The 142,186-nt window shown below is 38.8% G+C and overlaps 1 protein-coding gene across 1 annotated transcript; it reads right to left on the minus strand.

Moving 5' to 3' along the window:
- Positions 1 to 50,038: 50,038 nt before the first annotated feature.
- LOC118978955 (metabotropic glutamate receptor 1-like) lies at positions 50,039 to 115,764 on the minus strand. The gene is made up of 3 exons (XM_037034788.1): positions 115,708 to 115,764; positions 113,233 to 114,268; positions 50,039 to 50,238 (listed from the first exon to the last, which is right to left on the minus strand). Exons 2-3 carry the CDS (start codon positions 113,930 to 113,932, stop codon positions 50,039 to 50,041), a joined length of 900 nt encoding a protein of 299 aa, XP_036890683.1. The 5' UTR covers positions 113,933 to 114,268; positions 115,708 to 115,764.
- Positions 115,765 to 142,186: the final 26,422 nt, after the last annotated feature.

Here is a 142,186-nt window from a genome sequence, read left to right on the forward strand (position 1 = left end):
ATCCATCCAGAAGATATAACTGTTATAAATGTATAATACACTTGGTCAAAAGTTGGTTTACAGTTATGAGTACCCAAAACAGAGTTCATTCTTGTATAATTGTTTATCAATTATTGTATTATTTTCCATAAGAACAACTGTAAACCTACTTTACCACACCCTATATATACACTTAGCAACAGAAACTCAAATATATATGAAGCAAAAACTGAGCTAAAGGGAAACAGATAATTCAACAGTAATACAGTTAAGAGCCACATAACAATGTTTCAGTCAACAAGAAACCAGAGATATACAACAGTGGTCTCCTAAGATTATAATGGAACTGAAAAATTCTGATTGCCTAACGATGTCATAGCTGTCATGCATGACACTGTAGCACAATGCACTATTTATATCTTTGTGATGATACTCGTGTAAACAAACCTACTATGCTGCCAGTTGGATAAAAGTATAGCACATACAATTATAGTAGTAGACTGTAACATCTGTGTTTGTGTTAGCATACTCTGATGTTTGCACAGTGAGGAAACAGCCTACAGACACGTATCTCAGAACATATCCTCATTGTTAAGAGCGCAGGACTGTAGTTAGACACTGCAATACCACATTTTTCATAATAGATAGAACACATAAACAGACCATGAGCAGGAAATAGACTTTAAAAACACTATAAACAATCTGTACCTAATAGGCATCTATAAAACACTCAACCCAACAACAACAGAATGCATATTCCTCCCACATGCACTCAGAATATTCTTCAGGATAGTCCATATACAAGGAAATAAAACAAGCCTCCATAAGGTTAAAAGAAATACAGTCACAAAAAAGTATTCTCAATTGCAATGAAATAATATTGTAAATTAACAATTTGGGAAATTAACAATATATAGAAATTAAACATCACAATACTAAATAGCCAAAGTGTTAAAAAGAAACCAAAAGAGAAAACAGAAAATACTTTGAGATAAATGAAAAAAATATAATATCATATGGGCTACAGCTAAAGCAATGAGTGAAGAAAATGTGTATCTATAGCCACCTGCATTTAAAAAGAATATCAAATCAGCAACTTAGCCTTCTTCCTTAAGACCCTGGGAAGAGAGGAGCACATTGGAACAAAGACAAGCAGAAGGAGGAAAATAATAAAGACTGGAGTTGATTTAAATAAAAATGAGAATAGAAAAACAAAAGCTAAAATCAAGAAGTCTAAAAGTCGGTTCTTTGGAAAGAACAACAAAACTGACAAATATTTAGCTAAACTGACCAGTATAAAAGTAGAGAAACTCAAATTACTAAGCTCAGCAATTAAAAAGGAAAGATGGCTAATAACCTTTATAAATAAAAAGAATTATAAACAAATATTATGAATGACTACATGCCAAAAAATTAGATAACTTAGACAATGTGGACAAATTTTTAGAAAGGCCCAACTATCAAAACTGACTCAAGAAGAAATAGGCATTTTGAATAAACCTATAATAAGTGAAGACATTGAATTTGTAATAAAAATATTACCCAAAAAGATAAATCCAGGAATGCATGACTTTTCTGGTGAAATCAAGGATAGATTTTTTAAAAGAATACCAATTCTCCACAAATTTTTCCAAAAACTGAAAAAGGAGAGAATACTTATTCATAGATTACTATTACCCAGATATCAAAACCGTACAAAGGAATAAGAAGGAAAAAAAGCTACATGACAATATTTTCATGAATATAAGCACAAATATGTTCAACAATTACTAGCTAATTATATCTAGCAATATATAAATAGGAATATTGCTATTTTATAAAAATCAAGTGGGATTTATTCCAAAAATGAATGTTCAGTTTGACATTCAAAAATCAATTAATTTAATATAATTTCATTAAAGACAAAATAACATCATCAGCTCAATAGATAAAGGGGCAAATAAGTACATAAAAATATTCAACATTATTAGTCATTAGGAAAAATGCAAATGAAAACCACAAAGAGATGCCACCACACACCCACTGGAACAGCTAAAAGTAAAAAGACTGACAATACTATTTTGGTAAAGATGTGGAGGAATTAGAACTTGCAGGCATTGCTGGTGCAACTGCAAAACTGTAGAGTCACTTCAGAAAATAGTTCAGCGGGTTCTTATGAAGTTTAATTTATAAAGGTAAGTATACAACTGCCCTGTGACCTGTAATCTCACTTCTAGATAATTCTTAAAGAGAATTAAATGTGTCCATGCAAAGACCAGTACGGAAACGTTACAGCACGGAATGTGGATCAGCAATAAAGATGCTTCTAATTTGTACAGCAGCATGGTGGCATCCTGAGAGCATTTTGCCAATCGTAAAAAAGTCAGATATAAAAGACTACATTCTATGCTATACTCTACTTACGAAATTCCAGAGAAGGCAAAAGTGCAATAACAACAGAAAGCTAATCCCTCATGGCCAGGGGTTGGAGAGGCATGACTGCCAAGGGCTCAGGAACATTGTGCAGTGATGGAAATGTTCTATGCCGTGATTTTCCTGGTGCTTGAATCACTGTATCATTACCAAGAATCATCAAATTATATACTTAAAATTGGTGAATTGCAACAAGGCTGATGTAAAAGTACGTATGAACTCCTTGATCCATCCCAATATTGAGTCAGAATCTAAAGGAGGTAAAGCCGAGGAAGCTGAAAATTCTTGAACCTCTCCAGGCTCATGATATGGGCCGATAGGTTTACGGACAACTCAGCCATCAGACCCCAATGCTGGCAGTGAGCAAAGTGTAGCAATTGATCACCTGGGATAACACCAGCCTTGGAGAGATGGCTGAGGCTAAACCTGCCACATGTTCAAGGCTTCCTGCTCTGCGTCCTGATCGGTCTGAAAGTTGGCACGTGACTATGTTTTCAGGGGGCAGGTCGATAGCCCAGCCTGGTCATCGTCAGCAGAAGACAGAAAGCAGAGTTACCCACAGTGTCTGTTGCTACGACTACTCCTGCTGTGCTATTTTTACTATTAATATTTACTTTTCTCAGATGTGTCTTTTACTTTTAAAAGAAAATCTGAATGGTAAATAAATTCCAAGAAGTAGAGGTGGGGTTAAAGTTTCTTTTCATCTCCCCTTTCAAACCTGTCCTGACAGCAATTCATTCAGAGTGAACACTATCTGAGCAATGACATGGTGACCCTTCGCAGGGTCACAGTTCTGGAACCTAGCCCGTCTTTGGGGATTTAAAGTAAAGTACAAAGACTAGGAAGAAGGTGTAAAGTTCCTCATCAAGAAAGTCTATCAGCGGCCTGGGGTGAGATCCAGAAACCCACGTTTGAAACGCCCCTCCCTGCAGCTTCTGGTGTGCTGCGTGGCTGGGAATAGACTGTCATAGGAATTCTGAAAATGTATCGCTAAGATAAATTCCCTCTTGTCTTCAATCAGTCTCAAAAACAAACTGGGCTAACTCATAATGACCTCCTTTTTCATCCAAACCGAGCCAGCCGACGCAGAGGACCCCTGCAAGCTCCCAGTCCGTCAGTCAGTGTTTCTGACACCTGGGTGGCAGGTGGACACCATGACAGCCAGGTCTCGGCTCTCAGATGTCCACTGGCTGCAACATGGAAATAGGCATTGGGATGAAGGAAGGGCTGATCGGGACTACACTGAAGGCACGCCATCCGTTACGGATGTTGTAGTATGCAGTCATACACCTAAAACCTACAAAATCTCATTAACCAATGTCACTCCAATAAATTCAATTTAAAAAATATTAAAAAGTAATGCAAACCATCCATTCTCATTACCACGGCAGTCCTGAGCATTTCTGGGGCTGAGAGCTACACTCAAAATACCTGTCAATATCCTACAAAGGATATTTATTCTCCAGAGTACCTAACCTAAATCCTTCTGCTTCCCTAGCACACAGTTCTCAGAGTCCTTTTCTAACAGTGTGCTAGTCCACAAAGCCCTCAGGAACCTGCCTGTGGAGCAGGCCTGTTTGGGGGCAGGTTAGTAAACGGTTTGGGCCCCTGGGAATGCAGGGAAACCCAGGTTATGGATCTGTGAGAGTGACACTCATCAGCTTGGTCAGCCTTTTGATTATAATTCATTTTAGGGGGGTGTCACACTTCACTGAAACTCCATGTCCACTGAATAATCATAACCTTGGCAAATCTCCGTGAAAGCTGCAAACTTCAGATACATGTACTCATTTATTTTCATAATGAAAAGATGAGATCTAAAATAACTCATTTTAATTTAAAAATGTGTGAAATATAACACCATGGTATATCATCTTAGGTTTCAAGAGGATAGAGGTCACTTTTCCAAATGTGTATTTAGGTTCTGGGGGGAAAAAAGACCAAAAAATTACATTTAAAAACAAAGTCCTTCATTTAAAGTAAAACTGTAGTTTTTTTCCCAGATAAAAACAATTACTTCATTCCAACCATTTTTTAAAATGCATTTATGTTTAGTGTTTATTTCAAATCAAAAACCATGGGGAAGGGTTTACAGGAACAAGTATAAAAGACACATGGACAAAAACTAGGGGAGTGGAGATGGGAGGGAGTGGGGGCGGGAGGCTGGGTGGAAAAAACAAAACATGGTGTTAGGATTGTAATGGATCGGGTTTTGAAAGCCGGAGGTTATTTCTCTGCAGGGACAGATAAAGGAAAGTGTGTCTAATGGGTGAAAAGCTAAGAGAGCTGGGAAAGATGACAGATAAAACAATGCCCACCAATCAGGGATAAGCATTGAAAAGTAAGGACCATGTACTTATAATTTGATTGACCAGGATATAATAGAAAGAGGAAATNATGGGAGGGAGTGGGGGCGGGGGGCTGGGTGGAAAAAACAAAACATGGTGTTAGGATTGTAATGGATCGGGTTTTGAAAGCCGGAGGTTATTTCTCTGCCGGGACAGATAAGGGAAAGTGTGTCTAATGGGTGAAAAGCTAAGAGAGCTGGGAAAGATGACAGATAAAACAATGCCCACCAATCAGGGATAAGCATTGAAAAGTAAGGACCATGTACTTATAATTTGATTGACCAGGATATAATAGAAAGAGGAAATAAAATAAAAAGTTGTTGGCATTATTATCTTTGTGGGATGTGTAGTTTGTACAATGGAGAAATTAGAAGCTGTTCTCCTAATAAAGGGGGCTAGGATATACATAATTAAATATGCTATACCTACTATGTAGAATCAAAGACTTCTAACAAGGTAGAATGTAAACAAACAATAAGGGTTTTCCAAGGTAAGGAAACCAGATCCAAAGGCCAGGATGATGCCAACCCCAGGCACAGAACTAAAGTCAGAAAGCTTTCACTTACCCTCAGAGAAGACTATCTTTAGGGGAGCAGAAGGGCCCACAAAGGACCTCCCACTGGTGCTCTGCTGTGGTTTAAGAGGCAAGTAGGTACTTTGTGATTAGACAAATACAACAAACTGAAAGGTGGAAAACATTAATTTCAGTTTTACAGATGAATTCTAGAGGTACAGGCTGATTAAAGGTACATCAGCCTTTAGCACACTAGGTAAAAAGTACTGATCCTTGAATATGAAAGGGAATTCTGAGAGGCCCTCCTGGAATGTAGCCCAGAAAGGCCGAGAAGCACCAAGCGCAGCATAACTTTGGCATCTCAAGGGCTGCATGCATCATTGATAGTAACCATCGGTGGAGGGAGCAGTGTCCTTAGAAACTCCAACATTCATTGTGTTGACAGCTCCCTGGGATGTGTCAGTACAACCCAGCAGAGGTGGCACAGAGAAAAAGAGGAATAAAAGAAGTAGATAGACATCCCATGTAGCTGACTTACGTATGAGCAAACACATGTGAGACTCTCAGAAATACTCGTCTCAGCTCAGTTGCATTATTAGCAGGAGATGTAACTTTACATCACCACGCTTGTCCGGCTTTTACATAATATTGATGAAATGAGTTCCTTATACTCTGATTACTCGCTGCAGCATTCTGTATAATTCCGTTTCACAATTAGGCAGTCTATATACCCCACAGCTCATGTACTTGGCACATCTGTTCAAGATCCCCAGAACTCAGATAGATAGCCTCTTCAGGGATATTAAAAGGAATGGATTCTGCAAAACAGACTCTTGTTCTTTTGAAAATGGTAAACGTGAGAATTTTTTAAAATAAGCACCCTTCTTAAAGCAGCCATTTTACCAAATCAGTTAGAAAGACTGAATATCTGGAGGCAATCTGTCCTGGTGCATATATTAAGAACCTTCTTTCTCATAACACTTCAACAATGCTGCTTATGCCCTTTTCACTCATAAAGGGAATAATGACCCTTCTTTAAATACACCCTCTTAAAAGGCCTGCTTCCTTTAATGGCTTCATGCATGCATCACGCTGAAGCTGCCAAAATGACACTTAGTGGCAATATGACAATTTTGCCCAAATTCAATCATTTTCTTAATCGTGATTTACATTTTGACCTTGACTCCATCCTTCCTCACACCTGGTGAGTACTCTTTGTGAGTTTATTCATTTAGTTGTATTTTTATCCTACCTTCTTCCAAAAGTCTGCGAAGTGACCTGTGCCTCTAGTTCCCAAGGAGGGTCAGATGGATGTCGCTATTATTGCAGTCATTACAATAAGCACAAGAATGGAAAGGAAAGGTGCGGGGAGGATGTCCAGACCAACACTGCCAGTTTCCTAGAGAAGAGGGTCAGTGGCTGAGGCAATTCAGCAACTAAGTTATTGCTGTGCTCTAAGCCACCAGAGCAGAGGAGAGGAGCACAGAGAGACCCTAAAGATGAGTGTAACGGAGGCAGAGACCACAGGAGGCTTTCCTGCAAATACACTCAGCCAGGTCCTTGAAAAAAATTTACCAGTTCCTTTGTGCAACAGTAGAAGATGGTATATTTAACAAGACACCTTATAGGTCAAAACCCCTGTGAAAACTACGATGATATAGAAACTTGACTCCCACACAACTAGATGTGGTCTAGATTTAAGAAAGAGCAGAGACTTTGGAACCCACCACCTGCCACTCCAGAAACTGCATGCTGGTAAAATCACTAGTAGCCATCCCATAAATACAAGAAATTATGTATCATCAAGTTTCAAAGTTTGGCTACGCATTTGCATTTAGCCAACCCTTTAAATTTTCATATTCACTGCTGACCCCTAGTCACCAATACTTGTTAGGATTTCTATGCTTATAATGTGTGAAGACATAAGCACACAAGTGTTTGGGGGATGGGGTGAAAGGGATAGGAAGCAAAGGAAAAGAATGATCCTCCAGGATTAAACAGTCTGGCAACCGCTTCTCACCTTCTTCTGAAAGAGTCATGTTCTGCTCTTGTCTAGCAGGAGATGACAACAGCCCCGCCCTCCATGAGATCCAGAGCTAACATTCTGCACATCCCATCCCCTTTAGAGTTCAGTTTTGTGAAGTCAAGCTTGTGTGTGCCAAAATTTGTATGTATGTGTGGGGGTGGGGGAGAGGTTGAGAAAGAATTTACCTTCCAATGAGTGAGAACTCGCCCACAACACCCAGGCGCCGCATGGCACTCAGGAGGCCTCGCACTGTCATGCCTTCGCAGAAGCAGACCACCACTCTGGCTTTGGGAAGCCGCTCTCGGAGCTTGCGCAGGAGCCGGTCGAAGCTCTTTTCCCCGGCGTTGCTGTAGATCTTGTCCGAGTGGGCGATGCAGAGGCCTTCCTGGGCAGCCAGCTCTTTGAAAGCATCCATTCCACTCTCCCCATAATTCCCTGTCCAAAAACAATGAGCAGATGTTCAAGACAACCTGGTGGCAGCAGCACCCGCAACCTGGAATAAAGATTCATTGGTCTCAGGGAATGGAGAGAACAGACTTGCCAAGTAATTTGTAAATGTAATTGGGACAGAGGACGATCTGGGTGGATTCAGAAGAGTAGTCAAATGATCAACTCTCAAAATATAAGGAACTATCTAACTAGGGTATTCGCAGTGAAACAAATGTTTAAATGAAGGACCAATGCCCTATTTTAGAGCCATGATTAATAGTGGTGGTCCCGACGTTTTGCTATGTGGAAGAGATCAGCACGTTGGGGTAGGAACCAAGCAGCACAATGAGAAGGCCTGTTCATTGGAGGCTGGCTTCGGCAGGCCCCGGTTAAGAGACAGAGACTCCTGGTGACAGCCAGCCCTGTCATGTTTCCATGAAGAGTGAGTAGCAAAGCAAATAAAGCTCCTAGAATAGCTTTATTCCGGCCAGTCTAGAATAAGCAGATAAGAAACAAGTACAGAGTTTAGTCAACATCCAACACCCTCTGATGAAGTGGTAAGGTTATGGGATATTTGGCGTTATGGTTTGGTTTTTACTTCAATGTCATCCCTATAATAAAATATACTTTAAAAACTAAGAACTCATAGAAATCAATGAGATAAAACCAATATCACATTGTATCAGCTCCCCATCTCTGTTTCACTGATGACTTAGTTTCCTTTATAACTCTACTCCTTTCCCCAAGTTTGGGGATTTTAATACCCAAGTAGATGATTTAATACTATGTTCCCACAGTTTCTCTCTTCCAACGGAAATGCCCAATGATATTTCCTATAACCCACTTACTTATACTTTTGACTTTGTTATCACAAATGTTACCAATATATCTGAATGTTGATGTCAAGTACCCCAGTCTCTGTTTATTCTTCTTGTGTCAAAATTGTGTATTGTAATACCTACACTCCAGCATTCATTCCACTCACAGAAATCTCAAATCCATGTACCTCCCTATTTTCCTTTCTATCCTCCCTCTCATTTGTCTCAGAGCCCAGCTTAGATTTCATAGCCTATCTTCATCATCACTCCCTGAAAATTATTTTAACTCCCTGTGTTTTGTTGACAACACCCTAATGCTAGTTAAACCCCACCAATCACTTATTCTATGTTTGTACATAACGTGGCTAGAAAAAAACTCATAAACTTGATGACTGGTTTTATTTAAAATTCATGAGCATACATTCCAAAGAGGCATTCAGTAATGCAAGGAAATTATACTACATCTCCAATGTAAATAAACTTTCTTAATCTCTAACATGATTATTTTATCCTTATTTTTCTCTCTTCAAATCTCCAAACAACTGACCCTACCTCTGACCTTCATGTCAGCTGGGATCTTCATTTCACATTTCAGTAAGAACACGGAAACAATCAGATAAAAACTAATTCAGCCACACACCACAACATCCATGAAACTGTCTCCACTCATATTCACTATCATCCCCCCTGTTGTGAACCCAAAGTGTTTCTGCTTCAGGTTAGAGCCAACTCCTGCTCATGAACTAAGTTCCATCATTTTTTGTCCATCAAAAGACTTTCTCTTGCAATTGTACCTTGTCTTCTGTAAAATAAATTCCCCTTCTGATGCTATCAATCAAAAAATACTCTTGGACTCTTTGTTCCACTTGACTTACTAGCTGTTCACTACTGTGCACAGCAATAATAGTTGCCTACATCAATGTGCTTGCTTCATCATCTCTCAATCTCTTCTTTACCTTTATTTTCATCACCTCAGAATCTTTTCGAACTCTTCTCTTGTCAAAGTCACCAGTAAGTTCCCTGTTACTGTATTTTATGATCTGTTCTTTGTCTTCAGCTTCATCCACCACCCAGCTGCATTCAACAGTTGGCCGCATCCTTGATAAAACACTTGATTCTCTTGGTTTCTGTGACACAGCTCTCTGGTGGTTTCCTCGCCCCTCCCTGACTACTCATCAACGTGGTTGCTAGATTGTCTTTCTCTGATAAACCTCTCAGTATTGTCATGCCAGGACACATCCCTGGGGAACTACCTCTTCTTCCTCTACAGTTCCACAAGTTATCCTCATTCAGGATAACATTCTTTCAAACACCATTTGAATACCATGGTTGAATCTTAAATATAGATCTTCGGGCTGGACTGTTATTGGAACAAAAGATTAGTACCTTCAATTACTTAGCTGACATATGTATGCACTTAAATGCTAGGGGTTAGGCATCAGAAAAAGCCACCCAAAGAAAGTTCCACTTGTTGGTGGGGATGTGGAGAAAAGGGAATCCTTGCATATTCTTGGTAAGAATGCAAATTGGTATGGCCATTATGGAAAACACTGTAAGATTCTTTTAAATTAAAAAAAAAAGAATTACCACATGATCCAGTGGTCCCACTACTAGGTACATATACAAAGGAAATAAAATCAGTATCTCAAAGAAATACCTTCACTCCCATGTTCATTATGGCAGTGTTTGCAGTAGCTAATGTATGAAAACAACCTGAGCGTCCATCGATGGATGAATGGATAAAGAAAATTTACCATCCATGTGGCCATGTATGCGCACACACACAGTAGAATACTAGCCATAGAAAAATCCATTTGCAACAACATGGGTGAGCCTAGAGGACCTTATACTAAGTGAAATACGTCACACAGAGAAAGACAAACACTGTATAATCTTACTTATAGGTGGAAGTTAAAAAACTTAAAGAACCCGAGAGTGGAATAGTGGTTATCAGGGGGTGAGGAGTGGGAAGAAATGGGGAGATGGTGGTCTGAGGTCCGAGGTTCCTGCCTACAAGAAGAGTAAGCTCTGGGGACCTGATGTGCAGTGCCATGGTTGTGATACGTATTATGTGTAACAGTATACAGTTACTAATTTACACTGTATACTTAAAATTTGCTAAGAGAACAGATCTCAAATGTTCTCACCATGAAAAAGCTATCTATGTGAGGTCATGGAGGTGGGAATTAACTTGACTGGGGGAATCATTCCCACAGTGTATACGCATATCAAACAATTACTTTGTATACCTGAAATATATAACATTTTATTTGTCACTCATACCTCCATCAATATGAGGAATAGAAGACAGTGTCTTCATTCTGGGTCTTCAAATATGAACAGATTTTCCATAGATAGAAAGTTAGAGGACATGTATTCTTTGGCTGTCTACCAGGTTGTGAGTAAACCACGCCAGACTCAAAATAAAACAGGCAGCAAAGAGCCCACCCTCTCTGCCTTGCATCCCACTTTCATTCTGCTACTCAGGTTTTCTCTTGCCTTTCCTGGCACTGGAATATTTATTTAGAGACTTCTCTTTGCAGGCCTGGAAGATATATGAAAAACTGGCTTTTAATAAATAAAGAACTGGCTTTCAATAAACCTCTTAAAAAATAAAACAGCCATGTAATTGTAAACACTCAGACCTGAGAGAGAGCTGCATATTTACATTTAATTAGCAAATAGTTTATCGAGTTCTCAACTTGAAGAACATCCCTGCCCTCTGCACTTCAAGAGTGGCCAAGAAACATTGGACACTGGCTCTGCCTTCAGTTTGATGAATATTTACCACGTGTCTGGCTTTGTGCTAACACGGCTCGAATTTCATTTATTTATCACAATGACTCCATATGGAAGTTATAACTCCTCTTTTACAGCAAAGATATAAAAGCTCTAAGAGATAAATAACTTGCCCAAGGTCATACAGGGGTAGCACTGGGACTTAACATTCACATTTCATACTGCCCCCTCATTGCCTTACAGCTGTGAAGGTTCGGCATCAGCATACAAAACACAGCCATAATACTAAACCATACAAACTACATGTGAAATGGAAAACACCATAGTATTAAATTTTAGAGTAAGAGAGCAGGAAGGATCAGAGAGTACCTCTTGGGAAAAATAGGAATGAAACTTGGCCTTCAAGAGCATTTGCAAGGGAGTGGTATTCAGGGTGAATGGGAGTGAATGAGAATCTGCAAAGGTATTTTTAGAGGCATTGAGTAGAGACGTCCCAATAGAACAGAAGGTTCATGGTTTAGAGAATGACACTCTATATCACGGATTTCTAGTGAAGCGTCTGGCACAGCACTGCAGGACTGCAACACGGAAATGTGCTATATGTTGCTGGGTTGTAACAGATTTTATAACAGACTTCTTCACTGTTGTAATGTTGCCTAAACCACAGAGAGTAAGAGAGAAAGGGAAGAGTAACATCTGGAAAAGCTTATCAAATACAAAATTAAAACATGTCTAGAAATCTTAATTTCTCTCTTACATAACAAAGAGATTTACAGAGAGCAAATCAAGATATTTTATAAAACCAGGCTTCTAAACTAAGTCTTGTGGGGTAATTTATGAGAGAGAACATAGAGGTTACAGAGAACTCCATTGTTTGTAATAAAGAAAGTGTTTAAACACTTTATTAGAAATGGACGTTACTGAAATGGACATGAATAGAAATGGACATTATTGTCCATACCAGGACAAAGTTAAGAAAGGTACTGGAAATAGAACTCTCTCAGGAAAGAAAAAACAATGGCCACAATTATGAATTTGCTAAGCTACATATCATTTTTGAAGGAGTTAGATGTGATTATTATCCAACCAAATCCACAGATTTTCATTCATGAAAGATTGATTTGTAGTAGTTAGTAGCAAAGTTTCAGTGAGCAAGCTATGAAATAAAAACTTCTTAGACCTCATAATTCCCTGTATAAACTACCATTGTGTCAAAAATAGGCACTGGAGACCAGTTCTTACTATTTCTACTCTTAAAATATTGAGGATATATTTAAGAATAAAATCTGAGCTCCATTTGATGGTTAAAGCAGTCATGCTGAACCAAGTTTAAATCCTATAATTTCATATTCGTATATTATCCTGCTCAAACAATGACACTCAATGTAGCTCATCCCTACCTGTTTATACATCAATTATATGAAGGGAAACATTCATACAGGGAAAATATATAGATTTTTGTTAATATATAGATGTTTGAAAATATATAGATGTTTTTCCTTAAAGAAGAAATGCTTTCACTTTGAAAGACCCACTAGTCTTACACTCTAAACTTCTTTCATCGTTCCCTTATTTCATATTTACATTCCTTCCTTGGTGTTCTATAGGAGTCTCAGACTACCCAACAATCCTTAGGGCCCGGGCCCATCTCTGTCCAAGGTCCTGACTACTCTGCCTCCTGGGACATTTGGGACAAATCAGATGATACTTATTTTTAAAAGAATTAGAATAAAGAAAGCTGCTTTCACAGTGCCCTCTGGAAACTTACTGCAAATATTCAACAACTGACACTATAAAGAATTCTTCTTTTTTGACCTAAATTCTTTCCAATAAAATCCAAATCTATTTCATCTTTATTCTCAGTGGAGACTGAGCTGGTTTGAGTTTGGTTTTGTTGTTGTTGTTGTTGTTTTTTACAGGGGGGTGTGGGGCTGGGAGAAGGAGTCTTTCTAAAGCCACAATTCAGCTTTCTCTTCATGAAAAACAACTTTAACATTTTTTATACTTTAACATTTTGGGGCAATCTTTTAATTTGTTTGTTTTTCGCTCTTAATGCATAGAAAATAGGACGGCCCCCTGCCTCCATCCACACACCTGCCGTCAGCTTTCTGGGGCTGTCTGGTCAGTCAGAAGAGAGTGAGTCACCAACACCCTTCAGGGCATGTAAGGGAAGTCATACGCAAGGTCAGTGAAGGAACTGACTCTCTGGGGCAGTCACACGGAACAAGAAGCAATCACTTTGTCAGCAATTTCCCAATCTTACTTATAATTATCCCAATTTGGACAGCTCTAACAACAAATATGATGAAGGAAATTTACTGAAAATGATTGACATCTTTATGCAATAGAATTGGGATCGAGTCATCTTTGTCGTTTGGCTCATCACATTCTCAGGTATGCCTTAAAGCTGAGTGAGTGAGAGAATGACCCTCAGGGGCAAACAATCTTGTTTGAATCCTGGATCCTGGATCCTGGGTAAGAAAATAAATAGCCTTTAAATATTTTTATTTAAGCTTTGATTTTCTCTTGCATAAAACAGTGATCATAATACACATCTCAAAGACTTCTCATGATTATTAAATCATGTGTGTTAATGATTGCAAAGTTTCCAGATCATAGAAAAATTTGGGAACAAGACCTGTTTTTACTCTCCATCTCTGTCTAGAGGTGTAGAATATAAAAGTGACCATAAAGCTTTAGCTTGACCTGAGAGCTTTACATTCCATTTCTCCTATGTTCCTATTTATAAAACTCAAGCTCATGACCATTTCTCTAACTGCAGTGCCTCACTTTCCACTCATGGTCACCTTGTTCCCAGGTTGCCCCTAGATTTTTTTTGTTACACAGAGCATCTGCTTTCCTATTTTACTTGTGGACTGTTGGTGTTTACCCAATGCATTCAAGAGTCTATGTTGGCCTATATCGAGCCTCTGCCAGAGTCTTTCTTAAGCGTCTCAGCCATAAATGACTCACATCCATTTTAGAGCTTTATGCATCACCCCCGTTTGTGGTTTCTCTAACTCAAATACTTCATGATGTGGAGAAAAAGTTATGAGAAGGCAAAATGTAGGTCATATAAAAACACAAAAGAAGATCATAATTCTCTCAGAAAACAGCATCTTTCAATTTCAGTTTTGTCACAGAGGAAATAGGTTCAAAGAGGCAGCCCCTTGCACACCTGTCCACTCTCTCTGCCTATGTGGCCCTGACTATGCAATCAAAACTGGGAAGGTAGTATCTAGCAACAAATTCAAAAAGTGTACTCCAAAACACACATGCACAAAAACTGTATATACTTTTTAACAATAATACCTGTGTTGGCAAGAGTTCATTAAAATGAGCATTCTCATGTACTATTAATGCCAGTATAAAAAGGTCCCATCTTTTTTAGTGGAAATTTTGTAATATTAATGCTTCAGTTTACAGTTATATGTTGGAAGAGGGGGCAGAAAACACAGACAACTGTGATTAAACAACAATAAAATATTTTTTAATTTACAATTATATTTTTGACTTAGAAATTTAGTTTTCAAAAAGTAATTTCATTATTTACCAAGTTCCAGTTACAAGGATCTTCATCACAGTACATTGGAAAATATAATAGAAATGAACAAAAAACAACTGCGTTATGTTGTATAGTAGGGAACTGGGTAAATTTGTTATTTATTTATATAAAAAACACATGCACTTTCATGAATAATGTAAAATTGTATTCAATGCCATAGAATATATTTATACCATATTGTTAAATACAAAAATGTTAAAAATGGTATGTAAATTATAAAGCAAATTTTAATATACATTTATATATTTACATATATAAAAAGTTTAAAGAATATGCATGAAAACATTTATGGTGGTTTCTGTAGATAGTAAAATTATATATAATTATGTTTTTATATTTTATGTTTGTTTTTGAATTATCTATAATAATCATATACTTTTAATAAAAATATCTGAAATAAAAGATATAGAATACAATTTTTATCTGAAAATCACACCAAATATTATGAAATGCTTGGGAAATTTTCCCAGAAAGGAAATGAACCTCTCATAATGTCTATGTAACAATTTTCTTCATAAAGGGAATAATAAATACTAATATCGGGGCTGTCCTTAAGCAAAGTTGGCCATAGGCCACCTACCATTTCTTGTGATATTTACATAATTGGATGGAGAAAGTATGTGTAATGTATACAGATTTCTCCTTTGAAATCTTTTTTTCTTTGAAATCTTGAAATCTGATTGATTCCCCCTAATTTACTAAAGAGGCAGATAGCCTTTTTTTTATTTATGAGATTTATTCTGAGATGTAAATAGTACCATTTACTGAGCTTCTGCCCTACAAAATGATAAACATGGTTCAGAACACCTTCTCTGTTGTGTGTTCTACAAGCCTGAGCTTCAGGCCTCACCAGCTCGTTTCCATGACGAGGAAGCACTTCAAGATGAGATCAGGATGGTTGGCCCACTGAAGTTTTTGCCCTTTAAGCAAAGGACTCAAAGTAGTGTAAATAAGGTCCAAATATCATTTGGGTGTTATTTCTAACAGGGAATAAAGGTGCATAATACCTGTTTAACCAGTTTCTATGTCTTGATATTGTGAACATTATCTCATCAAAGTCATAAAATCAAAGTATAACTTGGTCCAGGAAGGGTGAACAACATGACTCTTACCAGATTCTAAAGTAGTAGTTCAATGAGGAAATTTTATGAAAATCTTACTATGTTTAAATTATCTTCTTTTAACTTCACTATGACCTTGTTGCCTCATTTTGCCATAATTATCTCCATGTGCAAAGGAAACTGAGACCTAAGCAAGTAATGTATCTTGCAGCAAAATTTTCAGCGCTGGAATTTAAACTCAGATATGTCTGACCCTGAAGCTCATTGCCCTTAATTACTTGCATCCAGCATACTTTGCTTCAAATTGTAGTAGTTTCCAATGCATTATCCATTCTCCCATCTTCCCTTATTAAAAAATACTCAATTTTTGCCCTGGCTGGCATAGCTCAGTGGATTGAGCGCAGGCCTGTGAACCACACAATCGCGGTTTGAGTAGCAGCCAGGGCACATGCCTGGGTTGCAGGCCAGTTCCCAGCAGGGGAAACTCATGAGAGGCAACCATACATTGATACTTCTCTCCTTCTCTCCTTCCCTTCCCCTCTAAAGACAAATAAATAAAATCTTTAAAAAAATACTCAATTTTGATGGGGCTGTCTGTGCATAGCCAAAAGCACCTATTTTCTCAGACTCCCTTGCAGCTAGAGATGTGGAAGTGACCCAGATCCAGACAATAAGATGTAACGAGAAGTTTCCAGGTGAATCTTCTTGGAAAATTTTGAAAAGTTCAGATGGCAGGAATGCTTCTTAGGCCTTTGTCCCTTTTTCCTTTACACCACTACATTTACACCATACCTGAGCCTGGCAGTGCAACAGGCAGCCACGCTGTTACACAGTGAGAGCAAATATGAGGATGAAGGCACATGAAGGCTGAAGGAGCAGAATCCAAAACAGCCCAGATACCTGGTAGCATCAGCATTCCATATTCTAGACTTGTAGTGCCTTCTCCTGGATGTCTTTCTGCATGAAATAAATGAATCCATGCCTGCTAATCCACCATTAGAATGGTTTCCCACTATTTTCAGATGGACATATTCTTGACCCTGTATAAGACATTTTACCATAATAATTCCATACTGAAAGCCTGAAGTCTTGACTGTTCCTAACTAGCTTTGACCTTGAGCTATCATTCTGTCTTCTTTGTTCATGCTGAATGTATGGGGTTTATACTAGGAGATTTTTTAAATTTCCTTACAGCATGAGCATTTGGTGATTCTAGAACAATATGAATCAGCACTCTTTCATAATCTAGAGCTTCATGTCAAAACACATATTCTCAGTACTCAGAGTAAGCATCTGCTTAGCAATATTTTTTCAACAGCTTTTTCCTTCCCCCATCTGATTTTGCACAAGTGTATTACTGTAGGGGAGGAGAAAGAATTTATTGTGTAACCATTTAAAATGTATCTCGCCTGCAGGGTTATTTTTGCCAATACTAACTTTTAGGGATACAGTTACTGAAATAAGGGAACAAGACACTGTCCTACAGAAAAACACACAACATAAAAGAAAAGAAGGCCACTTACACAGCAAATGCACTAGGTGAATCTGAAGTAATACAAAGACATACTGTCCAGCACCATTGGACAGACACTCAACAGGAGCCAGCCCTTTTCTTACCCCTCCAAGTGGCTGATTTTAGCCACATTTTGCTCAGTGGAATTAACACAACCCTTTTACTAAGCTCTTGGTCTCTCCCCATTTAACCCCACTTTTTACATCTTTTATATCATCAGTAAAAAATCTATTTAATCAAGTAAAAATAGAATTTATCTGGGTCAAAAGGAAATTAGTCTATGGAGAAAAGATCACCTTTAATTCAAAGGACATGAGAGTCTCTGGCAATAAATGCAGTGCATTAAAAGCCCTTGGATTTAGACCTGTGAAATCCAACTGGGGCTTGGTTCTGCCTCACTCTGTGGCCATGTACAAGGTCTTGGACTGCTCTGCTTTCCAGTTTCCTTACGTGTAAATGAATGGGTTGCTTTACTGGATAATAAATGAGATCTCTTACTCTGGGGCCATAAGGCTAGCCCTGATTTTCTGCATCATGATGGAAAGTTCATTCCATGCCTTTTTGCATTATAGAGCCTTAGTTGGATCCATGTTTCACCTGAATTCAGGTTACGATGAGTCTTCCAATAGCTTTACCAATACTCTTGGAGTAATATCGTTTGTTTATAGTACAGTTAGCATTGCAGGATGCTGAGAAGAAGGCCCTCTGGAACCCAAGAGCTTGGACTTGCTAAAATTCTGTCTCTCTTACTAGTTAGCTGTGGGACTTCGGTAAGTCAGTTAACCTCTCTGTGTTTGGTTCATTTGTAAAATGGAAATAATAGTAGTAACCACCTCTTAGAGTTGTTGTAAGAATTAAATGATTTAACATATGTAAATATTAGCTTATTGTCAGTACTATATGAGAGCTTGTTATTTGTCTAACTAACACTTCTTTTTTTAAAGATTTTATTTGTTTATCTTTAGAGGGGAAGGGAAGGAGAGAAGGAGAGAAATATTAATGTATGGTTGCCTCCCGTGAGTCCCCCGCTGGGAACTGGCTTGCAACCCAGTCATGTGCCCTGACTGGGAATTGAATCATGATCGTGTGGTTCCCAGGCCCACGCTCAATCCACTGAGCTACACCAGCCAGGGCCCAACTAACACTTCTTGAGCACTGTGTGCTAGGCACCCAAGGAGACTATTCGTATCCATGTCTCCTTTTTATCCCAGGAAACACACACATGCTCTTTCTCATATAATCAAAAGGAAAGTTTGCATATATTCCCATGCACAGCAAATGGGAGAGAAGGAAACTCAGCCCTTGCAGTCTAGGTCCAAAGCCCACAGTTCTATTTGACATGCTATAGGGTCCAGGCACAGGAGCGTGAGCCTGTTGGGATGAGTTAGATCAGGAAGATCACAGGGAAGGATGACAGGCTGTGTCTATGTGTGAGGATGAGCAAGGCAGAGTCAATGAAGTGTCAACCAAGAACACAACCAACAAAATGTCACTGGGCATTTAATTTGCTCCTCAGGCCAAGGTGATTGAAATAAGCTTAAATTTTATGCTGTTAACAATGCAGGCAAAGACTTCTCTAGCCCAAGATGCCTGCTTTACCAATTCTGCCACTAGCAAGACATGACTTTTCTCTTTCCAAAGAAAAGAAAACTGCTCTTGAGAGGAGCAGTCCATTAAAGCCCTGACATCTTCATCTCTTTTGGTTTAGCAGAACTTTCCGAAAGCAGTGGACAGCTGGGGAATCCTGATCTATGGAGCTGTCTTTCTGCAAAGCTGAGCAGAGCACAGAGGACAAGAGTCTGTCAAACCACAACACACTGGGTCCTGGGTACTTTCACCCCGGGTCATTTACAAACACCTTCTAACGGGAATAGTTCCTTATGTCTATGGGTTCAAAATCTTCACAGTACACTTTGACAAGAGGACTACTGAGAGGAAATTGGGCACTTAATAAGATCATAGATGAAGATGGTACAATTAATGATAATGCTAGGGTCAAAGTATATGTAAATAAAATATAAAGAAAGAGTTCGCAAAGAACTTGAGTAGAATTCATCTATAGGAAATTTCCCTCATCTCTATATGGTATGTGTTTCCTCATCACTACAATTAATACAATATATAATTTGATTAATAGCTCAAAAATAAGAATGGTCCCATTTCCCATGTTGGCATTAAGTTATCATTTGTTTTCACCCATAAAAACTAAGAAAGAAAAACATTATCTCGGTAATGTTAAAAAGCCCGATACTGGGAAGCAAGCGTTTCAGATCAGTTTGGGCTATGACATTGCAGTTTGGGCTATGACATTACATTTCTTCTGAGCTTCCTTCCAATAACAAGAGTTTTAAATTGATGAACCACACAGGAACTGTTGATTAAGCTCTCCCGGTGACACCTTGCCAAACTCTGTGACTGCTAAATCACAGACCTCCAATGTCTCTGACTCATTACAGAGAAATAAGAGCAGAAATGTAGAAACTCAACAAAGCAGCTCTCTAGTTTTCAGTTTTCCCACTATCGTGAGGAAATATAGAAACATAATTATTATATACTGTGAATGAATGTGATCTCTTTGTCGTTCAGTACCTTCCAGCCCACAGGAACCAGGTAGAGCTAAGTAAACCTTTGTGGGCAAATGAGTGGAAGAGCGTCTATGCACTAACTAAACTCAAGTTTCTGGGAGAGTCAGACATGCAAAGGAACACTCACATATGGTGCTCACATGCAGACCAGAGGAGGGGGCATCTCCACACAGTTGGGAAGGAGAAGAAAGTCTTCTCCAAGGAAGGAAAATTGAACTAGATTTTAAAGCTAAGTCTTTTGATTCTGAATGATCAAAAAGTAAGGACATTAAACTATATCTTATACATATGTCCATTCCCTGGACCCACACTAATATCGGAGCAATGATCTGCCTTTGCTCTTAAAAAAGAGAACAAAATAAACAATAAAATGCATGACAATTTCAAATACACACCTATACGTATACAGACACATACATGCATATACCTGTGTGTGATACACGAAAATAAGAAAACTGTCTGTATGGAAGCTAATTTAGATCTCTGTTATATGTCCCTTAAAAAATGAAACTATTTTATTTTCTTAATCTTTCTCACCAGAACCTATTGGTTCCCTAATGGGTATTGATTTATCCATTGCCATTACCTCCATCCAAGAAGACTTCACTGTCTCTCTTTCCCTCACTATTGCAACCAGTCTTTTACGTGTTCTCCCCATGTCCATTCTTCTTCCTCTCCAAATTATTTTCAACCCAGTCTCCATTATGGTTACCTTGAGCATAGTTGGATCAATTTACTTACTGGCTGAGATCTCCTTAGTGGTGTCCCCTACACTTAGAATAAAATCCACAGGCATGGTCCCAGTGGTCTCCATCCTCCCTGCTGTGCCAGTCTCATTTCTCACCACTTCACCAGTTCACCTCTACAGTCAACTGGACTCCTTTGCGTTTTCAAATGTGGAAGGCTCTTTGCTTGCTCAGAGTCTTCACTCATTTGCTTCCCTCTGCTTTTGCCAGACATATCAATTCATCATTAGGGTTTCTCCTTCTCAGCTCTATCTTACTCATGGAGGTCTTCCCTAACCTTTAAATATAAAGTGGCCACGACCTTGGCTCCATCCCCACACCCCACTTATTCCCCTCATGGGACTTGTGGTGAGATGTAGGCAAACATATAATCATGCATTTATTAATGGGGTAATTTGATGAATGTCTGTGTACTGCCTGAGTATGTGCACTTAGTGAAGGCAAGGCTCATGTCTATATCACCTATGTCCATTGCCATGCCTGCATAACATTTCAACTTCTTCACTCTATAGTTGACCCATGAGTAATCCCTGACCAATTGAGGCAGCAAATACATGGTCAGTCTGCTGGAAAAAATCTTTTTCCTGTTGGAAAGTGATTATACTGAATTGGAAGTACTGGCAGGATTCAAGAGGTATGCATCCTGCCCTTTCACACACTGTGTACGTGGTGGTGTTTTCTGCATTTGATTTGTAAATGTTGATTGTATACAACATTCTACATATAACACTTTATATGTAACATTCAAACTTGGGGGATCTTAGATGTTATCTTCTATGACTCTCATGTATAAGTGATGTCCAAAAAAATAGAGAAGCCTGGCCGAGCTCACAAAAAAAAAGGAGTTAGTGTCAGTGCCATATGGAAGCCCAGGGCTCCTAACTTTGGGGACTGTGCCCTTTCTACCACATAACCACACAAAATAGAATTCTAGGTTACTATTCAGCACTCTACAGACACTCAAGAAGAGATATATAGCAGAAAAAACACAATCCTGAAATCTACTGTGAGATTACAACATTTTGGGTCAGCAGGGACAAATCTGTTCTCAGCCACTACTCAATAAAAGGACTTTTAATAAAGCATGCTGTCCTCTCAGTTCCCAAGTTCTAACTGATTTAATGTGCATCTAGAAAAGTAGACAGTGTTTAACTTTTCCAACTCAGGAAACATTATGTCTTGATGTAATGTCTTGATGCACTGAGTTATTACGGAGCTAACTATCTTCTGGGAAAAGCGCTCACAAAGCGCTCACTAAGATCTTCCAATTTGCTTTTGCTAGGTTGGCAGAGGAAGTGCAAGAACTTCTATCTGAGGTGCCCCAGTGGTGCTAATAGAATTCCACTACAAGAAGAGCTACTTAACAAAGAAAGCTGAAGATCACTGAGGGTAGGTAAATTTTTGTGCGTATGTTCATTTCCTTCTTGTAATGAGAAGCTAGTTCAGAGGAGATCGAGCTGAACAAACACACCTCTCTGCACGCACACACACACACACACACACACACACACAATATAGCCTGAGCTTGGCTACAATTCCTTGCTTCTTAATATTGAACTTCTCAGAAATTAGTTGCCTCTTTTTTAAGGGTTTTCTTAGTGGAACTAATGATCATTTAATATGGAAAATGAGATTCTGTAAAGCTGTACTTCCTGGAAATAACTTTATTGTGAATAAAATGACTTTTTAAGGTATATTTTATTGATTATGCTATTACAGTTTTCCCAATTTTCCTACTTTACCCCCTCCACCCTACAACCCCTAACACTCCAACATTCCCCACCCTAAGTTCATGTCCATAGGTTGAACTTATAAGTTCTTTGAATTTTCTGTTTCCTATACCATTTTGACCTCTCCCCATCTATTTTATGCCTACCAATTATGCTTCTTATTCCTTGTAACTTCTCCCCCCTATTCATCCCCTCCCCCTTCACACTGAAAACCCTCCACGTAATATCCATTTCTCTGATTCTGTTCCTGTTCTAGTAGTTTGCTTAGTTTTTGTTTTCATTGTTTTTCTTTTTTTAGGTTCTTTTGTTGATAATTGTGAGTTTGTTGTCATTTTACTGTTCATAGTTTTTGATCTTCTTCATTTCTTAGATAAGCCCCTTTAACATTTCATATAATAAGGGCTTGGTAATGATGAACTCCTTTAATTTTAACTTATCTGGGAAGAACTTTCTCTGCCCTTCCATTCTAAATGATAGCTTTGTTGGATAGAGTATTCTTGGATATGGGCCCCTGCCTTTCATGACTTCAAATACTTTTTTCCACCTCCTTTGTGCTTTCAAAGTTTCTTTGAAGAAATCAGCTGATAGCCTGATGGGAATTCCTTTGTAGGTAACTATCTCCTTTTCTCTTGCTGCTTTTAAGATTCTCTCCTTATCTTTAATCTTGGGTAACTTAATGATGATGTGCCTAGTTGTGTTCATCTTTGGGTTCAACTTCTTTAGGACTCTCTGGGCTTCCTGGACTTTCTGGAAGTCTGTATCCTTCACCAGATTGAACAAGTTTTTCTTCATTATTTGTTCAAATAAGTTTTTTAATTTCTTGCTCTTGTCCTTCTCCTGGCATCCCTATAATTTGAATATTGGGATGTTTAAAGTTGTCCCAGAGGTCCCTATGCTTCTCTTCATTTTTTTTTTTTGAATTCTTGTTTCTTCATTCTGTTCTGGTTGGATGATTATTTCTTCCTTTTGTTCCAAATCATTGATTTGAGTCCTGGTTTCCTTCCTGTCACTGTTGGTTCCCTGAATATTTTGCTTTATTTCACTTTGGGTATCTTTCATTTGCTCTTTCATTTTGAGACCGAGCTCAATCAGTTCTGTGAGCATTTTGATTACCAAGGCTTTGAACTCTCTGGAAAATAAGTTGGCTATCTCCTCATTGCTTAGCTCTCTTTCTCTGGTTTTGCTTTGTTCTTTCATTCAGGCCACCTTTGTTAGTCTCAGCACACTGGTCTGGTTGTTCTGGCTAACTGTTTCTTTAATTCCTTGGTTGTTAGAGTTCCATGCAGTTCAATTTTCTGGCGCTTATATGGTTGTTTATTGATTTTAGATTGGTTCTTATCCTTCCTTTGGTTGGTCAAGGAAGCAAAGGGTTTCTACTTATACCTCCATCTTAGATGGGTCTCCAGAAATAACTTTGTTTTAAGTAAGATATATTAAAACATGAGTTCACTGAGGTAAGAAAAATCTTATCATCAAGTTGTCTTTAAATCCTAGCACAGTATTGTTTTACCTACTGTGAAAACTTAAAAATATAATACTCAAACTTAAAAAAACAATTAAACCTAACTTTCAACTATTCACCATTTACTCTCTCTTGATTTTATGACATCATCCACCTATTATTCTTAAGAAATTTTATTGCTTTCATGATTATTACATTTAGTACATAAATGGCACAACTCATGAGTACATTAACTAATATGATGCCTTATGAAATTATTTGTATTGTTCTTAGAAATAGAGGAAGGAAGGAAGAAAGGGAGGAAGGAGGAAGGAAGGGAGGGGGAAAGGAGTGGGCAAGGAAGGGAAAATTATACTGTAGACCCTCAGGAAACAACAGTGTGAACAAAATTAATACTTTTTAAAAAACAATTTTCAAAATTTTGAGCCACAGTAGTGGTAATTGAAACTATATTTCAGTAGAATTATCTATGACATCTATCATCCTAATTATACACTGAAGCAGCATCAGGGTTGAGGATTAACAAGTGACATTTCCCTTCCTAAAATTGCTTTGTGAAATCTTATAATTTGACCACTTGAAATGTCTAGCTTGCAAAATGAATGTCTGTGCTTTGAGAGGTCTTTTTGTTCTGGATGGGGAAAAATGCTTCTGACATCTGTGACTCCAGCCTTAAGGGTCTGGGGCTCTGGCCAGACCATGATTCTGAGCTTATAATCGAAGTTCCTCAGACTGTTAGAAAGCCCCACCCACTCAGAAAATCAAGCTGGGTTTTTTGTGTTATAGAAGAAGACTCAGCAATATGATGGCCCTTGCACTGACTACACAGGACAGTCCTGGACTAAGTAGAGTTTAAGATTTTTGACAACATACAGCTGTGATCAAACATAATCCCCTAACTCAAATGGAGTGTCCTATCTTAACTAAGGACTGATTTTGAAGTTAAGCTCAAGCTGAAGCAGAGGCCATATCCTTGTCATCTTCCCAAGTTACTCCGCAGCCTCTTGATGAACTACAAAAATGCCCCAAGGAAGGTTCTGGCTTTGTTCTGACCACAGCCTGTTCTTAGCATGCCTTATATGGAACAGATAGTGAGTGATGTTTCCTAGAATAGCTACTGAGTGATGTTTCATAGAAAACCTGAGATTGATTTCCTTGCCACAAACCCACACGTACACACAAGGGCTTTCTTTGTCTTGTTTAATGAGACAACAACACTTCTAGAAAGGAAGCCATACATCCTGGACGATGTCACTGCTAATTTAAAACCAGTCACTGTTTCTGGAGGTCGCTTCTCATGCAGCTCAAATTCTATGAACACGGGAATCTTATCCTCTGCCTTTCTTCCTGTACTACACACATACTGTGATTGGTTTAATATTAATAAGGTAACATAAGGGAAATTTGCAATAAAAATACCCAAATATTTAACTTCTAAAACAAAGTAAAAAATCTGTCACTTCAAGTCTGTCACTTCTGAGGGTGGTATAAATGGCTAAATATTTTATATTTGCCTGAAACCATCAGGGAAAAATTCTTCACATCCACATTTATTCTAAAAATTTGGTAAGTTTCTGGGGGCCATGACTAAAGACTCTATGAATATGCAAGGAAGTTGGGCTATATATCTAAGGTCGCTCACAGCTTCAACATTCTCTGATTCCATAATGGAAATACAGGGCATGGCCAAAGATGCAGGGGTAGGGAATGAAATGAACAGAGTATAAATGAAAAGAAGATTCTCAGAAGTTAGCTCTGGAAATACCAGACAACTCCATTAGTAAGGTCATTTATTAAATCAGTTTTGCAGGCTACCGAGACACACATTAACTGTGCTAAATCTGAGGTATTATTATTTTTTAAAATCCCCCAAAGTTTTCTTTAAGACTTACATTTGCATAGGGAGTTTATAATTCACAAAGCACTTTCATGTATATGATTTCGTTTAGTCCTGAAAACAATTCTGCTATTAAGCATTAAGAGTATATATGGGCTCTAGGGACCTGGGTGCAAATCGCAATTTAGCAGAATCCTTGGTGATCTAAAACTCATTTTGCTTCATTTTTCTCATCTGTGAAACATAGACAATAACAGTAACTACCTGAGTATCATGGTGAGAAGTTAAATGAGGTAATATATGTATATAAATCAATTAGCACTTGTTGCCTATTAAGCATTCAGTAAATGTGTGCTATTATTATCCTTGTGGAAGATTATATTTTCCACAATTGGTGATATCAATTTATTTCATGATATGTTCTATTTAAAATGTGTCATTGTCACTCCTCCACTAAGAGACAGAATATGTGTTCTTTACCCTTGAAGTGACGCTAAATGAATTCTGAAGCTAAGTCATGAGTGTGATAAAGTCTGACCCGGCCATTTGGGGATACCTACCCTTGAAAACCAGCTCCTGCATTGTTAGGAAGCCAATCAGATACATGGACAGGCCACTAGAGTTGTCCCAGCCACTAAATTTCAGGGCACTGAATCTTGCCCAAGATCACATACCTCTAAGAGGGAGCAAATGAACTCAGATATAGGTTTTCTGATTCCATACCATATTCTCCTTCCACAAATTAAAATTTGGAAAGCTGTCTTACTCAAGAAAGTTCTGAGCAGATGTCTGGCCCATTGTCACACTGCAGGTCAATTGCATCCCATCTCTGATCATTCGAACCCAGACAGCCCTCTCACTTACCACATCACAGGACCAAACACCAGCCACCTGCACAGACAACAGCACCTGCATCCACCAGGACTCCTGAAATAGGGGTTTTTGTTTCTGTGCGGATCTTCTCCTCATTTAGCTACCGGCATAGACCCTCTTGTGTGACTTCTGAACTTGGGTTAGTCATGCACCAACAAGGTGTCACTCATTAGGCCATCCTTCGAAGTTCCAGGTACACCAGAGCCTTTCTGTTAGTTCTGGCCTACAGAATCTTCAGTTGAGCCCCTGGGTCTCCCACCATTTCTTTCCATAAAAATAAGTAACAATTAATCCACATTCAGTAACACAATGTTGTGAAATGTCACTATGCCACTCAAATGAAAATTAATGTTCACTTCTGTGCTGACAAACATTGAATATGAAGCTAATGGAATTATAAGCATCAGGGCCGCTCATTTCTATGGCTCCTTCCAAGGCTCCGGAAAGGGCCGTAGCAGTGTACTTACAAACGTAGCTTTTAATTAAATTTCCCAAGTGCAATATAATTTTGTTATTCTTCTTCCTAAAGAAGGCCCTCCACATCAGACCCTACATCCCTGAATCTGCCCCTACTCCAACCGTGGTTTAGCAAAATGGATCACATTCTGTAGCTATTAACTTCTATTTCTATAGGAATGGTTATTGCATTAGCTTGAGATCTAACAAAGGGTGACAAAAGCAAATTTAAGAGTTTCTTCAGAGTGAGTTTATAACTTTCTTGAATAGTAAAGTTTATTGGAGCTCCTAAAATTAAGGAATAAAATTAGGATTTTAATAACCAAATACATACTGGAATCTATCTTCTCTCCCTGAATGATTACAAATTTAAGTGTTATGGCAAATTAAACTAATGAGAGATTTAGAGGCATACTCAAGGACTGAAACACTGTTCTATGATAGAACAGTATGAAATAAGACAACTCTTTAGTTCAGAGAATATTTTCATGCCCTGTTGTACTCATTAAAAAAAATGAGGTTGTATTCAATTTAAACCAATGAAACGATCAAATGTTTCACAGTTAAACTGCATGTGCATTACATTAGAAAAATATGTGTACATTTCTATATAAACACATATTGCCAAAAAGATACAGGAAAGCAATGTATCAAAAGAGTTACAGTAAATACGTTTTAGTGATGAAAATTTTCTTTCCTTTATATTCCCCTCTATTTTATAAATGCTTTATAGTGAATGTAAACTATGTTTATAATCAGAAATAAAACATAAACAGTCATTGTTGAGAATGCCTTTTATGTCAAGTGGTGTTTCAAATACAGTTATGTTTGCACTCAGTTCAGGCTTCATTAAAATTTATTTAGTTTCCCCAATTTGGGTCACCTTTGGATCCTTCCATTCTAAAAAGCCTTCCTAGGGATCTATGCAAAAATATAAAGTAGCAACTTTTTGAAAATAATTTATTCTACTTCTGGCTATACTGTAACTAGAGGTGGATATAAATATATTACTTCTTCAAAATTTTAAAAAATCAGATTAAAACAGAACTAATTAGAAAAAAATCTGAACTTTAACAATCTAGGACAAGTACTCTCATCGGTTCAATAAAATCATGAGTTTGATTTCACATAATGTTTTGATTTCCATTACTTTTAAACATTTTCAGCATAGCCTGCTTCCTCCAAGAACCAGGTGATAAAATGAAGGGGTAATTTCCTGCTAATTAGTAATCTGAGTAAGTGAATTATAAAAAAAAATGGGAACATATGCAAGTATGATAAGCAGTCATACTTGCTCAGTCCAAGACTGAGACTCACTGGAAGGAGCCGCATGAGTGTCCCACCACTGTCCCATGCTATAGTTTTAGGGACTCTTCCCTTCCTTACCCTTCCCCATCCCATCAGGATGATATGAGACTTAAAAGAAGATAATGCACACAGGACATATTCTATTGATACGGGGAGAGAAAGGGAGAGGCATTGGTGTGAGAAATAAGAATGGATAGATGGCCTCCTATATGGGTGCTGACTGGGGATCCAACCCACACCTGGATGCCCTCTCAAGGCAGAGTCCAGCATGATAGGGGCTAAGCCCCTAAGCCAGATGGGGGAAAGTTCCCAAATGAGCCAATGAAAAATCAGGACTTAAATAAAACAGAAAAGCCCACATAACCCATACAAAGGACATTCCTAAAGCACCCAGATCAGGAATCAAGGAGTCTGCACGGTGGGGGCTCTCTACCCTGGGGAGAGATGAAAACTGCTGGAGATAAACCCATAACCTTTTTTCCCTTAAAAAGGCAAAGCACGGGTTGTATGTTTGCTGCTACTCATTTCGGACCCCGGCAAAGGGAAGGCAATGTGGAGTGAAGTTGCTCGAGGAGAGTCTGGAGTGGGGCCCAGCTATGCCTGAGCTAAACAGCAGCCATCTTTCTTGAGAAGAGCTAGCTCCTCCTAAGGGGAAATCAATTACCTTACCCTGTGGGACACTGCTCCACCCACCCTCTGGAAATCTCCTTGCATAGTCTCTGAAATCCTGTTTGCTCCACACAGCAACCTTTTAATGTGTTCTTTTTCAGTTTCATTTTGTCTTGGTGTTCTGTTTTGTTTGTTTGCTTGTTTTTATCCCATCCTGCATCTTAACCCTTGCTGAGGAGAGAGCAACAAGAACAGACTCAGGGGTCATCAGAGACTGGGGTTAGGGCACAGCCAATATATACATTATCCTGGAAAACAGATTGGTGGGGAGCCACAGAAATACCCTTCTGGTGTCTGGCAGACCAAAACTGGGGCTCTGGAAGCCTACTAAGGGTCCCACCAAGCCAAGTACAGGGAAATAATCCTGGACAGACTCAGACTAGTGGCTCAGAGGAGAGGGAACATACCCACCATCCTCCCTGAAGTCTGAAAGGCACCTGCCATGGGAGATCCAGGAATCACAGCCCTTTGTTTCCATCAGAAACCATCTCAGAAATAGCCAGGTCTGTGGCTAGTATAAGATTGACAGCAGGCCAGTGGGTAATACAGGAAGAGGTAGTTTCTGTAGCAAACTGGGACATTTGCTGACATACCCCTAGAACCAGTGCTGATAAAAGCCAGCTATGCATAGCAGCCTGGCTCACCCTGGGAGCAGCCAAGCTTGGAGGAATCAGTGACCAACTGCGAATTGCCAGCAGATTTGAAAAGGGAGCTCAGGACAAAACATGGATAGCTCCTGTCATTGGCTTCAACTGGACTCAGACATCAGAGCAATATCCAAAGGGAGAAATAGGAAAACAAGATCTAAACTGTGCTTAGAAAAATATACTTGGCTCTGTTCTCATTATCTTAGTTATTTTTTCTTTTTATAGACTCATTATTTTTCATAAAGTTTTCTTTTATTTTTGGTGCTCTAATTGTTCTTTCATATCTCCTATTCTACTCTTGTCTTTGGTTACTCCACAGTTCCCCTCTTCTCTCATTTTATTATATTTGTTACTTTTTCTGTGTTTCTTTTCCACATTTTCCTCTTTGAATTCATAGCAAGTCGTTCTCTTCCCCTTCTTTTCTCATAATCACTTTTTTTGGCCCTCTCATATTCATTTTCCTTTTCTCCTTCCTCTACTATTCCACTTCTCTTCCTGCTTTTAATATTCTTTGCTCTCTTGTTGTTATTGCTGTGGTAATCAAAGATAAGTTGCTTGCTTTAGTGTTCTTTTTGTATTGTTTTGCTTCATTCTTCTAGCACCTACACAACAGCATACAACACATGGTAGATGCTGAGTCTCTTAGTCAGCCAGATGAAGAGAATGTCTTACCAATAAACCGGCCAATATCAATCAGGACCCAAATACAACATAAGAGTCCACAAAACCCTCACAGGGAACATTCCTAGGCCATTTAGATCAGAAGATCAAGAAGTCTATACCACTGGAACCATGGGACTCTTAATGCACAACACCACTCCACAAGACAGAGAGTCAAAGCAAACCTATCTATTACATAGAAACAAACACAAAGAAACAACTAAAATTAGAAGACAAAGAAACAACCCCCAAACAAAAGAAGAAGAGGAATCTCCAGAAAAAAAAAAACTAAGTAAAATTGAGGCAAGCAATTTATGAGACATAGAGTTCAAAGTAATGCTTATAAGGATGCTAAAGAAACTTAGTGAGAACTACAAGAAACTTAGTGGGACCTACATCAGCATGAGAAAGGGCATAGAAACCTTGAATAACAACCAGGTGGAAATGTAGAATGCAATATCTTAAATGAAGAACACACTAGAAAAAATTAAAAACAAACTAGATGAACCAGAGGATAGAATCAGCAAGCTGGAAGACAATATAGAAAAAACACACAGTCAGAGCAACGAAATGAAAAATGACTCAAAAAGAATGAAGATAGTTTAAGGGAGCTTTGGGAAAACATAAAATATAATAATATTCACATCATAGAGATAGCAGAAGGCGAAGAAAAGGAGCAAGGGATAGAAAATGTGTTTGAAAAAATAATGACAGAAAACTTCCCTAACTTGGTGAGGGAGAATGTCATGCAAGTTCAGGAAGCATAGTGGGTCCCAATAAAAATTAACCCAAAGAGGTGTACTCAAAGACACATTACAATCAAAATGCCAAAATTTAAAGACAAGGAGAGAATCTTAAAGGCAACAAGGGAGAAACAGCTGGTAACATACACCAGAACTCCAAAAAGGGTATCAGCTAATTTCTCAACAGAAACACTATAAGCCAGAAGTGATTGGCATTACATATACCAAGTGATGAAAAGCAAGGACATGCAACCAAGACTATTCTATTCAGCATTTAAAACAGAAGGTGAAATAAAGAGCTTCCCAGGCAAAAAAAAGTCTAAAAGAGTACATCACCAACAAGCCAGTACCGCAAGAGAAGCTAAAGGGACTGCTTGTGGCAGAAGACGAAGAAGGAGAAGGAGAAGAAGAGAGAGTGGTGGAGAATGCAGGTACAAAGGAGAAAAATGGCAATGAATAAGTACCTATCAACAATAACCTTAAATGTAAATGGATTAAATGCTCCGGTCAAAAGACATAGGGTAGCTGAATGGTAGAAAAACATGGCCCACGTATGTGCTGTCTCCAAGAGATGTGCCTCAGAACAAAAGGTATACACAGACTGAAAATGAAACAATGGAAAAAATATTACATGTAAATGGACATGAAAAAAACCTGAATAGCAATACTTGTATCAGACAAAATAGACTTCAAGACAAAGCCATAACAAGAGACAATGAAGATCACTCCATAATACTTAAGGGAGCAGTCCAACAAGAGGATATATCTATTGTAAATAGGATATATTGTAAATATATATGCACCCAATATAGGTACAACTAAATACATAAAGAAAATACTGGAGGACTTTGGAAAAGAGATAGACAGCAATAGTCATTGTAGGAGATTTTAACACACCACTGTCAACAATAAATAAATTTTCCAAACAAAAAATTTATAAAAACATTGCAGAATTAAATTACAGTCTAGATCACATGGACTTAATAGATGTTTATAGAACATTTCACCCCAAAGAAGCAAAACACACATTCTTCTCAAATGCATATGGATCATTCTCAAAGATGGACCACATGGAAGGACACAAAACGAGCCTTAACAAATTCAAGAAAATTGAAATCACACCAACCACCTTCTCAGATCACAATGGCTTAAAACTAGAGACCAACCTCAAGAAGAAAACTTAAAAATATTCAAATGCATGGAGGCTGAATAACATGTTCTCATAAAATCAATGGGTTATTAATAAGATCAAAAAAGAAATCAAAAAGTATCTGGAAACAAATGAAAATGAACACACAACAACCCAAAACATATGGGACACAATGAAGGTAGTCCTGAGAGAAAGTTCTTAGCAATTCAGACCTACCTAAAGAAGATAGAAAAATCTCAAATAAACAACCTAACCTTATATCTAAAAGAACTGAGGAAAAACGACAAAGCCCAGAGAAAGCAGAAGGAGAGACATAATCAAGACCAAAGCTGAATTAAATGACAGACTAAAAAAACAATTCAAAGGATCAATGAATTCAGGAGCTGGTTCTTTGAGAAGATAAACAAAATTGAAAAACTGTTAACCACACTCATCAAGAAAAAAAGAGATGACTCAAATAAATAAAATCAGAAATGAAAGAGGAGAAATAACACTGATACCAGAGAAATAAAAAGAAAGGATTATAAGAAATTACTACGAATTTAACTATATGCCAAGAAGTTGGACAACCTGAGCTAAATGGATAAATTTCTAGAAACATGCCATCTTCCCAAACTGAATCAGGAAGAAGTGGAAAACCTAAATAGGTTGATAACAACTAGCAAAATTGGAGCAGTAATCAAAAAACTACCAACACAAAAGCCATGGATCAGATGGCTTCACAGGCAAATTTTGCCAAACATTCAAAGAAGAACACCTCTCCTCAAACTATTCTAAAAAATTCAAGAAGAGGGAAGACATCCAAACTCTTTTTACAAGGCCATTATTATCCTAATCCCCAAAGCAGACACAAGAAAGAAAGAAAATCACAGGCCAATATCTGATGCTAAATATAGATGCTAAAATTCTCAACAAAATACTAGCAAACTGAATTCAACAATACATTAAAAATACCAAACATACACCCTGATCAAGTGGGATTTATTCCAGGGATGCAAAGATGGTACAATATTTGCAAATCAATAAATGTGATACATCACATAAACAAAATGAAAGACAAAAATCACATGATCATATCAATAGATACTAGAAAAGCATTTCAAAAAATCCAGTACCCACTTATGATAAACACACTCAGCAAAGTGGGAATAGAGGGAGCATACTTCAGCCTAATAAAGGCCATAAACAAAAAACCTACTGCCAACATCATACTCAGTGGTCCAGGAACTGGACAAGGGTGTCTGCTTTCACCATTCCTATTCAGCATAGTACTGGAGGACCTAGCCACAGCGATCAGACAAGAAGAAGAAATAAAAGGCATCTAAATTGGAAAGGAGGAAGTAAAACTGTCATTATTTGCAGACAACACGATAGTGTACATAGAAAATCCTATAGGCTTTATCAAAAAACTACTCTACCTAATAAGTGAATTCAGCAAATTAGTAGGATTCAAAGTCAATACTCAGAAATCAAAGGCATTTCTGTACACCAACAATGAACTATCACAAAGAGAAACTAAGAAAAAAATCCCACTTCTTATAACAGCAAAAAATAAATAAAGTACTTAGGAATAAATTCAACCTAGAAGGTAATGACAGTTAAGATACAGACAATGTTCTCTGTGCATATTTAATTGCCTCAATTGAAATGATAACAGTTAAAAATAAAGTTAACTGTTTCAGGCTAGGGGGTGGTAAAGATATATTTTTATGTACTGTTCCTTTCTTATAGAAGACAATAACAGCATCTGATTTAATTCCAGGATTTGGTAAGTGGAAAGAACCAAAGGTAAGCTACAGGAAAAATATAAAAAGTAGCCTGAAGCATTCTTAGAGTTCCAACCTATATAGACAGATAGCAAGTTATGGCAATGTTAAAGCACTTTAAAGAATCATTTTGTCCCCAAATGATGTCATTACATTACATTATTAATGTAACTTTACTCACATCAATAATAGAGTTTTATCTTTTTGTTTAAATAATGAACTGAATTTCTTAAAATTTTTTAATTTCAGTAAACCTAGGCAGTTTCATCTCCCCAGAGTTCTGTGGTCATTAATGCAACCTGAAGTAGTACATGGGACTAGACTCCCTAAATTATAAATGACCAAAGATGATTTGTTTGAAAGATAAGCAGATATTTCAAGCTACGAGGGGCCCAAAATGCTCTGTTTTATTCCTATTCACAAATACTGTCATTTAGCTGTTGTAGAGTTTTGTTCATAATTATTGTGGTATATGGCCAAATATACCATATGGACAGAAATGGATATAGTTGATACTTAGACCATGGAAATAATTGTTACCAACAAGTGATACAAATATAAATGTTGATATACATATACACATTTACTAATGTAATATAGTGATTATTATCTCCAAAGAGATACGTAAAATGAATAATAGAATAATAGAATCTGGAGAAATTAAATATTTAGTATATTTAGAGAAAATCTTTTCCAATATGAATCATTTCCAATCTTTTCCAATCTTTTCCAAAATCTTTTCCAATTCAATGTCCTCTTTGAAATCTATGAGGAAAATATTACATACATAAGTAGTCTTAACTCAAATTACAAAATGATAAAATTTCATATTTTAAATTATGCTATAAAGTCTCCAGTATTCTATATTTAAATCAATTTTTAAATAGGGATTTGCATAGTATTGATTAAAATCACTTACTATTTCAAATCACCAAGGCATTTGCTTTTAAATTTGCAAAATGAGAAAATAATATTTAATTCCTATGGTCATGAAGATAAAGAAAGTGTTCAAGTGCAGTTCATTACTTAGCACTTAATATTTGAAACAATTATTCAAAGTTTAAACTAAAAGACAAATAATGGGTTTTGTCAAATAAACTGTGCCGATTACTTAGAAGAAAGAACAAATGTTGCTAACACTAAAAACTGAGTTTTTCTGCTGTATGATGGATATCTGAATAATTTTTATACCAATGATGTCATTCAAATAACACAAGAGATTTAAAAATAAGAATGAGCCCTGGCTGGTGTAGCTCAGTGGATTGAGGGCGGGCCTGCGAACCACACGATCACAGTTCGATTCCCAGTCAGGGCACATGCCTGGGTTGCAGGCCAGTTCCTAGCAGGGGACTCGTGAGAGGCAACCACACATTGATATTTCTCTCCTTCTCTCTTTCCCTTCCCCTCTAAAGATAAATAAATAAAATATTTTAAAAAATAAGAATGAATCCATGATAACACTAGAAATTGGGAAGGGTGCTAGCCACAGGCTAGAACAGTTAGGGAATTTCTCTAAGGTACAAGAAGATAGGATTAGTTTGGTGATACAATTTAATAGAGCTGAACTTGTAGCACTGTATAAGCATAAGAGAAGGCTACTAAAGACATGAATGTTCCTCTCAGAATCCAAGAAGAACCCCAAGATCAGAGAGAGCAGGAACTGGACACACAATTGCGTAATATTGAATGGTGAGCTGAAAAATTGCTCTAGCGCTCATTGTACCTTGAGCTTACGGAGTAAAACCTCAAGAAGAACTGAATAAAATGGAAGATCTGCTGTAGGAAACTCACAGAAGTTGTTGGGACAAATGAAGGAGTATCACAGTGCTCCTGGTAACCTCACAAGTTTTCTTGTGAACAAGGAGTTCCTACAACTGTTAAGCAAATTCGTTAGCACTCACGAGCACCCAACCTGGGGCCCGCAGGCAGCATACAGCTCAGGATGACTCTGAATGCATCCCAACACAAAACTGCAAATTTACTTAAAGTTTTTTTTTTTTGCTGATTAGTTTTCATTACTGTTTGTGTATTTAATGTGTGGCCCAAGACTCTTCTTCTTCCAGTGTGGCCCTGAGATGTCAAGAGTTGGAACACCTCTGCTAGGTAATCTAAAAGAAGTATCTTCCCAGTCACAACCATATACTGTCTCTCCACGTAAATCTCCTCTATAAATAGAATTTAAATTTATTTACTATGGAGATTATTTTATTCACTTTTGCTGGGAAACCATCTCTAGGTACCATCACTTAACCAATCTCAGCCCTCATTTATAAATACAAATATTTCCAAAAAGCCAACAATGTGAAAAATCTGATAAAAATAAAGTTAATATCAAAACTAGCAGAGTACTTTAACATAAATATAATTAGTATTCTTAGAAATTTGAAAAGATATCACATCCATCAAAATTACTGAGGGCACTGCGCAAAGGAAGCAATTGGACATGTTTATGTCACAGACTGTGGTGCTGGCTTCATGAGAGCCTTCTTATTTCCAAAGTTAGCAAGTTGTGTACTTCACATATCTAGAGCTTCATATGCCAATCATACCTCAATAAAGTGGTTTTCTTAAAATAAAAACTAATATTTAAATTTAAAAAATCAAATAACTATGAGACTGATATAGGCTTAAAGCTAAATTCACACTCTCATCAGAATTATTATGTTATCTATATAAAGTAAGAGTCTGAGTGAGGAAGAATAATCTCCACAAGTTGATGATAGAAAAAACATATGATCCAAATAATAATTCAATTCAAAAAGTAAAATAAAGCTCGATGAGATATATATAAGACACATACAGTTTGCTACTCACATACATTTTCTGCAAAAAAATTAAAACAACTGCTTTAGGCTACATTGTAGGAAAATTAAAAATGAGTTCAAGAAAAAAAGAAAATATAAGAACAGGTAACTGTTAAAAGCAAAAACTGAGCAAAATGTATAAAAAGTCACATAATTATTAATAAATAATTTAAGAATATTATAAATATAATATATTGTGGGCAACATATAATTTAGATATATACAAAAAGACAATAAAGAAACTAAACTTTTTATTTTTAACAGAATAGTGAAGAGGGGGAAGGGAAAAGAAAGCAAATGTGAAGAGGAGGGATTCAGAGGCTATAGATACTGAGACTTAAAAGTGACAGAAAAACAGAAGTTAAATATGTTTATATAAATATATTAATTACTAGAACTGAAATAGAAGAGATTAAAACACTTTTGGATAATAAACCCAACATAATCATGTGACTTAAGATATTAAAAAAGTAAATACACAAGAAAATAGTAAAAAATTATAAAAAGAAATAAAATAAGAATACATAATATAGAAATAATCACAATAAACTGTGTAAATTAGATTTTTTAATACAGAAACTTTCTGATTGAATCAACACATTCAAGATACAAAAGCAAATAAATATAATGTCACAGAAAAATAAAAATGAAAAGCTAGATATATCCACTAGGCCAATACCAATAACAACAACTTTAAAAGTAGTAACAGCACTACATTAATAGCAAAGTAGGTTTATAACAAAAAAAAATATATGAGAAAAGAGGAATATTTTGTATTCCTTTTAGGAATATAAAAGAGGTTAAATTCAATGTCATCAAAATATTAATAGATAAGCATGTAATTCAAAAAGCCAAAAAATAGAGTAAAATAAGCCAAAGAAAAACTGAAAAAAGGAACAAAATAACAGATAATAATTAAATAGAAAACATAACAAAATAAACACAACAAAAATACAACCAATAACATACTTACAATAGGAAAGATGGATTAATCTCTTTCTGATTTGATTGGTGGAAAAAACAAATAAAAAAAGTCAACTTTGGGGAATTAAAGTGAGCAGTAAAAGACATAGTGATAGACAAAGGGAAGATTTTTAAAAATAAAATATAATCTAAGCCAAAATATTAAAATCCATATTGAATGGAAAATAATATAAATTTCCAAATTGACTTAACAAGAGTTACAATTTTTAATACATCAATAATGACAGAAAAATATTTTAAAATTTGAAGATCTTCCCACAAAATGTACTAAGGTCAGATAACTTTCCAGGTAAATTTTATTAAAGCTACAAGCTTCAAACAATAATACAGAGTAACAGTTAGCAAACTTTTCATTTGATTCTAGAAACTAATTCAAAACTAATCACAAAATTGGAGAAATATATCATGTGCATGATACAGGGTGCAGCCAAGGGGGGGCCCAGAAAAGATTTGGAATGGTGTCCAGAACTCAAAGTGTACAGGAATATTGGAGGAAATATTAAGATATCCTCACCCCCCTCCCCGCCCCACCCCCCTCCCAAGGTGTCAGTTGGGGGAAGGGAAGAATGGAGCAGGGCCATTGAGAGCTGTTTTGCATAGCAACAGTTTTGCAGCTAACCTCTGGAATGGTTATTTAACATTTGTATAACCTTTAACTGGTTTCATAGATATGTTAAAGAGCTGTGGCCAAGTTTTGGGCCAGGGAGGAGTGGTGGCTAACCAGGCTGGAATTGGGGGCTGCTTCTCTGAGAGAGTGCCTGAGTGAGAGGCATGTGGCTTTAGCAGAGTGAAGACCCCCTCTTGGCCAGGTGAGGGGGAGAGCCACGCTGTTTTGGAAAGATGTAGACCCCTGTAGCCATTAGGAGGGAGAGCCATGCGGTTTCAGCAGAGTGCAGACCCCCTCTTGGCCAGGTGAAAGGAAAAACCACGTAGCCTTGCCAGAATGGAGATCCCTGCGGCCAGGTGAAGAAGAAAGACGCGCTTTTGGTGGAGTGCAGCTTTGGTAGAAGAGGCCCACGCAGCTTTGGCGTGCTCCCTTTGGCTGAGTGGCCTGGAAACCAGGAGAGACTTTGACTAGGACTTGGTACAAAGAACTCTTGCCAGTGAAAGGTGCCACATGACTTTGGATTAATTGGAGATCCTGCCTGGACAGGCAGGCGACACAGCTCACATGCCAGCGACCTGAAAAACGGACGTGTGCTCTTTTCCTGATTTACGGTACCTGGAGTTGGGACAGTGGGAGAAGGGAGCGCTGTGTGTGTGTGTGTGTGTGTATATGTATACCCTTAAAGACTTTAATATTTTAAGGAAGGCATTAGGCCTGAATAGCATTAAATAAACATTTTGTTTCCTTTTCACAAATCTCTGGCATTGAGAGATGTGTTTCCAATTGGCGGCGGACAGAAGAGCCCTATAGATATTAGTGTATCGTCCTTGGGAGGGGCCCCTGTTTTCTGTAGCAGTTTTTGGCATCCCTGGGTGGGCCAAGTATTGCCCCCCCCCACCCTTGTTCGGTAACATGCACACACACACTATACCACGGATTCCTAGCTATGATTCCTAAATACAGTATAAGAATAAATAAAAATATAGATGAATATTCAAGGAATATATTATTCAATTACCAAGCTTGTTTTATTCCAGAAGCTAAAGTATTATTCAACATTAATTTCTAAATGAATTCATGTGTTAACTATTTAATTACATGATTATCCTAACCTGAAAGAAAAGTATTTCATAAAATTTAACTTAAAGTATTTGATAAAAGTGTAAGGTTGCATTAAAGGTAGATGAAAGCTTTCAAGTTGATGAGTGGTACCAAATATAAATTTAAAAACATAGTAAAAGGTAAACAATGAAAAAAATTTAAATAAAACAAAGATATCCAGTGTAATTAGGTCACACTGTTCATAGTCAACACAAAAGACAAGAAAATAAATTATGCACAGCTAATGTAATAAGATAATAAAAGAGATGGATCATAAAATATTACAAGAAAAGCAATAACGGTCATTTTGTAGAGTATATGTTTATCTACTAGTCAATACTGGAGATAAACTTCGAAAAACAATGAAAATGAAAGCACATAGTGTGGACCAGATACAGATATCTAACAAAAATCAATAACTCTTCTAACAATCAATTAAGAACTGTTATAAAAATTCTAATTCACAACTGAAGTAACAAATCTAAAAATACTAGGAATAAATTAAACAAGAAACCTGCCAGACCTATATGAATGGGAAGATAGTATTAAAGATTACATTTTAATTTTCGCTGCTTTGTTTAACTGAAATTTGAAGGTCAGTGCTGAAATTAATTTGAAAAATAAGCAAATAATGTAATTGAGAACATGGAGAATAAATAATGGGAAGCGATGGCATGTTCTACTGACAGCTACCACGTGATCACCAGGAACTGGCTGCCACGCAGTGAGACTTCGCCATGCGCCGAGCAGTGCTCTCCGTGTGCAACGTACACACGCACCTGTCTACCTATCCATCTAGCTAAGTATTTATCTACTCACACAGACATGTAATCAATCATCTAACCCTAAAAAGAGCCCATGAATATCATCACCATTTTAAGATGAGGAAGCGGAACTACAGAGGGGTCAAGTAACACACCTAATGTCACACAGGCAATGCTTTTAAAACCTACAGAATTGAGGGACGTTGTTCCGTTTTCTCTGTCAAATATCAATTTTCTCAATCAAGTTTTTGACCAGAACTATCACCCTAGCTTATGAAATGCAGCTCTTGAAAAAAATCTTCATGTGCTTTAGTCCTTAATCATGTAATTGGTAAAACTGACAAGTTTTTAAGGAAAAATAAAGACCCTAGCATATTTTCAGCAAACAAATTATCAGAATAATGATTGACCAACAAACTTGAACATGAAGTTTCTGGTCTAAAGTACCTTATTATTAATGTATTTTCTAATCTTTAAAATGGGGATAACAATGCAAAATTTGCAATTACCGCAAGGATTAAATGAGAAATATATGTGACTTATATACTCTATTTGTTGGATGAACAAATGAATAGTCTTGTCACACAAACATCCCTAATATTGTAATTTTAATACATTCCTTTTTAACCAGCTTGTTAGTTATAATAGTAGAATAATTTAGAAGACCCTCTGCTTGTACTTAATATTGTATAATAAACATTTTTACCACGTTTATGTTTCTATTTAACCATGATTTTGAAGGGCACATAATGTTCTGAGAGGTAGGCTAATTTATATAAGCATTTCACAACTGTAACTACTATTCATTTCCTTTGGGCTTGTTTTGTTCTGCTTTTGCACTATGTAAAACATCTCAATAAGTTGTGCATATGGTTTTCTCTAGATTTTCAGTTATTTCCATTGTAAATGGAATTCCTGGGAAAACATTATACATGATTTTATTTTAATGTGTATGCCATGTTGGTTTCCCATTTCCAGTAGGAAACTAATTTATCACCAACATATGAGAATACAACTTTCAAAATCTGCAAGTCTGAGTGTTCATTATTGAAAGTTACCTTTGCCCTCAAACAATTGTTACTATAGTTAAATTTTAAAACAATGTTCCTAACCACGTAACTGTTTTTGATCAGATTTTCCTTTCCAAATTCTTGAGTTAATAAAATGAATCAGCAGGGTCCACATCAGTTCCATGTTACATACGCATCCTCCTTTCTAGTTCAATATGTAAGTTCATACATACAGTTCCAAAATTTTACGAAGGATAGGTCAGATTTGGGTGGAACACACTGCTTAATTTTTGAGACTTGTGGCAAAAAAAAATGTTCAATACAAAGAATTTCTCAGTCCAGGGAGAAGATTCGGGACTAATGGCTCAAAATACCTGCCCCAGACCAGCTCTTTCCCATTTTTATAAGAAATGCTTACAGGTTAATGGTTTACTGTCGAATTCTTCACAATAAACCTGAAAGAAATGAATCACATTTTTTTTGTTTTCATAGGACCTTACTCTGAAAACTATCATTTGTTTCATAAGCTTTGTTGCCAAAATTTGAAGAGAGAAATTTGCAATATTCTAGACATTAAAGCATGAACTTCACTAAAAAGCTTCAAAGGATGCTTTTTCTGCGTTTCACAGATTTAAGAGAGAGAAGGAAATTACGTTATTCTCATTTGAATTCTTCCCTTGAAAGTCATTTTTAAAAAAAAAGAGTGCACCTGATTCTTTCTGGAGGGTCTGAATTAACAGCACAAAGGGAGCAGAGTACTTAGCATAAGACAGACACTATCTTGTCTTGCATCCAGTCAAATTCAAGGACTCAGAAGTTAAACATAGTTCAGTTACTGCCACAAGTGGGATAGTGTAAGGTTTTAAACTGCAGGAGGGAGTCATCAAACAATGCAAGTCTAGTGGCTGAAAATATTCCATTGAATTGACTATCTACACAGTGAGTACCTGACAAGGTTTTGGCACTTTCAGCGATCTGGGCTCTCAAGAAGTTTCAATGCGGGTTAGGAAACAAAAGTTAAATCAAAGACTGAGCAAATCAAAGGAATAAAAGTGCATTTGACTTCAGGAGTTTGCCTGTCTTTCTGTTAGATTTTATTTGATGTTTTTGTTGAAACAAAATCCAGATCTTGAAAACTTACGGCGATAAAAAAGAGAAACCATCAAATAATGGTTTGCCTTCACCTTATTAAACTGTTGTCTTCTCTATTGATTATTTCCAAAGCCGGCTGGATGGCTGAAAGTCAAACTAGTGTGTGGAAGCATATGAAGCCGAAGCCATGGCACCTATTAATCACCTGAAGGTGACCCTCTATGAAGAAAATGAGGAGAAACACCAAAAAAGGCCACCAATTCAGGAGAGAGCTGAGTTGGCTCAGTTTTGGAGTTGCATAAAACCCAAGGGGCATCTCTAATTCCAAACAGCAGGCAGTTTAAAAACCAGTGCATGTCCCTGAGTGAGTGATCTGAATGGGAACATACAAAGGAAAAACATCAGACTCTTTCCACTTCTGATGCACAGCAACAGCGACAAATGACTCTTGGAAGCTCTCCTTCAGAAAGAAACCTTTACCAAGAAAGGCCAGGTAGAGGGGGTTTCTATCTCGACCTCTCTTGTGCCAGGAAGAAAAGAATTCATGCTCTGAAACACAGGAAAAGTCAAAACCTTCAGTATTTCCAAAAGAAACGTTCAAAGTCTAAATAGCAAGATATAGCTCAGTAGACAACGCACTAGACTCCTTATCTGAAAAGCAGATGGTGTGGCGAAAAAAAGAGAAAAATGCCTGTCTGAAGATCCCCCCTTTCTAAAATGCTAGATGAACCTTTATCCCTTATAGTTGTGTTGTTCCCTCTCCCTTTTGTTTGGGTAATTACATAAAAGTCAGTATTTTTCCAGAATGACAATTAAAGATAGATAGAGGTGAGAATTATGCATACTTTCGTTTCCCACTGTACTGGAGCTGCTATCACAGAACTATCAGTGTGAGACCAGAGGCGCTGAGAAACCATGAGAAGACAGCCAGCTAATAGCAAACAAAGCAAGGGGGTTGTTGAAAGACCATTCTCTCGGGAGTGAGAGGGGAAGTAGTGGAGCTGAAACCAGTTCCCACCTGGGTGGTTCTGTGTGGGCGGTTTTAAAGAGGAAAAAAAAAACCGCTCTATAGGGACAGTCTTGTCTTTCTCCGATTGGGTGTCTCCAAACCGCACCATGGGGGAGTGCAGCCTCGTCCCTCCCTGATTGGGTGTCTCTGCATGGCGCCATCCAGCCCCCGGAACCTGCCTTCCAACTGTCCGCAGGGGTGTTGCCCCACCCTGGTCTGCCTGCTCCGACATCCCGCCTTGCTGGCTTGGGTACCAACGCGCAGGACCAGACCAGGCTGTCCATCAGACAACCTCAAGTGTATGAGATGATGTTGCTCAGGCAGAATCAGGGAGCGTGCAGGAGTTACCCAGAGCAGGGCACGTTCCTGCATGGAAGGCTGCCGCCGAGTGGCACGCTAGCCGACACTCATGTCTAAGAAACATCAGGTTTTCTGTGTCTTGTGCAGGGAGCGCAATAATATAGCATACAACCCCTGCATGTAGGAGCTTACAGTGTAGTTGTAATCATGACATGTGTATATAAAAGTGGAATAAAAATATGTTGGACACCCACAGTCAGACATTGCGCTAAGTGCTTTGCTGTGTCAAAGCGCAGGCCTGGTTATTTTCCCCACTGCCTTCTTAGAGCGATTAGAAGAAAACCCCAACTCCTTACCCCTACCAGTACAATCACAGCGCTGCTCATGATTTCCCCACCTAGTGAGCCTTCCTTCCGTTCTTCTAATAAGTCTTCCTATGTTGAACCATAGGGACCACGGGCTTTCAAGCCTGCCTAGGGAGCTCCTCATGGGGTCTTTACAGGTGGATTCCGCACACCATTCAGGTCACAGGTAAAGTGCCACCTTCTCACCTTCTTCAGAGCCACCTTCCATGACCACCCTATCTAATGTGGACCTTTCTCAGTCACTTCTTCATCATCTGTTTTAATTTTTGAATCGTCTGTTTTCATTTCTAACATGATTTGAACTCAAGCCAATGTGGCTCCAAAGGCCATGTTTTACTCCTTATCTCTAAATATCTAATTTGGCAGAGTTGACTATGGACACCAAACAGCACATGAGTAAATACAAAATAAAGGGCACAAATAACAAGTGTTTATAGGAAAATGACTCTAGACCGGCTCTGTCAGAGACGGCTTTCAAGATGAAGATGAAGCAAACGGGGCCTTGGAAAATGGTCGGCTCGTGACTGCTGGAGAGAAGTATCTGGGTAGCAAGCAGAGGGGAAGCACGTGTCACCTTTGGGTGGTAGGGAGCATATTTTTGTAGAAGATGATGGAAGTCCACTGAGTTTTGAATCATAACATCCATATTTCATTACGAACATTGGCATTTATCAGCCAGCTGACTTAGCTAGCATTTAACTTCTCTTTCAATTTCCCTATTTAATTTAATTCCCTGTAAAATTTGCTCTACCTACTTTGCAGTGTTAATGTGATTAATGAAAACATTCATATATGTGAGGAATACACATAATATATTCATAATATAATGTAATGCAATGCATATTTATGTATAGTTATATAGTCATATATATAAATACATGTATAAATATATGTTTGAAAGCACTTGAGAAATGTAAAGGTCTCTGAAAATCAAAGACAATGGAAGCATAAAATGAAGAAAGCAAATTAAATAGCTGAAAACTAATGGCAACGATGTCAGTAAACAATTACATAACAAACTTCAGGATTATGAACTAGTAATGATAAAATCGAGGAGAAAGACTCATAAGGAGACTTACATGAGTAAAGCAGTCGCCCAGATAACCAAGTCCTGATTTGAAAATGAGGGTCTCGGGTAAGAGGGATGGGAAACAGACTTGACTGATCCCATGGACAGACTTGATCCACTTCCCCAAAGCCTACCTGTCAAATGTATAAGTATCTATTGTTTTGTAAGATAAATAAAACTGAGGTGATTACAGGGAGCAAAATCAGCAAGCACTGGAAGGGCTCCGTGAGCTCCCAGCATGCTCGCAGCGCCAGAGGGCAACTTCAATTCCATTTCCAAGTGGAAGGGCAGAGGCCCCAGTGAGAACATCCACCTCCCACTAGTGGGAGGCCAAGCTGCAATTGCTGGATAAAAGCCTGTAAGTGGTCTCAGCCTAGTCGGGTCCTGGGGCTCTTTCAGCGCCTGAAAGCATTGTAGGTAAGTGAATATTAAAGCCAGGCAAAAACAGTGTACAAAGTAACAACAGAAAATGTGTTTAAGCTAGCATACTAACTACTACCTTTTGCCTGAATGTTTTTATTTTTTTTTACCTATTGCTCCTTTATTATATTTCTGAATTTTGGTCTCATAGAATACTACTTAAAGTCAATATATACAGAATAATTTTCAAAAATGGGCTAAATGCTTTTTAATTTTAGAAGCAGAGGAATAGTAGGGGCCGTAGAAGGTCATCCTCCTGGTGACAGAGACAGGGCAGTGTAGGAATGGAGACCTTACAAATTCCAATGATTGGACCAAAGGCACCTCAGCGGGCCACTGGGGCCAGCAGAGGAGAAAGTACTAGTCATGCAGTCTAAGGCTGCCCAGAGGTCAAAAGGCAGGTTAGGTACCCTTGGAAGCAGGGAGTAAGAAAAGCAGTAAGTCTGGAGAGCACTTACCTTCGGTGAACTAATAGTTAGAGAATTTACTCTGCACTTATCACCGTTCTGGGTGCATTGGAGTGCACAGAAATGACCCAACCTCATAAACTGCCTCCAAGTCACCTACAATCCAGTAGAGGAGTTAGTTCTTATATATTAAGTAATAATCCTGCAAGGCTGGCTAGACTTCAGTGAGTGGAGAGTTACAGATAAAAAAGAAGCTCAGCAAAGTGATAAACTAGCAGAGTTCGTTAACAGTCACTGAGAAAGTCAATGATGGTAACGATCTGGAGGCTGCCTGGATACAAAGTTCTCATTTGTAGTTCCTATGACATCTCAGTGGTTAAAAAAAATCCGGATGAGAACTAAATTAAAATCATTTCCCTTTATTATATGGCATGTCACAAGGGACACTACTGTTCAAGAAGGGTAATTTTTACGTAACTAAAATAAGGGCAGACTAAGAATAAGCTCCCTGAAGGCTAGGGCTTGTATGAGAATATAGCCCTGGACCCACAACTTAATCAGCCAGGAATTTGTTTCTCACTCTGCCAGGAGAACAGAAATGCTGGCCATCTGCAAAAATATCTGAGGCTCTGTAATGAGGCAACCTCACTTGGCTCCTATTGTACTGGAAGCTGACAAGATTATACAGCTGACCTTCTGTCTGAGGACTCAGGTTTGCATTAGGGGTTGCACTTACTGTGAGTTCTCATTCATCAAATCATTTCCCAATCACATTCTACAAAAAAAAAAAATGAGTTCTCCCTGAATAAATGATATCACCCAAGGACCAAATACAAATAACATTTAACCAAGTATTAAATCTTATAAAACTATGACTTGAAAGAAAACAATTTTTACAGAACATTCTGTTGTTTAGTGCAGGCAAAATTCTATTATAACAAAACCCTACAGCCTGTTTGGAAACTTTTGTTGCAAGGAGATTTGATCTATGAGCTACTGCTGGAGGGGGCTGCCGGGAAACAGCCATTGGAATGAGCAACGAGAAACCTGGACTTGAGCCGGGCGGTCTGATCGCTGGGCGCCCTGCGTGCTGGCATCCAGTCTCCAAGCCTCAGAGTCTCAGTCTGTCAAATAAGCAAATTAAGTGAGTTATCCTTAAAGTGCCCTCTTCATCTTAATATTTCTGACTCTCAAGGGAGTCACATTAGTGCAGACTTCAAATTCTGGCATTCCTGAAATTAAATATATTGTAACTTGCTGTATAAAACATATTACAATACATAAATATTATGATAAAGCTAAAAAATACTAGTGTACCAAAGATTCCAATCCCTGAAAGTCAAATTATTAATGATATATGTTTGTGAGTTGCTTTCCTTTTTAAATGGTTTGCTCATCATTTTTATCACATAGTCTCTTTTATAATTCTAAGTGTCTAAGAATCATCCATTAGAGTCACATTAAATAATAACTAGGAAATGCTTTCAAAAACCAAGTTTGGGGGAAAAATGGGTTACCGTGAGACAACAGTGGTGGTTATTATTGTTGCAGTTGTTTGCTCATCACCATGAGCTTGTAACCATTAATTGCAAGATATTATTCAGTTATTTGTAACTGAATATTGAGTTATTCAGTCTTGTCTACTTGTATATGTGATAAAGTTTCACTACAGGCATTTGGCTTAAGAGTTTTACTAATTTAAGTTACTTACTTCAAAATGCCAGACTATGTAATTCTATTTCCCACAAATATATGAAGGAGATCACCTGCATCTCCAGATGGTGTCCTTCCGGTTCCTCAACCCATCAGAACTTCTCCACCCACTGCTGCCCTGAACTAGTCACCAAAAGCCACCATGACTCTAAAATTAATCATTCTGGTCACTTACTTTTTAACCCTACCTATTTCGAAATATAAACTGCCTTACAGAAAAGCTTACAAAACAGAAATGCAAAGCCCAAAGATCTATCCCAAGGGAAATACCCATTAAAAACATCACTCAGATTGTTACCGAACAGGGGCCCAAGGGGGGGGGGCAATATTTGGCCCACCCAGTGATGCCAAAAACTGCTACAGAACAACAGCCCCCGCCCCCCCAAGGGTGGTATACTAATACCTACTGGGCTCGTCTGTCCACTGCCAGAGGAAAGACATCTCTCAATGCCAGAGATTTGTGAAAAGGAAAGGAAAGGTTTACTTAAAGCTATACAGACTTCAAGCAGTGACCCAATGTCCCCATAGAAATATCAAAGTCCTTTAGGATAACCACAGGTGCCCACAGCACTTCCTTCTCCCCCTGTCCTACCTCCAGGTACGGTATCTCAGGAAAAGCAGCACACGTCTGTGTTTCAGGCCACTGGCACCGTCAGCTGTGTCACTGTTTAGGCAGGATCTCTAATTAATCCAAAGCCATGTGGCACCTTCTCATGATCCACTGGCAAAGAGTTCTTTCATCCTTCTTCCAGGCAAAGTCTCTCCTGCTTCCCAGGCCACACGGCCAAAGGGAGCACCCCAAAGCCACGTGGGCCTCTTCTATCAAAGCTGCACGGGTCTGCACTCTGCCAAAAGCGTGTGGCTTTCTTCTTCACTTGGCTGCAGGGGTCCTCATTCTGGCAAAAGCAAGTGGCTCTCTCTCACTTGGGCAAGAGGGGGGGTCCTCACCCTGCTCAAAACCACATGGCTCTCTCCCCAATGGCTGCCATGTCTGGGTTTAAATCCCCACCCCAATCTTCCTCTGTAGCCCTATTTCTGACTCCTCCTATGATCAGTTACACCTGCCAGTATTTCTGTATAATTACAAGTTTACTGGGCTGCCATCATTAGTCTGGGCAAGTGTGGCCCCATGGCGTGGACCCAATCAACTCCAAGCTCTCACACAGGCACTGTAACTCTGTAACTCGGGGGGGGGGGGGGGGGGGTAGCCCCCAGTTACATCCTGGCTAGAAGTCACTTCCTTCTCCATGGCTCAAAGCAAGGCCACAGCTATTTAACATATCTATGAAACCAGTTAAAGTTATAGATATGTTAAATGACCATTCTAGAGGTTAGCTGCAAAACTGTTGCTATGCAAAACAACTCTCAATGGCCCTGCTCCATTTGTCCCTTCTCTCAACTGACACCTGGGGGGGGAGTGAGGATATCTTAATATTTCCTCCAATATTCCTGTACACTTTGTGTTCTGGACACCATTCCAAATCTTTTCTGCCCGCCCCCCTTGGCTGCACCCTGTATCATTACCATTATCCTAACTTAGAGTCTTCATTCTTCTAGCTTTTTATATTTTTACCACCAAAGTCAGTATTCCTAAATACTACAGACTTAATTATACGTCTTTGTAGTTTATTTGCCTTTTATCACTCAACATTGTGTTCACAAAATTTGTCCTTTTTTCTTGCATGAATTCCATTGATGAATACACCGCCATTGATTTTCTCATTCTGATAGGGACTCTATGGCTTATGTTGAAGTCTTTGGCCCGTGGAACATTTGTGGAAGATGTAACAGTGTTGACCACAGCTTCTCTGAAGTTCCCCTCTCTCCCGCCTTTCACAGCAACGCACTCTAGGTGTCCTTTACCCTGCTGATTGCTCTTCTGTGCTTTTCGCTAACTTCTGTCTCAACGCTCCCCATAGGAAATAATCGGTCTGCATTAGGTTTCTTTATCTCCTCGTTGTACACCTTATTACTAGGCAACCACTCCCGACTTAGCTCTGGCCCCAGCTACTTCACTAGGATGGTTTTCCATGACTCCCTGCCTTCCTTCACCCTCATTCCAGCCTGACTCGGCTCTCCCCTGACATCGTACACGGCTGCCAACCGAAGCTGCCTCCTGCTTGCCTTTGTGCCTCTTCGCATGCTGCTCCTGCTGCCCAGATTCCTCCCCATCTTGATTCTTATTTCCACGTCAAGGACTGTCTCCTACAAAGTCCTCAGGAGCATCTGGCCGTTTTCACCGGTCCCTCCTGCACGTCCCACGAGCACCTCGTGTGGTCCTCTGCTGTAGCACTTACGATGTTGTTCTGTGAATGCCTGTGTGTTTATCTCCCTCCCCGAAAATGAGGGATTGTGTCTTATTCATCTCTGTATGCCCGAGAGTGCTCGATGGGTAAATGTTGCCGGGACGAAGGAATCCATTTACTCTGTAACCTTTGCAAATTTCCTATACTAGGGAAAGCCTCACAGCGTTCACATACCGCTGTGCTATTCTGCCAAAGCTGCATCAGGCTTTTACTTAGGGTTGTTGCAGGTTGGGTTCCCTCGGAAGCAAACTCTGAGATGGAGATTAACGGGTAGGATGTTTATTACAACATGCTTTTGGGGACTATACCTGTGGAAGGAAAAGAAGCAGAAAGAAACAAGACCGAGCACAGAAAGATGTCAAGCTCTGTTGCTGTCTCAATGGAATCCTTAGTTTACACCACAAGGAATTCTGATGCTGGGATGTCCCAAGGTGGGAGAGTAGGGCTGGACCCCTGTATTCTCTCATCTACACCAGAAGGGGGCACGACCTCTATCCTGGCCAATCAGGAAGGTCTCTGGCCATTAAAAGCTACAAACACCATAGAGTCCATAACAATATAAAATATCATTAAAAAGAGTTTTATAAATCAATCTTTTAAGTTACATATAATGTCTGTTAGGTACGATTTCCAGTGGCTCTAGATGTACCTATATCATTGTGAAGAAATAGTAATTGCCAGCTTCACCACACTTGGTATAAAATATTCTGTTCTAACATTACAACCTTTATTTTGCTGCCTCTGGCCTGGGCCAGCATTCCAACAGGACAGTCGCCGTAGAAGGACATCGCAGAAGTGCACACAGACCTTTGCCGTGAGAATACACCATGACTTCATTTTGAAAGACTGAAGTGAGAAAAAAATGACATTTGTTTGTTCACCAATTAAGATTTTAATAAATTGGACAGTTTATTATTTGCGGCCACCTTTTTTGAACGTTAGAAACGAAAATTTTGAAAGTCTCAAACAAGTGCCAAAATACCTAACTTTCAGAGGAATATTTTAGTTTCTTCAAAATTTTCTCTTTCATTATTTTATATTCCTAAAAGTCTTCAATAGAGGTGGGAGACAAGGAGTAGATATTTCTCTCTTTTCTTGCAATCTGAAAAAATAAGGTGCCAAACTAGAAAGACTCTTTCTCTTCCCATGGAAAAACAGTAACTCAATTTCCCCCAGAAGAGATAACATCTGTGAGTATTCTATTCCTTCCGGAAGAGTCAATCACATCACCAACATTGGTGCACGATAGAAGAATGAAAGCTAGAAATCTGCATTGCTAGATTTTGATTCCTGATTCCTGAAGCTGGCATGAGAAGGACTTCTGTGACTGCCAGGTTTCTGTAGTGGGCAAACAGGTGATGGATGGTGGTTTTAATCTGGATCAGGGAGGTAGGACGGGGAGCGGGTATGGGATAAAAAGCTTACAAGTTTGTTTTTGTAAACATTGAGCTGAATTGCCTGGACCCCAACCAGTAAAGATATGAGACTGTTTTAGTCTCTCACTCTGCTAAGGTCTGGGTCAGAAATATGAATGTGGTAGACATGAGTTTATAGTCTCATCCATTCATTCATTTGTCACTCAGCTAGCCTCGAGACAAGTGCCATGTTTTTTTTCTGGATATAAAGAAGTCAGGATGATGAATGATAGCTAGTGCCATGGGCGTGAATAAAGTCATACAAGGAAAGACAGAAAACATAAGAAGAACACGAATGACAAGGCCCTGGTGGAGCCAGATTGGGGGTATGTGTCACGGAGGGGAAACCTGAAAGTGTTAAGAAAAACAGGATGGATTTTTTATGAAGTGAACCAGAAGAGAGTTAGAGCCCAAAATTTAAGGAAGAGGCAAGAACTGGACAGAGTTTGAACTGTCATATTAGGCAGACTTCCCCGTAGGACTCACTCACCATGACCTTGAACAATGGACTATGCCATCTCATCTGTGATAATAATATCTGTTTTGAAATATATAATAGGTGTAGAGTACCACCACACAAAAAAATCTCTTGGGAAATTTTATCACATATTATTTTTTTTATTGCCTCATATTTTTTATTTTATTTTATTTTTTTTCCAATTTTTTTATTTAATTATTTTTCAAGTACAGTTTTCTGTCTATTACTCCCATCCCATCCTACCTCCCATCCTCCCCCCTCCCTCCCATTTCCACCCTTCTCAGTTGTTGTCCATGTATCCTTTATATAGGTTCCTCCACATATTATTATTACTATATTATAACTATTGTGGCTGTTATGCATTATCATTATCAACAATGTTCTATAATACAGAAACACCAATATAAGGACTTGGAAAATGGCCCCTGGCTTTAAGTCTCAGAGGTCTTGTGACAGAGCACATTCAGTGGTGGTGGCCATGAACTGGACTTCAGCCGGTGGGGAAGTGGCTGGGAAGGAAGAAGGAAAAAACAGAAAGAAGTACAGGCTATCACGTCTGTATCCTTGGCCATAAATGAAAAGAGAGAGGAGAATAGACAAGGAGCTACTAGAGAATTTTTTTAATGAGTAGAGAACATTTTCTATGTTCATATAACAAAGGAATTAGTTCAGTGGAGGAAGATAAGGATTCAAGTTAGAAAGAACACATGATAAACTATGTCTTGGAAAATTCAGAGACACTATGGTCAAGAACAAAGGTGAGTTTATAACTATCAACAATATTAAATGCCTCAGAGTAAGTCTAGCAAAGATGTATAAAATTCACTGAATTATGCAAAAGAAGACCTTAAAAACTGAAACAATTATTTCACAATGTAGAGGTATGTTAACATCACTTTATACATCTTTTAAAAATCACATTCTATAATCTATACAAGGTGGGGCAAAAGTAAGTTTACAGATGTTCATATGGAAAATAATTAATAAATAATAACAGAAATAAAGTCATGTACTCAAAACTATAAACCTACTTTTGTGCCATCCTGTATACAATATATGTGAATAATAAAGAATAATGCATGGCCAACTGGCAAGTCACAGAAATTAAGTTCTATAGATTGAGATGAAATAAACTAACCATGAAATGATTTAAATGCAAAATGGAGGTCTAAATAATATTCTGTAGAAATATTTCATTCAGACTGGGTAAATCAGGATGGATTGTCATTTGCTAGAAATTGACACATAACCAGGTTTGACCTTCACCAATGAGTGAATCCAAGCAAGTTTCTTGGGCCCTCCAGTATGAGGAAACTGTAGGAACACAGGATGAAAGTTCTAGATATGCTCAAATTTCAAAAAGGAGATTGATAAAGCTGGGCCATTCATTTTATAAAGGGATATGGGCGGGAGAGAGGCTGGATAGGCAATTTGGAGCCCAGTGTTGAGAATACAAAAATGGCTATAGCTTTCAGAGAGTAAATGGGTTAAATTGGCTCTAACACAAGACAGTAAAATATTGCACAGTTTTAAAACACATTCTAGATTTACAAATTTTTATAAAATTCTATTTAAGACATTTTCCTTAACCATAGTTATTTGGTATTTGAGGTACTTCCTGTCCTAGCAAATATCTGCCCTACAGTTTCATGGACTTATTTTATTATACAGTATTAAAACTGTCCTCTACTAAAAATTTTGGAATTATTAAAAATCAACTAATTTAGTCAGCACTTGGATATATAATGATATTTAAAACACAGATACAGCATGTCAGAGAGATGAACAAAAAATAAAATCAGAATTTCCTTTGGAAAACCCATGTTAGGCAGAATTCTCCCTAACATTGAGCATATTATCCAACATAGTGTCTACATTTTAGTTCTAGAACACAGTTAAAACTTGTAAAATAACAATTTTTGAGTGTGTTTTCCATAAACAGAGCCACCTTTAACATCAACCATTTATTTCCCTAGTTTACTATGGCTAGTTATATAATCTAATATAGCAGTCATTCCCTGGCATAGCAGAACATGAAAATCTTTTAGTAAGCAACAGTCTGTATAAAAAAGTAAATTCACATAGTGTTTTCAGACCAAATATCATCTGTTTCCTGTGCGAAACCCAAGTGCATTTCAGTGGGTAACATTAAATGCTACTTAGCATTATAACAAATTATCCCTGTTTGAGAATCAAAACTGTCTCATTGCTAAAAATTATATCATCAAATTTATTGCTCAAGCATGTTTCTATGGTGAAATTCTGAGCCTCTCCTCGTCAAGAGAATTAATACGCACCCAACATCACTCCACAGTCAGTCAGTTGATGGAAGACCAACAATCGTCTGCCCCGTTGTGGGTGACAAGCCAACAAGTGAACATGTAAAGGGTTGAGAGGTGAGAGGCAGTAGTTTATGCTCGTGATAAAGTCCATGCCATGCACATTGCAGCTTGAAAGTGGGAAGCTTCTGTTGCAGCATATGGTTTACTGCCTATGTGAAATATGTGGGAATATATAGCTACTGGCTCCGTTAGGCAGACCAGAAGGTGAAAATGAGCCTCCCTCCCTGTGTGCCTGATCACAACAACTTAGGGCTGCTGAGGCCCCTTTTTCATCTGACCCTCTGAAAGTTACGTAAGGTCAGCTAGCCAGTCTCTAGGTCTTTCCCAGCCCTCTGAATCCATGGAAGAGATCGTTGAAAAGACGGTAGTGCTCAAAATTCCAGCTATGTCAGGCAGAATGTGAACAGCTCTAGGCTTTAGGCTCATCAAAACAAGAGATTTTTAGCATAGTTAAAGTAGCCTTAGCTGGGCTCATCATAAATCTGAGTCTCAGGATCAGAATACCATCAGCAAAGAGGAAAAGGGATTCACACTTGGAGCTGTTGGAAATGGAATGGACTACCTCTGGAAGAAATGAATTCGCCATCACTACAGGTGCTCAAGGTGAGGCTAGGAGATCATTTTTCAGGGAGGTTGAGAAGCTGATCAATAGAGATTAACTCTAACCTTAGAGTATAAAATGTCAATGTAAGCGGTCTTGCCAGAATCCTCCGGCAGAATTGCATCTCATCACTCATCCCATACACTTATTGAGCCCTGCCCTGGGCCAGGCACCATGCAAGTCCAATAGTGCGCACAAAGATAATTCACATATTACACAGCCCTACTGAGGGATAAGACAGGAACAGGCTAACTACCAGCTAGGAAGTGATAAGTGACATAGAAGAAGTGCAGAAAAAAATACCAAAAAAGATCAAAGGAGAGAGAGATGACCTCCAAGTTTGCAGAGCAAAGATGAGCACTAATGCAGAGTTTATGGAAGAAGCGTCACCCTGAAGAAAGGCAGGGTGCGAGAGAGGAAATAAATGACTTCTAAGACACTTCCATTACTGAGATTCCAAGTGCTTCCTTAAGTAGCCGAGGATACCATGAAAATGAGCACAGATATGTCATTTCCCCTACCTTAAAGTGCCAATTCGACAGATTTCTTTGACAATTAAGCCAATTTGACATTAAGCCAATCAGGCCGGAGCCTGCCACCCGAGAAGTTAGACCAAACACATCTAACAGGTTCACACTGCCTGTGGAATCAGGAGCACATTACGGTTCCTTTGGGTGTCCAGCAAACTCACCGCACCACATGCCATTTTAGTGACAAGACCACAGTCTGAAAAGATATCCGATTATATAAGACTTTTGCTCCATGAACACTGGTTTGAAATTTGGGTTCCAGTGGTGAACACACATGCAATATAGTGCTGAGCTTATGCACATTTTTATCCCCTTGATCGAGCAGATTATTTAGTTGGATAATGTACTACGATCTGAACATCAGCTTCAGTTAATTGTGATGACCAATGAAACTTCACCTTTGGCTCCTTAGAGGACTTGTCCAGTAGCAGCTCATATGACATGTCAGCATTTTTTTTTTTTGTATTATCAAAGCCCTGGGCCCCTTTTTAAATGAGTACAGGATTCTTAGCACATCCTCCAAAATTTGAGAGTTCAGTCATGAATCTAGTAGATTCTCAACAACACAGCTCAATGAAATTGCATGATTATCATTTAAAATCAGTTTCCAAATTTTTGCTATGCTTGAGTACCTGCCATTGAAAATAATTTTTCCATGTTTTGCACGATACTATTAACAATGAAATCATTAATTATGCTCACCTAAGTATTTTGTTTAAAATGCAAACCTCCTGCCGGTACCAAACTTATGAAATGATTAATACAGTATAGAAAATATAGTAGCTGTCATGCAAAGATTGTATTATGATTGATTCCAGGAACTTATGACATAGAAATACTAATGACATGCAAGTATGAAAAAAAAACAGAATTGTAAGGCCTCGGGCCTACTTTCATGTAATAACTGCCAGTAAAGGGTATGCCCCTGACTAGGACTACTGGCTGCTTTTTACCTGGAGGGAGCGGGCTCCGCATGTCAGGCAAAGGGACTGGGACCACAGATTTACTCTTCCCAGTCCTCACGCTGCCTTTATAGTTTGGATACTTCTTTTGATCGGGACCTGGCATTCATTGTTTTTAATACTAATTTAATGAGGTGTACAGTTGATCTTTCCTGTTAATGACTCCTTCATCTCTAGTTGTGTCTTTATGTATCTGTATCAAATTGTGGCACGTGACCAATCAGTATCCAAAAAGTTAGGGGTTCTTTCACTTTATTCCTTATAAAACACTGTCAGCAGAGACAAACATTTAAATTTCAGGCCCCAAAATAAAATTTTGCAAAATTTGCCCTGGCTGGTGTGGCTCAGTGGATTGAATGCCAGCCTGCAAACCAAAGGGTTGCAGGTTCGATTCCCAGCCTAGGTCACATGCCTGGGTTGCAGGCCAGGTCCCCAGTATGGGATGCACAACAGGCAACCTCACATTGGTGTTTCTCCCTCTCTTTGTCCCTCTCTTCCCTTCTATCTAAAAATAAAATAAAGAAAAATCTTTGAAAATAAAGATAAAAAAATCAATGTCTGCAAAATTTTGCTTTTAGGGGGCTTACTATGGTGTGAACACTGAGATCTAGTTCTCTCATTCATTCCTCTGTTATTCAATTAAGAAAAATCAGCATAGAGATGAATTGATGTTGTTCTAAGTCTAACAGGGAGAAAAAAACTGAGATGCATTAATATATAATACATTGCTCCTAAGGAGTCTGGACTGTGCTCCCTGCCAGTCCCTTATTAGGTGCCTTAGCAGATTTGTTTATGTGTGCTTGGAAAAGAAGCTGGAGAATGCTGAACATTTCAGCAAAGTAAAATTTTTAGGGAGATATGAGAAGGTGAACACAAGAAACAAAGTGGGGAAAAAAGAAGGGGACTCACAGAAGAATGTAAAGCAATCTCTGGGGAGAGAAATGATGTTTCAGACACTGTAAGTTGTTTCTCTCCCTGGACAGAAAAAAAAACAAGTCAATTTGAAGCTGGTAAAAGCCTAACCCACTGGGGAATGTTTCCAGTGGGAGTCACTTTGGCTCAGAAGTTAGGAGGGTCTACCCTCTTCCTTTGCTGCTTCTCCGTTCTGCTTCTTCAGATGCATGAGGCAATGTCCTCGCAGTGAGCCCCGTCAGGCGTGCATCACAGCACCTCACTTGTGACGACATGGATAAATTCAATCTTCACAAGTTCTCAGTCCGTGTACACACCTGAATAAAGCCAATACTCCACGCCTTTGTGTCTCTGACTGTGTGGACCCTCAAGCAGACCCATGGAGGGAGGGAGGGAGACTGCACCATAAATTTAACCCCTAAAATTAATACAGAACCCAAACTCTTTGACACTAAGATGATCAAATGGTTACTTTTTGATTGTTGGAGACAACAATCACCACAGTGTGAGGTAATGAGGGCCCAGGAAAGGTGAAGAGGGTTGGGGAGTGGAAAGGTAAATCTCGGGCCTTAGAATGATTTCAAAGAAAAATTCCTAGCCTGGGCGATCGATAAAACATGGACTGAAACAGACAGGGGGCAGCTTGGAGTCTCAACAGCACAGAGATGCCAGCACGTTTGAGTCCCATTAGTCTGATTTTCTGTGAGTTTGCAAAGTTCCTCCACCCACACAGAGCACTAATGAAAGTATTTGAACTCCCTAGATTAATCCTGGTTCTCATTTAATTCTACAAAACTTCCAGGCACAGATTTGCTCACAGTTCTTCCAGACAACCCCAGTTTGTCCTTCGAGTCTCAGATCTATTGCACATTTCCAAGCTGCCCCTTCACCATTCCACCTACTGATTGAACTATCATTCAAAAATGTAAACATCAAAACCATTTCCCTGCTTAAAACTTTAAATAAGTCCTTACAGGATAAATTCCAAAGTTATTAGCATGAAAAAAAATGTACTTCAAAACCCAGGTCCTGCATGACCCCCCCAGCCTCATCTCCAGCCGCCTTTGCCAGTGTTCTCACCACACTGGACTCCTCCCTGCTCCCCGAACACGCTCTGCAATTGTACAGCTCTCCTTACTGGTGCTGTTCCTCTGTCTAAAATGCCTTTCCTGCTACTAAAAACCTACTCATCTGTTAAAGTTCAGCTAATATATCCCACTCCTGTCTTCCAACCCAAATCCCAATCAGAGCTAAGAACCTCGTCAGTTAGGAAAAGCCTTTCATATAAGTACACTATGATAAAGAAAGGAGAGGCACTTCCCTGCCTCCCAGGCTTTCCATTTCCATAGTGGAGGGGGAGCTCTACCTCTCAAGAGGGCATCTCTGCCCCTCATCTATACTTTCCCAAAGGCTGAAAGACTTTTGCACCCTTGACAGTGGGAAGAAGGAACAGAGGCAAAGAGTGCAGTTCCTTTCCCTGTGTCAGAATGCAGACTTCTCAGGGCACCCATGTTTTCTTCTCACCTATTAGCAACTTTACCGGGAAGGTTCTGTCTTTGCAAGGCCTGGAGTTAGGAGCAGATTAGTTCAATTCACAGGTTGGGAGGGCATGTGAGAGAGACAGAGTGTGGCTGTAGGTCAAGCACCATTCTCTAAAAGGCGGAAGTTTTTTTCTATCATCTGACATTTGAATTCCTGTATGTACATTCCCCCTCCAAACTCAGAAAATGAAGAGAAATGTTATGGATTTACCCTCTTTAGCCCAACATCACCAAACCATGGGCTAGAGATACAGAGCAACAAACACTGGGCTGCAATGTGTACTGAGCATAGAAAGACGGAGAAGGGGTTTGAAAGCTTGAATGCCTGAGGAGGAGCCCTAAGCCACCTGGGTTTTGATCCCAGTGGTTTTCTGTGACTTTTACTATCACTGTGTGGCTGGATTTAAATTGTTGAGGGAATGTGGGGCTTAGTAATCATAGTCCACGTGGTTCTCTGTGGTTAAATTTTACCTGACTTATCCAGGCACAGCCAAGGTTTAAAACAGGCCAGTGGGCCAGGAATTACATTACAGGTAAGAGAGCCTCTTCTGTTGCAAGAAAGGTTGTCCTTAAAGTAGGCAAAGCTCTAGTGTGCAGGACTTTTAGGCATTTGTGGATAGTTAAAACTAGTTTGTTTTATTGTTTGTCAGTCAGATGGGCTGGCTGGTCCCCGGGGTGGAAATGCAGCTAATCCACAGACCACAGAGTTCTAAAGGAGTTCTCTCCCCAGGCCCAGGCAGCTGGCACTCAACAGGCTGCCCCAGATTGCATTTGTGTATGCTGTCTTGAAATGCAAGATTTAAAAAGAAAATTATGGAAAAATTGATCTTTTGGCTTCGTGTAGTCTTTTCACAGGTTTTAAAGTCATCCTCCAAACCCATGGCCTCAAAGAGGCTATCATTTGCTATCGAAATGACCAGGAACCTGGCTTTGCATTTCAGAGGTTCACTAAGGCTTCATACACGGAAGGGATAGGATACTCTTAATAAAAACGAAATGGAGCCAGGGTTTCATGAAACGAAGAAAACCAACCCACAAATGAAACGACTGCAAACTCGGAGACTGAGAGCCAATTTTAAATGCCTGGAACATATTGTAAAGAATCGTGTTTACTGAGGAAGCCCAGGAGGGGCTGCGTTGGCTTACTGCACTTCACTTAGTGTTGGAACAGATGCAATGGGAGAGTGAAAGAGATGATGTTGAATACAGGGAGGGAACGTGTTTTCTTTAGACAGAATGTTGAGTTCTTAGAGGATAGGCTAAAAAGTTATCAAAGAAAAAAAATAAAATATTGAAGGCCAGCTAGAAAGATACGAAATAAAAAAAGCAAACGTGGGTCTAACTGCTCATAAAGGGGATATCTAAAGAACAAGAGGTGTCTTTGAGTGTGCGGAAAATATAAAAACCTAATGAAATCTAGCAAAACAAGAGGCAGGGTCTCAGAGAGCAATAAGGGAGGCTTTCCCAGAAGGAGCCGTGACTCTGCAAGCCAATAAGATGTATACCCTTAAAACTGCCTGTGGAGTCCAGGGTAAAAGCTAGTGGGAAATCACCCTCAAAGATGTGATCACTCTCAAGGGCATTACAGGAAATCGGGCAAATGGGTTTTAAAGAAACATGGCTATTATAAGAGGAAAGCAGACACTGCTTATGTCCTGAAGGCACATGCCCAGAAATGTATGGAATTTAGACGACCAAGGGAAGAAGCACCACAATAAAGGGAAGGTAGGTAGGACAATGATAACTTATATACAGATTTCTGGTCTCACATACAGAAATTCAAACAGAGGGGCAGAGGCATAATATGTTTTAAGCACAAATATCTGCACCTAGAGACAAATAAAAAATAAAGAAGGCATTCACGTCTACAAAACATTTTATGAATGCAAAATAATTCAGAAACTTTGCCAATGAGTGCACTGTCTGAAAAAAAAAACACCACAGAGATCTCAGGATAGAAGAAGATGAAGAAAGAGTAGTGATCAGCAATCTTTGACCTATGCCTATGTCTTTAACCAGAGTTCCAGATAAGGACCTCTTTCAACACAGATCTGAAACAAAAATAAAATTAAAAAGTAAAAGCACAGAGGAATTAAGAGTCATCATTTCCACAGAAATACAGAATACATAATCTTTGTATGTCCAGACAATATGTACAAAATCCAAATATACAAACAGACACAGAAAAAAACTTAAACAAAGCTTTAAATTTTAAAATTTAATTTTTTTAATTTATTATTAAAATTTTAATCACAAAACAATTGTGTTAGATAAAAATGTTTTTTTAAGATGTTATTTATTTTTAGAGGAAGGAGGAGAAGGAGAGAAACATCAATGTGTCGTTGCCTCTTGCATACCCCACACTGGGGACCAGGCTGGCAACCCAGGCATGTGCCCTGACTGCGGATTGAACCTACAACCCTTTTATTAACAGGCCAGCGCACAATCCAGTGAGCTACACTAGCCAGGGCTCAAAATGTTTTATTTGCTTTGAAATTAAAAATCATAATTCTAGATTACATTTAAATAAAAACAAAAATAAAAACTTGAAAAATAAAACTTTGGCCAAAACCTAAGGAACAGAGCAAAAGCTATACTCAATAAAAACTATAAATTGCATGTTTTCATGGGGAAAAAAGAGAAAAATATTTATTTAGAAATTAGACAAAAACTAAACCAAAAAACACAAAAATAATTAGTTAAGATAAAGCTAAAGCTAAAATTAATAAAAGAACACAGTAGCAGAACAAAAAAAATGTTTGTTTTTTAAAAGGTTAGTAAAATAGATAAGTCTATTATAAGCACAATTAAGGGAAAATCATAACAAACAAAATAGTCAGAAAGTGTGAAAAGAGAAAGGAAACACACCCGGGACACAGGAGCAATGAAAACTATGTAAGTGGACGCTGCGTGAAAAAACTCCCCAGCAATAACTTTGAAACTCAGAGGAAGCTTCCCAAATCTTCCATTGCCTGCCTTGGTGTAAATCAGCATTTCCCAAACAGGAATGGATGCATGCATCACCTGGGGTCTTGTTAAAATGCAGTTTTAAATCCACTGACACTGATCCCCTTTCCAAAAGTCAATTTTTGAATATTTTCAATGTCTTTTGTGGTAATTACTTTACTCTAGTTTTTTATGTTTTAGGAAGGTTAATTTGGCAATTGATATTTTGCTAGTACAACTGGCTACACACCATGAAGAAAATAAATCCCAACCTTAATTACTCCAGGTATGAAAAGAAATTTCAGCTAGAATAAAGGCCTAAAAGTACAAGCATCTTGGGGGGATGGGAAGGAACAGAAGACCTTATTAAGCAAAACTGAAACTAGAAACTCAGCAATTATTAATGAAAACAAAAATATCTGTTTTAGCAAAACTTTTAATTTTTACCATGACGGTCTAGTAAGGAAAAAAAACAGATTAGGGTTAAAAAAATCTGCAACATATAGGATTGAGTTTAGTATCTATAATATACAAAGAGCTACTACAAAATGAAAAAGAGACAAAAACAAAACAAAACAAAAAAGCTGGAGGGAAAAATTGGCAAAGAATATGAGAAATTCACAGAAGAGCTAACCCCTGTGATGAAGAAACATGAAGTTATATTCAGACTCACTGAAAGGCAATGCCATGTAAATTGAAGTAAAAATGAAAATCCCTGTATACCTAGGTGACTGGAAAGAATTGCAGTCCTTGGTGAGGGCCCATTACTAGCAAAGGTTAAGGAAAAGATGGAGCTCTACTCTCACACACACTGGGAAAATGTGACTCTTTAGAGCTTCCTCAGACAACAACCTGGCATCATTTATTAAAATTAAAAAAACATAAACAGCAATCACACTCCTGAAAAAATCTATTCTACAAAAAAGCATCAATATATAAGGATATGTGAACAAAGATATTCATTTGAGCACTGTTTTCAGTGGCAAAACAAATAAATCAAATCTAAGGGAAGAAAAGCTGTATTCGTTTTCTTTTTTTTTTTAATTTATTTATTTATTTATTTATTTATTTTATTTATCTTTAGAGGAGAAGGGAAGAAGAGAGGAAGGAAACATCAATGTATGGTTGCTTCTTGTGCATCCCCTGCAGGGAACTGGCCCCTGCCGGAAACTGGCCTGCAACCCAGGCATGTGCCCTGACTGGGAATCGAACCGCGATCGTCTGGTTCGCAGGTCCGTGCTCTATCCACTGAGCTACACCAGCCAGGGCTGTATTCGTTTTCTATGCTATGTAACAAACTACAACAAATTCCGTGACTTAAAAGAAGACACATTTATTATTTCACAGTTTCTGTCGATCATGAGGCACAGCTCAACTGGGTCCTCTGCTCAGGGTTTTGTGAGGTTGTGACTGAGGCTGCATTCTCATGGGATGGTTGGACTGGGGAAAACAATCTGCTTCCTGCCTCACTCAACTTGCTGGCTGGGGTCTGTGGCTTCCTGCTAGTTCTTGGCTGGACACCGCCCAGAACTCTGAAAGGCCACCTGCAATACACCCACAGTTCCTTACCGGATGGGCTTTTTCAACACGGTCAATTATTGCCAGGAAAGAGAGTCTCTAGAGTGAATCTCTGGGCAAGAAAGTCTCGCATAATGTAAGATAATCGTGGGGGTGACATTCCATCACCTTTGCTGTATTCTGTTGGTTAGACACAGCAACAAGTCCTCTGCACTTTCAAGGATGGGGGAGGGGGAGTTACACAAAGGTGTGCACAGAAAAAATGGCCATTATGGGTGGCCACCTAAACGCCTGTACCTCCAGAAAGAAAAGTGATACTTTGATTACTAGCTCTCTGATTCCTTCATAATCATTCCTGGACTGGAAGGAGAAGAGGGGTATAACATGCTGCCTCCTTTCAAACCTAGTATGTATCACCTATTACAGCAATACAAGATACAGCATTCACACACTCCAGGGAGATCCCAGTGGCTGCCTCAGTCTTCGATTTCTGTATCCTCAGAATGTAGATGGTGGAAACACAAAGTTATTACTTTGTTGATTTTTGTGTAATAAACTCACCAATTCCATGATGAATTTGCAGCATTTACAGCAAAGCATCATTCTCACTTCTAAAAGTAAATAACAAAAGAAATTATCTGAGAAAACTCAGATCCTAATTCCTCAGAGCAACAAAATGCAAAATACTTGGATCAATGACAATAAAATAAAATGCTAATAAACACTGTAAGGTATTGAAATCAACATACTCCTAAAAAGTACACTGGTTCACACATGTTTATAGCCAGTCAAGTACCAAAGCCTTTCTCCTTTCTTTATGAAATGTAGAAAATACCACTTTCCTTTATGTCTTTTTACCTGAACATCTATTGAAAAGCACTAGGAAGATATTAAAATAAAATATTGAATATTGTAATCTATATTCAACAAAGGCTCTAGTGACTTTAAATACCTGGTAAGAAATATCAGTCGACTAAAAGAGCCTTATGTGTGATCTAAAAATAGCCAAGGCAAACAGTAATCTGTCAGATTTAGAATTAGTTAAAAAAATAGTCTATGCCTTTTCTGAAAGCTGTTAGGGTTCTTTGTCCATTTTTCTTTGAAAATATAACATTTTTCTTATCCGTTAGTGTCATTTCTTTATTTGGTATGATAGAAGCCATTTGGCATCTCTGTTGCGATTGTTCTTTCAGCTTCTCACTTGTCTTTTAATTTATTTATAATGTGCTTAAACATATGCTATTGTTTTCATTGCTATATAGTTGTATCAGTCAGCCTTTTCCATCGTTAGCTCTTCTACTGCTTTAATATTTCAAAAATCATTTCTGTCCAGATATTAAGTAAACATGCATTTGTATTTTCTTCCAAGTTTTCATAGTTACAAGAAATTATAAACATTCCTTAGAGACTTAAGAAATGATATGATTAAATGGGGAAGCCTAACATGCCTCTATTGCAGAAAGTATTATAAAGTACAAACACTATTACAAAGGTATTGGTCCCTTCCAAAGTATAGCTTTACATATTTCTACTCAAATCCTAAGGATTTGTGGGCTCACATAGGAAAAATAAGCAGAAAAGAGTTAACAAAATAATTACTTTTAAATAAGATATCAAAACAATTTAAAATTGCAACAGTTGAAATAGAGGATAGTAATATTAATGAAAGTAGATTAATGATGATTGATGGATGGTAGGTTAGAAAGATGATGGTAGATGATAAGTAGACAGATAATAGAGAAGGAGGCCATGGGTGAAGATTGAGATCTATACTAGCACTGCAATAGAATTCGTTAAAATTATTCTAGATGGCCAGAAAGAGACTTTAGGGGATGGGAAGAATTTGATCACTCAGTAAGTACATCCGTATCATCTCTACCTACCAGGACGTACACTAGGTGTTGGGAAGAGAGCACAATCAAGATCCTGCCCTTGTAGTGTCTGTAGTCTTGTCGGGGAGACAGTCCTATAAAATAAGTAATTGCACTCATGATAAAGGAGATGTGTGGGACACTGGGGGAGTATTTTCAAGGACAAATTAACCCATGTTCAGGAATCAGAAGAAGCTACTGTGGGAAAGTGACTTATGAGCAGAGCTCTGATTCAGCAGCTACGTAAAGAGTCATCCTGGCTTAGAGAAGGTGGGGGAGACCAGAGAGAAATTCCCTGTGGCTGGAACATCCGGATTAACGGAAATGTGATGAGACATGACTCTGCAGAAGGGAACAGGAGCCCAATCACACAAACTCTGTGTGATGTGAGATTTTGAATTTGATCTAAGAGCAGTGGGAAGCTGCTGAAGAATTTTAAACAGGCAATGACTGGATCATATTTTCCTTTTTGAATGGATCAGAAGAAGAATGGATGCCAGAGACTCTTTGGAAAGTGATGGAGTAGTTTGGGCAAGAGACAATCGAGGTTCGAAGGGTTGAAAATGAGAATGAAGAAAGTGGAACTATTTGAGGAATATTTAGAAGTGGATTTGATAGAACTTGGTGACTTAGTGGGAGTGTAAGAGAGTAGAGAAAGAATGGAGTCAAAGAAAATTACATAATAAATGATGTTTAGGACAATAGACTAGCTATAGGGGGGGGAGTATTACATTGGATCGTTGCTTAAAAAGAGATATCAAAATAACCCCCAGGTGAGTAAAGGAGTTAACTGTTCAAAAAGATGAAAGCCCAGAAATACCCTAAGGAATCAAGGACCTCTGGATTGTGCTCCCATCTGCCTATATGCCTACCTGCTCCATTATACCTGGTTTCCAGTCCCAAAGCAGCACGTGTAGGGCACCCATCCACCCACTACTCACCCCCTCACCTGCACCTATACGCCAATTCACATTCGTCTTTTCAAAAGGGCTACCCTTAACATTGCACCTCTAGCTACTAAAATCCCACTGGTCCTTCAAAATGCAACTGAAATGCCACCTCCTCCACAAAAGCTTTTCTGGTTCTCCACTGAAAATAAGCTATACTTACTGCCAAAGCATCTTACTTAGACACTTTGTATAGTAATTCTTACATTCTATTGTTCCATGGGTCTCCATTTATAGTTATATATCTTTCCAAAAGACTCAATCACTTTGAAAACATCACACCTTCATAGCTACAACCAAGTCACCTTCCCTGTAGTTCCCTGGGAACAGAGTGCTTAATAGATATTTTATCAATGAGTTTGATACTAATTTTTAAAAGATTAGTTTCATTTTAAATAAGTGTTTCTAGATAAAATCGGGCATTTTTTCATTTAACTCACCAAAAATGCCCATTTTTCTAAATCTTATCTTTCTGCAAACTATGGGCTGCCTCGCGCCACATTCAATTCACTTTATATGAACTTGAACTTAAGAGAAATGAACACTTATTCGACTCCTAGCACTATTTATCCTCAAACTTCCGTGAGTCTGTATGCACTTCCTTTTCTTTTTTCAGTTGTAGAGATGTAGGTCGTGGGCTATTATTAATTCAGTGATGCATTGCTAGTATTTTTCAATAAATGACATCCTGCAGCTCTTCAACTAGCTTTAATTTGTATTTCTTAACTCTCTCTCTCTCTCTCTCATTCTGTCTCTCTAGGTTTTTAACTGTGAAGTTTGAAGTAATTTCAGATTTCCCAAATGTTATTATTCTATCACAACTGCTTTATCATTTTCCTACCTTCACCTCCAAACATTTGTGAGCACATCGCAGACCGATGTCCCTTCGTGGAAAAGTACTTTCGCAATTCTGTGTGTTTTAGAGGATGCTTTGCTGACACAGACGTTGCTCGAGCTGGCCTCGGGTCATCTGTTCGCAGGGGGTGCTCCTGGCGCAAGCTCCAGGAGCAGCAGCAAGGTCACTGGGGCGCTACTCTCTCAGCCATCCCTACATCCCCCTGGGCCCTGGGGAAACACTGAGCTGCCTCCACTCTGTTGAGGGCTGTGGGGAAGCTGGGGAGGATGTAAAAGGCAGTTCCTTACTGTGTTCGAGCTCACAGGTAAAAGTGCGCTGTCCTCCCCCTCACTGAGTACGGAGAACTGTGCAATTGTCTCAGCCCCGTAGGTCCGGACCCAACCCAGTCATTTCTGCTCTGTTGCTTCCAAGCCACGAAAAGAGAGTCTTGCTGCCTGCACATTCCCATTTCTCCCGCCCCCCTGTGCCCAACCCCCATGGTTGCAAACCTCACCAATCCTCTCTGTTTTCAGATCCCCCAAAACCATATGAGAGCCACAGGTTTAGGGGGAGGGGCGGAGGATGGTCAGAAATCCTCAATAACTAACTCTTGATTACCTGTAGCATTCTCCCGTCTGTCTCAACGTAAAAAGCCGTTTCTAGTTTCAGGGGAGAAAAACTGGCTTTCCTTAGACCACATGTAATTCTGCATCACGTGCCCCCTCAGGCCCTAAGCAGTGGAACTGCAAAAGATCAGATCTGATGTCTTCGTTTAGCTTTTGATTTAATGTTTTCTTCCTTGGAGCAGTGAAGCAGAAGCTTGTACACTCAGCAGAAGAGAGAATGTAATTAGTTAATATGTCAAAGTGTTCTCACACCACCCATACCGTAGTACACATAAAACCCTCATATTAGCACAATGTATAAAATCAAGAGTAAACTTAATCTCTGCTTAGATGTCCACAGCAGCTTCTTAGATGTACTAACAAAGCAAAACCTACCCACCCCCCCACCCGCCCAGGGATGCTACAACTGTCTCTGACGGGTAGTTTCTGGAAGATTCTGTGACTCTTTGAGCCACCAAAATCACATTTACCTAGTTGATTGCTGACAGTCCTCCAGTGTCATGCCCACTTTACAATGACGCATTGTGGTGAATCTGTAATGAAGAATTCTGCAAGTCTCTGAAGTCTTACGTTCAATGAAGAGAATGAGAACAAAGTACAGAGTGATTAATTCCCCGGGCACCTGTTTAAACCTTGAACCAGTGCTTAAACTATCCATAGCTTAGATGTGATGAATGTGCACCAAAAGGGATGAAATACAAAATTCCAGCTGATAAAGCCAGTGTAACTCGGCTTTAGAAGAGAATGCTAGTCTGCTTTTGGTTTTTGATAACCGATGATTTATTGACGTTATACATCTCCACAGTTGAGAACTCATGGTTCTTTTATGGATTGCATTGGAAGAAAAGGACAATTCTATGCTTTTTGCATTCAAGAGGGATGCTGTGTTTCCAGTGAAGAAGGGGAGGGGACACTGGACAGACTCCTTGTCTGTGCTTAAGTTTTCTTCATAGAGATAAAAAATATTATTTATCATTTTAAACAGTAAGAACAAGATAATAACTTTTTAAGAATGAGAGAGAGTGTTTCTCCTAGCTGGTATAGCTCAGTGGATTGAGCGCAGGCCTGTGAACCAAAGGGTCCTGGTTCTATTCCCAGTCAGGGCACAGGCCTGGGTTGCAGGCTGGATTCCCAGTAGGGGGGCGTGCAAGAGGCAACTACACATTGGTGCTTCTCTCCCTCTCTCCCTCCCTTCCCAATTCTCTAAAAATAAATAAAATATAAATAAATAAAATATTCAAAAACTGAGACTGTTTTTTATAAAGTTTCGACAACTTAAAAACATCAACAATAGCAACAAAAAACCCATGAAAGCTATTCAACAACATGCTCCAATAAGGAGTACTAGCTTTGAGTCTTTAAGGAAGTTGCCTCCTTTTTCCCTTTCCCCCTTTCTTATCTCTGATTTTATCCATAGATGGCCTTCCCATGCCACCTGTCACCTCAAAGTTGCACAAAGCTCATATCTAAGACGCTGAGTGGGTGTTGCTTTTAAACAAAAATTGCCTCCGAAGCTGCATGTTACTCATCCTAATTCCCAGCACACAGGCTTTCCAAGTGCTTTTACGCAGCACCTATGGTCAGTGCTATGGTTCCAGTCATGCAACAGGCTCCAAGGAATGAAACGTAAGGTTTGAAATACTAAAGTGCTCCAACCATATTGGCTTTCTAATTTCTGAATGAAATTTTAAGTTTTAGACACTGTAAAACATTCTATAAATTATAAGATAATTTTGCTCCTTGGTTCATACAACTATATTAAACCTGGCTAGAACAAACATCTCCCTTTGCCTCTCTATCCATAATTTCTGCCAGTGAAATGGTGATCGATACATCTGCTTCATTTTCTTTAACTCCCCATGCCAGCATTTTAGAGCTATCAATGGCGCTCTGAAGACATTGGCTAAACCAACGCACGCCAGTCCTAGTTAGCGCTTGGGCTGAACAATCAGAATCCTTTTTTAAAACCATGTATATTTCCATAGCTGCTGTCTCAAATGAGGTACTCGTCTGGAGGCCTTTCAGACAACCATTAGAAACAGCACATGGAGAAGCCAGTTCAGAGGGAGAGTTCAGCAACAACAATCCTGTCTTTCATCTCCCATCCTAGCAGCAGATTGCTACCTGAATGACAATGAGGACCCTTTAGATGCAATGTAGCACTATACCCCAGGAAACATTTCCAGCCTGTGTAAAGTTTTCGCTGACCATGCCTCCTCCTCTCACAATACAGAACAAAAAAGGAAATCTTTTCCCTAATAATGTTCATTTGCCTATATTTTGTTGAGTGTGTCAGCTGAACTAGCATCTGCTTTGTCAAAGGAATAAAAGCAAAACTCAGTGCCTCATTTTAATATGAACACCTTTGTCAGGCTCTCTGCACCATTTCCCCTTCCCCAGCTCAGTGTCTGCCTGATCCCCATCTCTTCTCCAGCTGCCAGGCAAGCTCCTGCAAGCAGCACAGCGAGCACTGAGTCTCTGGTGTATTCTGACCCCTTAGGCAAGCTCTTCTGACAAAGTGAAGCAGAAAACCAGCTCGGTGTTCAGTCTGGTGCCAGGTACATGAAAGCACTTGGTAAACACTTGTGGACATAAAACATGAGGCAGATAATTTAGAAATAATTTCTGAAGTGGAGGGGAGTTTTTCTGAATTTCCTAAAAATTTAAGTGAAGTAAGATTTGGACCCTTCACTGGGTAGATATGAAATTAATTTTCTAATTTTTATAAACACTGGATACTTGGCAATTATTTCTGTTCCTCTGAAATGCAGTGGGTATCTATTGATAGCTCTAATGCTCAATCCAGACAGTGCCGGTTCCCCTGCACCACTCTGCTTCTTAAGTTTGCCTTTGTGTTGGGGGAAATGCCTGTCTCCTGGGGCTGGGACGGAGTAGCAGTGCTGGAGGAGATGGGAAAGGAGAGGCAGGAGGGAAGAGAAGGATGACAGCCGCTCCTGGATCAAGGCTGCAACTAACTGAAACCCACAGGGTACAAGCAAAATATCCTGCTGTCCTCTCCCATCTCCTGTACCTGTGAATGCCACTCCAAATAAAATAAAGAAAATATGTGACCAGAGAGGAGAGGGGAGGGAATTTCAGGGGAAAGGGGGAAGGGTTTGCAGGAACAAGTATAAAGGACACATAGACAATAACTAAGCAGGGTGGAAATGACAGGGAGGTGGGCTGGGTTGGGATGGGGGGAAAGGGCAGAAAACTGTACTCGAGCAACAATTAAAATAACATTTAAAAGAAAGAAAATACAGAAGGAAGAGATGTACTGTGTGCCTGTCTCTGCACGCCTCAGCAACGTCGGGACAGAAAATTCACATTTCTACCTCAACCACAATGCTCAGCAGTCTTTTAGCAGAGCGATTGGATAATTGGACTCCCGATAGTTTTCTTTTAAATATATATCAGTCCTTCTATACCGTGGTTTAAATCACAAAACTCATAACAAAGTTAAGTGAAAATGAGAGAGGTAAACCGACGAAGATTTTTTTTATTACCACGCCAAACAAACAGCGATTGACGAGCATGTCCAACTCAGGACAATACTGATAACGCATTCATAGCAAAGATCCCTTGTGAGATCTGCAGGAAAGCCCAATAACCCATGTGAGGACTCCCTTAGAAAAGGCCTGGAAAGCTGCCGAGTGTCACACAGCCATGACACTCCTTAGTACGTTCTCAATAAGCCTGGAGATGCATGTGGTTCAATTTATCAAAACTTAGCAACTGTAACATTTTGAATACCTTTCAGTCGTAACTTTTAAAATGAGAGTTGGGGGCACTGTGGGTGTCATTGGCAGACTCCAAGAAAAGATGTGCTGTTTGAACCCATTGCTGAGCCTTGGGGACCTCTCCCCACCCCTGCCTCCCTAGAAACAATAAGCTATTATCAGTCTCTTTCTTTCTCTGCCTGGAGATTCCTGCACTACGCACACCTTGTTCAAGGTCATTCTGACTGAGAGGAATAAGAAAAATCAGAATCTGCCTCTCCTACGAAAAAGGGAAGGGAGAAAGGGCCCGCTAGACACCATTCTCACAGTGGTGTAGGTGGACCTAAACCGGTGTGGGGGCTCCTGGGCAGACGACATAGTGGGGACTAAAATGCCCAGTCCAGAGCTCTGCAGGTCCGGAAGAGGTGCCTCCTCCTGACTGGCACCAGTGCAATCCGGCAGGAGGCAGTCCTTCTGTCCCATGTTTCCCAGGAGCCCCAGACTTTTATGCACAGCCAACTACCCAGTATCTCCACTCCAATGTTGAACAGTTAACTCAAACGTCATATAACCTACACTGAGCTTCTAAACTGGCCTCCACACTCTGTCCCTCCAGCTGCTTATGCCTGAATCCCTGGAGTCACCCTTAACTCTTCCTTCTTACACCTATGTGCCAACTATGAGGAAATCCTTGGGCTACTCCTCTCCAACTCACCCAGAACCCAGCAACTTCTCACCACTTCCCCTGTGACCACCCTGACCCAAGCCGCCATCTGTTTCACCGGGAATATCGCAATATGTTTCTAATCAGACATCATATGATCCTTAATCATCATGACTTTTACACATTTTAATTCATAGATTGTATTAACCATGAACGTTTCAACACCAAATGTATCCGTATCCGTATACACTTCGTGTATGCACATCCCCGGACACACCTAACTGATTGTCTGCAGGGTTGGTTCCTTTTGCAATCCACTCATGTTTCTTTTTTTTTTCTCAAAATTTTATTCTAGAATTTGACCATTCCAGGTGCAAATACATAAGGTTTCATTCAGTTATTGCTATTTTTACAGTGCCTTTCCATACGGTAGTTAATATTTTTATGCCAAATTAAAATTATTCTTTATAATACCCGCAAAAATTTTCAGTTGCTCTTCTCCTATCATTACCAATTTTACTGGCAACAAACTACAATGACTCCCAGATTTCCATTTTAGCTCACGTTTGATAGCTTATAGCTCATTTTATAACTTACTACATTTTTATTTTGCTTTACAGTTTTCAAAGTATACTCATATATGTTGTGTCCTTTGATCCTGTGATATAAATCAGACAAATACTGGCCCCTAAATACAAATGAAAAGTGAAATTTAATGACTTGGTCATTCACACAGCTAATAAGTAGTGGCATTTTTTGACCTTATCCACATTTTATTACACCGTGCCTTATTCAAAATGCAAACCTTTCCTTTATCAGAAAGGATACTTTGAAATGTTCTCTTCTAAACCTCCACAATGTTCTAACCCACTGTGAAAATGTTCTCACTTCTTAAGCTCTAGTGCCAGGCACCCCCTTTTAGCCACCAAGGTCGGCAAATTAACAAAGCACTTGGCATGCTCACTGATTGGTTACCCTCCGCTACAGATCCATCCATTTCTCCCGCTTCTCCATCACAGTAACAAATATTCTCAGTCCTAGAAAGCACCCCCTGAGATCTGTAAATATACTTATTCCATACTATATCATTGCATTTACTCTATAACCATTTATCTGACGTAGAAAAATAATAATTTCAAAGACGACGGAGGAGGAGGCGGAAGATCTAGAGGAGCATTAGGGAAGGGATCGAGCATCTGGACATACATATTCAGGCGGCCACCGAGACCTTTGTGCACGTCTTCACTGTGCAGTGTCCCTGGGCAACAGTTTGGTTGGCAGTAGATATTCCTCATTCATCTGTGTAACCCAGGCACCTGGCATATGACCCAGCATATCGTAAACAATCAGTGCTCACTGTGAATGCGTCAAATGTCTTCATCAACACTGCTTTTGATTCCTCAACAGTCATTTACTTTTGCTAAGAATTAATTTTCTTTCACCCACATAATCTCTTCTTCCTCTCTTTAGGACAGATATTTCAACACGGATTCTTGTTGGAACAGGGTATGTCCCTGGTAGCCCTATATGCCATTTGACCTCAGTATTACTAGTAATTCAATTTTTTGAACCAAAAAAATCAATTTAGGTTATGTTTCAATTAATTACTTTGCTTTTGATGTGGACCCTTGCTAAAAATTTTGAAATTTAAAACAAATACCATCCATTGGTTTTTCCTTTTTTATTTCAATCACTTGGTCTTTTGTGAGCATATGGTGTGGTCCTGGCACTGCGCAGGATGCCAGAGTAATGCACAAAAAAAGGAGGAATATTGCAACGGAGCTGAGCACATTCTAGCCTGATATTTTGCAGGAAAAATCAGACAACATTACAGTTCAGACTCTTGCATAGGAAAGGCTGCATAGTCAAGGGAGGTTGGGGATAAGGAAATCAAAAGAAAAGTATCCCCCAGTGAACAGCAGCGCTCAGGATACACTCTTGTTCAGTGTAAATATGCAAAGCGTGCAGATTATCAACCAGGAACCGTGTCACAGCTCTCTTGGGTAAATATATCAGAATTACATTCTATGTTTATCAAAAGTTGGAATGGTTTTGAAAAGATTGAGAAAGATTGGTTTAACTTATGTCATTATTTCCTCTCCATGAAAAAAACAGGTGTCACGGATGCCGCATTGTGCTGCCAAGATCCTGTCTGTAGCAATGACAGATGTATTCCTCAGCTACTGAGACAGCTCACAGCTGTCAACCTTTTTCCAGAATTGCCTCCATTGAAAGAGTTTCCTCACTCAAGGTCATGGAACTTCAAGGGCAGCATGCAACCAATACCAGCTCAGAGCTACGAAGGCCAAGGCCCTCACCCTAACTGAATACCATTGATGGGTACAATATCACAGCTGAAGAGCTTTCTGTCTGGTTGACCAAGGCTTTGTTGTGACCGAACCGCATCCCTCTACCAAAACCTGTTTCCTTCCTTCACGTTCCCCCATAGGTGTGGATCCCAAAAGAATTTGTAATGGACTTTCCGCAGGTAACCAGAATCTGCCTTCTGGGAATCCAATCTGTGACAACTACAAAGAAATAGATCTTAGTAATACTTCATTTCTCTTTAAAAAATAATGCTATCTTTTCCCCCAAAGTCTCACTTTTTTAGTCCAAATGATTTTAAGATAAATATGATTAGAATAAAATAAAACTCTGACCTGCCAAAGTGAACAAAGGTATTGAACAATACGAAACATAACGGGATGTGGGATCCTTAGTTCTGTGCAACATGAGATCCATTTCCAGCTTAGATTTCTATTTGCAACTTTTTATGCCAGAAAACACCCACAGTACCATCTCCTCCTTCTGTGTGGTTGGTTCCTTCTGAATGGGGAGGGGGCAGTGGGGAGGCAGTTGGCAACGGTCCAGGGTAGCTCTATAGCATATACTGGAAAGAAGAACTGAGAGGGAATTTACCTAACAGAAAGTATGTTAGAAGAAGTAATGTGCTTTAAAATAATAAAGTCTCTGTACTTAACGTGACCTCTGAATAATAATCACACGGGCAGAGTCCAAGAATTTCCTGTCAATGTAATACTTACCTTCATCCAAAGAAGCCAATCAGGATAAGACAAGAGCAACATTAACAAAAACAAAGACTTCAAAATTTGGAAGAGAAATCCTGAAAGACCAAAAAGCAGGTGATTCTCCATGCCCATTAAACTAAATATTTCAATAGTTACAGTGGATTAGAACCATGAATTTATGTCAAATCCTGCTTTATAGTACTTATAATTGCTGCATACACTTACACTTCGGTAAAGGCATATAATTCTTATTACATGGTGTGGGTCTGGGCATTTCCAACTACTATTTAAATTATAAGGTCTCAAGCCAGTAAGTCCTTCTGGAAAATTGTTTTGAGAGAGATTTGAACCAACTCTATCCATGAATGACTAGTAAAGTCAGGATTATGCTGCCAGGAATTTTATGATGGACCTCAAGCCAGGTCTGAAGACTGGTTACGCTACCTCTTATTTTTCTACCTAAAATTGTTTAAACATAATTCTACTAATCTAGCTGGTATAACAGCAAACATGCCACTGCTTTACAAATTTCAGATTCACTGAGGAACTTTCCCTTTCTTGTGGTTGCCAGACTAGAAGTCAGGCACCAGAACCACAGGGGAGACAGAAATGGCACAAAGCCAAGGAAAACGCAAAGACCTTGGATGCTGCCAGATAAGATTAAAATCCTGGCATTTCTACTGACAAGTTAAGTGACCTTCACTGTTTCTGTTAACCTGTTTGAATCTCATTTTCCCCTTTATAAATCTTATATAACATATTTACCACATGATTTTTCTAAGTATTAAATAAAATGACCTGTATTGAGTACTCAAAATGTACCTGTTCTCTTCCAACTGTACTCTCTCACTTAAATCTTTTATGCTTTAAACTTTATGAAAAAAATTTTGGTATTTTTAATGGGTGTAAAGATTGGTCCTAGTGACTACTATGAAATAAACTCATTAGAGAAAATAATAATAGTTTTAAGAGCACTGGGGGAAAGTTGGAAAAGTATTTTGAGGAACTTCTCAAGAGTGGCCATGAGGTCCTATTTATCTTGGTTTTCCAAGGCCAAACCAAGAAACTGGGACATAGCACAAGACACTTTTACTAAGTTTGGGGTTTGATTATTATGACAGAACACATAGGATGAAGATGGGCTTTTGAGATGATGGGTCAAATCCCACTGCCCCTATTTTATTGCCCCATGAACTTGGGCAAGCTAGTTCAAGTCTCTAATCTTCAATATCCTCATCCTTAGAAGAGTTGTTACAAAGACTAAATGAGCTTATCTATTGAAGCACTTTGCATGGCATTGAGCATATAGCCAACAATGTTGGTAGGGAGGATAGTGGCAGTAATGATGATGGTGACACCAAAAACTGAAGTAAAAAAGCACACTAAACCTGAATGCAGATTGCTTCATTGGCCTCCCAAGTTTCCACAACTGTGATAAGAAATTGTTTTAAATCTTTTATTATATGAAAGTGTTGAGTCCACATTTGAAATTCACATGGAATCATAGCTGTTCTTTAAACACAACTAAGGGTAGAAAGAAATTTGACTCATGGACTTTATTAAAAGAATTCAATGGGTTGGGTACTGACTACCAAGAAGCCCAACTGAACTATAAATTGGCTTCCAGGGAATCTGAATAATGTGTTAACAATAAAAAATGGAATTGGAGACATTTAACATTAGATTCTTATCTGCATATTTAAATAACACTTTCCTATTCTTATGATGATTCAAAGCAATGTAGAATCAGTCATACAATATTTTTAATGTTTATCATGTAAAAGGTACTTTAGAAAATGTGGTGAACAGTAGAAGAGGGTACACAGGGGTGGAGGGTGATGTAAGGGGATTTAACTTGGATGGTGAACACACAATGCACTATACAAATGATGTATTAGAAAACTGTACACTTGAAACCTGTATGATTTTATCAACCACTGTCACCCCAATAGATTCAATAAAAAAGCAACTCAGTATTAATGTTACGTGATGTGAGTACTACCAGATTCAGAATCTTCAGTCTGGTAGAGGTGGCATAAATGCTCAACTGTAACTAATGAAGTAAGCTATGGTAAAAACCCTGACAGTTGGATAGGATCAAGAGTTCTCAAATGTAAGAAGTGATAATATTTACCAGGAAAGTTATTTTTAAAAAAATAGAGTTTGTGACTCCACTTTTGGATACCCTCCTTCAAGAGGTCAACAAAAATGTAGGGTAATCTCTACATTTTAAAATTTCACATGATACTGGTATGTGGAGCTCACTGATATAGAAAGATCCTAAATTCAAGTGTTCAAAGGCTTTTAGAAATTTAGAAGCTTTATAAGAAACACATAGGTCAAGAAGCAGAGGCATTCACACAGCCAACATAAAACAAAATTTTTATATTAAAACTTTAAAACAAAATGTGGCCTACATTTTCAAAGCGCAATTTTAAACATGTAATTATCAATTAATACTTAAGAATTGTTTGATTAAATGGGTTAAATAAGTAACTTTAAATAAGGAAGTGCTGTTGGGTAAAAATCATATTTTGTTCAGGTAAGTAATTATAATCACAAAATAGAATTAGAATCTCAAGATATTCACACCAATTATTTGCCTTTACCACTCTACACTTTGAAGTCACTCACTCACGATGCAGATCATCCTCGTTCAGAACCCTCTCAGCTGGGGAGGCTGCATCATGGGCTCGCTACCATTGTATTTTTCAAACAAATAATCCATCTCATAGGTTAGCTGTGGCCTAAATTTTAACTCTAAATGGACATTCCTCACTACTTGTCACATTCCTGCGTCTTTTCTCACTTACCTTACAAACAAATCAGAACCTCTGCCTCGGGAGGAAGAGGTGCAAACAGAGACAACTGGATGCAGTGATACCACTTATCACAATCTACAAAAGGCATTTGGGGATTCACAGGTGTTTTGATCACATATTCCATGAATCCTCTGGATTGTTGTCAATAATCCAGAGTGGTTGGGCAGGAAAGCCACAAACCATCTTTTAAACACAAACAGCTTCATTACTTCTCCCCTTCACGCCCTGGAAGAGCATGACCACGGTCGAGTAAAATCAAATCACTGAAATGGGAGATAAAATCAGATCATTTCCCTATTATTAAAACTATTAAAAGCCATGTTTCATTCTCATTTTATTATGTAATTATATATAAATATACAAGGTTTGGTGAACTGTTTTAAACAGCTCTTTAAAATTTATTTGCACAGTTACCTATGGGATTCCCTTTCCAAGTCTTTCACCTTTAGAAGCTTTTTGTTTTGGGGAGAGAAGTTTGCTTTGTTTGTTTGTCTGTTTGTTTTTAAAGAATTTAACAGGAATTTTATCTAATAAAGAAAATCAAAAGTTAGTAGTCACTTTATGGCTTTGTTTTTATAAAAAGAACTTGTAGTAGATTGGTTAATTATAACCAATTTTGAAACCATATAAATAGTTTAAGGTGATTTGAAACAATTTACCAGGGATTATTTGATGGCTTATTTAACTCTTTTCTACTTGGATAATAGCTATTCTCTTTTCTTCTTCTTTTCCATTCAAATAAATTTTAAACATTCCAAGAGGACATTTATGTATTTGGTAACTGTCTAATCTATTTTAAAAATTATTTATTTATTTATTTTTTTAGAGAGAGGAGAAAGAAAGAAGAAAGAGAGGGAGAGAAACATCAATGTGTGGTTGCCTCTCATGCACCCCCTACTGGGGACCTGGCCCACAACCCAGGCATGTGCCCTGACTGGGAATCCAGCCAGCAACCTTTTGGTTCTCAGCCTGCGCTCAACCCACTGAGCTACACCAGCCAGGCTGACTGTCTAATTTATAGTCAAAGTATTACCAAGATAAAAATTAAATATGTCTATACCATCTTCATAATAATCGTGGCTGAAATATGCCTGAAATGAAACACGAATTTAATTTATACACTGCTTACTTCCACAGATTTAAAGGATGTACCATACTGAATATATATTTAAGCAATAAATAGACAAAGAACCAAATTTCTTACTCATGTTACACTATATAAGGACTTCATTCTCTTTGCTGATGAGCAAATTTGATTATTTCACTAACCTGAGATCAATTTAAAAATCAAATTACTCTTTCAGTGAAATTCATTAACTCCAGAGTCAGGGGAATCATGGCAGAAATTTACTCATTCACTAGCCCAGTTGCCATTATTAGGGAAAATGGACTTTGAGAAATAACATTTCTGATCCCTCCCAATCTCCAGTAACATGGATTCCCTCCCAATCTCCAGTAACATGGATTACCAAGAGCCTTCATGTAATTAAATATGAAAAACAAAAATAAAATTACATCCAAACTATAGCTCACAGAAATCAAATGTTAATAAAGAGCGTCAACAGTTTCATTATAAATGTGGAGAACTGAGCATCATCATACACCCATAACTGACAGGACAGAGTCTTAAAGAACGATTGTCTCTTAAATGTTCTACATTTGTGGAACTCATAGAATTAAATATATTTACTGTTCTCTCTCCCTCCCTTTCTATTATTATACATAACCCTTTCTTCAGCAAGTGATTTTAGACATCTGTTTAAAAGTCTTCACCAGCAATAGGCATCTCACAGCCTTAAAATACAATTCATTCCATTTCAGAACACTAACTGGTCTCCCCACTCCTGCTATGAATTAGAGAAATCTGATGTCCTGCAACTCCCATCCATATTTCCTATTCTTGACCTCCACTTGACCTCTAAAACCACCAGGAACAAGACTAATGTCTCTCACAGAGCAGTAGCTCTGATAACGAGGATAACTATTCTTTCTTCTTTTCCTTTATGAGTGCAAAACCTTTCCCTACAAGGAGTGGAAACCTGTTACTTCAACTGGCCCAACATTCCTTCGGCCTCCTCCTGGCTGGACAACTCCCTTCTTAACTTTGGGAATCCCATTCCATGCAGATCAGGAGTGATAGACTCCACCCACTCTCTTGCCAGCCTCAGCAGCAAGAGTCAATAAATGCCCCCTTTTTTTGCTACATAATTTACACAAAGTATTTCACTTCTACTGAAAGGTTAGTGGAACAAACTCTACGACAATGTCTACATGCCAAGCACTATGTCATTTAATTGTCAGTTAATTATCCTCACAGGTAAAATGAGTATAATCTCTACTATACAGATAAATAAATGGCAGCACAGGGACCAATCAGGGGCAGAGTTGGGATTTGGACCAGAGGCAACCTGGCTTCTGAGCTGCGCTTTTCACTGCCTCGAGGAGCTGCCTCCTCTCTTTGCGCAGGAACACCGAGTGCCGCTCCCCCCCCCCCCCGCCCCCCCAATGCAGTTCACACACAGCCTGAGTCCGTCCCAACACCATCACATCCTCCTCCAAAATGAGCTCTGAAAATTAGTTTATTATTGTAAAGAAAATTTCGAACATATTTTTACAGGGTTCACATTGAGAATGTTCTTTTCTGCATTTAAAGTAGTTATTTCAAGATCAAGGAAGAGTCCAGAGCTGAAAGATTTTTTCCCCAGATGACACGAGCTTAACGAGAGATTTAGCAACTGAATAGATATTATACACTAAGAATCAGAAAAAGCATTGCATTTTAGTGAAAAAATTCAAGTGGATTTGGACACAATGTCATGTGTTTGAATATTTTTTGAAAGTGGAGAAAGAATAGAAAGAATGTTGGTACAGAATTACAGTTTTGTGTTAAACCTTATATCATTTAATGTTTTATTAATCAAAGACCTTTAAATAAGATCAAAGTAACATATAAAAATAGGCTTCATAAATTTAAATGAAAACCATGTAACAACTATCATTCAACTTGACACTATGGGGAAAATATATAGTTACAATTTTCATGTTAATTAATTATAATTATTATAATTAGTTCAATATTAATTATTTTAGTATATAATTATATGTTTTTTAATTTTTCTAAAGATTTTATTTATTTTTAGAGAAAGGGGAAGGGAAGGAGAGAGAGAGGGAGAGAAACATCAATGTGTGGTTGNGAACACCGAGTGCCCCCCCCCCCCCCCCCCCCCAATGCAGTTCACACACAGCCTGAGTCCGTCCCTACACCATCACATCCTCCTCCAAAATGAGCTCTGAAAATTAGTTTATTATTGTAAAGAAAATTTTGAACATATTTTTACAGGGTTCACATTGAGAATGTTCTTTTCTGCATTTAAAGTAGTTATTTCAAGATCAAGGAAGAGTCCAGAGCTGAAGGATTTTTTCCCCAGATGACACGAGCTTAACGAGAGATTTAGCAACTGAATAGATATTATACACTAAGAATCAGAAAAAGCATTGCATTTTAGTGAAAAAATTCAAGTGGATTTGGACACAATGTCATGTGTTTGAATATTTTTTGAAAGTGGAGAAAGAATAGAAAGAATGTTGGTACAGAATTACAGTTTTGTGTTAAACCTTATATCATTTAATGTTTTATTAATCAAAGACCTTTAAATAAGATCAAAGTAACATATAAAAATAGGCTTCATAAATTTAAATGAAAACCATGTAACAACTATCATTCAACTTGACACTATGGGGAAAATATATAGTTACAATTTTCATGTTAATTAATTATAATTATTATAATTAGTTCAATATTAATTATTTTAGTATATAATTATATGTTTTTTAATTTTTCTAAAGATTTTATTTATTTTTAGAGAAAGGGGAAGGGAAGGAGAGAGAGAGGGAGAGAAACATCAATGTGTGGTTGCCTCTCACACACCCCCTACTGGGCACCTGGCCCACAACCCAGGCATGTGCCCTGACTGGGAATCCAGCCAGCAACCCTTTGCTTCACAGGCCCACGCTAGGTCCACTGAACTATACTAGCCAAGGCTATAATCATAATTTTAATTACACCTTCACTACTGACAAACATAAACACATGCATGGGCACGCACATCTATATCACTCCAGACACTACGAAGAGATTTCTGAGGAAGGTTTGCCAATTCTTAACTAACTACAGATTACGCATTTTGAGAATTATCCACTTCAAATTTTGTATTTTTTTTCTTTTGGGTTATTACCCATCATTCTAACCTAGGCAATTGGTATGTTCTCAAAGAACCCAAGCTAATTTGCATACAATTTCAGGTGGAGTTGTCATTATTTAAATATGAAACAGGGAAAAGTTGTAATGCATATGAATTCAAAGTAATGCATGAACTGTTCTAGGACTGCTTTGTATTTCTGTGGCAGGGCACCTCCTAACTGGCATAGTTAATAGGCTGACTGTACTTGAGTGCGCAATGTATTTAAATAGCATCAATTCTATCCTATTCACACACGATTTGCAATGAATCCAAGGTGGTACTCTTGACTGTTCTTGACCTCAGTTTGCAATGTAAGAGGTAATATAAGGATCTATAATGTTGCTACATAACACGTATAAAGTTTAACAGTTTATAAGTGGCTGTAATGCTGAAATAAAAGCTTAAAATGTAGCTTTGAAAAAAAAATCTGTCTTCATTGTGTATGTGGAACTAAAAAGGCAAAACATTATGAAGTAGAAAACAAAATTACAAAATTCAGTGATAGAAACTAAGAACAGAGGTTATACAGATGAGGAAATAAAGGTAACAGAAAATACCCTTCCCAAATGTCCATTAAAATATCCAGGAAAATGTCCAAGTGGAGAAAAAATTCTTAATAAGTTTGGAAACCAATTAGCACAAACAAATTGGTCTTCTAGAATCCAGCCAACATTTCTACAAACTCAAATTGATGGAACTGGATTAGAAAAGACCCTAAGTAGCAATCTGAAGGCTGTTCATTTATTTCAGAGAATTTTCTCCTCAATTTGAATTCCAATCATTCATTTCATAACTAGGAGAAGAAACTAGCATTTGTTGGATGCCTGCTCTGGCAATGCTTTGAGCTAGAGGCTGTTCAGGTGCCCCGCCTGCCAGCAGCCTGCCCTCCAATTTGGGGTCTGCACCTGGAAGTCGCCAACAGAGAAGCAGACAGTGGCAGTGCTAAAGGAACTGCAGGTTGCCGTGCTCTCAGACCGGGATGGACTTCACTGCACTCAATGACAGACAAAGAGGAAAGGAGGCAGCATGGCTCCGTGGAATAAAATTTGTAGCCCAGAAAGAAACGGAACAACTCTCCACAGTCATGGCAGAGGGTAGGCAGCCTCAAAAACAGGTGTTTTTTTCTTTTTGTAAAAATGTAAGGTAATTTTAGGAAATGTTTACTTGATGTTTTTAGAAAATGAAATGACCACCAAAACAAATGAAACTCAATTATCAACTTACACCATACACGAAAATAAACTCAAGTAGATAAAAGACTTAAATACAAGTTACAAAATCATAAAAGTCCTAGAGGAGACCGTAGGCAGGAAAATTTCAGATATTTCACTCAGCAATATTTTCACCATAATGTCCGCAGGAGCAAGGGATGTAAAGGAAAGAATAAACAAGTTGGACTACATCAAATTAAAATGCTTCTGCATGGTTAAAGAAAGCATAGGCAAAGTGAAAAGGGAACCAACCATATGGGAAAATGCATTTGCCAAAGATACTTTGGACAAGGATTTGATCTCCAAAATATATAAAGAACTCACATAATTTCCACAACAGGAAGACAAACAATCCAACTGAAAAACTGGCAAAGGACCTGAGCAGACACTTCTTTAAGGAGAACACACAGAGGGCCCAGATACATATGAAAGGATGCCCGGCATCACTAGCCATTAGAGAGATGCAAATAAAAACCACAATGAGATATCACTTCGCACTGGCCAGAATGGCCGTCATAACCAAATCAACAAACAAGTGCTGTGGCAAAGTTGTGGGAAAAAAGAACCCGAGTGCACTGTCAGTGGGAATGCAGACGGGTGCAGCCACTGTGGAAAACAGTATGGAATTTCCTCAGAAAACTAAAAATGAAATTGCCTTTTAACTCAGAAATTCCACTGGGGCAATTATACACCCTAAGAATCCTTAAATACCAATTCAAAAGAACCTGTGCACCCCAATGTCCATAGCAGCATTATTTACATAGCCAAGTGTTGGAAACAGCCAAAGTGCCCATCAGTAAATGAGTATAGTATAAAACTGTAGTACATTTACACAATGGAATACTATGCAGCAGAAAGAAAGAGCTCCTACCACTCACTACAGCATGGTGGAACTGGAGAGCATTATGCTAAGTGAAATAAGCCAAGTGGTGAAAGACAAATACCATATGATCTCACCTATAAATGGATCCTAATCAACAAAACAAACATGCAATCAAAATATAACCAGAGACATAGAAATAAAGAACAACTTGACAGTAACCAGAGGAGTTAGGGAAAGGATAATGAGGTAAAGAAAGAGAAGGGTCATGTCAAGGAACATGTATAAAGGACCCAAGGACAAAAACAATCGGGGTAAGGAGGATTGAATGTGAGATTTGGGGGGTGGGTAGGGCAGGGGAGAGTAATGGGGTGAATGGGGACAACTAATCGAACAACAGTAAAAAAGAAAATATTTACTTGGTGTTTAAAATAAAGACTTTATAGTCATGGGGATGTAAAGTACAGCATAGAGAATATAGCCACTAATGTTATAATAACAATATATGGTGTCAGGTGAGTACTAGAATTATCAGGGGGTCACTTCACAAATTATATAACTGTCTAACCACTATGCTGTACACTTGACACTAATATAAAATAATATTAAAATCAACTCTAGTTGAAAAATAATATGTAAATAAGATATAAAATAAAAATGGGTATTTTAAAAGGACATCATTTCTTAAATAAGAAGACTGAGGTTAAGAGAATAAGCCAGGATAGGAACAGATTATAACCAAATAAAAAACAGAGAAGCAGATCAAAAAATCCCATTGGATGGAAAAATGCAAAACAGGCAAAATGTATAACCAAATTGGCAATACAGTGGACAAACCAAAATATAGAACAAAAGTAAATCAGGATAGTTGAAAAAATAAAACACAAAAGTTAAAAGATATATGCAGAACAAGACATAGAACAGCCATCGCTGCCCACAGGGAATCGAATGGAGCAGTAGAATTGGTCACAAATGAAGGGCAAACCCTACAGTTACTAGGAGACACAGAAGCTGAGAGGATTTACAAAGTTATGCAGGAGACGGGGGCGGGGTGGGAATTGACAACGTAGGCACACACTGCTATGTTTTAGTGTTAGCTCAAAGATAAAGAATGCTACAGACATGCAGGCTGGAAAAAATCTCACCTTTGAAAGAATTCAAATTGGGATTTCCATTTCTCCTGTAATGGTATCTACCAAAGGGCAATGAAGGCACAAGTTCGGAGGCCTGGGGGAACACTTTGATGTGATGTGTGACATCTCAGAAACTATATACAAAAATGCATTTTTTACAAAAAAAGTTGCCCATTGATGTACACTACAAAATGAAGAAAGGACCACATTAAAAAGAAATGGATGATAGAACATGAGTGAAGTAAGCTTGGCAATATTTTAAAGATATAACAAGTCACTTAGAAAAAGATTGAAACTGGTGAGAATAATTTTTGTAATGAAAGAAAAGGTCAAATGAAAAAATTAATCTTGAAAGTCTAGTGGTATATTTATTTTATTCTCTTTATAATAACCATGTCGAATTATCACAGAGTACATAATATATACATATATCATACTCACTGCAGAAATATTATATGAACAGTAAGTAGAAATATAAAAATACGTAGTCAAGAATAAAATAATACTTAGACCTCTTTCTTTTTATGTCTACTAATGAAACATGAGGCCTTTCTAAGGCTGGCGCTTCTTAAACCAGCAATGCTCATCAGTGCACCGGGCAGTTGCCCCAGAAGATCCGTCTAGACCTGCCTCTTCCCAGTTCCGCGCTCAGCTCTGTGAGCAATGACATAAAACCATTAGCTTGAAATCAAACGTGATGGGATTATTTACACCGTAAGATCAATAAATGCTACAAATCAGGGTTTTTGATGAGTCTTCTGGAAAGAGCAGCTCATTAATAAATGTATTGGAGGGAAAACAAATACAAAACAGACCAGAAACAATCCTAAATGTTTCAATGGGGGAAATGTCAGCACAAAGAGTTCTGAACATCATGCGGTCATTTTCCATCATAGGTATTGAGACTAGGTGGAAACTTAGAAACCTGTTTATTATGTAAGATTGAGTAAAAAGAGGAGGATAATATGTTCTTTAAAAAATTGTGTACATAAAATTAATATCTCCCAAGGTCCTCAGTTCTAACACTACTGTGGGGAAAACGGAAGAAGCCTGGGGGGTGGGGAGCAGGGAACAGAGGTTAAACATATAACTCTTTTTGAAGGAGAAATCTAGAGGTTATTTTGAAGGTCCTGCAAGCAACAGACAATCTTTTTTTCTCTAAGATCCCAGGTTTGACTCCCCCTTTCCAGAGACACAAAGTAATTAAATGGTTGGGATGGTTTCAGTGGAAGAAAGCAGGACTGGTAGGAGAAACCTGGGAGGCCAATTCCAAACCCCGGCGAATCAGAGCTGTGACACGCACTCTCCAGCCCTGCTGCTGCATCCCATTTGTACTTCCGTTTCTCATGTTCAAATGAGGTAAGTGATTGATTAGCATGTTATCTCGCTGACACACAGCACTTTGTGTTTTGCAAAGCACTTTTACATCTAATTTCTTTCCTGTGATCCTCACACCTCTATATAATGGGGACTTTTCTTAAAACAGCAACTTTCTAGATGAGGAAATGAGAATTCAGAAAGGTATGCAATGTTCAAGGTTACCCAGACAGTTATCGGCAAAGACAGAGGTGCTTCAGCGTGAAGATTAAACTGTTCCACGACACTGGACATGGTTCCCAATTCACCACAGAAGATGTGTAGATACACTGATTGTATTCAAGGCCCTCAAAGCTCAAGATTGAAAAGTGGTTACAAAGGCATCGTACTATTTTTATTTCTTGCTCCGAGGAATTGTGTAACAGAATAAAAGAAGTTATGTGATAGAATAAAAAGGGAAAAAAGGTCATTCTATGTCACTGTGTATCTTCCCTTATAATAAACTGTGATTTGGTCATGACAAGTAGGAAAGTGTTTACTAGGATTCCACAAGCAAGTCTTGCTTCACCAGGCGAGACAGACAAGTAAATGTGACAAGGACACTGGGTTTTCGAAAACTGCATCTGTTCGCAGTTCTTCTGGTGAGAGCTTATTAACATGTTTACTACCGCAAGAGAAAGCCAAGTTCTGGAACTCTGTTAATAATTTGCTTAAACCCAGAGACAAGTTAACAGAATTTTCTCTGGTCAGTTCCAACAAATGTTCATCTCGGAGAGTCTAATAGCAGTAGGATTTCAAATATTTGGGGAAATCACATAAGTCACAGTGAAAATAAGACTGGTAATGAATGTGAAGATCAGTTACTGCTCCTTATAAAAATCATGGAGGTTGTGAAACTTGAAAAGACACTCACTTCCATATCATTTGGCCCAGATCCCTGACTTTTAAAAATGACAGTGACTTGCCCAAGGCCCCACATTAGGTTCTTGCTTTGTTAGAACCCAGGGTGCCCAGACCTAGGGGGTGGTGCTTTCCCCACCCCGTCGGATTATCCAAATCAATCACCCACTTGATTGTCCAAAGAGAGTCACGAGCTGGCAGCCAGGGCACACTGGGGCTTTGTTAGGTCCATTAGATGTTTTAAAAAAATGAACTGGTTGCCAAAATTTAAAGATAGGAACATTTCCCATAGAGTTTTCAACCTCTAGCTTTTCTCAAGATACAAGGTCTAGCAACAGCAGGTCCACACCCTCCCACGGCTGCTAACTCCCCAGCTGGAAGTGATGTGGCCCCTGCTCTCTGCTACCTCAGGTTGCCACATGGTTAGCCTCACCCTCCTATCCTCACCTGCCTGTCTGTCCCCTGTTGGTGGTCCCTGATGCCATGCAAGGTGGTTTTAGGAAACAGAATTTTAAATTACTTGGTTTTACAGAAAGCTACTACTGCATTCCCAACCTACCAACTTTTCCACTGGGTCACAAAGACAATAAATAGGAGTTCTAATCTAATGGTGATTATACACACAAAAGCCAGTTTGGGGAGAAAATGGACTGCTCTAGTCCCAGATTATCAGCAGGACATTTGGTCCAAGACCCACAGTGGATGCCTGAAACCACGGAAAGTGGTTTTACATTATGTTTTTCCCTACACTCTACATACCTCTGATAAAGTTCAATTTGTAAATTAAGCACAGTAAGAGATGAACAATAGTAATGAAAATAGAAAAATTATAAGTCATGCGAACCTGGTCTCTTAGGACATCTCATCATGCTGCACTCACCCTTCTTGGAGATGATGGGAGATGACGCAGTGCCTACGTGTGAGATGACGCAGATGAATGACGTACATGTCGTAACGTAACCTTGCACTACCACTGATGCTGTGACAGTAAGTCAGAAGGAGGATCCTCTGCCTCAGTTGATCCTGGATTGTAGAGCCGTGACTTTGGCATACTAATGGCACTACTTTTGTGCTGTGGTGCCATTGTGAAGGCTTACTTGAACTCGAGGACTGCCATCCACAACAGTAGTTCTGATAACCTAGCTGGTTACTACGTGACTAATGGATGAGCAAGGAGGGTATGTGGTGCGTGGACACAATAGACGAAGGGATGATTCACATCTCGGAGAGGGACAGGGACAGAGCAAGACAACGCAAGACTCCATCATGCTACTCAGATCGGTGTACAGTTCAAACTTATAAATGATTTATTTCTGAAATTTTTCATTTGGTATTTTGGACGGTGCTTGACCACAGGTAGCTGAAATTGCAGATAGCAAAACTGTGGATAAAAAGGGGACAACTATAACTACAATGGCCTGTTGGTTTGAAGCATTCTTTGAATGGCTTCGAGTGAGGCTAAATTCATGTAAACAGTAAATATGTTAATAACTAGTTAATCACTAGGAAGGTTTTCATCACTGATCAGTCTGTTTCCCTTGAAATAAGTTTAGTAATTGACTAAATTCCATCATTTTGCCTTGTTTATGTAGTGAGCTGTATGTATAAATAAAAATCATTAAAATCCACTAAATAAATAGGCATTTCTTTTACCACCGCCAGTCCAACGTCCATTTTCCTAAGTGATTTTATTACAGTTTTGTTCCCATTTTTGTTGGCAATCATCTTGCTTTATTTTATTTAAAAATGATAAAGCAAAGATTATCTATCTTTACAGTTGCTGCAGGAAATTATTTATTGATCTACATGCTGTCAGAAAATAAGCACACCTAGCCCCCTCTTAAATTCTGTTCCCACAAAGCACAAACACACACCACACCATGACAGACTCATTGGATTCCTACCTTGAGTTTTAATCCAAAAGCTGGTGTTCACAAAAGAAGGAATAAGCAATTCATTTTAGGAACTGGGGATTGAGATTTTAGATTAACTTTACTTTTGAATGAAATAAGCTCTTTTTCTCAGGAAAATTATTTTTTAAATCAAAAATGTAAACAGAAATATGCTTTCCTAAAATATTTTTAAAGTCCGTGTTCTCAGTCCTTTAATGCCCAGAAAGTATTAAAATTCATAATGCTTATCTCAACATCAATGCTGGAGGCTGGAGCCCAAGCTCCCTTATGTGCCTGAGGTGTGCAAGATATTATGCCAGCACTGCCTAAAGAAACTCATCTAAATGTTACTAATTCTATTCATTACATCTCAACTTTTCAAAATAGTTAGCAAAATTATGCAAATAGTTATTTATATGCACATTTATTTAACATGTTTTTTTAAAATGCCAATATGTGCAAAGCACTTGTATTGGTCTCCAAGAACACAGCGTAAACGAGATGGACAGGCAGGTTCTTGCCTGTATTGAAAGCTTAGTCTAGACCCAAGGCAAGTCTTTTCCTTCTCATTCCTATCTTTTCACTCAGCCAGTGGTCACCTCTTTCCACTCACCCACCCGTCACAATCACCCCTGCATGTCACTCTCCTTCCACACCTACCCTCATATCTTCCCTGTCATAGTAGATCAGGAAGAGGACTGTTGGTGACACTAATAACAACCTAGACAGCCAGATATCCCTCTCCTTCAACTCTCTAGTCTCGGCGAGGCTTTAACAAAAAATATACGTATGAGGTCTGTCTGGAACAAGACCAGCCATTATTAATATAATGAGAATAGTTTGCACAACATCAATGTAACCTGGCAGCCAAGGAGAGTGGACTGGAATGCACACGCATGAACAATGATGACTTCACTGTACTAGTCAGTGGGGTCAGTAGATGTCGTTGAATGAGAGTGCATACTGTGTGGCCAGGGCATCAAAATGACTGAGCAAGTAGAGCAATAAATCTGCATCACATTTTGCATTAAGCTTGAACAGTCCTCCCCAGAAATTATTTGGATGATTCAGAAGGCTGCAGCTTTGGGCAACTGGTGAGTGGCAGCTTCATCACAACACAGCCACTCATGCATCATGTCTCATGCAGAGTTTTTTGGCAAAACATCAAATCACCCAAGTGACTCGACCCCAGATTTGGTGGCCTGGGACTTCTGGCTTTTCCCAAAGCTATAATCACCTTTTAAAGGGAAGAAATTTCAGACCATCTATGAGATTCAGTAAAATACAATGGGGTAGCTGATGGCGATTGGGAGAACTGTGTGAGGTCCTAAGGCACTTACTCTGAAGGGGACTAAAGCATCATTGTTCTATGTACAATATTTCTTGTATCTTTTGTCTTCTTCAATAAATGTCTCTATTTTTCGTATTACATGGCTGGAAGCTGGATACCTTCTGGACAGACTATATATACATACACACACACACACACACACACACATTCACTGTTTTGCAAGTTCAATCCTTGTCCTACTCTTGCTAAGAAACATTTTTGGGAGATCATTTGAAAACACAGATTGCCCCCCAGTGTACATGGAATTCCCCAATGCTTCTTTCTGTCGAATGACTATGTCTAATGTCTTTTTCCCCTTTCTTTTTCAAATGTGACAAATGAATTCCTACATCTCCTGACACAAAGCATGTCAGGCCCAACCTTTTGTGGCATGCATACAGAGAAGGGATTAGAGATGAGATGTGTTACAGCGGACAGACCCCTTAGAACAAAATACAAGGCACAGAAAGTAAAAACTGGTTAGGAAAGGTAGTGCTTGTTATGGAGGTCTTGCTTTCATAGAAAATGGACATTTGTTATATAATTATTACATGTACAATATAATTAAATATACTATGTCATTGTTCAACCTGAAAGTGTGGGAGGGACAAAATACAGCACCTCCTTCCCATTTCCTCCTGCAGTCACCCACAGAATGTAAATAACGAGAGAGTACTTTGGGTACTTATAACCTGGTAGATAATTCAACTATTTTTGGCTAAGTAAAAAGCTGATGCTTTTACCGAACAGCAAATCAGAATAAATTAAGTATTTCTATGTACTTTGCAATGTATCAGAAGTTACCAACAGTCAGGCAAATGATGATTATCTAAAATTCAATGAAATACCAGGATTCTTTGATTTATTTCTCTCTGTTTAAGTAGGGTCTAAATAATATATATTAAGAAACATTTCTTACTCATTTTATATCTCATTTTCATACTCAATAACTGTTGAATTTAATTAAATGTCAGAAGCAAGTCATTAGTTTATTGAAATTCAGCTCAAAGACAGATACTGTGAAGCTAAGCAAAAGTTAGAAGAGTTTTTTTGAAAGTCCTGTCAGTGGTATTTCCCAGGCTTTATACATGTCAGTGATATTTCCCAGGCATTATACATGTCTGTATAATGTGGCATACACAGACCCCAACTCAGTCTGTGCAACAAAATTGCCTGGGGGGGGGAGGGGTGGTAAAAAGTGAAGTTCCAGAATTCTATTCCCAGCATGGTTAGTCACAACCCCATTTGGTACTAAACACACATATTTGGTGATCACTGGAAGGGACAAAAGACTCCTGGGTTGAAAATTGGGTGCTCATGTCTGCTGCACCAGAAAGTAATCACTTGACCTTGAGCATGAACCACTCAATCCATATGTCCTCCATTTCTCCTACAAGCATTCATGGAAAACAAACTATTGTCCTCTGTGGCTTTCAACCCCTTGTCTTAAATTAGGCTATTGGAACCGATTATCTGAAATCCCCTCAGCCTCTAATTCTATCATATAATCTGCACTAAAATCATTCCTTTTGCATTTGTCATATACAGCCTTATATGAAGTAATCCTCCTACCAGTTTTAAGGCCTTTATTGAATTAATTATAACAATATATATTGAAAAATACATTGTAATGAAGCATAGCAAAAAGATCCAAGCATTGGACACACGTTGGGGAGAAAAACAAATTTTGGTTTTTGTATTCCAAATTTTTAATAACTATTTTTGAATAAATGAATGAAAGACTAAATGGAAAAGTAGAAATTGAGCCTTAATTTTCTCAAGTAAAAAAGTTGTTTACAAAAACTACTTTTTAAACCAGGGATATAAAACAGATTTTTTATCTTAAAGCTATCTGTGGATAATTGAGAACTCCATTGAGAACTATGCTACTAAATCCAAGAGAAAAGATACCACAGTCAATCAGCAGTGCCTAGGCATGTATTTGTCATTCCTATCATAAAAAGAAATTCTTGGGTTTATTTATCCAAAAAGAAATCTATGTCAAGATTTTTGAGTGCCAGACACTGTTCAAGGCTCTAGCACTACAATAGCATAGTAGGTGATACTAAAGAGATGTTAAAAATTATATAAATGAGATAATTTACGATAGCCATAAATGGCATAATACACATAAAAGGAAGCAAGAAGATAGCGAGGACAAGGAGAAGGGTGATGCATTTATTTGGTAGAGAAGGCTTCCCTGAGGAAATGGCACGTGAACTAAGTGATGCCTGAGTGAAAAGCAGCAGCAAGCCACTCACAGATCCGAGGAAGTCGATTCCAACCCCTCAAACAGCTGACACCAGCCCTCCAAGTGCTTAAGGAGAGCAACGGCTTGAGTGTGAAGAAAGATGAGACAGGTGATACCGGGTGACACCAGAGCAGACTCACCCTTTCCATGTTCAGGGCTCTCCAGGCTCCATCAGAAATTACCTCTTACAGGTAAAATTGGGCATCTGTAGGTTTTAAAGCACCCAGGGTGATTACAATGCACAACCAGAAGTGAAAGCCATTGCACTAGGCAAAACGTCAGGAGTTAAGATATAGCTGAGTTTATGGCCCAGAAAATAGTAAGGAAAGGGAATGCAATATAGTAAATACATCTAGGAAAGTTTGGGTATGAAAAAATCACCCTCAAATCTCTACCTCCCTTCCTAAGACAAATAAAGATCTTCTCACTGCCTCACAACTCTGAGAAATAGCTCCTACTTTACAAAGGTGAATTTATTTCAACTAACATTTGCTGTCTCTGTGGAAAGAGTTGTAATAGATGCTATAAGAATCACAAAAAATGATTAAAATGGATCCTACCCTCAAGAAAGCCACACTACCACTTCCAGGACTACCACTGTCTGCTGTCAGCCCCACGACCTTACAGACCCGTCTTGAACCCCACACTTGTGCAGCCAGAACATTCATCTTGGTGGCATCCATTTTATATTTCAACCTCTTAGAGAATAGAAGCCATTACTTTCTATAAACCAAGATTATGTAAGGGTGCTTAGGAAATGATAGTGACGATTATTAAAGATGACCAGCAGGGACCTTCAGGAAACACATGCTATATCACAGCTAGAACCAACTAAAAATTATGAAATAGGAATGACCTTGATGTCCTCCAAGTAGCCTGTATAGGACTGGCTCTCCCCCGCTGGCCACTGTGCCATGCCCACTCTAAATATGTATCTCATAACCCTGAGATAATAACTGTAAATAATTTTAAGTGCTACACTTTCCAAAAGTACTGCCTTTTAACAGAAGTTTATTCAGCACTCAAAATTTTTCAGAATGAGGAATATATATATATATATACATCCTTTTTTGGTCCTCCAATAAATTCTATGCTACCTCTTGAAGGTATCATTTTTACAAAGGGAGGACAGGTCGTTCTCGACAGGAACTAATCAAAGTAGAACACGCCACAGCACACCGCCACTTTATTAGCATACATACATATATATGCATACATATTTTTATTGAGTTCTGATTGTATGCCAAATATTATTAAATCCTATGAGACGTTAGTATAATCAAAATCTCCCATTTATGGAAGTGAGAAATGAGACTTAGAGAAGTTAAGTGTCTCGCCTATAGTCAACAGCTCAAATACGGCAGAGATGGGGTAAGAAACCAGGTCCTACCCACGTTAACGAACACCCACCCCCTTAACCATTAATCTCCTTTGTTATACCACGTTGCTTAATAACGTATTCCGTATACCACCTAATAGCACATTGCTTATTGTGCATCTGCTTGAACACGAACTACAAATGGAAGAGCCAAAACTGAAAAGGCTGATAGTGTCACTGGTAAGCCAGTCATCGGGCGACCTCTCCCAGAAAAGAATGGTCACACTGTCACCATAAACAGTCAGTCGCAGTGCCAGGGGAGTCTCTGCCCTTTGGCCAAGATGGTGGCAGAGGGAGGTTCTTACATGGAGTGCACAGAAAGCAAGAGGTAGGAAAGGAGAAGGCCTGGGTACGCTAAAAGCTAGAAAGATGAACGGATAGGTCCCGGGCCCTCCAAACGCTAGAGAGAGAATTGGATTAGGAAGCAAGCCCCTCCTCCCTACCCCTATAAGCAATGTGGGCTGAGCAGGAGGATTGAGATGGTCTTTGGGACGGGAGTCCACCATTCTCCCAGGTTGTGTGCAGCTCTTGAGTTCACTTCTTTCCTTTTTGCACCAACGCCTGCCTCACGAGTTCAGCTTTTTGCGTCAACAGGTAGCTGAATCTCTGTTTTTGTTCAGTAAAACACCGCCCTGTTGCAAAGCCATAGACTGTAAACCCCAACTCATAGAATTACAGCTTCTGAGGCTTGGGGGCTCATTCAGTCCAACCACATCTAACATCTAAACTCCTTCTCCAACAATCCAAGAGTCTCAGACATGTGCCCACACTCACACCAGGCAGGCACCAAGCAAGGGAGGCTTGCTTCTACGTGAACAAACACTCCACAGGAAAATCTATCAGCAGTGTATGCATTCTGGTTTTGAAAATGAGTCTGTTCAGGGTACTGTCAAATTTTTAAAATGTAGTAAATTCCCCAATATTAAAGCCCTAGAAATTTCCAGAAAGAGGATACTTTCTTCCCTTTAGCCCACCCCAAAATCTCCCTTGTCTTGGAAATATAGAGGTATTTGTTTTAATTGTAGGCTTTTCCTGAACACAGAAGAAAGAAGGCATGTCTTTTTGTCCTCATTTTCAGGAGTTACGAGTTTGAAGATTTTTTCAAAAAGGATCAGGTATTCTTTAAAACAAATTAGTACGTAGTCACCTTACTGCTCTGACAGTATCTCACTCTGTATGTTTTCTTACAGCCAAAAGGAACAAGCTTTAGAGAGAACCACCTTTTCTAGAGAGATACACATCTCAGAACATAAACAGAAATGAAAAGGAAGGCCCAGGGTGAATTCATTTTCTCCTTTTCTGAAGTGCTAATGGCCTAGACTGAGTGGCACTCCTGGTCAACAAGGACAGGCATTGGATACAATGCTATCCAATACATATTGGGTGCAATATGACTCAAAGACCTGATTTTTTTAAGGTAGTGTCTGGCGGTAGTGTAAAACCAGAAAGTGGTGGGTGGGTTTTTTTTTTTTTTGCTTGTTTGTTTGCTTTTATAATACAAATGACTGACGTCAGCTTTGATTGCCTGAGGCATCTATTTCCACAATGCATCCACAATACCAGCTCCTGAACTACCTAAAGAGCCAGGATGCCTCCCCTCCACTGAGGCTCCTTTGTTTTAGAGATCTTGATTGACTTTAACAACTTGCCATTTGGGCTGCTTGATTTTTTTCTCTTCCCGCATTTTAAGTTCCCACTCTTGTGTTTTAAATTCACCAACAGTGAGGGGACCTGAGAACCCCTAGGCCTCCACCCTCCACTCCAATAAAAACAGAAATCTCGGCCCCTGCGCTCTCTGTCTCTCTTTCTCTGCCCATGACCTCACTGTGTGGCCTTGTGTTGGGTAATTTCCAGGTGATGTAAGTAATAAAACTATCTGTCCAAAGCTTCCTGGTGATTATTGCGGAAGAGATCCTTGCAACCATAGCAAGAACCCCAAAGGCTGGTCTAGCCACAGTATTGGTTATTGATAGGCTGAGAGACCAGCACAAAACGGTGACTCATAGTAACACGGTCTCTGTCTTGGTAATGTACATTTCTCTTACACATTTAAACAGGCATTCAAATTCCAACACTATCAAACCCCAAAGTCATAAGCCTGGTAATAAGTATGGTAGTGCCTCTTTATGAAGATTATGTAGTGGCCAGAGGCTTGGCCTTTGGAATGAGACTGACTCATTTTGACCCTGTGTCTGTCATTTTTTACCTTTGTGACTTAGGCAGAGATTTTTAATCTTTCCAGAATAACACTACATGAAACACTCAGCACAGTGCCTGGCAAACTATAAATGCTCAATCGATGCTGCCGTCATTGTCATTATTTTTCAATAATAATAACAGACATCAGCATTAAGTTACTGTTTCTGAGTAGAAGGTGATGGGTCAGACATGGGGGCAGGATAAGGTTGAGCAACTTGTGAACCTGAACAGGGGAGCATCAGCTGTGCCCTAAAGACTGATTTTTCTCAGCACTATGATAACCTGAGAAGAACTGCATTAGATTCCTAAGGCTGCTGTAGTAAGAAAATACACATAGGGTGGCTTAAATAACATAAAGTTTATTGCCTCAGAGTTTTATAGGCCAGAAGTCCAAGCTCAAAGTGTCAACAGGGTTGATTCCTTCTGCAGACCATGAGACAGCAACTGTTCCAGGCCTCTCTCCTAGCTCCTGGTGCTTTGCGGGCAGTCTTTGGCATTCTTGGCTTATAAATGAGTTATCCAGTCTCTACCTTCATCTTCATATGGTATATCCCCTGTTTGCATGTCTGTATATGCTAATTTCCTCTTTTGATAAGAACAGTCACACTGGATTCAGGCCCACCCTAATGACCTCTCTTTAACTTGACCATCTCTGCAAAGACCCTATCTCTAATGAAGGTCACATTCTTAAAAACTGAGCATTAAGATTCAAACTTTTTTGGTAGAACAAGATTCAACAGACGAGAACAAATGGAAAAAATGAGAATAACATTTGAAAATTTTGAACACATGCATTTTGGTACAGTTTTGTCTTGAACCACTCACAAATGTGACAGAAAACATGCAATAAGCTCTTACATACAACACTTGTGCCAAGATGACATCATTGTAGCAGGAGAGACCTGTATCTCTTCATGAAGGTAGCACATTATTGGTTTTTTCATTTATCCTTCTTAGAGAAGTAGAAATCCAAAGGGTTCTAATATCATGGTCAGCCCAAAAGCCTACTAGATTACGTTTTCATGGCACTGTTACCTAGTTATTCATTCGACTTGTGGTAATCAAGCGTTGACTTGGTGATTAACCCCTTGTCAGACCTTACAGATACGGGGAAAATCTACAGTAATATAGATACTGTAAGGAATTTTTTACCTGCCTCTGTGGAGATATGAATTATATTTCCTGTTTTGTATGCCTTTAAAGTTTACATGACATGGTCTCTAATGGTTCCAGAATATGTGCTCTCTAAGGCTGATTTCCAGGAATCTTTGTATGCTAGGACGGAGTGACATAAGGTGTGATCTTGTCATGTCACCAAGGGCAGTTGCAAGGCTAGGTGTGGAGTGGAAAAATGCCCATCATATGCCATCTTTCACATGTAAGACAATTCATGTTTTATTCAAGTGCTATCCCCAAGGTTGCAACAATTCTGCCAGATTAAGACTCGCCCCCTATACCTATGGGTGATAATTCCCCATTCAATAAATTCCAGAATGAATTCTACACTGGATAAATACCATGGAGAAACATGCTGCAAAAGGCAGAGAACACAACCTCCCCATGTGCAGAAGTGAATCAGTTATCCCTGCACGATGCCAGAGGGGACGGCAGCTTTGGGTGACAGGTGGCCCGCCTCTCTGCCAAGGAGAAGGCGTTGCTCCTGGCAGTTTTATTAACAGAGGCATGTGACCTAAGTAGTGGCATTTCACAGCTGAGAAACCAGCTTGTAATATGCCTTTTGCTTCACTGAGAGGCGGGCCACGTGTCCACAGAGGCCACCACTCCAGCTGCAAAAAACATTGCCACACCTTCTCCAGTATACTTCCTGTAATCAAATAGTTATATTGCAGCCCTGGCTGGCATAGCTCAGTGGATTGAGCACGGGCCTGCGAACCAGACGATCGCGGTTCGATTCCCAGTCAGGGCACATGCCTGGGTTGCAGGCCGGTTCCTTGCAGGCTGACTACCAGCAGGGGACGCACAAAAGGCAACCATACATTGATGTTTCTCTCCCTCTCTCCTTCCCCTCTAAAGATAAATAAAATCTTTAAGTTATATTGCTATGGACATGGGAATGGACAGGGTTATGACATTCTTCCACACAAACAAAAACGGTGGCTTTCCTACAAAGGTATCATTTTCCAGTACAAATGCTGCAAGGAGCAACAGAAAAAAGAAGAAGAAAAGAAGAAAAATAAATGAGTGGGCAGGGAAAGGTAAAAATAACTCCCTATTTCTCAGTTGTTAGAAGAAATTTACAAAAGAGAATCTGCTCTATTTTGACTAAATTATCAAATAGAACACAAATTCAAACTCTGACAGTCTCAAAGTTATGACATCTGGGTCTACTTTTCTAGTCGATTCTTCCACAACCGCCATTGAGGTAACTCCTGCTTCAGACAAACTAAATAGTTTACCAATCTGAATATCTGTTAGCAATTTAGTTAGAGTCCTTATTATATAATTGCCTTCACAGGAAAATCCTTTTGCATCAGTATTTCCATTTTCAAGGCTAGCTAACATCCAAGACCTGCTCTTATGCCACTTATTCCAAGATACCTCACTATGTCCCCACCTAGAATATACCTAATCTTCCCCTTTTTGAACCTCTTACCCTCTCCTCATCCACATGTTGATGTGACAATAATTATTTCTCTATCTGTCCTGGACAATAAGCAACTTCAGGGATTACGGACTTTTCATAAAGCCTAGGGGCACAGGTAATATTATTTTACTATATAATAATATTTTATATATTCTCCTGTATGAGAATATTTTTACTCTAACTATAATATCTTTATAATTTCTTATGGATATTTGCCTATGTTACCAGACTTCACTGACATTTCTTGGTATCTGATGCCTGGCACACTGCTGCGTGATTAGTAGGCCCTGTGTTTGTTGAATAAATGAATTAACTGGTTGGCTCATTGCTATTAACCCGAGGCTTGCCCATCAAGCCAACATAGACGAGATTAAGGGTGACAGAAAATTAAAGAGTAGACAAAGGTCGAGAAGAGATAAAGGTGAATGACCTGGAGATGCTTCACGGGGGACAGAACGGAAAAGCCGGGCTGCAGTGAGTCCTCGCTCCTGTAGCAACTGTCTGCGTGCTAACTCAGGCAAGTCGCCAAACCTTTAATTTTTGCTTTAGAATCAGGGACTTAGATAAATGTTTTCTTCAGTACAAAATCCATCATTTTAAATACATGCTGAGTAGAAATGATTGCTTATAACTTTTGGGAAAAAGCAGAGTCTAGGAGGCGGCTATTAATAATCAAAATGAGGAAATAATATAAGCTACAGCAGAATATAACAATACAACTAGGAATTCCACGTCAGTTTTTTAATGACAGTCTGGAGAGAAGACATGACAGATGCCTTACAGATGAGAAGACAGGCCTAAAGTTGTTCAGGGCCTGGTCTGGAGTCACAGGGGTAGCTGATGGAGCAAGTGAGATCAAACTCGGGTTTCCCCATTCAGTATACTTCCACAGGGGCACTAAAGTCTAAGGGAAGAGAACGGGTGCTGGACACCAATATTCATAAAAAGGAAGAAAATGAAAAAAAATATAACAACTTGACAGTTTTAACTGACTATAAATATAGTGACTTTTTCCCTCAATTATTAGAAAGGTAAAAGGTGAAGAGGGATTTTAATTAAGAGGAGTCTACCCATGAAACATGAAATCAATTAAATATTTTCTTTGCTTTATTCTACTACTGTAAGAAAGAAGAAAATAAAAGGAAGAATTATTTATCAATAATTTAGTAAAAAGTCAAAGACTTCCAAGGTTGTTGGTTCTTGGAATTTGATTAATTAGTCAGCTATCTTGCTTCATTTACATTTATAGTGCCAGGCAATGAGAATTGACGTGAAGCCTGCAAACTCTTAAGTCATCAAATCCCTTGCTAAGGCAGAAAAAAAGACATCAAAACAAAAGCCTTTATAACTTACATCAATTAAACAAATAATTATTGAATGTCTACTATGTGCAAGGTACTCTCCTCATTGCTAAGGGTCCATCAGAGAACAAAACAAAACAAAGATCCCACCCCTGCAGAAATTTATTTCCCATTAGGGGAGACGTTCTACCAGGACAGAGTATTCTAGAAGGAGAAGGTGCACATGTACAAGAAATTTGATTAACCACAATGCTACTACATTCAGCAATCATTCAGGCTGTTAATGAATATTTTAAAAAGTCATTGAATGTAAGAAATAAATAGTTAAACATCTGTAGTCTAATTTTCTAAATTCACACATTTTAAAGCCATTCTTTGCCTATTTCAGCAGCATAGAACATTGCCTTGAGACATATACAAATGACTCAGAAGCAAATAATTCATAAATGTGTGAGAAAGTATGTGCAATGCACCATAAAGTGTACATTATTAGAAGGGTCTTGCAGAGGTTCTGCCCTTATTGTGGTCCATAAGTATCCATATGACCTCAGTACCTAGTAAAAATGCAAACTCTTGGGTCTTTCCCAGGCCTACTGCATCAGACTCTGTCATTTAACCAGTTCCCTGGGTGATCTGTATGCACATACCAACTGAAGTTTGAAGAGCATTGTTCTAGGAGAGCCTAAAATAATCTCTTGAAAGGGAGAATATAAGTACTTCAAAAATTATCACTCACTCAATATTTTTCAATTTTAAAAAGTTGTTTCAAGTAAAATTTTGCTTTTAAAATGACATATCAAGGAAACTACATGTTAAGCTTTGCTTCAGCATATACCAACATGAAAGAAGAAGTGAAATTTGCATTTTACAGTTTCTAATCTGGCATTTCTAGCTGAAAACAAAGGGTAATTCATCCTTCACATATACCAATGTATATGGTCTCCCTCTACTGTCTGTGATTTAATGACTATCTATACTAACAGGAATAGAAACACTGGGTGTTTGTGATGTCTCATCCTGCAGCAATCTCAGTTTCCTATGGTAAAGCATCTTGACCTTAGCTCAAAGGAGAACGAAGCAGAGGACATCATTGTAGGTGTGGAACTGCCTAGAACTCTCAGAAGAACCAGCTACCAAGCAACGATGGTCTGGAAGGTACATGACAAGAATATCAAGAAGATTTGGGAAGTCGGTAAAAGGCCAGGTCTTTCTCCATTAGTCAGTGAACAGTCATTGTACAAACAGATTCATCTTTCTCTATGTGTAAGAAGAAGGGAAACAGGGAAGGAGGCAATGATGAACTATAGAAGCAGACCAGCCCTGCTCTCCATTCAGCATGGAGGAGAATGCGTCATCCACACACACACACACACAGGGCCAAACTAGGCAAAATATCCCAGAGCAGCCATGTAGCAGACCCCAGAATGCACTGAAGAAGGAAAAGACAGCAACAAGCAGAGCATCTCTGAGCCAGAGGGTGGACTTTTTCACTAACTGAAGGAGCATAATTCTCTAGTACATGTTCAGTGCTCAAGGATTTTTCTCAACACATCAAATACTTAGAAATATTTTTCTATCCTTGCCATTTTCAACTATGAGTGTAAAGTAACTTCTCCACACCCCCACTTTTCATAGTTTAAAAAACAAAAATCCCTATGCCTGTCATGACTCTCATAGCATTCAAAAAATAAGTAAAACGTCAGTAGGGATCTATACCTACACTGGGGCCACTTCCATTGACATATATATTAATATCCTGTCTCCTCCTAAAACAGGGTTGAGAAATTTGACAAGTACAGAAAGTATGAAAGAGTGCTCTTGAAGTACAGTGGAGGCTAATATCTATACATTAATCTAAACCTTTTCTATGGTTGAGCAACTAAATTTAGCTTTGGGCTTCCTCGTAAGCAAAGAGAAAAATGAAAAACACAATACTCTCATTACCAATTAAGATGAAACATGTCAGTTTTTCAAGAGAGATAAACAGTTTTATAGTATTGAAATCTAAAAAGAGTTTTTAACAATGGGCTTTATACAAGGGGCACTGAACAACATAATAGGCAATTATTAACAAAAATATGAAAAAAAGTCAGGTATGTAGTTAGTTATGCTAACTTGCTGTTAATGATATCTTAGAAGACACTCTTAAATATCAGTTCCTCATCAGACCATGTGACAAAAGCTGGGTAAAGGAAAATTCTAGGCTATAATCTCTAGTGAGCGCCTGATACCCTATGGAATTAACTAAAGAAACATCCTGGTGCTTGGGACATCAGGCCTGCAGGTGGCCACGTTAGTGAACTGCTATGACAGCCAAGACTTCTCATTTGTTGGTAGGGCCGTACACCATTCAAGAACATATCAAAATAATATGAACTGACCTAGTAGAAATATATGGTTTCCAATCTTATTTGGGCTCTCTGAATATTTTCTCTATTTGTACTTGACCAGACCCTCTCCCGTCCCATCCTCCTCATTGAATTATTGAGAAAACAAAGGCTACTAAAGGTTATTTTCAAACCTCTTTTCTCCTCCCCCCCCAAAAAACTCATCACCACCCAAAGGAAAGCCTTCTCCTATTCAAGCATGTCCCATCGTTTTCATGTTTTCTTCTCTCCCTTGGCAACCTCATCCACTATTGTGGTTTTAACCACAGCTCTTTGCTGATTAATCTCAACTTGACCTTCCTTTCTAGATCTTTGACCTATGGGATCTCTCAACTTCATTATTTCCCAGGTACCTCAAATTCAACCAGTCTCAAATTTCTCTGTTTCCATGATCTGTGCTTCCTCTTTTATTCCCTGTTTTGTTCTACAAAATGGAAACCCAACGGTCATCCTCAACGTCTCTTTCTTTTTGAGTCTTACAGCCAATCAGTCACTAAAGCCTAATTTCCCTACTAAATGTCTATCAAATCCATTCTTTCCTTTCCATCGCCATTGACACTTGACTAAATTGAGTATTAAATTGACCTTATTTTTCACCATTTCCACAATCATCAATGGCCTCTCAACTTGGGTCTTAGCTTCAAATCTGATTCTTTTCTTTAATCTGTCCTCTCCAAAGTATTCTATGTCCCCTTTCTAAAATATGAGTATAAATCTATCATGTTTCTTCACTGGTTAAAATTCCTCAGTGGATTACAATGCTTACAAAATAGAATCTAAATTCCTTGGCTTGACAAGATTGCCCTTAGTAGCCTATACCTTCTCCTTTTCAGGTTGATTTTTCCCCGCTGTTCATCCCTGAATATACATTTCAGAATTAGTGCTGTATTTAGAGCTCATTCAGCATTCGTTGTTTTCTATGTCAGGACTTTTACCCACATTCTCTCCTCTGTGTCCTCCTCTTATTCCTCTAATGGAGTGAACATCAAATGTCACCTCTTTTCAGAGGCTTCTCTGAATTTGCATCACTTCTCTTCTTGTTCCAGAGAGAGCCAGTCACATTTCTCAGTTATCTTTCTAAGTCATATCTATTCCTACGGTTACATTTATCAAACTGACTGGTAATCATTAGGCAGTAAATTTTCTTGATAGTGGGATTATAGTTTATCTGTGTCTGGTCATCAATAACTATAGCAGAGAGTCTGGCCCAGAGAAGGTGCTCACTAAACATTCATTTAATTAAGATAGCATTCTGAACTGTAATAGAATAACAATAAAAATAATTTTAAAAGATAGAGATCTGAATGTATCTTCTTCCTTACCAACAGAGTAATAAAACCTGTTGAACAAAAAATGAAAACATAGTAGTATATTTATTTGGGAAAAGAGGCTATTAGTTTTTTTATGGTAAGTTGTTCCTACTGTTTCCATATCCCCTACTACCTTTTAAATTCTTTTGTAAATAGTTTCTCCTTTTGAACCTACTGTCAGCAATTTGTTTATTGATTTTTTTGTTCTACTCTTTATAACCTACAAATTTAAGAATGTGTTAGAGCACCACAGAGAGCAAAGGGAACTGCCTCAAAGTGTCTATCAATAACAGTAGAATAAGCTGTCCAGCCAAAGAGCGTCCACTCAGGGCCACATGCTGTGGGTGTCATTGTCATCAAAGCAGAGAATGGGGACCTAAATGTGCTGTTCAAACTTAGCAAACATGCAACATATACATCTTCTCTTTTCATTTGCACACCCTTGCCTCAGAACATTTCTGTACTTATTTCTTGCAGGCCCACCTAGACCACAGACACCTTAACTAAGCCTGACAGCAATAAAAACACCTTACATTTATCTAACTTTATATACAGTTCCATATAATCTCATCTTTACAATAAACTTAAGGGCCTGTTTTTGTTCATTTTACCCTGATGGCTCCCTAAGCTTGGCAAACTCCCTTAACCCTTTGGGTAGATCTTATCCCGACCCCTGAAATTCAACCTTAGCCATTCTTTTCTAATGTTTTATCCTCACCCACCGTACAGCACCCTGGCTGTAGAGAGGGTACCACAAGGCTCTCTGAGCAAAGTGATCTGCCATTCCGGACCTCCATGCCCTCACAGGGATTCACCAACCCAGCCACTCTTTTATTTAAAAAAAAAAAAAGGTGCTCCTTTCTGATCTTCATTTTTCTGCATGGACAGGGCTGGGGGAAAAAAAATGACACACATAACATCATCATCTAGAGCTTCATGTGGAATAGCCACTTTAAGTGGGAAGTTCATTTTCTCTGAAAAGGGAGCTTTATTACAATCTGATAACAAGCACAAAGGTAAGGATAGAGTTGCTTAGATCTGCAGCAGAAATTAGATCAAATAAAAAAATGTCTTTTTCCAGGCTTCCCAGAGAAATATGGAGAGCAGGTAAATTGAGAGCGGAAGTGGATGAGAAGAGGCTTCTACTGTTGAAAGGCTTTTTGGTGTTTATAAGTTCAAAGAACAGTTCTTGACCCTGCCAAGGTGCCAGACCATGATCAGAGTAGGTGAGCTGTTGAAGAGGAGGCAAAGGACACAGAATTGAGATGAATGAACTATGAAGATAGGTATCCATGGATCACACACTTGAACTCTAAAATCACCTAAATGTATGGCAAGAGTTGATGCAAAATGGAAGACTGCCAGCAATAAGAATGCATTTTCAGTGACAGAGAGTCTCTCGGAAGCTGCTAAATGACCACAGCAAAGTTGGGGAGAATATAGTCGAGCAGCTGATAAAACTTCAACGGAGAGAGGAATGTGTGAGGGTGGATCATGTGATTAAAAACAAACCAACCAAACTTGGTTTAAGAAAGTATCTAACAGGAAGGGGTACTAGTCCTGCCTTTGCTGCTAATGAATATTATGGTCTATAAATGGACAAGTCATTTTTATTTCCCTGGGCCTTTGTTTTTTCATTTGCAATATGAGAAAGCTTTCTAAAACTTACGGCAAATGTCGAACTTTTATTTTAACCATAAATTTTATTTTTATCTTGTGTTACTAAATTTTAGGGTAAAAAAAAACCTGTACCTGATTAAGTGATTTCATGAATTTGCTCAATACTCATCAGTTAAGGAGGGCTAATACCTTAAGAATTCATCTCTTTGGCGACAATTTAACAAAAGCAGATGAAAGCTAGTTACACATACCATCTCCTTGTTCCCTGATGCACTGCTGTTAGGTAAAACATATGGTAAGAATTATGATTCACATTTTACAAATGAAACTAAGATGGAAAAAGAGTATTTCCCATAGTTTTTTGTGCATTTATTTTAAAAAGTGAACAAATGTACTTTTTGTAACTCATGAGCCTGTAACTACCTATACAGTTCTATATTTCTTCCAACAGACTAAGGGGGCCTTGAAGATAATAATAATAAAAGTACTACTACTGATAATAGTTGTAATTCTTTTCATTTACATGACATGAAGACTAAAGTCTGACACATAACAGACACATGTGCTTATCAGTGAATAAATGATTACATCTTCATCAGAAAGCAAAATAAATTACATGGCGAAGCCAAGAACTGCTCCCCAAAATCTTTTTGTATTTTAATGGACAGTTAAGCCTGATTATCTGAATCCTTCAAATAATTGCTTTGGATTGTCAATTTGTTGCCCAGAAAGTGACTAAAATAGATGATCTTAAATTGATCAGTGAGGATCTCTGGTGACCAAGTTTCTGCATGAGCCAAAAAATTCTCTTCATAAAAACATCAATGCTATATTTGATAACATAATGCCTTAAGTTCGAGACTGGAGAAAATTAAAATGATAATTTTTCATTTATACTAAGATGTAAAATGCTGTAGACATTCATAGAGAACAATTAGGGGTAAAAAGTAAGTAGAACTTACACACACAAATTACATGAATGTTTCCATATAAAATTTAGAACCTAATGGCACTTCTTTGACTGATAAGACAGCACATCACTTTGACAAGGCTTCATGTCTCAGCTTGACTCTGGTTTTAACTACAGCTTCCCTGAAAACTGACAACCTTCTCCTACTGAGATATTGCTTCCAATCTAATATCAGAACAGTGTGCACTCTGAGTTGTTTTTGCAGTGGTTGTAAGGGGCTCATTAAACTATTCTGTCCTCGACTATAGCTTCCCAGGCCTCTGTGGTCTTACTAAAGGTCGTGCTGGAAATATGGCTTCTGAAAAAATCTTTTTATGATAGCACCAACCCAGCCACTGTCCAGAGACTTGTTAAAAAGCCATAAAATAGTCATCGTGTATTAGCTCCATAGATCACTAGGAGAAAAAATTTAGTGCCTAAAGAAGAATGGCAGCTGGCAAGCCACATGATAGAAACATAAAATAGAAGCTGCCACCACCATCTACCCCACGCAGACCATTTGTTTCCAGGCAAATGAAGTCACGGAGTGAGTGATGGTAGGGCAAAAGAATTCAGAAAGTTCAAACTCTCTCACGACAATGAAGTTGTCGCTTTTCTCATCTTTGCCTTTCACCTTAATCCTTTGCACATAGTAGCTCCTCCTAAAATATCAATGATATAAATTTAGGAAATGGGCTTAATAAGCCTAGACAACATAGGATAAAATAAGTATAAAAACTCGAAAGTATGGCAATCTGGGGTCATTTGTGGTAAAAATAAATAGCTTCCTATTTTTCAACTGCTTTATCACTATACCCCAGCACATGTAATAGTTGATATCCATAATGGTTACTTTATATATGCAAGAAAAGTATCTATTAAGTTCAGCAATCTCTTTGAAAGAAGTTAGTAAACTATACAATATAGTTTTCAAAAATCACCTTGTAAAATGTTTAAAATGTAAAAGGTTGGAGTTTAGAGAGACCAACTCTCGAGTTCCCAGATGAGTCAGTTACAGAATCAAGGTTCTGGATAAACAAGGTTTACTTGGTGCACGCTTCTTCTTTTAATTATGAATATAGAACCTCACAACTATCTTTGGCTTTTCTTTTGTCCACACACTCACCCTTGCTAATAATGTACGTGCTCTTAGCCAAAGATCACATCAAATTTAACATATCAACTCTAAGTCCATGCTGTTTAAACCCAGAGATCATGGTTTGGAAACCAACTTATCACAGGTCTATAAAGCGCACAAAAATCCTTCTGTTGCTCCAGAATTGCAACACCGAAGGTAGCTGCAACCCCTTTTGGCCCCTAACTCTTTGCTGTGACAAATTCTCCTGTAAAATATTCCTTTGGAACACGTTTTATTATTTCCAATTACTTTAATAAGCCAGGACCTAGAGTTTCACAAAAATTACCCTTTTCAAAGTTAGTTTTCCCCTTTTTCCCATTTAATGTACCTCCCTTACACATTTCAGTAAGAGTTCACTCTCTTCTAATTATCTTTGAATCACATCAAACTCTGCTTGAACATACTGTTATTGAAACTAAAACTCTTCAACATATGCTTCCAGATTCTCCATTAATTTGCCTTTTGCATCAATAAAGAGTCCTAAAGTCATAGATTATAAGCACCCCTATTTGAGTTGATATCTTTATCACTAGTTCCTGGCCTACATTCTCCACTCCATCCAAGCAGACCTGCTTATTTCATCTCCAATGGGGACATTTTTACTCTAGTTTCTAACTTTTACAAATCTAATAAAAATTCCTCTTTCTCTAGCATCTTTCTAGTTAATTATACTCACCGATATTTCCTTCAGTATTCCCTAAATGAGATAAAGTCAGGATTTGAAATGTTTATATTGTAATAATTCATTTTTACTTGTTTTTATTTGTTGCACATGCGTTCATTAACTACAATCCCTTTAGAGTGTAAATAACTCAATAACTAAAAGCAAGTTTTCAAGTTTCTTATGTGCCATGTTTGGTCTAGTAAGCTTTCCATTAGAATTGAATATCTGTTGGGATGGCTTTTAATTTAAATTTCATTTACTGTTTATTTACTCATTTACTTAGAAAGAGGTACAAAAAGTGATGGAAAGTCCTACTGCCAGAGGAATTCGCAGCAGGCTACATTACCATCAGAGTTAGCCGGGGACTACTTTGCTCCTGATGGGCTATGGACTTGACACTTTACCCTCTCTTAATCAGCTTTAATGTAGATAATGAAATCCCGAGAACACAAGGCTGGAAAGCTAAGGTGAATTAAATCGTCAAAATCCCAGAACGTAATGATAAGGCCATTTTAAGCTAAGAATTTTACATTTAAAAGGAAATAAAAAACAAAGTCTTGCTCTCAGATGACGATGATGACGATGATAATTATTTAAGCATAAAAATAAGGAGATATGGCCTAGTAGCAGCTACATTTTAAAAAGCACTTCTGGATAATCATTGTCTAAGATCTACTTGAGCGGTCTATGATGATGAAGAAACTAAACGCTGAAGTACAGGGGCGAGGGAACTGGTGAGGTACAGCATGAGAGAGAAAAAATTCACTGGTGCAAGTATCATGTGGAAGAGGAATGACCCCCAGTAGCTGATGGAGAATTGGTCAAAATTTCAGGGATATAGTTTATTATGTAGCAAAACTCACTAATAGGTGAAAAGCTGCTTCTGAATTTAAGTCCTATAGCCTTCCCCTCTCATTAGAAACCCAAATCACAATTTAGAAACTTAGAGCAAATGAGAACTACTTCTTGGCAAAGATGTAATAATAGTGTTTTAAGTATCTTTAACTGATTGGCCTAAACAACTTTTCAAAGTACTCCAATCTCTTATTTTGTGATAAAATGCAACAATTTATTAAGATAACTTACTGTAAAATAGGTTTCAATTCAGCTAAGAAAGTTACTGGTACATAAATAGGAAAAATATTTGTTAGAAATAAAATTCTTATATGTAACTGCATTAGCTAAAGTTATAGTTAACCAAGAGTGTTTTTGACTTAGAAGGATTTTCCTCTGATGCCATTCAACTTTTTAAGTAAGTTTTTATGGCAAATAATGGGAAAAAAACTTCTCAGAAGAAAATGATTGGATTTTGAAAAGAAACACAAAAAAGCCAATTGCATGTAAAATGTAAGCAAATGTCAAAAAAAAGGTGCCCCACAATGCAAACAACTGTAAACAAAAGGGCACTTTATAGTGGACATTTTCAAAAGAGAAATAACATCACTAAAGCCTTTATCATATCAATACTCATCGGACACTACCAGACAAAATATTAAGAGAGGAAACCTTAAAATGATTGAAAATGTACCCTTTTTGATGGGTACAAAGGATATTTGTACAAAACTTTTTGATGCTACAAAGGATATTTTTATGGGACTTGTCCAAAGCTCTGAATTTAATCAACTAGATTTATTTTTAAGTGTTGTTTTTTACAGTCCTTCAGAATGATAAATTTGATGTTTGGTAGGGAATGTGCATTTTACCAGAAGGGTGGAATACAGTGTCCTTGGCTAAGATGTCCTTCACAGAAGAAGGAAATTTTTGTATTGTGTGTTTAGCATATTTAAAGATACACATTCCAGGTGAGCAGCTCGCTCCAAAGCACATTGAATTTTTACTTGTAGATAAAGCTATATTGATCTGGTACCTCCACTCTTTGGCAGATCTTTTTGCAATATTCTCTTCAGGAACCAATCTGAAAAAATTGCTAGACAGCCTACTGCAGGTAACTTTCATGTCACGTAACCCTGACAGTTGTCATGACCAGAAGACAACTGTAGAACAAATGGCATGACAGGAGACTTGAAAGTATGCAAAAAATATATAACAACTGAATTCTAGCAGGTTAAAAAGCAAAACCAAGAAATAGCTCCAATCTAAACTTTGACATGAATGAAATAAGATAAGAATAGAAAAACATCTGAGGCATTCAAGGGATAAGGTTGCTCCATGTATCCGTTTAGAGTAATACAAGTAGACTAGTCTAGTCACTTAGCTATTTTGATGTTAACTGTACTAAACTAACTTCTAATAAAAGAACGGTGATAGTAAATTGACTGAAGAATGGCTAATTGGGGAAGGAGAGGTGAAGGTCACTGGAGGTTCCAGAATTTCTAAGATCCAAGTGGCTAATATCCAGACAAACTGACTTCGTCCCTGAATGTGCCCAGATGACAGAGATAACGCTGATTGTGGTCATCGCTGTTTTTTGACAGGGAACGTCACCGACAGGTGACCCCACAGGCCTGAAAGCAGGAAAATTACTAAATGATGCAAGAAAATGCCTGCAGGCAAGTATGCCCTGGGGTCCCTGAGAAACAAGAGGGCAGAGCCCCAGGAAAAACGAAGTTTCATTTGGAGGTTACACAAAGCAGGCTGAGATATTTCTTTGCAGACAGAAAAAAAGAAAAGCAATTTAGTTTCCACAGATATTAGGTCTAATAAGAAAAGGGACAAATTCTCTTTGAGAAAAATAAGACATCATATACAAAAGACAAAGGAAATGGCATGATTTCATGATAATATAGTAGTCACCAAAATGAGATCTATGATCTATGAACACAATCTAGTCTGGAATCAACTACTATAATGGTATAGAGACATTATTTCTCCACACAACACCAGTCAGAGGACAAAAAGTAAACAGATTCCAAACTAATGCAAGGGTGAAATTTTAATATAGGCCCTTCCTCAACAGAATTGGCAAACTCAAGTCCAATTAATTTTTCGAAAATACAATGCTAGCTGTCAGAAGACAACCCACTATTAACAATTATTTTTAGCAAAGTTATGAAACTGGAAAACAGACTGAGAAAAGGAGAGGGATCTTTTCTCAACTCTTCTCCATTCCCCAAAATGAGATGATAATAAAGTATGGGAGATAAAACTACTGTATAAAATGAGGAAGTACTACTTCCTCTTGAAGGAGCAAATTACACCTCTAAAATCTATAATCAATTACTTAGTTGAACAAAGGGAGAATTATTAAATATTTAATTAAACCATATTCAATCTAGATTTTCCATTCCCTTAGAGATCACTTTAATACTGATAATTAACAATTTCTAACTTGTGCTTTCAAGATGTTTCTCATCTAAGCACTGGAGGAAACTATATTAAACATTAAAATATAAGGGATTAACATATGAGCTTAAATTGGCCATCTCAAAAAAGTAAAGAAATTTTTGCTGATAAAGAGGTATGCAGTTCACCAGTAAAAATCAAGATTCAGAAACTTGAGTCAGTTGTTGAAAGTTACAATATCACAGCAGAAATTTTTTTCCAAAAGCAAAGCCTGAATTTATAATGCGTAATTCTGCATCATTTTTGAATGTTTGTTGTGAAAATTCTGTTCCCCTTCTAAAGCATCAGTTTCCATTAACAATAACCATATAACCACATCAGTAGGAATGATTTCTATCATCAGACTTCACGCTCATAACTCAGTGTCATGTGACTGTTACAAGACTATGAAATCATGCCAATGGACTTTCTTTTAATAATTTTATATTAAGAAATATGAATGCAGCAATCCCCTGAAGATCCTCTTCATATGCCAGCCCATAGATGTGAATTGTCCTAGACGTTAATGTAGAACGAGGGTCTCATTTTCTTCATAAATGTAGTGAGGGAGTTAAGAACAGATGACTCAAAAATCTCACTTTATCCAAAAATTTATATAGACTAAAATGAGGAGAATAGAGAAACTCTTTACATAAAGAAGTTCTTTGAGAATTCATGTCTGTAAGACTCTAAATATTCAAGTCATTCTAAACTTGATATCTACTATCCTTTTATTCATAATTTATAAGTGGCCAAACTTTAAATTCCAGTGACCAAAGCCATTATGTTAAAAGAAGACTAGAGACAAAACCTCAAATTCAAGAGGTCATCAGTGCTGTTTGTCATAAAACAAGCTCATTCTGGGGGGTTGGGGGGGACTGAGGACATATGGACAATCTTAACATATGTAGTAGGAAGAAAATAAATAAATGTTTTAAATTATTTACTTTTCCTTTGTATCTAGGCACCCCAAATTTACAATATAAGTATCTGGTATAATGAACAGATGACTGCATTAATCCACCATTCATAGGTAAGTCTCCTGTGTGTAAAAGGGGGCACATTAGGACAAAGAAGCAGCTTCAGCTGTTCAAGACAAGATAAAGCTTTCAGACCCAGTTCAGGGGACCGAGATTTTTTTTTGGTTGGGGGGGTGTCTAATTGCTCACATTGGATTATTCTGTTAAGCTAAGAAAATCAGAGCCTATCATTTAAGAATGGGATCCCACCTTGGGCGAATAAGCCTTCCAAACACAAACTCAGAAAATGAGGACTAACAAGCATGCAAATACAAAATCTACAATAGGACACTATTCATGGAGAGTCTGGCATCTTTCAGGTTCCTGCTATCCCCAGAAACATGATGGGACACTTTTCCTAAACTATAATTATACCAGAATGGAAATAAAAGGCAACACCTGCGTGGACGTGTGCTGAGAAGGGCCAAGCCTGTTCCCCACAGAGCTCGAAATAAACAGGGAAGACACTATGACCCCAAGCACACATCATGCAAGATCCTGACTTTCTCGGTGCATTTTCTCCCCAGATGCAATGCCTACCTTCCGTGTGGACTGCAGAGACATAGGTCCAATTGTAACGCTTGACTATATCAAGCATCGCCCTTGCCTGCAAAGTGTCAGAAGGGACAACCCTCAGGAAGTATTTGTACAAAGTTTTGTCACTCAGGTCGATACTTGTGGCGGAATATGCAATCTGGGGGATGTCAAAGAGCTGGAGCAGGTTCTGCACTTGGATGGCTACGGAGCTGGAGCCCGGGCCGATTACACCGGCAATGGGCTTCTTAGTCCTGCCTGGGGGGAGGGACTGCCCGTCAGGAAGGCAGCGATTGAGTCCATCTTTCTCATCTCGGATGGAAATCAAAGAGTCCCTGATGAACTCAATGCTCTGCTCCAGAGCCACGGATGAGTGCCAGCAGGAGTCCCGAATCTCACTGCCCAGGGTGATGTTGGGCAGGAGGACCGGGTCCGCGTTGATCTTATCCAGCGTGTGGAACATAGCCTCCACCCTCTGGATGCCATACTGCTCCCTGATCTCCCCGCACTTCCTCTCGGGCACCTTCTCCGCTGGAGGCTGGTGGTGGACTGAGAAGAGCGCCCCAATGATGACATCTCCGTCCATTCTGGCCACAGAGCGCTGAGATGAGGCTCCGGCTCGCAACACTTTCCTGCCGGGGCTTCTGGGGAGAAGGGACATCTCCAAAAAGATTGCTGGGAAGAAAACCAACAGAAGCCGGATCATTGTGATGAGGAAGCGGTGCACAGCCCGCCAGCCACGTCTCCACTCAAGTCCCGCTGGCCGGCTGCGGGCGCGCACCACGAGGCGGCCCCACGTCCGTCTCTCCCGGCTCGGTCCGGTTCGCCAACACCACTCTTCCCACGCTGTCGCCACCTGCACCACCGCCTCCTTCTGCTCCGCCTCCTGCCCCTGGTCCTCCACGACCACCTCCGCTCCCGGGAGGCGTTTCTAGGGGGATTCAAGTCCTCCTTCTTCACGGGCGCACCGAGGCAAACTGTTCAAGGGTACAGTGGACGTCCTGGTGAGCAGGACAGTGAGCTCACGGCGGTGAGCAGGAAGCTGCGGACGAGAGAGGAAGAAAACCAAAGCTCCGTTATCACCTGTATCAAAACTCAGGGGTCAGTGATGTCAATAGCTACCCAGTCCAGCTCATTTCAGCACATCAGCTGGATATCGGCTGGAGAGACAGCTTGGGAGGCAGCTCTGGTCCAGGCGGAAGGTGATGGGTCCGGTGGCCAGTGCCTTCAGCCGTCTGGGTAGGCGCGGAGCCCAGCCGACCCGCCCCCTCCTCCAGCCACAAGTCTCTTCCCAGTCCCCAGGGCACAGCACGCTGACCCACTGGAGATGTGGGAGGAAGACGGGGGGGGGGGTTAGATCTTTCACCCTAAGAGAACTTTCAGGGTTTGAGAAAACCAACTTTTTCCCAGAAGCAATTTGGAAACTCCTTATGAAGCGCTACTTCAAAATGAATGCGAACAAAGAATGCACCTTTTTACTTTAGTTTGAGGGGTTAAAGAGACCCTAATGGACAACCCAAGTAGTAAAAATAAATGTGCCAGCTTGAGGAACTCCATCTTAGTTACTAAGGCAATGCCTGGTAGTCTCTGCACGCCGGAGTTTGGTACGCCCCCCTCCTAACCTCCTCCCAGCAAGTCAGGTTTACAGTAGAGGGTGAAGGAGAAAGGGTGCACATAAGGTAACTTGTTTCCCGCGGTGCGGTGGGGGGTGGGGTGGAGGGAGAGGTGGAGAGGCTCCTGCACTTGCCTAAATTGGGATCTTTGTGCACAGTTGTTAGAAAGGAAACGGAGCTTACGGATTGCTCTCGAGGTGGCCCCCGAGCCCTGCCACCTTCAGCACCTTGGACAGTGCTCGGTCCAGCTACCTAGACTTGCCCCTGCAGGGCCTGGAGCTGGCGCTTAGACCTGCGAGTTGCGGTTCTTTCACAACCCACCCCCTCCGCCCCCGACTCGCTCTTTCAACCACCACCCCCTGCATTCTTCTCTCTCTCTCTCTCTCTCCCTCTCTCTCTCTCTCTCACACACACACACACACACACACACCCCTCCCTTCCCCTCGCCTCCTCACCATCCTTCCATCCTCATTCTCATCCCCTTGCAGTCAGTGCTCTTGCAAGTATATTCAAACCCGACCGCTTCAGGGATCAGAGGCGCCAAATTCCAGCCGCCTGAGGGGCTGAAGTTGGCTCCCTCTCTCGTCCCTCCTCGGCTCCCTTTCTCAAGGTGAGAGTCGGCGGAGAAAAGAGCTAAAGGCGCGTGTGGGACGAGGAAGGCAAAAGGAGCAAAACAACCCAGTCATCCATGGGTTCCGACGCTTTCCGGGGTGCGGGGCTAAAATAAACAAATAAGCGAGGGCGCCCCTGAGACCGGGAGAAAAACCCCATAGATGGAGACTGTCTGCCACTGACTGGGGCTGGGTTTCGCTGCTCAGAGGTTTCTGTTCACCTGAGCCTGCTTGGAGAATTTGGACTTGAGACGTACCTGAGTCTGGGTAGACAGCGCTGTGGTCCCCAGGCCACAGGACCTCGGCCACAGTCGGTAAGCAGACGCCTCAGCTCTAATCCAGACCGTGCAAGGCTGCTATCTGGGCTGTACTCTAGTGCCCTCTTTCTTCGGCACTATTTTACCGCAAGGGAAAAAGAGGGAGGAGGGAGGGAAAAAATTAAAAAACAGGTCACCCAAGGCTTGTCTATAAGCTCAGGCATAAAAATCAGTCGTTTAATGGGGGGAGAGGGAGCTAGGGGAAAGTGAGGAATATTAATCTTTACTACGACAAGGTTCCTAAGCAAGCTGCTAGATATACGGACAGTCAGATCTGATGAAAGGAGTGGGGAAAGGCTTAAGCTGCTTTGGGTGGACACTCCTTCTTTGTATTTCAAGGACCCAAGTGCATTCTCTCTCCCTGGAAGTAAAGGCCCTTCTGAGGGAAACAGTAAATACATGTGTAGACAGCTAGAGAAATGCTTTATTGGTAGGTTACAAGGGGAAGGGGGAGAGGCTGCGTCCAGCGGGATGGGAGGAAAAGGTGGATGCACACCACGATCAAGGTAAGCCAAATGAGGAGGGGCAAACCGTGCCTGCATTTTCCAGGTCAAGATGTAACTAAATTGGGAATGAAAGCCAGGTCACATGAAAACACTGGAGTGAAAAACACAGCCGACTTCCTCCCAGGCTGCCATCACTGTCCCGACAGGTCCACAGTGTTGCTTCTTACCATGGGAAAGGTGGAAGTTAAATCACATTTTCTCTGGGAACACGTTGGCTGAGCAGAATGTGTCCCAGCTTCTTCGGAGGGGACAGACAAGTGACAATGTGCATTTCCACTCTTGCTCAAAGTCTGTGTCCTATGTAGAGATGAAGGATCAGCTTATGTGTGCCCCTTTATAATTACCTTGTTCGTGTCATCATTATGCTATGACATAATGCCATGCCAGCCTAGAGGGGACAACCCACATGAGATCATTTTAAACACTTTTTCAGTAAGTTCCATGAAACTTAGAAAAGGAAACAATGTCTCTGTCTCCAATCAAGAACAGAAGCTAATTCTCATTTGGTTCTGGTCTTTTTCCTCATGTCATATTTTCTTTATTTTTCTTAGAAAATAGAGAAAGAATAGAATTTTTTTTCTTATTCCATTAGTAATGCACTGAACAAGATACATACTCTCTAGTCCTAGAACAATTCAGATTTGGAAGTAACCATATATTCACTCAAGGAAAATAGAAGGTAAGTTCCTGTCTTCATGCATATGGTAAAATGGTTCTTTGTCTGTACCCTAAGGAAGATGTCTACTCCAAGAACAAGCCACAGTTGTCCACACTGTCCCATTTAACTTCCATTTTAGATATTACTATTCTAGTAATACCCAGCCTGTCCAGAAATTAGTCATCCATGTACTATGAAAAATGAAGACAGTCATTGAAAAAGATACAAAATCCAAGAAACATTGTAATTAGGACAATGATGCCCCAGTCTCCTTCAAAGTAGGCATCTTGGGGCCTCACAGTTCCCCCAGCATCTCTCCACTGTTCAAAACACTCTGCAAAATCCTCTTTTGGAATGGCCATCAGCTACCTCATCGTGATTTCCTGAATTTCATCAAGGGTCTGAAATCTCTTCCCTTTCAAAGGTGATTTTAGTTTAGGGAAAAAACAGAAATCACAGGGCACCAAATCTCAGCTGTAAGGGGGTTGAGTCACCTGGGTGATTTGATGTTTCACCAAAAAACTCTTCATGAGACATAATGCATGACCAGATACATTGCTGTGGTGAAGCTGCCAATCACTCTTCACATTGTCCTTGAAAGCCTTCTGAATCTTTTGAATAGTTTCCACAGAGGAATGTTCAAGCTTAAGGCAAAATTTCATGCAGATTCACTGCTCTACTCGCTCAGTCATTTTGATGTGATGGCCACACAGCACACAGGATCACTTAGGCATCTATCACCCCCCATGGACTAGTACAGTGAAGTCACCATTGTTCACGCATGTGCATTCCAGTCCACTCTCCTTAGCTGACAGGTTACACTGTAGTCACACAAATAGTTTTCACTGTTATATTAACAATGGCTGGACTTTTTTCTGGACAGATCTTGTATAAGCCCTAAACATGATTTTCTTGGCATATTTTATTCATTTATAGTGAATGTACAAAGAGTTCTGTGCATATATAGACCATTAAATATGATTTGCAGGATAAGAGAATGTAATGCCTCTGTGGTCCACATTTAGCTTTAATATGTGCTCCTTGAAACTAAGTATTTTCAATATATCAAATTGACATAATTTAGAAAAAGATTTGCTTGTTCTCAGTATGGCCCAAGTGAAAACTACACATTCACATTGGCCGAAACAAGTAATTTGAAAGAGGGGAATGAACTTGGGTATTATAATGGAAGATTAATGCATATGCACAAATTGTATGTTACAGGCATTAGGAAAAAATAATTTCAAATGCATTGATTTGAAATTATCCGTTAAATTTATTGATAATTATTTCAAACAAAACTTTAAAAGTCACAAGGACAAAAATAAGGCAAGAAGAAGAAGGCATTGAGAAAGGAGAAGACAAGATCATTCAAATATACTTTACATTTCTAGAAATTAAAACTCTACCAAGACAGACAGAATGTAACACATGTATGGACATCTAAGGGAAGCTTTATTAGTAGGATTGAAGAGAACTGCTAAAAGGATAAATTACATACAAATTAATAAATATAAGTCAATACATTAATCTATCAGAATTCAAAGAATGGTAAAAGTGCACATGCTCGGAAGCACTGCTAGTGTGAATCTGCGCCGGAGAATACTGCGTTACAGTTCACCATGTGACTCACCGCAGTGTCAGGAATGTTAGGAGTACTTTGACTTTGGAAATCCATTTAAAACAAGATAAAGCAAGAGAACACCCAACATATTACCTCAAGACAATTTAAATTATGCTGCTATAGCAATGAGGACAACAAAATGCTCATCATTCTTATATGGTAATAAATCAAATATTATCTGTAAATAAAACTGTGATCACTCTCTTCAGAAATGTGTGTGCAATTCCCATGGCTCTTTGTCATAAAGGACATCATGGAGAAACTACTCTAGATTATACATGAGCAAATGGGGAGTTTTCCACACAAAATCAGTTGAAAATCTATACTCTTCAAATGAGAAAGCTAAGACATGATAGAGAATATGATTTTTTTTAAATAAAGGAATGTATAAGCTAAGCATATATTCCCAATTTTAATGTACTCTATGTGGTATTTTGAAAAGTAAAGTTTGCACAGTCATTGAAATATGGAAGTCAAGTATGCACAAGAGGTAAAAACTCATTAATGGGGAGGTATTATTGACTAAAAATGGAAAGGAGATCAGAGGTCTTTGAAGAAAAACTCTTTGTGGAAAAATGATATGTAATGTATCACTAATGAATATTCAAGGTAGACCAATGTCATGGGAAGTGAATATTTTGCTTTTCCATAAACTACTTGCTCTATGGACAATTGATTTAATCTAGTATGACATTTCCTACATTCATATACTTAATTCATGGGTTCAGTAGGATAATTTAAGCCCTAGTGAGAAATTTTAGTGTATTTATCCAATTTGGTTATCCACATTGCTTAAATCAAGGTGGAAATTGCCATATCTTTATGCCCTGAAGCAAAGGAATAAAAACTTTTAAAGTAAAATCTCTTCCTTTTAGAATCTCAAAACACTTTTATAAAACATGGTTGAATAATAAAGTAAACCAAATATTTTAAATAAAAAGAAACCAAATTTATACATATAAAAATGTATATATAATATTTACATATATATAATTGGTCTGATTAATTGGGCTATAGCCATACATGCAGAGATTGAATGAGAAGCCTCAGATTCCATTAGCAACTACAACTCATCAGTGGCTCCATGGACTCATGCAGATGGACTGGAAATTATACGACTGGACACATACTGTTCTGCTGTGACTGTTTGAACTTTTGTTTTTAAAGCATTAAAATATAATTGAGGAGAATGCAGCAAAAACAATTATTCTGAAAGCATAGTAAGGGCCACAGTTACTGTCTGAGTTATTCCCTGCTATCCCCAGTGTCTGAAACAATGATAGGTGCTAAAATATTAATATTTGTTGAGCAAATGAATGGATACTCTCCCTGAACGTTAAAAATACCATCTTATTTTAATGTTCTTTTAAGAAGATCAAAGCCAAGAAGTTTGCATTTTTTTATTTCTTCACATAATGTAGGGAGGTAATTGTGCTGCAACTATTTCTAAAGCACAAGTAACTAGTTAGTATTAAACCATTTAGAAACATATTTAAACTATAAACTGCACTACACTTGAAGTATTAAAATTTGTTCCAAATGTCAAGAAACCATTTTTAAATTTTTTTACTGTTGTTCGATTACAGTTGTCCCCATTTTCCCTCCATTACTCTCCCCCTGGCCTACTCACCCCCATCTGCCACATTCAATCCCCCCCCCCTTGTCTTTGTCCCTGGGTCCTTTAAAAATGTTCCTTGACAACCCTTCCCCTTCTTTCCCCTGTTATTCCCCTCCTCCCTTCCCTTTGTCACTGTCAGTTTGTTTTTTATTTCCATATCTCTGGTTCTATTTTTCTTGTTTGTTTGTTTGGTTGATTATGTTCTATTTATAGATGAGGTCATATGGTATTCGTCTTTCACCACCTGGCTTATTTCACTTAGCATAATGCGCTCCAGTTCCATCCATGCTGTTGCAAAGAGTAGGAGTTCCTTCTTTCCCTCTGCTGCATCGTATTCCATTGTGAAAATATACTAGGTTTTTTATCCACTCATTTAGTGATGACCTCTTAGGCTGTTCCCTGTACCTGGCTATTGTTAATAGTGCTGCTATGAACATTGAGATGCATAGATTCTTTTGAATCAGTGCTTCAGGATTCATAGGGTGTAATTTATTACTGTGCTGACCAATAACAAATAAAATTTGGATATTTTACAAAGATGGAAAGAAGATAATACATAAATGAAAGCTAAACTTTATCCAATGTTTGGCTATATAACTTGAAAATAACCATTTGAAAAGACTTTCAGAATCAGCATATGCATAATATACATATTATATCAATCCAATAGATGGAGAAACTCAGACACCAAAGAATCTGTTCCTTACCTGAGCTTAGGGAACAAATTAGGGGCACTTACACATTATGCTGCCTTTAATTCCAAATTTATAAGTTCATAAAAACTGACCATATGAACAGAGTTGTATTATTTATTTTATTTTTCCTTAAGCTTTGAACTGATGCTCTCATCAGAAAATAAGTAATAAAGAACATGAATTTGAAATCCTCTCCTTTGGGCCTTTTTTTCTGTTGAGGGCATAAGCATTACAGGTGATTGTTCTATTTGCTTAAAATAGACATCTTTTATAACAGTTCTAATAATGGCAGTAACCTACTTGCACAGTCTTACAGTCAACTTTTAAACAATTAGGCAAAAAGAAGTATCTAAATTTTCAGATCCAATAAAAGCTTTCATTAGAAAAGGATTACCTTACTATAGTTTTACCTGCACGACAAATTGAATTCTTAGTCCTGTTAAAACAGCAACATATTGCTTCACTGTAACAAAAATATCTACAACATGAATATTAATCATCTAGCACACCACCAAAACAATAATCTAAAACATAGCTCATATTCTTTTGATTCCATGGTTCAAAAATCTACAATAGATCTCAGTTGCCAATAGAATGAAGTTAAAGGCCTTGACCTGGCACCCAAAATCCAGTGACTGGGGAGAGGGTTCATGCAAACAAAACAGGGTAACTATTCATATCCAACCCTTCCATTCTCTAATGTGGGGAAAGGCAGAGATGAGGAGCTGACCAAACTAAGAGAACTCTGATCCAGAAATGTCAAAGGAGTCATCAAAATAGAGAAGGCACGTCATGGAGGTCTTCTAGGTAATTCTGATATACCCTTAATTGAAAGTCACTAATACAATGTCATGCTGTTCTCCTACTCATGCTTTTTTTCTAACCAAATAAGCCTTGCATTTGTTCATGCCTCAGCTCATAACTCTCACTCTAAAGAAAAAGTCACCCACCTTTTGTTTCTTTTATGTTTATTTGTCCATCTTCAAAATTCATTTCAAATTCACCTTATTTATGAAAGCTTCCAGTTCTGAAAGAAATCATGAAAAAAATGCTACTTGGCACTTTAATTTGAGATGACACTTACTGTGCAATAACATTACTGATTCTTTACTAATTTGTTTTTTTACCCAGCCTCACTCACAATTGCTGTAGTCACTTTCAAAATAATGACTTATGTCAACTATATTGCCACTAATAAACAGACTTTAGAAGAGTTATGAAAGTTCTTTAATATATAGCAATGCATTATGTTTAATATTATTCAGCATAGCAAGTAATCACCCTTTCAGTATAACTTTCATTTTCTGGGAATGTACAGTTATCATCAAAATTCTTAACTAATAAGAAGTAATAAAAATTCTTGTATTATAGAAAGACAACTGTGTTTTACTCACAATTGAATCTTCAATACCAAAAAAATAGTAACTAGAACTCAATAGTTACTTGTTGAATATGTGGAAGTTTTGGATCAAAAAATAAGATGTGATTCTGAAAAAAACTGTATTTCTTTGGCTCTGCAGACAAGTCTTAAACATCTAATTAACTGCAGGATTATTGGCTTTTGGGAGGGAATAACAACCACTTGGATATAAGTATATAAGTATATATTTTAAATCATCAATGCTCGTGTATGGATTTATTTTAGTGATAACTTAATAGATAGTCATTAAAATTTAAAACTGCATATATCATTTGATTTAAGTTTTATTTTAAAATAGCATGCAGAGCACATATACAACTAAAAAATTACTGGAAGGAAATTACATCTAAGTATTAACAGTTGTTAGCTACAGAAGATAGAATAATTTATAGTTTTTTCTGTATCCTTTCTAACATTTCTTCAATAAACATATGTTAAGGTATTAAAATGTTATACTAAGATGGAAAACAAATTAAATAGCTACCAAATATCTTCTATAAATGATGATGAACTCAAGGATCAAAGTTTATTAGGTCATAGCTGCTAACTTCCCCTGCCTTATCCACCATATAAGAGATACTTTACCTTTTTTATGTAAAGAACTCTGTTGGGACATAGAACAAATACTTCAAAAATTTATATGGAACCATTAATGACCCCGAATAGCAACTGCAATTTTGAGAAAGAAGAACAAAGTAGGAGGGATCACAATACCTGATACCAAACTATATTACGAGGCCACTATAATCAAAACAGCCTGGTACTGGCATAAAAACAGGCACATAGACCAATGGAACAGAACAGAGAGCCCAGAAATAAACCCAAGTTTCTACAGGCAATTAATATTTGACAAAGGGGGCAGTAACATAAAATGGAGTAAAAATAGCCTCTCCAACAAATGGTGTTGGGAGAACTGGACAGCTACATGCAAAAAAATGAAACTTGAACACCATACACCAAAATAAATTCAAGGTGGATAAAAGACTGAAATATAAGCAGTTATATTTAAAGTCCTAGAGGAGAACATTGGCAGAAAAATCTCAGATATTTCATGTAGCAACATTTTTACTGATATGTCCCCTAGAGCAAGGGATATAAAGGAAAGAATAAACAACAAATGAGGTCTCATCAAAATAAAAATCTTCTGCATTGCTAAAGAAAACAGTATTAAAATAAAAAGAGAGTTCGATTCCCAGTCAGGGCACATGCCTGGGTTGCAGGCCAGTTTCCAGCAGGGGACATACGAGAGGCAACCACACATTGATGTTTCTCTCCCTCTCTCCTTCCCTCCCCCTTCTAAAGATAAATAAATAAAACTCTTAAAAAAAAGAAAACCAACTGTATGGAAAAACATATTTGCCAATGATACCTCAGACAAGGGTTTAATCTCCAAAATACACAAAGGACTTACACGACTCCACTCTAAGAAGGCAAGCAATCCAATTAAAAAATGGGCAAAGGACTTGAACAGGCACTTCTCCAAGGAGGACATACAGAGGATCCAGAGACACATGAAAAGATGCTCAATATCGCTAGCCATCAGAGAGATGCAATTTAAAATCACAGTGTGATACCACTTTACCCTGGTCAGAATGGCCAGCATAAACAAAGCAACAAACAACAAATGTTGGAGAGGTTGTGAGGAAAAGGGCACCCTAGTTCACTGTTGGTGGGATTGCAGACTGGTACAACCACTATGGAAAACAGTGTGGAATTTTCTCAGAAAACTAAAAATGAATATGCCTTTTGACCCAGCAATTCCACTACCAGGAGTATATCCTAAGAACCCTGAAACACCAATTCAAAAGAACCTATGCACCCCAATGTTCATAGCAGCACAATTTACAATAGCCAAGAGTTGGAAGCAACCTAGGTGTCCATCAGTAAATGAATGGATCCCAAAACCATGGTAAATTTACACAATGGAATTCTATTAGGCAGAAAGAGAGAAGGAGCTCCTACCCTTTGCAACATCATGGATAGAACTGGAAAGCATTATGCTGAGTGAAATAAACCAGGTGGTGAAAGACAAGTACCATATGATCTCACCTTTAACAGGAACCTAAACAACAAAACAAACAAGCAATCAAAATATAACCAAAGACACTGAAATACAGAACAGGCAGACAGGGACGAGAGGGGAGAGGGGAGGGAATTTCAGGGGAAAAGGGGAAGGATTCACAGGAACAAGTATAAAGAACACATGGACAAAAACTAACGGGGTGGAAATGGGAGGGAGGTGGGGAGCATTAGGGGGGTGGGCTGGGATGGGAGTAAAAGACAGAAAACTGCACTTGAACAATAATTAAATTTAAAAAATTGAAAAAACTCTGTTGGGTATTCCAGATGACAGAGTAAACAATATACAACCCCGGCCTTCCAGAAATGGAGTAAGAAACACAGTTGGTACACAACCAGTACAGAATAGCATTGAAACTACCACGATAGAAGAAACCCTAATGTATATGGGACCATGTGGGAGGGGCACCAATTCTCACAGATCAGGAAAGGCTTCCCAGGGAAAGTGACATTGGAATGAAGCCTGGGAGACTAGTAGTAACTCAGGTGACTATTGGGAACAAGAAAAATAGTCTCAGCCCCAAGGAGCCTGCGTCCCTAGCAAACATCCTGTAAGTGATTGCCATCTGTTTAGTTTCAAAATTTTCCTTTCAGTTGAGTCAGACCCCACCCTGTTCCCACGAGCAGGCTCTGTAAGCCAATAGCTAACTGCCACATCTGCTTCTGTGCAACGCTTGCTTGCCTCTATATAAGGACTTAGCTGTAAGCACTGGGCCCGACTCTCGTTTGCAGCCCCTGCGGGCACTGTGTCTCTGGACACTTTGAGAGTTCGCCCCTGCTCAGGTTAAACTTGGCCAATAAAGTAACATCTTTGAAACCCTGAAAGTCTCTGACATTTGTTCTCGTGGTTGGCAGATGCAGCATTTGGAGGCCCCAGCGAGATCTCCCTCGGCGGAGTTTCAGGTCAGAGACATGGGTGGCTCAGGCTGAATAAGTAGTTGGTGAAGATCCTCTTTTGGTTTTGGTGCTCTGGCGCCAATAATCCCTGAGGTAGTAGGTGGGACGCCACCTGTGACCTACCTAGGGACTTTCAGAGGCGGGACACCGCCCTCTGGAATTTGGTTTTGGTAATTTGGGCTGTGACGGGTCACGTTAGGTTTCCCTTCCCCAGCGCCTAGCTGCGCTGCGTTTAGTTTTAGTTTGTGTGCCGGGTGCGTCTGATGGTCCGTGTGTTCGTGGAACTGTGTTATTTGTTTGGATGTTTGTCTGCGTGTTTGTAAGAGTGACTGTGCTTGTGGCTCTACGGGTGAAAAACCTATGGAGCAAGAGTGACACCCCCACCCTTGCTGGAGGGACGGGAGGCGCCGCCGGCGCCAGATGCTCCTCCACGGGCGCCTCTCCGTCTGGTTTATGTGCCCTTTTCCACCAGTGACTTATGTAATTGGAAACATCGGAGTCCCCCATTCTCTGAGAAACCCCAAGGGCTGATCTCGCTTCTCAGACCCCCAGCCTAGGATCCTGGTGCTACTGGGGGAAGGGACGCGCTCCTCCAGTGTCGCCGGGCTTTGCTAGGGGGGCTCGGGGCAGCTGCGGGAAAGCCTACGAACTTCAGTTAGGTCAGTGAAGTCATCCAGGGCAGAGGGGAATCCCCGGCAGCATTCCTGGAGGGGCTTGTGGAAGCATATAGGGTATATACACCCCTCCATCCCGAGGCAGAGGAACCAAGAGTAAAAAAATGATAGATAAATCTAGATAAGTAAAAATATGTATAAAGGATGTGAAAGTTTTAAACCTAAAGTAAAGGAAACCTCAACTACTTGTTTTCTGGTTTCATGGGGAAAGAGCAAATTTCTCACATGTGGTTCTATTTCTGATCAGAAACCTGTATTGTAAGACCTAGGAAAGGTCGCCTGTAGCCAGTTGGGGAAAATGCCTTTGCCACCTGGGACCCAGGAAGGGTCAATTGGGGCTGACGAGTGCTTCAGCCTGAGGCAAAGCAGCATGTCTCTGCCATGAGACTGGGCCTGAAGGAGCATGTCTCTGTGAGGCACCAGTGGACACACTGATGCAAGAGAATGCCTGTGTGTTATTTCCGAACTCTGTGTTTTGGATTTTGTTCTACATCCGTATCTGAAAGGGAAGAGAAAAAGCCCACTGGCAGGCAACAAAGACCAGGGTTACAGACATCTACAGCCCTCAGCCTAGCTGGCTTAGACCCAGACCAGACTGCCACAGAGCTTCAGAAACTCTCCCACTCCCCTCGAAGAGGCCCTGGCCAGAGATCTAAAATCATTCACTGAGAAGGAGACTGGATGACCTTGGACAGATTTGCTGCCGCTGGCACTGCTTAGAATTAGGAATGCCCCTAAGTCTTCAGGAGACCTCCTCCCATCCTCAGAATAGATAAAGGGGGGAGATGTAGCAAGAGACCAGTTTAGACAAGCCCAGACAAGTCAGAGAGACTGGGTCCGTTTGCTGAGCCACTAAGATAAAGAGGAGTAAACAACTAAGTAACTAAGAAGTAAGAACAAAAGAACATTACCCTATCAGTAGCCCTGCTTTCTTGCTTCTGTAAACCTGCTTAGCTGTGTGCTACTGCTGTGTGGACCCTGCAGCCGTCAAAATTCTCTGTGTAACTGGTTTTGATAAGAATGGCTCTAGTTTTGAAGGTCATGAACTGAGGTCCAAGGCTGACGATCTGATTTATAGGGTGTTTGCAAGGTCTAAGCTTAAGAAAGGTGAAAAAATGTCCCTGCAAATCTAGGGACTTTTAGCTGCCAGATACTGAGTTTAAGTACAGTCCTTCCCAGTGTGGGAAAGGAACAGGGATTAAAGGAGAATTATGGATAAATCTGGATAGGTAAAAAGGCTATAGAAGGTTTGTGAATATTGCAGAAAGTCTGTGAGAAGTTATAAAAGTAAATGGAAATGTGAAAGTTTTAGAAAGAAAGTATGTGGTGTTAGTAATAGACGGTATAAGGCATGGAGCTGCATCTTGATGGGTATTAGAAGGAGAAAGATTTTCCTTCAAGCTTTGTGTTTTTCTCCCTACCTGATCCTTCCAGAATTTGGCATTCTGAAGGAATAAATGATAACATAAGGTTTCTTTGCATAAAACCAATAAGACCAGTCATTAATAGTGGTTTTGTTAACCAAGACTTTGACTGGAATGTCACACCTGAAGGAGGCATGTATGGGTTCTGGTCATTACCAGAGAGCTCAGAGGAACTGGGCTTGACCTGTGAAGATAGTAAAAGCCCACGAGAAAAACCTGGTACATTGGTTGGTTGTGTGGTTCGTGCCAGTCTTTCCAGAGAAGGAACGAAGGTTGCCTTCCTGAAAGATGGCTAAAAGGAACCTATAGGCACAATGGAGGCTCAAGGATTTGAGTAAAATGACTGGTACAGGCGAAGCCAGATGGCGGATGTGTGGCTGTGCTTCTGTGCCCCGAGGGGTGGACTGAGAACTTAATCTGAAGGTTCCCTGTGTGAGTTCCAGCAAAGCGGACTTGAAGATCATAAGTGATCCAGGCTGCTCTTGGTGTGTTTATGCAAATAAACAGTCAAAATCAAAAGTGGGACCTAAAGTAGTCCCTGCAATAACAGTGAGGGTGATCTTAAGGAGAAAAATTATAGTTCTAGGAAAATCACTATGCTCAGTATTGGATATCAGAATGGCACAGCTAACTGTCTTAAAACTGTCTTATTTTCATTTAAGACTTGAAACCTCATTTGTGATGTCATCAAAGATGTACAATTTACAGGTGCAAAGGACCTGTCAAATTGCCACTGTTAAATGTCATTTCAGGAAGGACCTTGCAGTGGAATGTCATCCCAAAAGACAGTCTCACAGGCACAGCAACTGGTTTGGGAATTATTGTGTGAATTAACTTGTGTGTTCTTCTGTTTACATAGGCTGTATGCCTGTGACCTGCCTAATCTGTCACCTCCAGAATATGACCTGACCAGAAGGCCAACGGTCCAGTAATGCCAGCCTTTGGACACCAAGCCTGTGACTTCCTGGTGACAGCCAACTGACCAGGACCCTGTAAGGTCCTTCCCCTTGCAGGAAGGACTCCCTCTGTGCTGCACCCACCTCCTCCTCTTTCAGGGTAACCCTGACCCAAGGGTAGGTAGGACGATGTCCATGTCCAGCCTGAAGTAGGTATAAGAAGATGAGACCTCCGTCCATTGTCCTTTATATGATTCCAGAAGGAAAAAGAAATCTCAGAACCCCTCCTAATAGTTAATCACAGGAAAATAAAAATGGTGAGGAAAGAAACCTCATTAGTGCTCTGAATCCAAGAACAGGGGGGACCTATATATTCCTAGGAGAAGAGTATTACTATTTTGTTAATGAAAGTGGCTTAGTTGAAGAAAACTTACAATGCATAAATAGATTTAAAGACAGACTATGGCCCAGGGCCAGGACAGGAGCATCCTCCTAGTGGCAGAACACTCTTCTCTCCTTCCTAGCCCCCGTCCTAGGACCCCCGATCATCCCAAATAAAGAAAAGTCAAGGGTTTGACATACCCCCAAAGAAAACGGGGGAATGTTGGGAACAAGAAAAATAGTCTCAGCCCCAAGGAGCCTGCGTCCCTAGCAAACATCCTGTAAGTGATTGCCATCTGTTTAGTTTCAAAATTTTCCTTTCAGTTGAGTCAGACCCCACCCTGTTCCCGCACTCGGGCTCTGTAAGCCAATAGCTAACCGCCACATCTGCTTCTGTGCAACGCTTGCTTGCTTGCCTCTATATAAGGACTTAGCTGTAAGCACTGGGCCCGACTCTCGTTTGCAGCCCCTGCGGGCACTGTGTCTCTGGACACTTTGAGAGTTCGCCCCTGCTCAGGTTAAACTTGGCCAATAAAGTAACATCTTTGAAACCCTGAAAGTCTCTGACATTTGTTCTCGTGGTTGGTGGATGCAACAGTGACGAGGGGGAATGTGTAGGTAAAAGCTAGCCTAGGCATAGAAACTCCAATAGTTCAGAAGTAAAAGAAAGTCCAGTACTTTGAGGGAAATATAAATTGTATGGTAAAGCTAATGCAGAAAATGGGGTGAGAGTGGAGGAGGGAGAGAGTGAGGGGAGAGTGGAGGAGCTGAGAGTAGAGGAGGGAGGTAAGGGCAGGCAGGTCTTTTGAGAAAGAAAGACATGATGAAAGGCTTTATAAACCATATTAGAGAGTTTGCAAAAATGGCATCAAATAGCAGTAAGAAGGTTGAAATTAATGAGGGAAAGGCAAGTAACAACATTATAATTAAGATTTAGAAAAGTGACTCTGACTACATTGAAAAGAAATTATAGACCTGAACAATGTGAAAAGCAAGGAGGACAGTTTAAAAGCTGCTGGACTATATTGTTTTTAGGAAAAAACAGAGAGTAGTAGTTTTGAAAATTGGAGGTATGAAAAGAAATCTCAGACAGGACCCAAAGAAATGCACCAACCAAAAAAGAAAAAAATAATAAATTTTACTTCATCAAAATGAAAACCTTTTTCTCCTCAAAAGACATCACTGAGAAAATGAAAGTGCAGGTAACAGATGGAAAATATGTAACAGATATAGAAATAGAGCTGCATATGATGAAAATCTTATATCTAAACTCCCACAAATCTATAAGAAAATGACTAATAATCCAATCTTTTAAGTGAGAAAAGGTTTGAACAGCCACTTCACACACATCAATACATACAAGTGGTCAGGAGGCACAGGAAAAGGCACATGACCTGACTGATGAGCCACCAGGGAAATACAAATTATAGCCCCAGGAAGACACCACCTCACACACTTGAAATGGTACAAGTTATAAAAATGGAAACCACCAAATGGTGATAAGAATATGAATCAAACAGAAATATCATCAATCACTGAAGGAAGTGTTAAATGATTCAGAAAATTTAGAAAATATTTGACAATTCCTTATAAATTTAAATATACATCTGTCTTGGATTGTGCATAGGCTGTGAACCAAAGGGTCGCAGGTTCGATTCCCAGTCAGGGCATATGCCTGGGTTGCAGGTCAAGTCTCTAGTAGGGGGCACATGAGAGGCAACCACACATTGATGTTTCTCTCTTTCTCCCTCCCTTTCCCCTCTAAAAATAAATAAACAAAATATTATATATATATTTAATATTTTATTTATTTATTTATATACACACACACCTGTCTTGACTGAGCAACTTTATTGCTAGATATATATCTAAAGGAAATAAAAATATATGTCTTCAAATGTTCCTAGAAGCTTTATTCACAGTAGACTACTGGAAACAACTCAAATATCTACCAACAAGAGAATGAACAAACAAATCGTAATGTGTTCAGACAGTAGTAGAACACTACCCCACAACGAAAAAGAGCAGATTACAGACACATGAAGCAACATGGATCAATTTTAAAAAGATTACCTTGAGTAAAAAACACCAGAGTACATACTGTTTTATTCCTTTTATATAAAATTCAGATACAGTCACACTCATCTACAAAAATAGAAATTGGAAAAGTAATTAATTACCTTTGGAGTAAGGCAGGGGATTGACTCCAAAGAAGAAAGGAGAAATTTTCTGGAGTGATAGAAATGTTCCATATTTTGACAAAATTATTACTTACAGTTATAGACATTTGTAAAATCTGTAATTATACACTTAAGATCTGTGTATCTTGCTATATGCAAATTACATGTCAATAAAATTAGTTAACTTAAAAAGTTATTGCACAGTGATAGTGAGAGGTGATGGTGAACCGAGCTAAGACATTGACAGTGAGGATGGGTAGAAGGGCCAAATTAGAGGGATGGCAACAGAAAGAGGATGTTGTGAAAATGGGGTATGAGAAAGAAGTCACAGTGGTTTCCCACTGTGAAGTTCAGTCCAATTTAAAACAGAGTGGTGCCATTTACTGAAATAGGAAACAGAGGAGTCCTGGCTGGTGTGGCTCAGTGGATTGAGCAAAGGCCTGCAAACCAAAGGGTCACCTGTTTGATTTGCAGTCCGGGCACATGCCTGGGTTGCAGACTAGGTCCCCAGTGGGGGATGAGCAAGAAGCAACCACACGTTGATATTCCTCTCCCTCTCTTTCTTTCTCCCTTCCCCCCTCTCTAAAAATTAGTAAATAAAGTCTTTTAAAAACACAGGAAAAAGAAGAATGGTGGAGTAGGAGGAGATGAGTTCCATTTGAGATACATTTAAGTGCCTTTAGATGGTTCCAGGAGAAATGTCTCATAAGCAATTCTGTATAAAAGTACAGAGATAAGAGATGAATATATGTATCAAGGAAATATCTATGGGGAAACCTGGTATAAATTAAATCACAAGAGTTGATAATGGTGACTTACAGAATATCCAGAGTAAGAAAAAATACTAGTTATGGTAAAAGTAGAGAAATTAGAACCCATAAAGTTGGCTGAGAAGGAGCAGCAGAAATAGCCATTTTAAAAAAGTAAGGTCAAAGAATACTTGAGAAAGAGTCCTTCAAGAAGAAGGGAGTAGACAAGAGTGCTAAGAACTGAAGAGATGGATAAGAAGGCAAAGAATCCAAAATAGTTAATTGGATTTATTAAAAAGTAACTGTGTGGTGATATCAGTTTGATGAGAAGGAGGGGTATCAGGTTGTGGGGAATGGGACTAAGGAAACAGAAAGTGAGTCAGACTTTGTTCAATGTCTGAATGCCTGTATATTTATTTACCAACAACTGAACTATAACAAGACTAACTGCATACACAAAGAGAATTCTACACATAAATGATAATTATTTGAGATTTAGAGCTATACTTCTATGCGTGCCAAAGGATAAAAATGTTCATACTAAGGGAAAAGTGAGCCAGAATTATTTTTCTAAATGTAAAATTCAAGTTAAATTACAGATATGAATTCAGAAAAAAAGTAAATGGGTGCCTTAATATAAAATTTAGCTATAAATGAAGAGTACCTAGGGGAACTATTGAATACATATGTATTTTTTGCTGCTACATGTAAAAGGAAGCAAAGAAATATAGTTGACAAATTAGAAAGATTTGCACACCAAGAAGATACATATTTAAATTCTAGGTCCATACTTCATTAATTTTGAGACAAAAGAAAGGCACATTTCCAAAACCCAGTTTCCTTTTCAAAAAAATAATATGTTCATATTTAAACTAGTAAAGCTGTTTTGAAAAGTAAATGAAATTGCTTAGTAGACTAATAGTTTTCAATATATTAATAAAAGGTATATACATTTTATTATTATTATTACTATTACATAAAGATAAATAGGATTATTTTTCTTAATAAAAATATCCTTTGATGGTAAAGAAGGTAACACCTTCTGGTTGATATAGGTCTATTCTTTGGGTATGAGTAATTTACTAAAGTTCAAAATTTTTGTGAAAACAATTGCTTTATAGGATTAATAATAAACCCATTTTCATAGTTGAATAAGATCATTTAAGCCAGTCAGATTAATTGGATTTACCAATATATAAATCCTTCACATATACCAATGAATAAATCTACATAATATGTGCAATATAATCAGTAGAATTGGGAATAGTCAGATTGATTCTGGTATCTGGCCCAGCAAAACATACTGTCTAATTTGGTTGGCCACCTATAAAGCCAGATTCGAATTTAGAAGTAAATTTATTATTGCCAAGTTCTTGGAGGCTGAAATGTAAGTATTTCTTAGACATTTTCTGCATTTCTTGTAATTAATCATTTTCCCTGCTTACACTTCAGTTTTTTCTACCCTACAAGGCATAACATACTTATAAATTTGTCACCTGTTTTAACATGTAGAAAAATTACCGAGTCTTGATTTTTCAAGCTCTATAGAATAGAAACCTGCTGTTCTAAAAGACTTGTTGTGTTTTGGGATCCTTAGTATATATTTCTAAAAGTGGCATCACTGGGTCAAAAGGCAGCTAGGAATTCCAAAATACCAGTTCAAAAGAATATATGAACCCGATGTTCATAGCAGTGTTATTTACAATAGCCAAGATCTGGGAACAGTCTAAGGGCCCATCAGTAGATGAGTGGATAAAAAACCGAGGTACATTTACACAATGGAATACTCTCCAGCAGTAAAAAGAAGCAACTTAACTTTTGGGACAGCATGGATGGACCTGGAAACTATTATGCTAAGCCAGTCAATGAAAGGCAAATAGCATATGATCTCACTTACATGTGGAATCTAATAAACAAAATAAACTAATGAGCAAAATATAATCAGAGGCATAGCAACATAGAACAGACTGACAGCTGTACGAGGGAAGGGGTCGGTGGGGACTGGTTGAAAGAAGGTAAAGGGATTAGATAAAGAACATATATGCATGGCCCATAGATTGTTTGAGAGAGTGGGGGCAGGCTCAATGGAGGTGGAGCAAAGGAGAAAAAAATGGAACAACTATAATAGCATAAACAATAAAATACTTTTAAAAATTTTTAGCCCTGGCTGGTGTAGCTCAGTGGATTGAGCGCGGGCCTGCGAACCAGACGATCGCGGTTCGATTCCCAGTCAGGGCACATGCCTGGGTTGCAGGCCAGGTCCCAGCGTGGGAAGTATGAGAGGCAACCATACATTGATACTTCTCTCCTTCCCTTCCCCTCTAAAGATAAATAAATAAAATCTTTAAAAAAAATTTTTTTAAAGGTGAGAGTTGTGAGAGCTAAATATGTGGTAGTGTTGATAACAATGACAGTTGTTGGTGATGATAGTGATGATAATAATAGTAGCAGCAAAGAGCTCAGGTATAAACTCTAAGAAACTCCAAGTGGCTAAAAGAGGGGAATGCATTAAAGGGGATCCAAAGAAGTATATGAAAATCTGGAAGGATAACGTTAAAAGAGGCTTAGAAAAGAAAGCGTACCAAAGGAGGGGGAATAGGTAAATCATGGGAAATGTGGCTGAAACACACAAATTAAAAATAGAACAGAAAAGTATCACCTGGATTTAGCAATTAGTAGCCCTAGCAAGAGCAATTTGGTCAAGCATTGGAGCAGAAGCCAAATGGAGGGGTTTCAATAGTTAATTAGACATAGAAGCCGAGAGAATTTACAGATTAGTTTTTAGCATTAATAAGAGAGTTTTGCAAAGCTGCTATATATAAAAACTAATATACCCAAACCAAATTTATTCCTTGATACTAACAAGTAACAGAAAAAGAATAAGTAGGAAAAAATGCTGTTTAGATCTAGGCAAAGAAGGCAAAGTGAACTCATTAATTTACTACTGCCCGCTCAATAAATCTTATTAAAAGTGACAATAAAGAAAAATTTAAGGTGAAAATCTATAAGGAAATGAGAACAGAAAATGAGAAAACAGAAATAAAATTTATCTTTAAAAGTGTGTGGAAAAAAGGCAACTGATTGAGAAGATTTAAACAAATTGAATTCTAAATTGGCAGTGAGAAAATCCATAAGCAATTTTCAGTTATACCACAGAACCCACATTCAGGATGTAGAGGCACAGGCTATCTCTAAAGGTAGAGGGTGAAGCTAAAAATAAGAGAATTAGTTGACAGTGTAAAGAGCACATAGACCCTCAAGACCCTTTCTGTAGTCTACTTAGACAGGTGACTGGCCCTCCTCCCTTCCCTTGCAGGGGGGAAGGGGAAGGGGAGGGGAGGGAAGGGGGTAGAGATCTGAATGATGAGACCCAATCCCTTGCCCTTTTCCACTACTCATTTCTTCAAAAACTGGCACTCATTTTTGTGTCTTCTGTGCAGGAGATTGGAAGATGCTTCTCTGTGTAATCTGATGGATATAATCCTTGCAAGAAGAAAGTTTTGTGTCCCTGCCTCTTTCTCTCTACTCAGGATACTGGTTGTGTGGTCCTGCTGTCTAGAGCTGCTGTAACCATCATGAGACCGTGAAGGGAAGCCCAAGGAAAGCATGCAGATGCTAACCAAGCAAAAGGTTATCACTGAGCTGCTTAGCCAGCCTGTAATCACTTCCGCCAAGATTTCTCACCTTTATTATTTAAGCCATAATTCATGAGGAATTGTGTTCATTGCATATAAAATCTTTCCCAGCTGATAAAATTATTGCTTTAATGACACATAGTTAAATTATTAATGATCATGCAGTTTTCATTAAAAATTATATTTAGCTCCAGGTAATTTCCTCTTAAATATTAGGGCATGCAAACACACACTGTCTTGACAATCTCCCTACCAGTGTGAGAAGCTAAAAACTAATTTTTGGAATAATTACTCATTGGTATCATTATCTTTGATGGTTGTGCTTTTAAGAGATTGAAAATAACTATTTTTCTTTAAAACTAACAGCTCCTTATCAAGTTATTGAACATCTCGTTCCTATGGTTCAAACTAGATACTCAATGAAAAAAAGTGAAATAAAGTTTTAAAGGGTGTTACAAGTGGAAAAATAAGAGTTATACTTTTAGATTTAGAGTTAAAGTAAACATATCACATTAAAACCCCCTATAATTTGAACATCTGTCCTTGCAGAGATAGAGATAGTTAAACTTGGAAGAAACTGCTACATGACTTAATTCCTACTATTATTTGCTGAACAGGTAAATTCTACAGTCTTTCAAAATAGCTTGGAAAAACAGTTTCATGTAATATATATTTTTACAAGCAAAAGTTTTATGAAATTAAATTTAGTCTATGATGTATGTGAAGAGAACAATAGAGTTATTAACTCATGATGTTACTCATATACTTTCAGTTTATTTTCTATATTTTCATTATATAAATATATAATTAATACCTTTCTAACAAAATATATATTTTCTATATCCAGATTTACTTTAGAGACAGTAGCATATTCCTATATCCTGAAATCTAATTATTTCATATTTAATCTTCCATTCACAACATGGTTTAGGTTAAAAGTCATGTTTGTTTAACTTCATTAAACTGACTAAATGTGTCAAGTAACCGTAGGTGAAACTTAGCAAACACACCCTCCTTCTCTCGCTGTCATAGGGAGCTATCCTAACCCTTCCTTTACTCCACGGACTACTATAACTAAAAGAAAATGGTTCTTTTCTGACTGGAAATTTGACCTTTTCAGGGAGAAGTAAAACATTTGCTTGCTTACGCAGGGTTGAGCAGCTCTGTTTCCTACAAGATGCATGAGGTATTTTTTATGCTGCTATTCTAAAGCTGAGTTTGCTAATATTTCAAAAATAAAATTGGATTTGGATTTTCTTCTGTTACTACTAAGGAATCATTAAGCTGCGCTCCACAAATAAATGTGTGCATTCTGAAAGGAAGGCCCTGGTGTTCCAGTATATATAGGCCTGTTCATTGCTATCAGCAAATTGCTTGCATGGTGTTTTCTCTCTTTTATTCTCAGTGCATAAACCACAGGTGCATAAATCTGGACATACCTTGATAAGAGAAGGAATTTATCTGTTCCTTAATTTGTGTCTTGACTAGCCAAACACAATATTCTCTGATTATAATGTTCAAAAAGGAACAAATACAGATGAAATTGTGTCTTAGCTAATGCTTATTTTTAAATACCTTTTTTTCCCATCTCATCTCTGAAAACATACTTTCTATCTAATATAGCCTCAGCCAGCAAATTATTAACCTAGCTGGCCATTCTCACAAAAGCACCTGAGTATAATGGATTTTGTGGGGTCATTGCTTATCATCTGTGTGTGCCCTCATCCATTCCCGCCTTTGGCAGCAAATCTCTTACTAAACTGGCTGACAGTGGTTTTATTGAGAGGTCCCTCACAGATTTCCATATTTATTAGAGGCTCCTAAAAAAAGGAAATGTATTTTGAGAACTCCAAATTGCTATGTAAATATAAGCAACTGTTGTCTTAATCCTTTCAGGATACTACAGCAAAACACAAGAGACAGGTTAGCTCCTGAACAACAAAAACTTCTCTCTCACAGTTGTGGAGGTTGGTGAAGTTCAAGCTCAAGGTTCTAGCATAGTCTGGTGAGAAGCCTCTTCCAGGCAATAGGCTCATATTGTCACATGGTAAGAAGAGCAGAAGCTCAAAATGGAACCTCTTTTATAAAAGGTGAGTTCTGTTCATGGGATCTCTACCCTTAAGACCTAATCACCTACTGAAAGCCCCACCACCCTCAGATCACTCATCACCGTTTGGATTAGGTTTCAACATATGAACTTGGGGAGGGGAAGTGATACTCAGACCATAACAGCTGCTCTTGCTATTCTTGTTGTTCTTGTCAATTCAACAACAGTAAATACTTAGAGTGCCTACTGTGAGCCAGATACTTTTCAAAGTGATTGGAATGTCTCAGTCATTTAACCAGACAAACACAGTCTCTGATTTTTTTTCACTAGATAGAAACAAAAAAAAATGAAACATACTAAGTAAATTATACATGTCACAAGCACCCTGTTGAAAAAAGAACTGCAAATTAGGAAACACAAGTGTAAGCTGGAGACTAAAGTGGGAATTGATTTTAAATTGGATACTCAGGGCTCAGTAAGAGGGTGAACTTGGAACAAAGATTTGAAGGAAGGGAGAGAATGAAACTTGAACATATATAGGAATGTTCTGAGCAAAGAAAACATCCAGGAAAAGTCACTGAAGTTTGAGGGTTCATGGTATATTTGAAGACACATAAGAACATCATCCTGGCTGGAGCAAAGTGAGTGAGGGAGAGAGTAGCAGGGAAAGCAGTCAGATAACAAATGGCGAACGGTTTGTATAGAAACCTTTCAGGCCATTGTCAGGAATTTGGGTTTTATTCTGCATGAAATGGGAAGTCATTTAAACACTTTTGAGCAGAAAAGTGACACGATATGACTTATGATTTAAGACTACCCTGGCAATAGGCTATAGGGAGGTAAGAGTGCAAGCACTGAGACTACTTATGAGACTATTTCAATAATACAGAAAAACAGAATCATAGCTGGGTTAAACCAGGCTGGCAACAGCAGAAATAGTGAGAAATGGTCAGGCTCTGGTAGGAGCCAAGGGATTATTGGTAGAGCCAGCAAGCCTTTTTGAAGGAATGAATGTGTGGTGGAATTTTAAAAACGTACACGTGAATGTAAGGATTACTCCAAGTTACATGGCTTGACAAGGAGGTTTTAAAAGGTTGGAAATGTCATCAACTGTTACTACATTGTACAGTAGCTTTAAAAGTTGCCTCCTTAACAGGGTCTGAAACAATTTTTGACTCTTTCTTAGCCAGCTTCTCACCTTAAATAACATAATCAGCAGGGGCGAGTTCTAAACATGGTAAGTGCCTATGGGGCATGATTTCCAGACACTAGGAAGGTACACGCTCTCTAGAATCCCTCACCTCTTGTTTGTATCAGGCATCTACATTGTTAGAATGTTTCTTAAAGGTTTTAAATACTTTTATAACACGAATGACCCTGAAAACACCAGCAGCTTAAGTTGTTGTCTATGGGGTGAGGGGAGGATTGATGGTGGAAGGTAGGAGGTGAGTAGGGAGGGGGAGAGCAATGGGGGGAAATGGGAACAAGTGTAATTGAACAAAAATTTTTAAACATTATGTTGATACCACTGTATACCAGGATGGTCAAAGAAACATAAAAAGGAGGAGCTGGAAAGGGCTGTCTCAAATGTTATAGTTTAAAACTGAGTAAGCTGAAAGTCATAAAAAGTAAGTGGCTGCCCATGATCATAAAATTCAGGACAAGACATGAAAGTAGAATCTAACTCTTCTCATTCCTAGTTCAGTGCTTTGGGGGGGAAGATTTGCTGGGGGAACAGAATGAGTAAGACAAAATGGAACCCCATTTGAGAAGCCAGTGGTGCTGAAGGCAGGAATGGACATCAAACACAAGGCAGGAACAAGAAACGTACACACCTCAGACACATACAGTGTGTACATGTCAATTCTTCCTCAATGAAGCTGTTAAAAATAAGTTAAATAATCAAACAACAAAAAAGTTAGTCAAAATTTCTCTCTTGACCCTGGATTCTTCTTCACTTCCGACTGCACCCCTCTCCACTCCCAACCAACTCTGAGAAGGAAACTGCACTGGATGACTGCTTCTCTTCACTTCCAAAAGCACTGCTGGCAAGCTCCCCTTTACCACTACCTAATTTATTCAAGCTAAAGGCATTGATGATCTAAAACACTGATGGGATTTTTAACGATCTCTGCATATTTAACTTCTCTCCAATATTTAAGTGCCAACTGCTCTCTCGACATTCAAACCCTCTTTGCCCTTGGTTTCTGTGCCTTTATGCTTTATAGGTTTCCCATCTTAACACTCAGCCCACATGTCTCAGCCTCCTTTTCAGCACTTTGTCCTATATTTGCTCTTTAAATAGTAGTGTTCCTCAGGGTCCTATTCTTGCCCCTCATCTATTTCTCCATCACAAGGTGCCTCTGGGAAATTTTATGCTTTCTCTTAACTTCATCTATCACCTATCCATTGTCCCTATCTCTAGGCCAGACTTTGTCTTTAGCCTTGTTCCCCTGTAGTTATTCATTCACCCATTCAGCTCATCTAAACAAGTTCCCTTGAGGTGCATATCTGCACACAGGCATCTGACCCCCCACAGGACCCAAACAGAATCATCTTTCCTCCAAACTGTACCTGCTGAAGTACTCCTTGTTCCTATAAACGTCACTACCTGACTCACAGATTGCTCCCTCCTCTCCATTCCTCTGGATACTCTTTTAGTCCAAGTCTGGACAGTATCTGAGCTCAATGCCTGCAATGGTGTTCTAACAGTCTCTCTGCCTCCAGAATCCCCCCGTCCATTCCATCCTCCACAGCATGACTAGATTACCTAAAACCCAACCTGACCAATCGTTTCCCTGATTAAAATCATTCTGTGCCCCCTATATTCCTAATGGAATAAATATTAAATGCCTTATCGAGGTATTAAATGTTCCCCATAAGCAAACTCTTGGCTACTCCCCCTTCTGATTTCACTTCTTGCTCTCTTTCCTTGCCACGTTTTCCCTTTCACCCTTTATTCCACCCGCATCCAGCGGTCTGTGCTATCTTCTAGTAATCCAGTCTGCTTTCAATCGCTAGGCCTTTGCACTTCACAGGTTCGTTTAAACAAAGATGCCTTCTCTTTTTCTCTACCCGGAACATATCTATGGAGCCTTCAAAATTCAATTATGCTTTCCTTTATGAAGCAGTTTATAAGTGTCCTACCACAAATAGTTTTTCATTTGCTCATTTGTGCCCTCACAACAATTTTCACTTCTATCATAGCACATACAAAACTTTGTTATACTATTTTTAACATGTCTATCTTTTCTAACTAGACAGTGACAAATTGACAAGGATTCTACCTCATCCATGGTAAAGTGTTTGACACAAGGTTTTATGAACTATTTACTGAACAGAATTTGTCATATGTAAAGTTTAAAAAAGAATTCCTATATGTGTGACATATTTATCCAAAGAAATAAATACCTAATTATATACTTTCAAGTACCAAGGCCTGTGAGAGGATATTATAGAGATGGAGGAGTGGGAGGCTGATTTGTGTAACATTTTTTCTCACGTTGCCAGTGCTTCTACTGTGTCTGCCTGATGGGCTTCATAAATTTTTTTCTCATACAAGGGTTAAACAAAAGTAAGTTTACATTGTGTGTGAAACAGTTTATTTTTATATTATTATTTACTAATTGTATTATTTTCCATATAAACAACTATAAACCTGCTCTGATACACCTTTTATTAACAATAACGTAGCAGAGAAGACAATTCTGTATAGACATGATCTCTATTTTTACCTCTTCTGTGTATTAATGAAAACCTCATTCAAACTAGCAAAGCTTCCTGGAACCTCCAGGCAGGGTCTCTGCCAAGCCATAGTGTTTTCATCCTACGTGTAGATAAACATTTTTCTATGACACATGATCCCACAGTAGCAGGCACTCATGATTTTTCCAAATGGAAGTATGTTAAATTACAAAGAAAAGTTCAGACTAAGGTAGAAAACTTGTCTAGATTTATATTTTGATAACTACCAGAGATTATTTTATTTATGTTTTATTAAATTATTGGGGTGGCATTGGTTAACAAGATTATATAGGTTTCAACTGTACATGTCTATAATACATGATCTGCGTATGGCATTGTGTGTCTATGACCAAAGTCAAATCATCTTCCGTCACCATATGCTTGACCCCCTTTACCTTTTAATAACTTCCTACCCTACCCTCCTCCCTCTGGTAACCACCATACTCTTGTCTGTGTCTATGAGATTTGTTTGTTTTTTTTTGTTTGTTTGTTCATCTCTTGCTTTCAGTTTTACATCCCACACATAAGTGAAATCATACAGTTCTTAATTTTTTCTGTATGATTTATTTTGCACCACATGGCATTCTCAAGGTCCATCTGTGTTGCCATAAACAGCAGTATTTCATCTTTTCTTATGGCTGAGTAGTATTCCATTGTATATATGTACCACATCTTCTTCCCCAAACCCAGGAAGCAAAGATGTATTTATTTTATTTTATATTTGGCTATTCTTTAGAGAGGCCTGTTGTATTTTCACAAACTGAAATTCAAAGTCTAAAATTCCTTTTTTTCTCATTACTATTTAGTCCCTTTTTACCCCCCGCCACCCAGCAATCACTACACTGTTGTTCATGTCCATGAGTCCTTTTTCGTTTTTGCTCAATCCCTCCACACCTTAACCTCCCCCCACGCTGCCCACCCACAACTAACTGTCATCTGCTCTCCATCTATGAGTGCCTCTGTTTTCCTTGTTAGTTCAGTTTGTTCACTAGTTTCCACATATAAGTGAAATCATATGGTATTTGTCTTTCCCTGACTGGTTTATTTCACTTAGCATGTTCTCCAGGTCCATCCACACTGTTGCAAAGGGTAAAATTTTCTTCTGTTTTTTATTATTGTTCAGTTACAGTTGTCCCCATTTCCACCCCATTACTCTCCCCCACCCTACCCACCCCTCAACTCCCACATTCAA

This window comes from Sturnira hondurensis, unplaced genomic scaffold, assembly GCF_014824575.4.
Source record: "Sturnira hondurensis isolate 20B ecotype Veracruz unplaced genomic scaffold, ASM1482457v3 Scaffold0022201, whole genome shotgun sequence".
Taxonomy (NCBI): domain Eukaryota; kingdom Metazoa; phylum Chordata; class Mammalia; order Chiroptera; family Phyllostomidae; genus Sturnira; species Sturnira hondurensis.

Bases quoted from the DNA above. Each gene is read 5' to 3' on its own strand.
- LOC118978955 (XM_037034788.1), bottom strand. From the start codon at position 113,932: ATGATCCGGCTTCTGTTGGTTTTCTTCCCAGCAATCTTTTTGGAGATG. The intron at 50,239-113,232 runs GTAGGCATTGCA...TCTCCATCTCAG, and splicing joins CTCTGCAGTCCACACGGAAG to AGTTTGCTTCCGAGGGAACC.